General features: G+C 41.6%; 1 protein-coding gene across 4 annotated transcripts; it reads right to left on the bottom strand.

Moving 5' to 3' along the window:
- Positions 1 to 977: 977 nt before the first annotated feature.
- On the bottom strand, positions 978 to 62,168 carry lef1 (lymphoid enhancer-binding factor 1). Of its 4 annotated transcripts, none has more exons than XM_047365245.1 (11): positions 61,230 to 62,166; positions 59,534 to 59,600; positions 58,413 to 58,540; positions 26,785 to 26,917; positions 21,935 to 22,025; positions 19,842 to 19,961; positions 19,076 to 19,238; positions 17,506 to 17,613; positions 14,991 to 15,033; positions 14,434 to 14,475; positions 978 to 2,354 (listed from the first exon to the last, which is right to left on the bottom strand). In XM_047365245.1, exons 1-10 carry the CDS (start codon positions 61,428 to 61,430, stop codon positions 14,441 to 14,443), a joined length of 1,089 nt encoding a protein of 362 aa, XP_047221201.1. In that variant the 5' UTR covers positions 61,431 to 62,166; the 3' UTR covers positions 978 to 2,354; positions 14,434 to 14,440. The 4 variants fall into 4 exon arrangements, with proteins under 4 accessions (XP_047221201.1, XP_047221200.1, XP_047221198.1 ...); XM_047365244.1 differs by having other exon boundaries at positions 14,991 to 15,039; positions 61,230 to 62,165; XM_047365242.1 differs by lacking the exon at positions 14,434 to 14,475 and having other exon boundaries at positions 14,991 to 15,039; positions 61,230 to 62,168.
- Positions 62,169 to 121,896: the final 59,728 nt, after the last annotated feature.

Here is a 121,896-nt window from a genome sequence, read left to right as displayed (position 1 = left end):
CCAGGAAATCTGAATCTGAAATAAAGTAGAGACGTCCTAGTAGAGTTTTCATCACATTTGCTTGTTTACGTCCTTCAGTTAAACCCTTAGTTTGCAGAAAGGTTAAAAGGATCAAAATGATGCCATTGTACAAAGGAACAACCATACTTCCTCCATCAATCCTCAGGGAGACCAGTTTACCTAAGCCATGGAAACACTGGGAGAACATGCAGAAAACCATCAGGCTGAATTTTGAACCTATGACCTTCTTGGTGCTAACAACTGAATGTGTAATGTATATGTAGAAAGAGAAGAGAAAAAACTGGACATGTTTCCAAAAGAAATGGAGGAAAGCTGCAAGGTTGTGGACAAGAGACACCCTCACAATCAGAGATTTGGAGAACTTTTGCAAGATAGAGTGGAAAGATATTAACAAGTCAGGATGTGGGGAGCTGCTTGACCCCTATTAAAGAAAACTCTAAAGGTAATGAAAATGTGCTTCAACAAGGTGTTAGATTAGGATGTGCAAAACCTCTATGTTACCCAAGACCAATTTGTTTTTTATTTCAAACGTATTCAGTAAATGTCACATTAAAGCCGGAAAACTTGCTACATTTTCTTTTATAGTTTTTTTTTTATTTATCACCAAAAATCTGGTGTTGAACTCCAGATTTCTGATTTCAGGGGCGCATAAACCAATCATTTTGAGTTTTAAAGGCGGTTAAATTGGTAAATATGACTGTTGACCACAAGATGGAGCTGTTTAACCATAATTTTAACAAGATGGTACCCAAACAAGATTCAGGCTTGGCCATAAATAGATTTTTGATTTCCGTCCTTTAATCAACACATTAATGTCTTCAGATTTATACATAAATCGTACATTTATGTTCTTTTTGGGAAAATTCTCCAAGTGTTTGAGCTCTCTGTGTTCGAGTTTTGAAGCACGTTAAGGTTTCAGTTTCAGCTCTGATCTTTTCACCACACGACTCATCAAATGAGACAATGGTGCCTTTTTATTTTCTTAAAAAAAAGAACAAAAAACATGTTGAAACAATTCAAATATGACCTCCTGGGAAGCAAAATGCTCTTCCAAGATAACAGTGACCTGAAATATAATAATGATAAAAAAATTAATTTGTCAAGTAATGCTAAAATAGAGCATCAAAATAAAAAATAAAAATGTTACAGAGATGGAATAAACAACATGGCTAAAAAGACCACACTATTAGCTACCAGAGAGAGAAAAGACAAAAGGTCCATTGCAATAAAAGAAAGACTGTCAAGTGCTGGGGTAAATATATATATCTGCTTCATTTGTCATGTTTCAGAGCAATAAAATATAGGCCTCTGAGCTGTTACTCCTGCCCGTGTCCTGATGTAGCCTGCAAAAATATCCAGAAAATCCGACATATCCTGACAGTTTTTTAAAAAGTACACATACCGAGCGTTTATGTTACATCCGAGCCGACCCGAGGTCACTATTTGTTACAAATAGTTATCAAAAGAAGCCTTACGTTTCAATTTTTCTGCAAGACACTCCAACAAGAAAAATGGCTTTCTTGTGTCCAAAGCTTATTTTTTATATATACCACTATAAAAAAAAACAAAAATCACTAAAATATACACCGAGAAGATGAAACAAGATACAAAAACAAAAGCATTCAAAATAAAATTCAGTCTAAAGCAAAGACAGAAAGAGTCAAAATGTTCATCCTTTTTTCCCCGCATCAGCTTGGTCAGCGACACATTAAAACCTCGGGACGTTGGGTGAGACGAGACGAGATCCCGTCTTCCTTAGTGCAGTCTTTCAAAAACAACAAAACAAAGAGATGTTTGGTCAGTCGGGTGGAGACCCGAAAGGTCTCCAAAACATTTCCAGTGAGATCGAAGAGAGAGAAGGACGGGAGTCTGAGAGTGGGCCTACTGGACTATACAAAAGGAACAGGTGACAAATAAGTTAGAATAATTTAGTGCCGGTGAAGGAGTCTGTGCTGCGGTTTTTCAGTGCAGTGCCCTCGGAAAAGAGAAGACAGACGGGTGGGTTTCTGGGGTTCTGGTGTTAGGTTGCAGTCACATGATGGTGCTCCTGCAAATCATGATTGTCTTGTTCAGTTCAGCGTCTCCAAAGCAGAGTGGCCTTCTGGAGGTGTGGGAGGAGGTACATCTGTTCTGGTGTGGCTGTGATGAAGGTGTGTGTGTGGGGGGCGGGTTGTTAGGTGTGGTAGAGGTGGAGAGGGGAGTCCTCTGAAAACTGGAGGCTTCAGTTTGGAGATTTTAGGGTCTTCATGGAATCTAACAGGCCTCCATCTCAAGCAGAGGGCCCATCGCTGCTGCCTTTGCTTTGCACGTGGAGAAGTTATTCCTCTTTCCTCCTGAGGAACCAGAACACAGAAGAGGACTTTAATCGTCTGCAGGAAAACATTGCTCACATTCCAGACAAACATCAGGATGAGTCAGATCACGGAGAGGTGTCTCACCCCGCAGGCATGCAGATCTACATTCCCATCTACTCTATCCATCATTAGTGTTTTTGTTCTTAGCAATTCAGCTGACTGAATGCAGTGTGAACTACAGAGGGTCAGAGGTCAGACACAGGATGTGGGCTGGCCCGGCTTTGATGTAGGCCCCACACAAGGGGCTGCCGTGACCCAGCTGGCAGCCCTTCTCTCCTCTCTTTTTACCGTCTCACCCCCACGTGCAGCTCCTGGCTGACATTTAAGCTTCGGCTGCAGGTGGGCGACGGGAAAACATGGAAAAGCAAAAAACAACTCTGGCTTTTTCCTGAATGCCCACATTAAGCATTCAGGGCAGCACAAAACGAAGGTGCAGCACCAGCAAAACTGGACCTCTGATAGTTTCCAGTCCAGTTCTTGGCAGTTTGGACTGGGTTTACAGCTAATATTCAGCCATTAGGAAAGCAGTTGCACTTTAATGTCAGAAAGCTTGTCTTGCATTTTTTCACTTCTTCCTCTTTGATCCTCTCTTTAGGTTCTGTGAACTTCTATGTTGCAAAAAGACTTAAATTCAGATAATGGTGTTACTTTCATTAATGCTGAAAACAGATGTCTTAACGCTGCTCTTCTGATTTCTAAACACTGCCTTAAACAGCTGGTGGTGTCTCTAAACTGTCTTTACAGTCCTGACCTGAGCTCAGATTGAATTTTATCCGCAGCGCTGGAAACCGGAGTTACATGCGCTATTTCAGGCAGGATTTACAACGGTAGTTGGTGATACTGAAAGGCTTGAGAGGGTTTTTAAACGCAGCTGCACACAGTGATGATGAAAACCTCCATTTGGAAAGCAATTTTAAGCAACAATGACCTGAACTGACAGGAAGTTGGGGTTCTCTCATGAATGGCGACCTGGGTGAGCCCCTCATTTGGAAACTGACAAAAGATTTGTTAATTTGAAGCTTTAGGAAATTTATGGCAACCCAACAGTAAGTTGTAGGACAGTGTTAAACTATAAAGGTGTATTTACATTATTAGCATTACAATTGAAAACTGCTCCATGTGGAAGAAGTCAGAGGTTTGAATGACTGGGTGGTGGAGTGCTACACCCAATCCTCGCTGTCCTAAAATGTAAACAGTCAACATAAAATAGATTGTTTCCCAATGTTAATCTTATGATCTTTAGAAAAATCACATCAAAATGAACCACAGCAGAAAAGTGGTTCTTGGAGTTGAACACAAAACTGATCATTTTCATTGGTTCTTTATTTGACCGCCTTCATACCCTAATAAATATGTTCTTAAACGGTTTTAAAAATGGAAACTGACTTGACTTAAGTAGCACCAGTTTTAACAATATACACACATTCATGCACAAATATGCAGGCTGAGGTTGGCATAGGCAACTTAGGGTTAAGTGCCCAAGGGCACATCAACAGGCAGAGGAGGAAGCTGGAATCAAACCTACAACTTTCCAATCGAAGACAACTAGAGTTCCCTGACTGCCAGTCCTACTGGTTGAGCACAGAGATAGCCCCAGTTTCCACTGAAAATGATAACGAAGTCCCTAAATCGGACCAGGAAATGTGTTTCATGTTTATTTTTTTTAAAAGCCATTAAAGAAATAAATCTGGACATTTAAACACGAAGGTTTTGGGTCAAAATTGATAAAAACCCCAGTTCCATCTAAGAAAAAGTAACCCCACAGCATGATGCTGCCTCTCCCATGCATCTTCCTGTGAGTATGGAGGTCTTTTTGTAATGAGCTGTGTATATTTTCTTGGAAACAAATCATTCTGCTTTACACACAATAACTGATCTTTATTACTTCTTTTCCTAATGAGAACAAATGTTTTAAGCCTTGTTCTACCCGATGCCAGATTCAGAATTTCCAAACAGAACTTCCCACAGACTCACGCAGCACACTGATGGATTACGATGATGACCTGGCTGACTATAACCAACAATCTAAAGGGGATTCTGGCTGACAGAAAGGTCTAAAGTTTTCTCCAAATCTACTTGAAGAGATACTCATGAAACTGTCCCCCTCTCCCTCGCTGGGAAACTGTTTGTCAAACTCTTCTTTCTCCCCTCTGATCTGGGCTAACATATCAGAGTTTGTTTCAGCTATTGACAAGCTATTTGGGAGAGTTATTTTATACCAGAGCAGCATCAAATAGAATCAGTGATCAAAGTGGAGAGGCAGAGACAGAGGTGGGTAGATGCCTCCTGTGACTCAAATGATGTCTGAACGGTGAGGACGAGTGAAAAAAAGCAACCATATTAGTTTGTTTCTCCTTTGTGGCAAAGCTGAGTGTGTTTTTGTGCGAGACAAGTCAGGCGAGTCCTGCGGCTCGCAGTATCTTAACGCTCAAAAGTCCTAAAACACACGCAAACACAAAGAAGGCAGACTGCTTTACCACATGTGGATAAAAGGGAACGGGACAGAGGCCACCTTTCCCGAGAAGAGCTGACCCAGGAGTTGCACACGGAAAAAGAAAGAGCTCTCCTGTCGCTTTTATTTACCTCCGCTGCCCTCCCTCTTTCATCCCAGGATCTGAAAGCAGGCCTGCATGCCCGGTCCCTGCACCCAGTTTCCTGGGGAGCGTTTTTCCTTCCCCCACGGCAGACATGAAAAGCACCGACCTTCCTGCCTGGGGAAGAGTCCTGAGGGCTCCGGGAGACTTTGTTTGAGTGTGTTTGAAAAAAGTGCTGGTGGTCACCGCAGGGCTGGTGGTCGGCTGTAGGGGTGCAGAGAACCCCAGCTTCACAAGGTCTGGCCGACAAATGCTCGGATTCAGGAGCAAGTTGACCCTTCCTCACCTTCCTCCTCTGCCTCCTTCCACATTAGAGCTCGAGAATGCTTGCTGGATTCTTTCTTTTTTTGCAGGAAATGAAACGCTCCTGTGTGTTTGGAGGGTGAGTGAAGCTTTACACCCCCCCCCCCCCCCCCCTTCTCTCCCCCAATTCCTTTGCCTTTACGCGACGGACGGATGGAGGGAAAGGGGAGGAAGGAGTCTCCCCCAGCTTTTGAAGTGTGGGAGGTTAAGATAACTGGCGCAGCCTCGCGCCTCAATCGCTGCTTTCACCTCGTCGGCCAAATCAAAGCACCCACAGCTGGGGCCCCCCTCCAACCTCCTCAGTAACCGCCCCCAACCCACAGCGCTGGGGTTTTTCTTTTTGGAGCCATTAAAAAGAAAAACACAGCCGACAAATTACTCTAAAAATAAGCCAAGTAAGGAGAGGTGCAAGCAGCAGAAGCTGAGGTGCAGAGCTTGCTGTTGCAGAGAGAGGAAGGGGGCAAAGGGGGAGACTTTATGCCTAAGAGGGCATTCTAAAAGTTTCAATCCAGCTCTCATTCCTTTACATTTTACTTTCAAGCACACAGACTTTCATATAATCTTTTAAGAGTCACTTGATCATTAGTTCTTCAGGCTTTCTGAAGGTCTTTCAAAGATTTTTTGTGGACTTTGCTCCTTTTTTGGCTCCAAGGTTCCTAAAGTCTGGAATTGTATGAAATTTGATTCAAGTTTGATCCAAGTGTGGATGAGTATGGAAAAAGGAAATATATTTTTATTTCCAGACTTTCAGACTCCATGCTTCAGTGAAAACTTGATGAATGTCTGAATTCCCAAGCATGTCCATCCATCCATCCATCCATCCATCCATATTTTATACGTGAACAATTGCAATAGAGTGGACATTAGCACCTGCCGCTGGCCAAATGTGCGTAAATGTTAACGGGATGGGTTTGCTCCTCGATTGGGAAAACAGCTTTCTATTTTCAAACTGACCTGTTAGGGGCAGCAGTTCATCTGAGCTGCATCTTACCAGAAGAGGAAGTAAACAGTAATGCGTTTTCAGATTCCTTGAGTAATACTGGTTCTAAATAGTCACCAAACTTCCTGAAGAAAATCCCACCATACAAATCAGTTTATTTTAGCGGAAAATAACTGATAATGACAAGTTACGTGACTGGCTAGTCTTCAGCAAAAGCAGGAAGTTATTCCTCTGTTCCCAGTGTCTCCAGCGATTGTTGGTTGTTTTGTTTCTTTGCTATTCCCTATACCAAATGATGATTTATTTGTACTCAAATAATGATTCATAAAATCAGTTCACGTCTACAATAAGGTGCTTATGTGGCTGCAACGAATAACATCTACCTTCAGAAAGTTGTTCAGACTTGGTTTGGTTTGATAAGAGGCCCCAACCTTTTATAATTCATAAGAGTCGGCTGTCCCGAATGGGGAAAAAGTGCTGTGATAAAAAATCTTAATATTATTGTAAAATTCTACAAGTAATTTCATACTTTTTCCTGATTATTAACCTTATAATTCATCACCAAACTCAACTAAAAAGATAAATAAATGTACAGTGGAACTGACCCAGAGCCATTTTAACCACACTCCTTCCTTCATCTTTTTACAGAATTAAGAATAGGTAACCAAACTGTAACCCTGAGTTTAAGTCTAGAAAAATATGGAAAATGTGTAGAAACCCTGACACCCATTTTCTGTTCAATTAACCAAAAGCTTTGTTTCTTAAATCAAAAGAAGAACTTTCACACAATGTATATCTCTACAGCATATCAAATTTTATGTCCTCATTTCCACTGTTTGTCCTGGGAACCTTTGCCACCAAATGTCAAAAACACGGTAAGAAACAAGGCCAAGAGTTTCCCAAATTTCAGCTGGACTTCCTGCAGAACTGCCTCTTTACCAATCCACTTAGTTTGGTGACAGTCTTCAAAAAAGGATTACTTTCCAAAATGAAGTGCAGAAGACAGGGGGGGTTGTTTTTTTTTCTATGAGGGCTATCAGGAAAAGTCAGGAAGGGCTGAAACTGAGGAAGAAAGATGATGAAAGATAGCTGAACACTGCAGAGTAGGGAAGGGTGAGGTCTGATTGTGGTTAAAAACGAAGGAACTGGGGCCGGGTACAGTCACCCAAAACCTGAAAACCTCAGGCATGCGTGGGTGAGACTTGGAGAGCAGAGAAGAAGGCGTGAGGAGCGGGGTTGACGGGTGGGGGGGTCAGTGGGAGCCATCGCCCACATCTGAGGGAACGTCGCTGGGGGCCTGAGCAGCTGAAGTCTGGCCCCGTGCCCCCGCACAGCTTAGTCTGAGCCTCTGCAGGCTGGAGGAGAGGAAAGGGGGGGTGCGGCACGTTCAAAGAGCCTGCACAATGACTGCTCCCTCTGCTGCGGTCGCGCTTCAAAAGGACCCGGCTGCCGCTCATATTCAGCACCAGGACAGAGGAGTGGTGCAGGAAAACCACAGCAGGAAAAAAACATGGAGTAAAGAGGCAGAAAATGAGAGAAAGAAGAGCCGGAGTTCAAGTTCTGCTTCATTCAGCAGCAACCGAAAAATAAACAAGCCCAACCACCATCCTCACAGCAACACAGAGGGGCTTCATTCACAGATAAGGATCTCATAGAGGGAGTGTTTTATAAGGTCACAACTCTCCACCTCTTCTAAAAGCATGCAGGGCCCTGAGGAGTTTCAGGGGGTGAGAACGGGGGAGGACGAGAGGAAGCAGAGAAGACATGACAAAAAGCAACAAGACCGGACCCTCACAGAGCGACTGCAGCTGGCCAAACCTCAGCACAATGGGCCTGTGACTCAACCAAAACAAATCCTCAGCACCAGTCTAAACAACCCAAGTGTCGCAGCCGCGTTCCCCCTCCGGAGCGTCAAAAAAGGGCTGGCAGATCCGGAACAGGCCGGGAGAGTTTCGTCAGTGTGAGCCATCGACAAACTTTAACTACACAAGCTTGAGCTGAGTGCTGAGAGGGCTGTTTTACTTAACACAGCGTGCTTTGTAACAGGTTGGAGGGGGAGAGGAAGAACATTTCCTACCACTAGAAACATTAGCCGAGGTGTTGCTCCGTTTTGAGTCCAAATTTCCACTTCCTACCTCCAACTATCCCACATTCCAGCCAGTTCTGCAAGAAAACATCCTCCCACTTTGCATTTGCTGCTCAAAGCAAGTCCCCCAGTCAGGTTTTATCGTTTTGTTTTGTTTTTCAGATCCAGAGTCCTTTCCCAATTAAGTGGGGTCACTAATAAGGCAGGGTGTGGAGGCACTGGGCTGTGCAGCGGTGGCCCAGAGGCTCAGTGGCAGATTGAAATGGCTCGGGAAATGAAAGCAGACTCTGAATCTCGCCTAATTGCTTCGATCTGTGAAGATGTGCGTATGTGATGGGATGCGGTTCTGAGAGAAAGTTCTGAGAGGCAACAAATAACAGGACAAATTTGGGAATGGAGACTGCAGGATGAGTATCAGGTGGGTGAGAATGGCTAAACTCAGGGATTTTGTTTTCCTTTTGGACCATTTCTCCAAACACACACTCCTTCTTTTCTCATCAAAGACGTTTGACAGCTGACTTCTGACTGCTCACATCAGAGGGATCGGAGCGAGGGCACGGCTTCCAAAGAGGCGAGGATGAGGAGGGGAGGGGCGCTGAGGCCAGAACAACACTCACATTATATTTTCCGGAGCAGGAAAACTGGCCGTTAATTGCAGAGTTTCTAAGACATCCTGGATGTGACTTAAAACAAGTGGAGAGTCATGATGTTGCAGCTCCGTGGTCCACTGTAGCAAGTTTAAAAAGCGAGCCTTGTTAGGTGTGATAAAATGAGCAGCAACTGAAACGAGGGGAAAAACTTGGAGGGCGTGAAGATAACTATCACAGAGGCTGTGAATCAGTGGCTGACTCAGACAAGGCCAACAGCGTGGCTCGAAGGAGGAGGAGAGGATTCCAGTCAGCCAGGAAAACTAGGGCAACGTGACAGAGAAACCGACTTATCAGAAGACGAGCTGCTCTGCTGTAGCACAGCTGAAACACTGAGTCATAAAACAGCCTGAAAGAGAGAAAACAAAGACCAGAAAATATGCAGATATCCTCTTCATATCTTCTTGCGCAAAGGTCTTGAGTCATCCCTCATTTTATTTAAGTTTTTCGTCCAAGCACTCAGACTTTTTTGTAGTCTTAAGAGGGGTTTGATCTATAGATCAAGACTTGTAAAGTTTTGCTTTGAACTGGATCTTTGCATCTTTTTAACTGAACATGTTGTGCAGGTTGAGCCTGAAAGTTGAGGAAAGTGGCTGAAAACACCAGATGATAGTATCAAGACTGCCCGTCAAATCTCCAAAAGATAGAAAAGTACAGAAATTGTTGCTAGTATTTCACAGGTTTAAGATTGAGCCATAATTCCTTCTATATTCATAAACCCAACACATCCTGGAAGTAATTTAAAGCAATCTTGATTAGCAGTTCTGCAGTTTCTCTTTGGACTTTGTGTGATATTTCTTTCTTTTTTGATTCAGTTCTTGAACAATTTCTGAGGATTTCCTTTTAAAAGCCTCTTAACTCTTTGTTATCAGCAGCCTGACACAAATGATCCCAAAGATATCACAGTTTGACAAACAGAAAATAGACTTTAGCTCTGAAAAGGTGATTCCCAAACAGCTATTAGCTAAAAACGAGTGATTCACTGGATGATGAACTGAGAGATGATGCGTCTCTCAGCTCTTAGCTATGGGCTGAATTGAGATTCTCATTCTGTTGATGAATTTGAGTAAAACTACCGTTTTACACTGCCCCTCTCCTCTGGCCCATTTTATCGCATCATTTACACTAAAATGTAAAACCTGATGTAATATTTTATTTTCTTTATTCACAAACAAAAAGCAAACAGCAAACTAGCTGCTACTAAAATATTATAAACATTGATTATTGTTCTTATAATGATATTATCAATAGTAAATAAAACACAGAATAAACACCTGTTAAATTTAGCAACAGTTAAAGTTAAAGTGCAGAGTATTAAAACGTTTTGCTCCTGATTGAGTAGAAAAGGCCATATTGGCTTGATAATTAGTAAAGCTATCTGCTTGGGTGGCTAGCCTGCAGTCTGCTGCTTACCAGCTGTAGTTTTATCTCAATAAGTGGGATGGATGCTACTCCTTTAGTTTGCAAACCTTAACTCATCATGATTTTGGTGGAGTGGAAATACTTCTAGTTAATTTCAGTTGGATTTTTCTGAAAGACATGACTTAGATTTCCTGGACTTTTAGTTAGTTTTTAACCTTTATTTAATTGTACAGATGGACAGCAGGCAACACCATTTATAGAAATAAACTCAGTCAGTCATTTTCTACCACTTCTTCCATAGTGGGTCATGGGGGAGCTGGTGCCTATCTCCAGCAGTCTATGGGCAAGAGGCAGGGTACACCCTGGACAGGTCACCAGTCCATCACAGGGCAACACACAAACAACCAAGCACACACTCATTCATACACCTAAGGGCAATTTAGAGAGACCAATTAACCTAACAGGCATGTCTTTGGACTGTGGGAGGAAGCCGGAGTATCCGGTGAGAACCCACGCATGCACAGGGAGAACATGCAAACTCCATGCAGAAAGATCCCTGGTCGGGAATCGAACCCAGGACCTTCTTGCTGCAATGCAACAGTGCTACCAACTGCACCACTGCACAGTGTATGATTGTTATAGAAGTTTATTTGCTCATTTACTGGACTGGATCCCTGCGTGATCAAGCTGGTAGCGTTTTATTAACTGCGCCACCGTGCAGCCCTAGAAATAAACTATTTCGACTTATTTGTTGTAGGAGTTTCTCGAGTTAGATTGCACATTTCTTTTTGGTGCTTTGTGATGTTTATTTGGTAAAACTGTGATCTTTGCGTCGGAAGCTTAAGGACTGAACTAACCTGTGAATACTAAGGTCTATAACCCCAGACTGAAAGAAACATGCTTCAGGTTATTTTTGGTTTTTAATGCAACAGAAAATTAAGAAATTTGAAGATTCTCCCCATCAAAACGCACTGTATCTCCATTACTATTATCTGAGTTTCATTAAACTCAAACGTGCATCAAAATACACGTTGATTATTTAAGAACTAAAAAAAACTGTTTATTTTCTGCTGCAGAAAGTTTTTTTTTTTTTTTTAGATCTGACACTTTATTTTTCTTCTACATCTTGTCACTCTAATTTTATCATGCTAATATTTTTAAAGATCACACTACTCAGCTGCAAGAGCAAAAGCAGCCAAAGTCCAAAGAAAACCTTTAAAAAAATAAGAAAGCCTGAAATCTATTGGTCAATATTTCCTAATAACAGCAAGAAAGTCTAGCTGCTTGGAAGCAAAACATAAACTTTAGAGACAGTTTTAAACTTTTGCCTAAACTCAACTTTCACATTTTAATCTAAATCTTCTTCCTTCTGACTATAAAAGGAAAAGAAAGAAAACTTGCTTGATGCTTAATTGAAGAATCAATTAAAGTAACAACGTATTACCAACATTTCTCCCTGACTGTTCAAACAAAAAGAGAGACAGATGGGACGGATGAAAAGAAACATACGAACGAGTTCATTTAAAGATGTTTTTGGCATCTACAGCAGGCTAACCTCAATCCAGCTCTCTGGGATCTGCATAAATTGAGGGCTTGGGGAGTTGTGGCAGTATCCTCAGTATTATGCATATTAGTTTAAGGCTGTCACTGAGAATCAGGCAGGGTGTCCATCCCGCCGCGGCTAGGCGCTGCTAATTATTGGATCAGAGATGAAGTGCTTTTTTGCGCTTGTGCTGACTGCTCTCTGAAAACTGGCTGTTTATATAAAAAAGAAGAAAAGAAAAAGAAGAGCGGTTCAGAGAGCGCTATTGGGTCAAAAATTGATCAAGTGGAAACCTTTGTGTCGTTGGGCCGATTTGTCACATCTGCCCGGCTTTTTCTGGAAGCGGAATAACGGGATACTGCCACACTCACAGGCAGGCAGAGTACAGACAGTAAGGAAGACTGGGAGGGACAGTAGAGCTGCCTTTACACACATGGGATTTTGATACATACAGAATAGGAGAGAAAACAACTGGGGAACATTTGATAAGAATCTATTGTTCAACGTAACATTTGTATGTTAAAAACAATTTGGCGCCTGTGTTGTTAGAACTTTTCAAACACCCTGAGACCCCAGATGCCATGAAATCTTATTGAGGTGTAGCATCTCGTTAAGTTCCTGGACCCCAAAAGATAAAGCTTCATCCAACCTGTTCTGCTTAACAAAGGGAACGTATGTATTCCATATGGAGCAGAGCTGACGTCTGGGCCTTCACCAGCAGTAAAATGACAAGTTCCAAGATAGTTCACGTCTTGTCAGATGTGTAGTTAGGGAGGGACTCCAGTTTCTGACCTGCCAATTTCCAGTTCAGTTCAAATCTAAACCATAACCATAATCTGTCATTTTCACCAAAAAGCTACAGAAGCACCAGGAATTGGTTGGTGACCGAAACTCTGCAATTTTCCCCTCGATGGACCTAGACTGGCCCAGTGACCAAAACTCAAAAATCCAATCTTTTTCTAATCAGTGAACTCAGCATACTTAAACGCTACTAAGTAGTGTGAACAACAGCCCTCTTTGGGGTAGACACAGTGAAGAAGTCAAAGTTAGTCATTTTCAGCATCAGTAAGGTGTCTAAAATAAAATCAGATAAAGCACAGAGACGAAGGAAGCTATTTAAAATCACGTCGCAACATGTTAACAATCATTTAGACTGAAAAAGAGCAAGAGAGACCATGACTTTCAGCAGATAACAGGAAGGCCTAACGCTTTACACCAAAGGTGCTCTCGTTTTGAGCTTTCAACTTGGATTTGGAAATGTTCATTTAGGGGTGCTCCTTCTCTTGGGAATACACATTGAGATTTATGTTTACAGTTATTCAAGCTTACTGTGCTAAGTGCTAACATGAGATGCTAAAGAGTCATCTATTCGGTCTTTGTTTTATTGTGACCGTAAACATCACCTCTGTTCCTACAAGAAATAAATATTGACAGCCAACATCAGGAAGATGACAAAATATATTTTCTATGTTGTTCGTATATTATATTGGAATCTCAGGGTCAAAGCTTTACAAAAAGCTTAGATCGGAAATTCTTGTCTGTCATTCTCTATTAAAATGTGTATCTAAACTTCTTTAGTAGCTTTTTCTGTTTCTACTACACCGATGACTCTATTAAATTCAGTTTTATTTCTATAGCACCGATTCACAACACATGTCATCTCAGGGCACCTTACAAAGCCAATTCAATGGAATCATACTGATTCAGGTCAGGTACTCCATCCATCCACCATTCTCCTATAATATGAAATCAGAACAGTTGAGCCAGATTCCCTTTCCCAAGTTACATTCCAGCTCTTCTGGTGAATCTGAGGACGTTCTAAGACCAGAAGGGATATTGTCCTTCTAAATGTACAGACCTATCTTAAAGTCAGCTCCCAGTTAGATGTGCCAAAAAAAACCAAAGGGAAGGTGCCCAGCAGGAGATGTCCCAAAAAGAAGTCTGAACAATTTCAAGTGACTCCTTTCAATGCAGAGGAACAGAGGCTCTGGTCTGAGCTTTCCAATCGGCTGTTTACCCTGTTTCTAAGTCAACCAACCTATGAATAAAACTCAAAGCAGCCATGTATATCCAGTATCTCATTCTTTGGGTCTTGATCCACATTTCATAACCATAGTTTAGGGTTGGAACTTAGACACAATCTTAGAACTGCAGGGATGAGACTCATGTCCTCAGATTTAGAGGAACCAACTCTCATCATGGCTACAAACCTTTACAGCTGACCACATTTTAAACTTCCTCAGCTTCAGTTCCTATAAAGAAGATATGGTACAGCTAGCATGAATTAGGCGCTTTGCCATGTTGCATTCACAGACCAGACAAAATATTCTTGAGAGTCAAATCCAACGGCCACTGGTCAAACCTTGTATGGTTTGGACATTTTTTACACAGCAGAACAGAATACACACACATGCAGATATTCAACACACTATGGGTTAATAAAACGTGCTACACAATGACTATGGTGAGGTTATGGTGGACCTGTTTAGGATTAGTCTGTGAGCACAAGCTCTCAAGTCAGTGTTTAACAGTTTAAAAAGGAAACTTGACATATATTAACCAGACAGGGAGGTGGTTTCTTACCATATTCTCAGATGTACGCCGTTTTCATTCTCTGGCCTGTACCTGCAGAAAATTGCATCTTTTTTAACAGTTTGTTGTTTTTTTATGTAACCGTCCATGTGGACTTACACAGTGTACAGACCATGAAAACACTGACATTTAACCTAAGGTGTAATTCTCAGTGGATTACAGCTGCAGAGCTAAAAAGAGGCTTGAAAGTGCAGATGAACAAGGTCAGCAGATAGACATACTGTGGTGCAGCAGGCAGAAAAATAGTGCAAAGCCCAGAATCCGTAAATACTCTGAAGAAAAGGACAGACTAATCCCAAAGTAGGTGTAATATATGGAGGCAGCGACGGGATAAAGAATGAATGGATAAGGGGATGTTTTGGATACAAAACAACAGGCCAGGCCAGAATGTTGATGGTTGATGAATTTGGTTCTACTTTGCATTTAGTCCCTTTTTAGTGGGAAATAATTATGTTGCAAAACACTAACAGATTATTAATCCCAAACTCCTAAATGCAAAAAAAAACAACAACAGAAAGAAGAAGCTGCAGCAGCAGACGTGCACTCACCTGTGGCCGTTTCCTGCATCTTCTCCCTCTTCCGCTTCTTCTTCTTCCCCTAAAAATATACAGAGGAACGCATAAAGTGTGGCTCCAGCACTCACGCTCACTAGACCACTCGGATATTCTGCTGCTGACTGCCATGTTCACTCATCCCCTGCTGGGCATCCGAGCAGCTAAACCCCAGACTCCGGAGTCCACTGCAACTTGCAACTCTGAGAGGGGCCGACCAACTGGGAGCCTGAACAGTGTGACCTCTGCTCTAACAGCTGAGCAGAGGCATATTTTTACACTCCTGTGACTGTTCTGTGTACGTCTGAAGTCCTGAAGATGACAAGCATTAAGAGCAATTGAAATGTCCTCTGAAATTAGAGCAGTATCTGTCACGATGTGGAATTTTGGTTTGGTGTTTGTTATTCAGCCAGGTGTTTTTTCTGTTTACTGTAGTGCATGGTTATTTCGTGGTTCCTTTCCTTATAGGTTGTCTAGGTTCTGCTTTGCTCTGTGTTTTATGGGTTTGATGAATGTCTGTTTAGATCTGTTCCTCATGTTTTTAGTAATGAAGTTTATTTCCTGCCCTGTGCTTCATGTCTCTGTTCTCTCCCATGTGTTCTGGTGCCCTTGGTTTGTTTACAGTTTGTTCCTCATCTAGCTCCTCAATGTTCTCGTTTATCCCTATCTGGTTCACCTGCCCCTCTGTCTTCCCGCTCGCCTGTTCCACACCCGTGTCTGTTTTCCCTGATTACCTGCCCTATCGTTTCATGTCCACCTTTGTCTGTATTTAAGTTCGTCTTTGTCCTTTGCTCCACGCAGTGTCATCATGTCTTTTTGATGTCTCTCGTGATGTCTCTTCTTGGAGTCTCACCTTGCTTCGGATTCTGTTAGGTTTGTTTTGAAAATTGCCTTGTTATCAGGATTACCTTGTACCCATGCACCTCGCCTGCATGTAAGTGAACTCTGAGAATTAAAAGGAGTTTCGATCCCATTCTGCTTTCTCTGTGCTTGTCTGCCTTTTTGGTCCACCACACAAACCGCAACTATGACAGTATCCTCTGCAAAGAACACCACTCTCCCTCCAGTAAAGACATGAGAGGATTTATAGCTTCAGTTAAATCCCCCGAAGGGGGGGACTAAAGGTATAGATAGCAGTGAAGAGTCGTTCTAGTCAAATATGAGAAGCACTTTGGTTTCCTGCTGCAAAGTGTGCTAATCCACTTATTCATGAGCTAATCTGCCTTCTGCGGCGAGGAGGACAGACTGAGCAAGTGTGGGTGAAAGAAAGGATGAGCGAGGTGCTGCACAGCTGAACTGTGCCAGTGTGGGGTTTCCATGCAAGACATGCTTCCAGTCTACAGCTGATGAGGGACAGAAACAGCTTGCATGAGTCACGCTGTTATCTTTCAGACATGAATGACAGAACGACGTACAGCTTTTCCTTAAAAGCTTGAAATAAAATAAGACCTGGACTGTCGGTCACTGATGATGTGATTTCCTCTCAGAGCAGCAAGTCAGCAGCAGAGCAGCAGAGGCAGAAAGAGGGGGAATGCTGTCGATGTCCGAGGGGAGGCAGGTAAACACCACAAAGCACTTCGGTGGTGGAGTGAAGGTGAGTGCCGGAGCCACACTTTTAATAAAAGCAGGTGCTCTCTCTCAGAAAAATCCCAAACATCACATTCACACCTCTGGGTATGTTCCTATCACACACACAAACACAAACCTCAGCAGAAAACTGGGCAAAAGTTTGAAATCACTTTCAAATTTCTTATATTTTGTTTCGTGCTGCCAGATTTTCATAATTATTGTGCTCCAGGATTTCTGAAAGTCTTTCAAAGGTTTCCTTTGGACTTGGGCTGCTTTTTTACTCTCCTGAACATTTCTGGAGGAATGCTCCTTTTTATATGCTGCACTTGTCCACTTTTATTTCATTGGCAGGTACAAGGACTCACCTCAAATTGTTTAAAAAAAGCAACCCAAGTCCAAAGAAGTCTTTAACAGAGCTTCACATAGCTTGGAGAACTTTTGATCAAGAAGGTTTGACTGCCTGAAGACAAACTCATTAATGCTTTTGCATAGAAATCTATTCTGAATCACACTGGAAGTCCCAAACCTTCTGATTGAGGTACTTTTAGAAACAAAGTGAGCAGCTGGAGGGAGCAGAGGTGAATGCTGGGAGAAACAACCTAGCCTCTTCGGCTCGCTCTGACAGCTGCTTCTACATCTGAAGCTCTGCGCCAATACGGCACATCAAAGACTAGCATCACCATCACAAGGCAATTTTCACTCACAGTGACAATAATAATCGCCGTGATCTTAACATCCATCTCTGTGTGGATGGTACCAGAACAGTGTTATGAATTACACATTATGCAGAAACAAAGGCTCTGCAGACAGGCCCATTAGCATGGAGAGGGCTCCTGTGAATTAATGCCTATGTGCCTTTTAAAGACTAAATCACATGACAGACATAGAAACAACATGAATGCACACACGCGCACCGCTGCCAGTCTGTTCTGTTGATACTTACATAGTTGTCTCGAGCGGACCAGCCGGGGTAGAGCTGCATGTGGAGCTGCCGTTCCTTGCGGGCTAACTCATAATACTTAGCTTGCTCTTCCCGAGATAAAGCATGCCACTGTTTCAGTACAAAGAAAGATTAGGGGGTGGGGGGTAAATAGGATACAGTTAAATGATGACATGCAGTTGTGTATTCTGAGTTTGGTCAAAGGAAACTGTTGTCTTCTAAATGTTGGGACAGATTGTTTTTAAAAAAAGAAAGAAACCTGATGAATAGAATTCAGTTATAAATCCTGCATCTTTCTGCACCAAAGATGTGTAAAAAGTCTTTAAATTAATCAGTCTTTTATTGCAGCAGCAGTTCTGGTTGTTTTAAACCTTTTAACCATTGCTCTGACTGCAGACATGGACATGTTCAGGCCAGCAGTCATTTTCTTGTAGAAATCTCCTGATTTATGAAAATCTAAACACATCCTCAGTTAAATGGAAAGATCTCGTCTTTCTCATTTAAAAAAGTTCATAAGAGAAATAGCCCACTATGTCACGCCATATGTCGGGAAACAGGAAGTCACTGATTCCTAATTAAACACTCATAGACATTTAATTAAAGTAGTTAATTAAAGGGTTATTAGTACCAGACACTCCAACTAAAGAAATAACTTTACAGATTTTCAGTTTGAGATTATGTTATTAGAAAGAATCATTTATTTTTTAGCTTTTTGCACACCAAAGCTGCCAACAGATGTAAAGCATGCAGTATCTTTCTGTTTCTTTCCAGTTTAGAAAAAGAAATCATCTTCATTCAAACATAAATGCAGGAATCCACAAAGATATAAATACCAAAACCAGTAGGTGGTGCAAACAAGAGAAGATCCATATAATGGTTCTTTGAAACATTTTATTTTCATATACTAACTTTTTCACTTTGGCAAACCTCTATAATATTTCAAGCCTTGACTGCATCAGTCTGGATGTTTTCCAAAAGGGTGCTGTTGGAGAAAACACTTCTGCCTAGATAAGAATTGAGAACTAATTGAAATCAAAATGACCAAAATGATCAGACTGGGTCAATTATTAAACATAATTGTCTTTTTCTAACCCATAAGGACCTTCTGCATGAATTTGTTTGGTTAAACCTCCATGGTGGACATGTATATCTTTCATTTCATATTCAAACATGGCTTCTCATTTATCATCACTTTTCATTCAAACTGTGTCAGTGAGCAATTATCGTCTGCAGGCCACAAACTGTGGAAAGCTATTCGTTAAGGCTTTCCACGCGGTTCTGTGGATCCACCCTTTTCTCGGTCCTGAAAAAGGAAACATTTCCAACTGTGCCATTATTCAGGCAGATTTTATGGCACACAGTCTGACAGATGACTGCATCTGAGATAACTGGCTCTTGCAATAATTATCACAAACTAAAAAAACTGGTGATACAGATGGAAGTCTTTGTACTTGTTCAACTACTTGCATTTCCAGGGTCCTAAGCTGTGATCTTTGGGCGACTGAAGTTTATATGTAAAGAACAAAACACACCAGTAGAAAGAAAATGAGCATAAAGCGAACACGTGACGTACCCTTCGTCCCAGGATCTGATTGATGGCGGCGCTCTCCTTCAGTGTGCACTCGGCGACCACATTTGCACGCATCTCTTTCATGTAGAGCATGAAGGCGTTTAGCGGCTTCTTGATGTGCGGCCTTTTGGGCTCCTGCTCCTTTCTCTGTTCGTGCTGGGATTTCCTGCAGATGGAGTGGATGGAGGTGAAGAAAATGAAAGAAAAAGGTTGGAAAATGAGAGAATAAAAGAGCAAAGTGGCACAAGGAGGAAATTGTGGTGCCACGATGGCGACAAAAAGCAGAGAGGGTCTGGTTGCTCCTGGCCAATGGTGAAGCAGCGTGAGAAGCCCTTCCACGCCATGGGCCCCTGCCTCTTTAATCATGTGCAGTTGTATGCAGCCCTTCATGCGAAAAGATTACTTCACCATTAATGGCAACCAAACTTTATCCACAGAACATTGGAAACTACTTAAAACCAAATGCTGAAATCCCCCCAGTAAGAAGCGCTCTCCTCCCGCTTCTCATTCCCTTTCTGACAATCCTCATAGTACCAATGGGAATACTGTAAAAAAAAAAAAAAAAAAGAAAAAAGAAAACCATCCCTCTGCACACACCAGAGTTAATCTCAGTCATGTATCTGTCGGCTCTCAGTGCTGCAGGTCTGTTATCAGAGGAGAATGGACCCTTGAGAATGGACCCGACATCGTTTTCCCATCCAGTGTAACACTTGGTACAACGCTGCCTGAGAAAGCAGTGATGGTGCGAGGTTTTAAAAATCGTACTTACATGTGCATGATGTCACTTTCATGTGGTGGCTCCTGTTTGACCTGCGGGTTGACGATAGCTGGATGAGGGATTCCTGTGGCGTGGGGGCCAGGGGGGCCGGGCACCATGTGGTGAGAGAACCTGCAGGAATAATCAAAGCAAAACACATATTTTGGCTTTTAGTTTAAACCATTTCAATTAATTTCAAGCATTTTCTGTCTCCTTATATCTCCTTACAGCTTCCAAGTTTATCTTAGAAATAAATCAGCATGAGGAAGAGTAGATGGAAATGAAATGGAAACTTATTGTAAACTGTATTATTTTTGATTGGCCATAATGTTGAATTTATAATGTGTTTTTCATCTTAATTCAGCAGATATTCCAACATATTCTATGAAACTACATCTGGATGGAAATGTGATGTTCAGCTGGTCAACTGGCTTCCTTAATCTCCACAATTTAAAGGACGTTCTAAAAAATTTGGAAAAATGAATGGAAATGTGGATTGTCTATTATGACATACAATGGAAAATTGAACATTTTAAAGTCACATTTTCTTCATTAGGAAGTCAGAAGACTCTATTTTGTTTTCAGTAAAATGTCTTCAGACTTGTCCTCCATTTCCTTAGGAAAAAGGTGTTCAATTCAATTCAGTTCAATTCAGTTTATTCAGTTTTGAATCCTCAATGGTAAAAAAGAACCCATAAGTTGATTGAGAAAGTTTGAAATTCATCTATTTTTTCTCTGACTATTTGTGTTTGTCTACAAATCATTTTATTTGTATTAAAGACTAAAGCTGAGAGAAATCCATGGCTACATATCTGAAGCATTTCTACCTAAAAGAAGTTGCATTTTATGCAAGTCCAGAAGATGTAGCTTTAGAAAGGAATCAGTTTTAGCATTGGAGAACAAAGATAGGTGGCACATTGCACATTTGTCTTGCTGCGTTCTTACCTTTCCATATTTCTGCTGAAGTCTCAATGATCAAATAAAACAAAACCCCGTCATGTTAAATTGAAAAATTGTTTTTTATGTGTTCATTGGCAGGACTTTGGTTACCCGATCAAAAAAACGAACAAACGAACGAACAAAGGGCACCACAGTTATCCAGTGCACAGATAAGGTGAAGGTATCTGGACTGCATTTAATCATTTCCAAGTCAAAATTTTAAATATTTAAGACTGATCAAACCTCAACAAGGTCATTTATTTATTTATTTTTTTTCCAGAGGGCGTCCAACTTAACAACTAAAGTTATTTAGATAAGACAAACCTGGGCTGAATTATTCTACACTGATCACATATTTGTCAAAGAACAGTTTCTGAGAAGCAAAGAAAGGGATGTTTACAGAAGTTCAATCATAAAAATATGGTTAAAATCCCATCTCTTTCTCCTGAGTGGAATGTGTCATTCCACCCCAATTATAGCACCAAAACCTGCATCATACCATCAGATCTTCAGGTGATTTTACACATCTTCTATTATTAGTTTATGCTTTTCTTAAAAAACAAGTAGATAAAATTATAACCAATTAACTCTATTCACTACGAGACGTGTACTGCTTCCATGGAGTGGTTACAGGCTACAAACACAGCCCATGATTTAAAAACCCTTTAATTCTTTGGAAAAGTTGGAAAAATTGTCTTGAGAAGTGCCACTAAATGAAAAATGGAGCCAAAAGCTGAGAGAAGAGCATGAATGTTTGTACACTACATAACATATGGCTTCACTCAGCCTGACATAAGGACACTGATACAGTCAGACTGAAAAAGAGACATGAAAACTTACAAAACGAAGAAAATAAAGAAAATATGACAGAATGAGGAGGGTGGGAGGTTAAAAAAGTACATCTCAAGCATTAAATGAGAGTGCTTCCTAAAGCTTTGATGGAGGTTAAGCAGCCATATGAGGATGCAGCAGCACACATGCGATGATCTGTTCGATGTGCACAGAGGAGCAGTGTGGTGGAAGCCACAGCAGCGCTGCAGAGCCAGCCAGAGGCAGACCTCCCTGTTAGAGCTGCTGCTGCTGCTGCAGACCTGTCCAGGATCAGGGACTGCTCTGTGTCAGCATTAATCACCCAGCATGCACGCTAACTGCCGTCTACGACTCACCATCCCAGAGGGGGCGTGATCTGTCCCACTCCTCCAGGAGACAGGGAGTAGAAGTTGGGCATGTCTGGTCCAGGATGATGCCTCGGCATTCCTGTAAACAGTTAGAGACAATGTTCAGATACACATTTTATAAAAATAAACCCTCTTTAAACGAAAATAACAAACCAAATATTTCAGGTTGGTCTTCCACAGCATCGGAGCTTCCTTTACTCTGGAAAGTGTTTCTGTCCAACAACAATGATTCCAAAGACTTGAAGGTCCACTTAGTAAGATTTTACTGAGATTTAATCCTCATAAACCAACTGAAAGTGGCTTAAAAGGTGAAGCCATGGAAACCTTACAGTTCTCCATAAGTCAAGGTATGAAGATGACATCTGACCTCACCTTACTAATCAAGAAAGAAAGGATATGTGCAGAGCTGGAACCCTTCCAGTGTTTCTGCTTCCTTAAGCTGGGTAACCGAAGCTTTTTCCCCAACTAAGCTATTCAATCTGCAGCTCCTACTGAGCTTCAAGGTCAAGAGGTTTATTTTTGTGACACAACGTAGTAAAAACAGAACTGCAGGAAGACAAAAATCTGCTTTACTTCCTGCTGAAAAAACTCATCCTTCACTCACTTATTTACATTTTCCTTTCAAGCAGCCAGACATTCCTGTCATCTTTAAAGGTGACCCTACACATTTCTCCAGGCTTTCTGAAGGTCTTTCTATGGACCTGGGCTGCTTTTTCGCTCATTTTCAGTCCACTACCTGACCATTTGATGGGTTTTGTTGTGTTTCCTTAAAGATATGACATTCATATACTGTGTACTTGCTTAAAATCTGCTTTAGGTCGGAAGTTCTCTCTTTTCTCCTCCACTTTTTCTATATTTTTAAATCACAGACTGCACAACATGTTAGCATAGGTATCCCAACCCTAAACCCTTGAAATGTTTCACATTTTCTCATGTTACAACATCAAAAGTTGTAAAGGTATTTTTAAGTTGTTTTGGATCAAAGGGTCAAACTATGCCAAACAAACTGGATGGGAAATCAGTCATGGCTTTAAAATAACTTTCAAATTGAAATGGAAAAGGTTGTGGCACACGTATGCATTGAGGACCCCGCGAGTCAATACTTGGTAGAATAACTTTTCACTGCTTCTGAAGCTGGAAGACCTTCAGTCATGTCTCCTCCAGTTTAGAGCATTTAGGAGCATTGGGCTTTGTGAGATGTTTAAAGCTTGGGATGTTGTTGTAGAACCTAAACCTGCTTTAAACCTTCTCCCTGACCCGTCTGCTGTGTTCCTTTGTCTTTATAATACTGTTTGTTCTGGCCTCAGAGGTGAACATTAAGTTCTCTAAGAAACCTCTGAGGCCAGAAACAAAAAAGCTGCATTCACACTGATTCTTGTACACACAAATGGACAACATTTACCAATTAGCAGGCTTTTAGGGTTTTATTTAGGAGTGACAGAGTAAAAGGAGGTGGACAGGATGCCACATTTTTAGTTTTCTATTCATTTCACAGTCATGCACTGCTTTGGACATTGGCTGAATTTTATGTGATAGATCAACGCAAATAAAAACTGTGAAAGATCTTCTTTCAAGTCTGGCTCCTTGGAAGGAAAATTAATTATTAATAAATTGTTACGTACAATTAGAGAAAATATTTTATAAAAATAGGAGAAGACTTTTGCTGTACATTGCAAAGGCATGACATGTACAAAGAAAAAAAAATGTAATGTCTGAAGATGTGGACTGCCTTCTACTCTTCATGGAAGCTCCTTCTCTGTCTGTATCATTTCCCTTTTTCCAGCTGAGGTCTGCAGAGGCCTTCATCCTATTCCTTGGATAGGCAGTCCGAGTGGGAGGCTTCTGTCTGCAGAGCCAGTGCTGCAACGCTGGATTCATAGCATGGATGGCTCTGCTCCCCGCTCTCTAATCCTCTACCTCACACTCCTTCAGGGAAGGGAAGTAGGCGAGGGGTGAAGCAGCAGGGGAGGAATACAGAGCCCTGATGTGTTAACCTTGTCCCTCTCACCTGTATAAAACCTCATTTTCCACATGTTCCCAATGAAATCCAGCAAAGATCTGCAGCCTTGTTCCCCCTGACAACAAGCGACACAGGTGTGGATGCGTTCCATGTTCTAATTCTGGTCCCCATGTTAATCTTTGTTAATTTTACATGCTTCTCTTCCACCGTCCTCCCTCTGCTCGACCTTCCATCCCACGCAGCAACCCTGTGCATATTAGAGCTCATAATGAGAAAATCCATGATTGTTTTTCATAATTAACGAGCAGATCAAAGTCTGAGCCCTCTGAAGGAAGCAGAGCAGCTATTGGGCGATACAAGAGGGAGAGAAAGAGCAAGAGGGACAGCTAAAAAAAAAAGGAGATTTGGTTTTAAGCATCCTCGGCTTAGCTCCACTGATACACACATGAATACGCCTGGGGAAATTATTTGCAGCTAATTCTGCAGCCGGATTGCTTGGACATGGATTTCTGTAGAGTTGCAGAGAAGAAAGGCCCTCTGGGGGATTTTTTTTCCTCTTTATTGTCAGAAACTGATGTGAAAGTAAAACGATGTGCGTTTTCTCTGAAATCCAGTTTTTTTTGTTTGTTTCCTGTTTGTTCTTTCATGCTCCGACATCACAGCACATGTTGGCAGATGCATGGCGTATGTGGAGCACAGCTTCCTTACATCTCCGCTCCACATCGTTATTTATAGCCGGTCCCTCAGAAGCTCCCGTCCTTATCATCTTCATCATCGCCTACATCGCAGGAGAAGAAAGCAGAGAGAAGAAGCGAAAAGATGCAGGACAAAGCTCAGTTTTCTTCCTTTCCCCAGCATCAGTGAGGAGCTGCCAGAGCCTCCAGCTGTGCAGGGCCAAGGGGGCTCGTCCAAACAGCGGAGAAGCTCCTCGGCAGCTGTCAGCGCTGCAGCTTGATCTTATTCCTCAGAGCTGAGCCGTGCAGAGGGAGAGGGCAACAAGGCTTGGAACGCCATCCGACAGGCGGCTTCAAACCGGTTCAGACGAAAGGATGACTTTACCGTGACACGTTTGGTTTTGTGTGTCTCTACTCAGTCCTGACAGCACTGACAGTCGAAGAAAGAAGAAAAACAATTATGTATTGCATAAGTTAAATTAAAGTCGGGTTCAACAATCTATCGCTGCAATATTTTTAGCTAAAGCTTCTTGTAAGACCTTGAAGTCTTTTATCAAAGGCTTCAACAAGCCTACTCATTTGTTTCTGTATAACCTGGGTTTATTTTAAGGCCTGAGCAAACTGAAAACTCAGATTTGCAAAATTAGCTGCTTTGCATATTTATGATTGCATGATAAGTCATCTTTGGTATTGTTTTAATCTCTATAAAGACCAAAACATCTACATTCTTGTTTAACATACTGATGAGCGTATCAGTTGGGCTTAACCCACATTTGTCCCACTTTTTTCCTTCTTTTCTATCATTCTGACGTTCCCGCCGCTTGATGACCACAACCCATCGGAAATGTATTACTGCCACAGCGCTTGAACGCATGGTACCTGGAATACAACGTAGCTATTAAATATTGCATGTATATATTTCATACATGGCAACAGTGACTGCAGTCTGATGCATTCGGCAGCTGTAATATAAAATTATTCTAATTATCCCGACGCAGTGGGATGAGCAGAATCTAAAGGAAAACCAGGAGAAGGCATCAGGTTGGTGCTCTGCATCTGCAGCTGAACTGAGATGAGCTACGAGAACTTCCACAAACACATGTGGGCGAAACAGAACGTTTCCATTTGGTCAGCAGGAGAACCTCAAACAAATAAATTAGAAAAACAAAGCTTACTAACTGGCAAATGTTGGATGTCTGGATCCAGAATATTTGTAAATAGGTTCTAGTCTGAATGTTTGTAACAATAAAGAGTAAAGTTTGCATCTTGAACCATCACCCGACGATGATGATGATAAAGTGTTAGTTCTCAGACAGGATCTTAGATATTGGAACATATTGCTGGGTTTATAGGGGTTATGCTAGACTATACATGCTGCCCGTTTCACATTGATGGAGCCATTCCATAATTTCAACTAAACATGCAGTGGCTGAGCTGATATTCTCCAGTATGACAAACTTAAGTAATTACATAATATTTACACCAAGTTTAACACAAAGTCATATAACCTGATATAACTGCTGTAATAAAAAAATTTAAAAAAGCAACCATCTTTCCAGCTGCTGCTTAAATATTAGAACATATTGATAATTACAGCTATGATCCTTTTATTTAAAGCATGTTAGTTTCATAAACAGACAACAGATTAATAGAACACAAACGTAAGCAGCAGTTTTCAACTAAACATGCTTATTGTCCAGAAAAAACCCTGTTTTACCATTTTTCTCTAAACAAGAAAATCAAACTGATGTTAACTATTTGACTAGTCGGGCTATCCGCTCCGATACAGCCTGCAGTCAGCTGCTTAATGAACCAGCCGCTCGTAGCTTCCTAACTGAAGTTTTAAAACACTTCATGACTTCAGTTCTTCTGAAGGCTCCTTCAGCTTTCACACAAAGACTCGCCACTGAAGAGATTTTTAAATCCTCGTATCTGTCTTGACTTCTTTCAGACAGCTAACCTGCGGTATGCAGCAACAGGCGGGGGAGGGACAGTACTGTGATGCTCTATGCTCCATATGGCTGGACAACACTCCGGTTACTCTGGCACATTCACCTCTTTAGAAGCACTTTAAACCAGTAGGACAGAAAATGTTTAAAACCTCAGTAAACTTTTATCTAACATTAAGTCAATAAAAAAAACTGCAGCCCATCTAATGTTGCACCTGTCTACACTTTCAAATGTTGCTTTCCACCTTTCTCTACCTTGTTTGTTGCCTCCATCCTGGGGGTGATGGCCGGAATGGGACCCCGGAGCGAAGTGCTCGTCGCTGTACGTGATCAGCGGCGTGAGCGGGTGGACTGCGTGGGACGGCTGCACGACGGGAACTTTGTTGGACTGTGGGGACAAAAACAGAACAGATGAAAATCATTAGACTCATCTGCTTTATGTTATTTGCAACATGACTCCGTTTGCTGCTGCATGATGCACAGCTAATACAATGCAGCTGCAGGTTCCACAGCAAAGAACCGTCGTGTTCTTGTGGAGGAGCATCTTAAGTTTTTTAAGCCTGGTAGCTCCAAACTTTGTTTAGCCTAGGTCAGCGGGACTGAAACCCCCACTCCCTGCAGGAAAGCAGGAAAAAAACAAGTCAGAAGGAGCGTGAGCTCGTCTGGGTGAGAAACCGAGGGAAGGATGCAAACAGGAGGAGCGAAATGAATCCAGCGAGCGATGGAGCAAAAAAGAGAGGGAGAGAGAAATCAGACAGTTGCAAGGTAGAGCTGGAGCAGAGGTCTGAGGCAGGAGATCAAAGGCAGTCATTAGCTGGTGAATAAGGGGAGTTCATTACAGAGCCAGAGCCGGGGGAGGGAGAGATGAGGGGATGGGGGAGGAAGAGGAGAGGAGAGAAGAGAAGAGAAGGGGGGTTAAATGTGGAGAGAAAGCAGAAATATCTGCAGCGGTTCTTAGCAGAAGGGTGATCACGCAAACAGTGGCCAGACTGTAAACCCCACATTCCCAGCTGACTGAGAAAGACAAACTCAACCAGTCCAAGACAGGTCTGAACCCCCCCACCCCTCACCCCCGCCTGTCCTCGTGTGCTTCAGCTGCAGCACACACATGGAAACGCTCAGCCATGCTAAATCTACTGTTCACCATCTGAGCCGAGCTGGGGTCCAAATATCACCTCCATAGCATGTACGGTAAATGTGGAACACGTTGGAGAGCGCCTGGATGAGACGCGGCTCACAACCAACAGTTTAATAAAACTGGACTTACAGCCAGTTTCCCCTTGAACGCCTCTGATCAGTGATCTTCATTAAATACATTAAAACCAAGAACTGCCATCATTTCCTGTCTATAAACATCATCATCATCCAACAGGCTGTACTTTCAGGAACGTTTCTGACTTTAATAAAAATCTGATAAAGGTTGGAGACACGATTCAGGCCCTCTGGGACCATAAAAGGTTGGTCTTCTCACTTTTCCTTTTTTCAGTTGGATTAGGTAAGGTAGGTAGGTCAGGTAAGTTTATTTATAAAGCGCTTTTCAGTAACGAGACACTCAAAGCGCTGTACATACAATTACAATACAATCACAAAGAAAATAAACACAGATACAAACACAGAAAAACAAATCAAATGATACTACAGTCCTTCTAAGAAATCTAAAAATCTCTGGCCAACATTACAATGATACAGATAACATTAATAATCCTTTGGGTTTTATTGGTAAGAGCTGGTTTTAAACCAATCTTTCTAAAGAAGTAATTATATCATTAAGTCCTCTATGTAGGGGAAAGCATCTTGTGCTTCCTGTGGCGTGGGGGGCCACAGACTCTATTCTTAGCAGAATAGAGTCTGAAATAGTACAAAAAACCTCAGCAGGGTGAGCAACACACACATAAGTAAAGATTTAGCAAGGCTACGGTGGAATCTTGAGGGTGTGAATATATATAAGTCTGAGTGTGTTTGCAGGAATTAGACTGTCAACACTGATAGAAGCGCCATTGTCCTTGAGAAGAGAGGTGGAAGTTTTATCAATCAGCCGCATAGTCCTATCAGCACACAGCTGGTAGGGGAGTGCTGGGGAAGAGCGTCGTCTTTATATAACATCCAGGAGATATTTTGTTGATAGCTAGTAAGCAGAAGTTGCCAAGGCCACATTGGGGCGCCAAATTTAGAAAAACAATAAATGTTGTGGTTCAGGCAGTTGTGAATTTCCAACCACCTTAATGGTGCATTCACACCGAACGCGGATTCTGCGATAGGAGCGGCAGATTTACATATTATCCCTATGTAGAGGTGCGTTCAGGAGCGGAGCGGCGCGAGGCGGTGCGAAGGAGATGAAGGACGCAGTGCGGAAGGCACGCCGAGCGAAACGGGAGCGGAGCGACAGCGATGGATGAGTTGAAAAATCTGAACTTTTTCCTAAATTCGCATTGCGTCAACCAATCAGGGACTGGATGTGGCTGTGACATAGGGTGAAAGACCGCAGCGGAGAAGAAGCGGTTGTCAGTGAAGATGGAGGACCAGATCATTGTGGCGGTGTGCGGCAAGCCAGAGTTGTATGACTCAACTAATTACTTTTACTGAGACAAGTACAGAAAGAACCTGGCCTGGTTATGTTTAGGCACAAATATCTTATATTTAGGAGATGTGGACATTAAAAATCGTCTGTTTTTTTTATTGAGCTGAGATTTATTTACTCACCGAAGACAGACGGACAGGCGTTCAGCAGCGGCGATACAGCGCCGGTATTTGGTGTCCCGGAGGCCGAATCGTCTCCCAACACGGGGCAGCAGATCTTCAAACTGGGTCCTAGATAGAAGTACCACTGAAATCGACCGTCATCCAGACGCAGCTCCTGGAGTAGGTGGTGGTACTGTCCGAACTGTTCCAGTCCCTGAAGAATCTGGTGAACCCAGGGACGTCGACGGCGTTTTTCAGCTCTCCACAGGTAAAACACCGTGATTAGGTCCATGAAATCTATGTCTGCCATGTTCAGTTGAAACTAGCAAGCAGCAGATAGAAGCTCCTCCTATTTGATGACATGGCGAAGCGTTGTCGTTTGTTGCCATTTGGCAACGCGGAGTTCACGCGGAATGTGAAGCGAGCAACAGCACACAAATGACGCGAAATATTCGCAGAATCTGTGTTCGGTGTGAACGCACCATAAGAGTTTTACTGGTATGTCTCAATTGCGAATCCAAATCGCCAAATTTCTGGTACTTTCCGCAGATCTTGAGCGTACAACTTCTCCAAGATTATATCCTTTAACCTCTGAGTCCAACCGCTGCTAGGCTGCGATTCTGTTCAAGAATCGTATCCAGCTTGTGATTCTACTCTCTTCACATTTCAGTCTGAGTGTTGACCGCTCTACAGACTCCATCTAACATCGCAGGCAGCTTTGGGATGCTTTGAACAGCCGCCCACGTTTTGGTATTCACTTGATAAGCCAGGTAACCACCAACTCCAAAAAGCAGAAATCCTGTTATCAAAAGCCCAAATATGTACACATTTTCTATGTCCTCGACCGACATCGTACTCTTGCACACAATCTTCTACTGCTGCCAATAATCCATTGTGTATCCAGAGAAGAACGTCCCATCTGGACAAGAGGGTCTCCTTTACCCTGTCTTCCCGTTGAAAAGAAAATTTGATCAATTACGTTGAGAGTCCAGCTGACCAAATCCATAATTTAAATGTTTGGAGGATATGCAAAGCATGGGAAAGCAACACACATAAGCAAAGATTTTGCAGGGGCATGGTGGACTCGTGAGGGTGCCAATATTTAAGTATGATCATGTGTGCAAAGATTTAGACTGTCAACACTGACAAAGGTGCAATTGTCCTTGAAAAAGAGATGGACGTTTTATCAAACGGCCATACAGCTGGGGCATAGCGTCGTATTTACAGAACATCCAGGAGAAATGTTTTGATAAGAAGCCTGTGAAGGCCATAAGTAGGAAGTTATGCAAACAGAGGCTCTAAGAAAAACATAGACAAAAAGCCGAAGCAGGGCAAAAAAATGGGGGAGGATCAAGGAGAGAGTGGAAAAGCGTCTGACCCCACCCAGAGCAGATCGGGGCACCTGAATTAGATGAACAATAAATGTTTTGGTTCAGGCCGGCTGTGATTTTCCGCCTGCCTTCAAAGTCTTACTGGCATTCTCAATTTCAAATCCAAATAGCCAAATTTCTGGTACTTTCAGTAGATCCTGAGCAAAAAACGTTCTCCAAGATTAAATCATATCACCTTTGAGTCCGGGAAACGCAGCCAGCCTCTGATTCTAAGGATCACGTCCAGCTTGCGATTCTGCTCTCTTAACATATCAGTCTGAGTGCTGAGAGCTCTGAAGATCCCTTCAAACATCCCGGGCAGCTTTGGAGTGCTTTGAACAGCTGCTGATGTTTTGCAAATCTTTCGATAACCCAGGTAACCGCCAACTCCAAAAAGCAGAAACCCTGTTATCAAAAATCAAATTATGTACAAATCTTCCACGTCCTCAACTGACATTGTTGTCAGGCACACAATCTTCCACTGCTGCCAGGAATCCATTGCGTATTTGGAGAAGAACGTTGTGTCTGGACAAGAGGGTCCTTTACCCTGTCTTCCCGTCGAGAAAATTTGATCACTTGCGTTGAGAGACCAGCTGACCAAATCCATAATGAAACATTAGGAGGATATGCGAATAGAGACTCTAAGAAAAACATAGACAAAAAGCTGAAGCACGGCAAAAAATGGAGGAGGATCAAGGAGAAAGTGGAAAAGCGTCTGACTCTACCGAGAGCAGAAGAGAAAGAGTAATAAAGAATTAAAAACTGCTGCCTCCATCTGAGAACCAGCAACTAATTCTCTCTTATTATTCTCTCTTATTTGTTTATGGTCCTTGGAAAAAAAATCAGAATATATTCTGGTATTAGGCAGGTCACACCTCAAAGAAAACTGGAAGTTGGTATAAGCCAGGAAAAGCCAGATTGGTTCATCTCTGAATAAAACTTCTGCTCCTCCGAATCCGCTTAGAGCTATGCCGTTCCCTGTTCTAGATGCACGTGGTTCTGGTCCTCAGACGCCGTTGTCCGCCTAAACATGCTAGCCTGACAAATGATCTCTTTAGCCAGTCTCCAAGTTCTGCAGAAGTTTGTCAATGACCCAATTATCTAAATCAAGTGTATTTAAACAGTAGAACATGTAAGATATGCAGGACCACTGGAGCTGGAGAAGCAGAATTACGCAACCCGGCCACATCTCCCGAGACCCGCAGCAAAAGTGGATATTTTCAGAGAATCTGGTTCCTTGTTGCAGATTCCTTGAACATGAACAAAAGAGATGTTTCCACACCTGCAGCAGATGTCTTCATACAGATTCATCGCTCAGGATTTTACTGGCTGATCCCGACTTTCAGGCTTCTAGCTGATAGAGGGAGTAGTTTTGCAAAGGAAGATTATCCACTCTTCTGCATCTTTATTGGGCTTTTATTAAACTCAATACGACGTGCATTATAAACATGCGGTTTGTGGATGAGTGCAGGAAAAGTAGGAGTTTTTATGAACTTCATTGACAGGGAAACATAAATTAAGATATCTTTGAGTATTTGACCCATGGATCAACGGCAGGCACCGATCAAGACAAAAATTGACCAATTTACTGATGCTAAATAATTCAGAATAAAGTGAAAACATATTTTGCCTTGTTCACTCTGTTTTCTGTTTGTTTAAATGAATCGACAATGAAACTAATCAGAACACGTCGGCGTACATCAAGATACAGTAAATCAGAACACAGATCAGCTGATCTACTGCCCTTTATACCAGTAAAAACGATTCAACGCAGAAATACTGATATTTCTGAGTATTCAAGGGCATCTAACATCCTGTAATTTACAGGTGTGACACCTGGTTTTTAAGGACAAGAAAGATGTGCCCCGTTGCCATAGAAACGACTGGGATGCCCTAATGTGAACAATGTGGAGAAGCTCTCCAGTAAACATGGGTTGGTATGAAAACCTTGAGTGGAAACATTATGGTTTCACCGTTTTTACCCAAGAATTGGGTGTAAAAGATTAAGAAAAATTCTTTTTGTTTGAAACAGAAAAGCAAACATTTTCCTACAGGGCTATAATAATATATATTACTAAAGATATAATGTTGTATAAAACATATATATTTTTGATATATATACTTAAGAAAACAGAATAAACACCTGCGAAATAAAGTTGTAGTTCCAAATGCGTTCAGAATATTTCACCGTTCTGCCATTTCGGAGGCTGGGAATGCTTGCAAACAGCTTAATATTATATCCTGCAAGTGAGAAAATTCTCCTTTCATCCAGCTGACATGCAGTGCAAAGCCACAGTTGGGGTAGGGAGGGATGCAGCATTACTCTGCAATCCAACAAGCATCTCATTAGAAGAACTTTAAAGATTTTTTGCCATTTGTACACCATAACCTTTAAATCGACTTGATCCTCGATCCCGTTCCTCCGCCCACTGCTGAGGTACAGGCATTGTTTAGATGAGACATCCAGGTCATGTGATCACAGCTGGTCACATAGCTGAATGGAAACATATTTGCTTACAGATATTTGAAGCTGCAGTGAAAGATGACAACCAGGAGAGAAGGATGAAGAAAAATTAAAGAAGCTTCAGAAATCTGCAGCAGGCAGCAGCTCACTGACCAGTTTATGGAGAAAGAACAAAACCTGCTCCAGTAGCTTCAATGAAAACGGTTATTGCTATGCAAACAGATAGGTTTACTGTGTGCTTGGGAATTACTGCTGATGGAATAATGGATCAAAGGTTGTGGGTAATGATGACAGATGGAGTTTTGGGAATCCTGTAGGACGCCGTAGTCCAACAGGGTTGTGTTAATTGTCTCACTGGCCCTTCAAAAAGTTATTCTCTTAAAGAGACAAAATAACACACTGCTTTTATTTTGTTTTCTAGTGACTCATGTGCTAAAGTGACATTCCTGCAGTGCCAAGCGATGACCGTTCCCCCATCCCACCACACACAGTTTGTAAAACCGCTTTGGTGCCTGGAATGTCTGTTTCTGCAATCCTCTCGCAGGCTGGCACCAGCTTTGGTTTAAGAATACCCCTCCTCTTTTCCCATTCCCATCACCCTTTGGGTATGCCCTAACCAGGAAAGGAAAGGACAAAGCGGGAGCATCCCCCAACCACATGAAGCATCATTTACGCCAGCTCCCCTAATCAGGCTGAGACTCCAATCCCTCCTGCCAATTTAGCTCGTCTTTCCAGTTCAGCTTTAAGCCTTGAATCAAACATGGGACAAAGTAGACTCTCTGCAGTCTGACACATGGCCTGTTTCAGTGAAAAAAAAAGCCATGGAGAACTAACAGGACTCCTTTAACCCTCAGTCACAAAAAGTCAGAGGTGATGGGATAATCTAGGAGGGAGGGAGTGTCTAACCATGTCTCCAAAGGGAGCCAGGCTTCTTAATGAGGCTGCTAAACCTGAAGGGAGGGACTAACCGGGGCTAAAGGGAGCAGGACATGCCTACACCAGAGGCTAAATTACAGCATTCTCGCACATATTATTTTACGCCTCTCCACTCCCATTTGTTCTCCTGTGGGAATGAGATAAGAACCTGGGGAATAATCATAGCTGAAAGTCCTCAATGTGTAGAGAAGACAACGCTTCTGGAGGTATGAGTTGGTCCCTGCACTAAAAGGTGACCGACTCTGGAGGAGCATCTCCTGAGCTTCTCCCAGTTACAGCTGTCAAATACAAATTTTCATCAGTTTCGCAATAAACAACTTTGATTCAGGGAGAAAAAAAGATAAATCCACCATGGAAGAAGCTGCAGACCTGTTACCAATATAGAAAAAAAGTTTTTTTGGCTGCACGATCACACAGACGACATGAACCAACATGAACCCTACGTTTTACTGTGTTCCCACCAGTGGCTGGGAAGCAGGAACTATCCGGCCCCTGAAACAGACCGCTTCCTGGGATACACTTCACACAGCTCCTCCAACTGTAAGGCTTTTGGTCTCAACTGGAAAAGGTTGGACTGCTCCCTCCAGGTCAGGGGTCAGTCCAGGGGAGTTCATGTCTCACTGTGTTTTAGATGGATTTGGGCCTCCTCTGCAGTAATGTGCCAGATGCTCTGGTTCCAACCATCACTTACAGTCTGGGGATATGGATAATGATTGAATCACTGCAAGTGATGTATTTACCGTATTTTCCGCACTATAAGGCGCACCTTCAATGAATGGCCTATTTTAGAACTTTTTTCATATATAGGGCGCACCGGATTATAAGGCGCATAGAATAGAAGCTACTGCAGTCAAACGTTTGACTGGGGTTGCGTTATGCATCCACTAGATGGAGCTGTGCTAAAGAGAATGTCAACAAAACAGTCAGATAAGTCAGTCAGTCAAACTTTATTAATACACTACAAACCAGCGTTCTGATAACTCCATTCACTCTCATGGTAAGGTCTCCTCTACATAGAATTATATTGAATAGAGCCAACCGCACGTTAGGAATGCATTGGAGTCTATGAAGTTGAAGTTGAAATCAAACGTTAGTTAAAACGTGAAAGGGAACTTTTCCCTGATTCAGTAAACACGTAAAAGAAACAGTTTGATGCACTAAATCAAACGTTAGTACATTCACAATATAGTAGCGTTAACTGTTGAATTCTCTCGCTGCTGCTCTATTCCCATGTTCGACTGCGTAGCTGACAGCCTTGAGTTTGAACTCAGCATCGTAAGCGTGTCTCTTGAAAGGTGCAATTTTGGGGTCGTTATACACACACAAGTGGTGTTGGACTAGGAGTAAGCACAGTACAGGTGTTTACCGCTATTACTTCGGCGACTCCCCTGACTACGGTAGCCGTAATGCTGCAAGCGGTGCGGCTTTGTAGTTTACAAGTCGTACTGAAACATTTTGACAGAGCGCCGTGTACAACCAGTATGGATCAACCAATTAACCAATTGATCCATATATAAGGCGCTCCGGATTACAAGGTGCACTGTCATTTTTTGAGAAAATTAATGGTTTTTAAGTGCGCCTTATAGTGCGGAAAATACGGTAAGTGAGTTTTGATCAACCTATCTCCGGCTTATGATAGGGTGAGAAGCTCTGTCATCTGTAGAGCTGAAGCTCCTCTGGATCAAAAGAAGACCACTGAAGTGGTCTGGACATGGAGGAACAGGAGAGTATTGGATGGATGGATGGATGGATGGATGGAGGTTTTTGGGGCAGGTTCCACTGGCAGAAGACCCCGTGAATGCCCACAATTTGCTGGAAGTACTAGAAATCCCTTCTGGTCTGGTGAGCCTTGCTGGTTGAGAGGAATGTTTAGATTTCCCTCCTGGACATGAACGTTATCTTGGATAAAAGGAAGACAACAGATGAATGGATGGATCCTTTAAAGTGTCTCTAGCTGTTTCTCTAATGCCAAATATATAGGATTGTCACAGCGACCAGTCTACTTCCATTATGTATCCATGTTAGCTATCAAAAGTACGAAAAACATACAGAAAGATGGATAATTTTACACAACATATAGGAAAGAAGTTGCATCTGTTTAATGCAACAGGCATCGACTGACAGCCTATCACCTTCCTGTACCTGCTTCTGATTTCATACTGGGGTTTTATAGATGGAACAAAAACTAGGGACAGAAGGAAAAACTAGGAAATGGGAGTTAAATAACCAACACAATATAACAAATTTCAAATGCAAACTAATGAGAGTTCTGATTCTGTCCTTGTCCTACTATGACTCTGAAAGCTCGGCTCCAGTGGAAGGAAGCCATACTGGAGGTCCCTTTCTGTTGCGCTGGATAAATAATAGGCTTAGGATTTTTCTTTTCATGTTTGCTTTGCTTGGGAAAAGCAGAAGAAGAGAGATGGAGAGAACTGAAAGGCAAACGTTGTATTTGGAGTATCACATCCAGGCCTGGATGGTCCTTCAGAATTTAAGGTTAAGGTTCATTGTGTGGAACTGGAGCTGGCAGGAAGCCTGGGGTGACAGAAACCAGGCCGAGGAAGCTGAATGGGACGTTTACTTGCTCCTGTTTTCTTTCTGCTTTATTTCTTCTGACGACACGCCACCGCCGCCCTATAAAGGCTGTTGTACGTCACACATGAAACATCCACCCCTCCTATATTGCCTTTTTAACCATCCCTCTCCTTCTCCCACCTCACAGCTTAGCTTTTGTACCCCACTCAATTATAGCACTTCTGCAGAGTGGAGTGGGAAAAAAGTAAAAGCGGGAATTTTATAGTAATCACTTCCCACTTCTGTAATTTATATGCAATGAGGACTCTTGGAGCCTGTGGCTACAATCAAGAGTGTAGAAATCATGTGAGGTGTTTCACAAACAGCTGGGGAGATGGCAGCTCAAGTGGCGGTGATGGATTCCCATGCTGCTAAATCTACTCACTGAAGAAGACTTTCTCAACCCTAAACCCATCTCTTAGTCACTTCCTGAAATCTTAGGGGGAAAAGATGCACAGCAAATCCTGATGGGATGTAAATGGATGAGGCAATAAATTGAAATGGTTTGCTGTGAAATTTTCCTGATAAAATATGATTTCAAATTCAGGAGAACCTTTTTAAAATGACATCGGAGAGCACACTCCCTTACAGAGGCTATTTTTTCCACAGACAATGCACTCAAAGCGTCAGTAAATGCCGAAGTTTTGCGTATGAAGAGAGGGTGTGCCTGCTGCTGAATTCCTACAGTCATCCCAGAACCAGGTGTGTTTGTGTCCAACCTTTTCCCAACAAAAGAGACCAAACATCATCCTGTGGTAGCTTCCCCGTCACTCCCTTTTCACCCAGCTCAGCGAAGATCAACCTGCGGAAGCCTAAATAAATAAGCAATTACCATCCACAGAGCCGCTTGAACTCCACCAGCTTCGAGTGAAGGACTAAAAATGGAATATTTCTCCGGCAGGATTGCCCCTTGGCCAAGGGGCTTAATGTAACCAAACCCAATTAATGAGGAAGAAAGCCAGGCTGCCAGTAAGCGAGGCAGCACCACGTGCCCAGGGTAATGAAGCCAACCGTGGGGACAGCAGCAGCAGGAAAAGCCTGCCCTAGAGACGAATATCCATCTGTTATGAGTCTCAATCTTTCCTTCGTTCCCCCCTTTCACTCCAATCAAAATCCGCTTCATGCTAATCAGAGTTCAACAGTAGAAAGGAAGCATTTAAGGCGACAGTCAGTTGGTTGAAGTGACCACAGAGTTGTGTTTGAGTTGGGGTTAGTTAAGCAAAAATAAGCATGTTCAATGAAAACTTTTAACCTCGAAACCATAAGAAAACTAAAATGTGTTCTTGTTGCATGATTCAGAAACCAGATAGCTAATGAATTTAACACTTGCACCCTGCAAATGAACACACACACACACACACACACACACACACCAAAAGCTATTAACAGCAAAGTGTCTGCTCTCCCAAAAAAATCAGCGAGCACAAGTGAAAAGGACCGAGGTGGATTACCCGTCATGCAGAACCAGCGCTCCGAGCCAAGCCTTCATGTTTTTAGCTCTGTGTTTCTGACATTCTGCACGTGCACAGGAGATAATGTGTGTGAAATGTACATGCCTCGGATGAAAAGACGTTATCCGCCTTTCAAAGAGTTCAACTCTTAATATCTGTGTGGTGCTGGCGCTATTAACAAACCGAGGGAAACGGAACACAAATTATCCGAAATTCCCCAACATGTTATGCAAGATGGGTTAAAGGAGTTGAGACATGAGACAGAAGAGGGAGGAGGGAAGGATGTTTTTGGAGAGCTACGGCTTTAAACAGTTGCATGCAAGAGGTTGAATTTGTTTTAGACTTGAGACAATAGATTAAATATTCATACCATTATTATCAGTCCTGTAGGAGAAAAATGAAGTTGTACTTTTGGTAAAAAAGGGTTTAATGTTTATGGGAATATCTGTTGAACCTGTTAGTATAACAATGTGGCAGCTAGCATTATAGTATAGAAACAAAGATCGACCATACAACTGCTAAAAGAGCCAAGAGCAGTGACAGAGAGACTGTATTGGTCACTGCAGCTTCCTGTCTCAAAACATCATCATATCTAGCTAGTTTTATCCAGGCAATTCAGCAAACCGCGCAACATCAAAACATCCTTAGAAGAAGTAAGTTCATTGAAGACGTTGTAGACGTATTAGATTTCTTTAGAAATAAACGTAAGCTTTAGAAAAACAGACTATGGGTCGCTATCAAGAAAAATGGATTGCAGACTGTGGCCAGCTTCCTTTATTTTCATTGACGCCTAACAATGTTTAAAAGCCTTAACACATTTTATCACTGAATAATTGAAATTTTAACACATCAGTTGAATAATTAAGACATTTGTGGAAAGAAATGTGGAACACAGAATTCAGAAAAAAAGCACGGGGCACTGGTTTACCATGCGCATGTCATCCACACATTCACACACTAACAGTGGTAAGCTACATCGTAGTCACAGCTGCCTTGGGGCTGCCATACAACTGGCACCACCGGGGCATCTGTCTACCATCAGGCAGGTAAATGGTAAATGGACTGGACTTGTATAGAGCCTTTCCAGTTGTACCAACCACTTAAAGAACTAGAGCCAATCACACTCACATACCAATACGCTAAGCTGTAGGCAACTTGAGGTTAAGTGCCTTGCCCAGGGGCACATCAACTTCTGACCGGAGGAAGTTGGTATCAAACCCACAACTTTTGGATTGCAAGATGACTACTCCTCCCACTGAGCCACAGTTGCTTGTGAAGTGTCTGGCCTAAGGACAGAATGACTTAGACGGATGGAGTGGGGATTTGAACCGGCAACCTACTGGTGACAGAGCGAATCTCTACAACCAAGGCCATTGTCAACCCTAACACGGAATAATACCAAAACACAACCATGCAGAAACGTCTTGAGCCACATTCTGTGCATCGCCACCCAGTCACCTGTCTAACCTGTGAGTGTACATGGTCCCCTCACTGTCATCGGTATCTGTCACATATGAATCCTTGTGATTTTCTGAACTACTGCTTGCAGTGCTTGGTTCCTCAATGTCTTAATTGCAAGGCGCAGCTTAGTAGTTGTGTTTGCCTCTGGAATGTGTCCCTGACAAAATGTTATCAGCCTTCAGGCCGTGTTAGGGTTCCAGTCAACTTGCCCTTTCTCCAGTTCATATCCCACTTCCTACTTCCATATTTCACCTGTAAATATACTGTTTTGTTCCAATGTTCTTAAAGAATAGCGTATGTGTTTATAATTCAATGTGGTAAAGTGTTTTCATTACTAACAGATAAATAGCGTAACAGCGCTGAAATCTAATTTAAGGTCATGTAATTGTATATTATTATCCGAAAAATTTGTTACAGCCCATTAAAACGTTTTTTGGTTCTGATCCTAGTTGACTTTTATCAAATAATGACGGATAATGATCCAACCAGAATAACTCTGAGTGACCTCCTGCTGTTAGCAGTGATTTCATGTGGTTCCATAATCTTCCATGTAGTACAGTATGAGTAGATCATATGAAATCACTTTAAATGGTTATTTGTTAAATCAGGTATTAAAAGGTAAACTGGTGGCTTTAAATTTGGACATGGTTGGTGCGATACAGCACCGCCTCATTCCTGGAGACGTTGGGTATAAAAATGATTAAACCTCCAATAGCATAAAATGGTGACAAAGCAAAATGACCAACAACCTTTGTGGTACTGGAAATGTCCCTGTGTCACATAAAGGATCAGCAGCGCTTCTCACATTCTGTGCCCTCTGTGGAAGTGGACCAGCTTTGAATGGAGGTCGGCTCCTCGACCATCTTGTTTGGGCAGCGTGTGTGTGTGTGTATGAATACAGGGTGGGGGTTGGGAGGTGCGCTGGCAGAGCCCTGGGCGAGCTGCAGGATGTTCACCTCGCGGCGGGGCACAGGGCTCATTATCCCAGCAGGACCTGGTCACATCAAAGGAGTAAGGAAAGGGCAAACATTCTGCTGAAGTGCCACTGTCAGCAGGCCTGGAAGCACACACACACACACACACACACACACACACACACACACACACATACACTCTTGTTTTGCTATATGTAGTGAGGACCATGTGTTGACTCCCATTGACTTCCATTGATTTTCAGTCATTTTCAACCCTTTCTATGCCCTAACCCTGACAATAACCCTAAACCTAACTATTACCAGTGCATGCCTAACCCTAACCTTAACCTAAAGTCAATTCACACCTTAGTCCTAAACCTAACCGTTAGCAAAATAGGTCGTGAGGACCAGCAAAATGTCCTCACTTTGGTACAAACGGTCCTCAATTAGATGGTGAAATTGGGAAAATGGTTCTCACTGTGATGCCAAGACAAGAACACACACACACACACACAGACTGCTCAGACACACATTCACTTCAGCATCAAATAAACATTAAATAACAGAACTGCTCCCAGTAGCATCACATTCTTCAGCTCCATTTAGAAAGGACGAACTAGGCAAAAAATCTCACTTTATTCTGGATTTCTGTGGCGGATCCCAGAGAATGAAGACAGGCTGTCACCACAGATTAGTGCATGTCTTGCTATGAACAGATAAACAGATCCCCTAATATCACTGCTCTAGTTGACAGGATCCTGTTTAAAGCAGCAGCGTTTGTAAAGGTTCTGTTCTACGCTGACTGCTGTGTTAAACAAATAACACCTCATGTAAAAAGTCCAGTCACAATTTTTTTTCAAAAGTATCTGTTTATCACTTTTAAACAGTTCCAGCTAAATACGACATTGTTTTCGGAATACATTGAAAAACAACCTGAAATGCTGGAGCTGCTATGCCGTGCCAGGCCTGTATGTGGCGCTGTAGTGCTGCCATGGAAATACACATAAAAATGGAGAAGAGATGTGAAGCAGTTTCTGAGAGGACTCAGAGTAAACCTGAGCTACAACCGTTTTGGAGCTATAGCCTAGCATAATTTAGTCATCTTCTTTGATGTTGCTTATGTCTACAGTATCGCCACCTGCTGTCACAGCATGGAATTTACAGAGGGTTCTTTTTATCTCACAGACTATGTAGATGGACATGTATTTCATTAAAAAAAATATCCTTTAAATAAATATCCAGAGTAGTTTAAGCAAGGCCTAAAATCACTCATTTACGGTTCTTAAAGAAGTCCTAAACAAAAGAGGAAACCAAACTAGCTAAGAAGATTTAAACATAGCACAACCATTTAGTGCCCAAACTACACTCATCAAATATATTTTTCAAACTGATATTGTTTTTCCATCTTTAGCCTGGTTAAGTTGCCTGTTCCAGCCAGGATTTAGATGAGTTCTGCACATGACCAATACAAAAATGTTAACCACACCTGTTAAATCTCCATCCTCCTTTCACAGAGCTGAGTTTGCAAGTATGCGTGAAGTGTAGAACCAGGCGGACTAAGAACACATTGAGATACGTGGGAGGTTTGACATTTCCAAAAGGCTAAGGTGGCTTCAAGGCCATTTGTTTACCAGTTTCTCCTAAACCTTTTCAGCTGACCTTTGAACTGTATTGGCAACTAAGTCAGGACAAAAGAAGCCAGGCAAAGAAAAACTTGTCTCCACTCAGTTTTTAAAGCAACGAATGTAGATAAGAGGTGAAAACTCACCAAGAACAGATTTGTTCTCCATAACTTGTCCCAAATTCCTGATAAAAGCAGATCTTTGCATTAATCCAGTAAAGAGTTGGTGCTGCTGTAGAACCTTCTTTGCTTGCTTTTGTTTGTCCTTTAATAGCTAAAACCAAGCAATAGAAAGTTAAGCAGAGGACAAATAAAATTCAGCAGTATTACTGCCTCATTCATTGATCGGCTATGTGCTTTAGACCAGGTCAAGTATTGGACTTAGCCTTCAGCGCTGACCAAAAGCAGAAAATGTTCTGAAAACACTTCCTGAATCAATCTGCATCCCCCTTTTTCACCAGCTATTTATAGCGGCCCCACTGCTGCATTAACCCACTGCATGATTTATCATTAGGAGCCAGCTCTGGTCTGCTGAGTAGCTACATTCATGCCAGGCTGCACAGTGGTGCCAACAACAACACTCGAAGGCCCTGAGAGATGTACACAAATAAAATCGCAGCACAAGCTAACTGTGCAGCTAAAGCCTCGGCTCCTGTACAATAACACAGAAAGACGGAGAGAGAAAACGGCACGCTGAATGAGAGGAAAAGTGCTGATGAGTTGTGTTGGTGCAGGAGCTTCACAGATCTGTCGAACAAGAGCGGATTTGCCTGCTACACCTAGATAGTGTTCCCCCCCTCTGCTTTCGCCCAGGTATTCTGGGCATGAATGGCTGTCAGTTTGGATTTGGGAGCTCAGCGTTGAGGAGGAAAATAGAGTCTGGTGGGGGTCTTTGTGCATCTCCATTGGCAGAGACGAGCGCTAGAGACAGTGCCCTTCTCACTGAGCCCCAGCTCGCTCAAACGCTAGAATTTCACATGACAGTACATCTAGGGAAAGAGGGGACAGGAGTAAAATACAGGAGACGGATGAAGCAGCTGGCTGCTGGGGACGCTCCCGTGTCTGTAGGGAAGGTTTCTGATGGCAAACGCACCAGGAAAATGTGGATGGGGAGGTGATTTGAATGAGAGCAGCTTCTGCTTGAGCTGAAGAGAATATTGACCCAGTTTTCCTTCTGTGTTTCACTCAGACAGATTCACACCCACCCACATAGTGAGCGAGAATAGCTTGAATAAAAATAAAGATGGATTACTTGCAGCTGATGACGTCATGGAAAAAAAACAGTATTTTAAAGAAATTAGTTAATAATAATTGCGTAAAGTTTGAGTTTCTGGTAACAGGGTTTTGCCTCAGGTGTGATGACACTTGTATCTTGTTTCAGTCTAAACTTCTAACCCAGTTATCAGGGAATCATTGACCTGATTACCTTTTAATCACCCATGTTCACTTTGAAGACATGCTCGTCTCATCTCTCTTAGAGAATCAACAGTCGATCGGTCAGAGAACGGAACCGGACAGTTTTTCCTTAGTTGTCTTTGATCGGTGATCAAAAGGTTAACTGTTGAAAAATCTTTTCCCCCATTTTCCAAATCCATCAATACTAAAAATGTGAACCCAAAAAGCCGTTTCACAATCATGACTTCATTTAGTAAAGCTATCCAAACCAAACCAGCCCTATGTACAAACGTCAACATCCCCCTGAATCATGAATCAGCTGTGATTAAAACACATTTTTCGGGAAAGTTGAGTTCAATGTCAATTGCCACACCCTGGCCAGATTGCTGCCTGTCCTGTGGAACCAAGAACCTGTATGAGAACATGAAGTAGACTAAAATGGTCTCATTTTCTGATCTAAAATTATCTCATCATTCCCTGATCTAAAGGAATTTAGAACCAGATAAGAAACAAAATCACTGACATCTATCAGTTGGCAAAGAGTTACAAAGGTCTTTTGGGCTGTGGGACTCCAGAGAACCACAGTCAAAATAATTTTTCACTAATGGAGAAAACATGGAAAGTTCAAGAACCCTTCCCAGGAGGTGCCCACCTACCAAAATTACTCCAGGACCACACTGACAACTCATCCAGGAAGTACCAAATGAACCCACAACAGCTAAAGCTCTGCAGGCCCCACTGCCTCAGTAAAGGTCGATTCAACAACAATAAGAAAAAGACTGGGCAAAACTGGCCTCCATGGTGGAGTTCTAGGGCCAAAATCATAGCTGGAAAACAGAACACAAAGACCGGTTGCATGCTTCAGAAAAAATATGTTGAGGATCCCCAACACTGTCACAAATGTTTTATATAGACAAATAAGACAACATTTTGGTAGGTGTGGGTCTTGTTACATAAGGTGTGAAGATAACACAGCATTTCCAAAAAACAACATTGTGCCTACAGTCAAAGACAGTGTTGGCACGGCGATGACCTTTGCTGCTTCAGAACCCGGATGACTTGCTATAACTGATGGAACCGATGGAACGGCCATCTTTGCGTGACCTTAACCACAAGCACACTCGGGTTATCCAGCTATACAATGATCCAAAGCAAAGTACACCAGCATGTCAACGTCTTAATGGTTCAAAAAAAGCATTACAGTGGCCTAGTCAAAGTCCAGACTTAAACCTTATAGAGATGTTGTGGTGCTTTTCATGCTTGAAAACTCTCCAATGTGTCTGAATTAGATCTATTCTGCCAACGTTCCCCCACAGAGATGAAAGACTCATTGTCAGTTATCATTTCCCATCAAGGCTGGATTAACCAGTTATAGGTTTAGGGGGCACTTACTTTCCCATATAAGTCCAGGTTGGTTTGGATTGATTTTTTTCCCTTAATAAATTAAATCACTTAAAACCTGCTGTTTGTTTCTACTCAGGATGTCTTTGTCCGACATTACAATTAGTTTGATGATCAGAAACATTTAAGTTGGACAAAGAAGCAAAATAAATGGAAGAAATGTGGAAGGGGGAGAATATTTTTCATGGCAGTCAATGTAGGGATGATCTTGTAATTCTTTTGTTTTCTGTTAGATTCAAAAAGCTTCCAGCTGAGTTCTTTTCTCATGTTCTAGTCCTTAGAGAAAATAAATCTGTTAAAATCTGAATCTGCAGGTCAGACCTCAAAGAAAATCTTAAATCAGTTTCGACATGAAAGAACCTGATTGGTGCATCTCTACTTTTTGTATCTCTAACACAAACCTGAGTTTTTTTTTTTTATGTGTTACTACTAATGTGACTATTCTGGTTCAGGTTTTAATGAGGCGTGCTCTACATCACAGTGTAAGGGAGCATTCGGGCCTGTGGATCACACTGCAAACCTCTCATTCACATAATGGACCAAACAACAATATCAGCAGCCTACTGTCTGGGTGCGATTCCACGTTTCAGGGGATTAACTGGTAAAGACTACCAACAACTGCCTTTCACTGGGGAATTAGTCATTAATCAAACCACACATTTCAGGATTTCTTTCTATCCAGCCGCACACGCCCCTGCTAAGATCTGAATGGAAAGCGCAGAACCATTCAGATCTGATCCCCTCCGAACAAACGGCTTTTCTCCAACCACACAGAAGCAGGGAACTCTTAAAGAACCTCTCCAAGGAGCCGATCGGTCACAGGAAAAGCCCCGCCCCTTCAATTAGCTTTGTGGCGGGGTTTAGTGGGCTTTAACGCAAACAAAACAATGACCATGTACAACATGGCAAAGGGCAGCGTCTGCTTATCCCCCCGATACATCCAAACAAATGGTAATTTCTGCTCCACAAAAGGGACAACTGAGACTCGGGGGATATGGTTGCTGCAACATTATAGGCACACGCGTACACCTGAATCAACAAATCCAAATGGGCTTTCATGACACGCACACAACAAGGTTGTTATTCAGCTCTCAACTGGATTAATGCAAGACAAGCCACTACAACGGAGATATTCATCAGTCTGGTAAGAGGGCGAGATGTTTGAGCTGACTCAATGATGGGGATCAACAGAAAATAAAAGCCTGTTAGAACAGTAAAAACACTAAAAATTTTCAGTCTCTTATTTATAGGGTAGAATAACAATGATAGCACAAACACGCAGGAAAATTCAGACAGTTTTGATTAAACTACTACGCTTGGTTACTTCATTTCTTCCCCAAAGGTTGTAAGTCACTTTGGTTCATCATGCAGAGAAATATTTAAATTTGAATTATTTAAATTATTTAAATTTTTATGGACTTTTAATAAGGATTTTGTATCACACTGTCTCCTTCCTGCTGGGCTAGTTGCTTCTCAGGATGTTTGAGGATTCTGACGATTGATCAAACCAACAGAACTAAGTTTCATTGAAAGGCTTAGAAGCTGTTGATCCAATAAGCCTACCAGGCCCGACTTTCTGCATCTTTGTTTGGGCTACATTTTGAGATGATAAATAGTCTAGAAACCGGGATGTTGACCTGATAACCATAAAAACATGGTCGATGAACGTCTATTGTTTGGACACTGGACCTCCTGGTAAATCCGTTTAATTTGAGTCTCATAACCCGATTTCCATACAGTTAACTATGAGTGAATTACTGCAGGTGACATTAACTCATGCCAAAACGTGTACGAAGACTCCCATGGGCATAAAATGTGACTTCGGGCAAACTGTGCTTTTTCCTTCCCACAAACGTGGTACACAGAGACCAAAACTGCTAATTTACTAAGTTCTGTGGAAAAACATTGTCCTCCAAAACAAGAACTTCCAAAAGAATGCGTTAACAATCATGCATTAATATTAAGATGAATAAGGCATCAAAATACAAAGAAGAAAAATCATGAGTAAAGCAGATGACTCAGAGAAAATTCAGCCTGGATTTTTGTTTTTTTATTTAATGCTGTTGTTCAGTTCCTCATAAATCGCTTTTCCCAGCACAGCTCAGGGTTAGTTCGCCACTTCCGATTGATTTTCTTTCATTTTGTACCCTTAAGCAAACCATGTCGTACCCATATACTTAACTACTGGTCTCCAGTGGGGAATAAGTATTTATTTTAAAATGTTTCAATCTGACTTTATTAAAGAGCAGGTCATTTTTCTGAAGATTTTATGTTACACCTTATTTCTTTATTTGTTATTCTAATCCCCACCGAGCCAAACTAAAATAACCAGAACTGGGTTGACTAAATGCACTGGAGAAATGGGGCCAAGAAGAGCTCGTCAGGCCATGGACCTCCTGATTTTTCCATTTGCATAAGGTATGGGTAAATTTAAAAGGCTCCATTAATCTGTTGGTTGCCAAGAAAGTGTATGAAAAGACCTCTTAAACACCTTTTCTGTCTTCATGAAAGTCAAAGAGTCCAAAACTGCAAATGCACAAAGTAACCACAGCCAACAATTTAAAAAATACAATGAATCAAGAAGTCAGAAGTTCCCTCTGAATAACAGTCAGTCTTTTTTCGTTCATGTTGACACACTTTCCTCTTAAAAAAGCCTTACACCCAATTCATTTGGTACTAATTTATCTAACCATTGCATAGTTAAATATTTTGTGAAATTATGGTGATAAATAATCATACAAATTCTCAAAAATACAATCTGTGATTTGTGAAGCCTTTATTTGAGATACAAAAAGCAAAAAAGATTACAAAGATTTTGTCTAGTTCTCATAAATCTAAGATCTTGCATCGCCTGATCTTGTGACGTATCGTCACACTCTTTGGATCGATGCATGGTCGGTTCCACAGGACCAGGCAGACGGCTCCTTTCTGTAGCTCAGGCCCTGAAACAGAACTCAGATTTGTTCTTGTCCCAGAGTCTTGCTTCTTCTTCATGTAAAGGTTGGGTACAGAAAGTCCAAGAACTGCTAAAGTACCAAACGACAAAGAGGTGAAATGAGCGGCACACGTGTGAAGTTGATCTCAACAGAACAAAGCTAGATTGGGTTAATGTTGTTGTGGCTTCTGGTGGAGCAAACACCAGCTGACATGTAGACTATCTGACTAAAGCCTTGTTAAAAAAATGGGTTTGCAAAAGTGAATCTTATGTTATTTGTTTATTAGCAGATTAACTGGTGACTATAACACCTTAGTGGTTAGATATACAGTATATGTCCCAACCACAGGTTTTAAAACCACAGCTACAGTAGATTAAGCAAATAATAACATGAAGGATTCACTGCTTGAGTCATAAGGAGGATTTGAAAAAAAATCTTAAACTTTTTAACACATTTATTCTTTAAAAAAATCTAATAAAACAACTATTGGAAAGTTATTTGCAGAATCATGTCTAGAGTTTATGATAGAAAGGCAGCCATTTTACAGTGAAGACACAAACTATTCTTGTTGTGACTGGACATCCTGCATGTTACTGTATTTATCTCCATAGAAACCGTAGGATCGATGTACGGGGGAGAGATGGGCCCTTGCATTTCCTCTAGCTTTCATCTCGGAGGATAAGGGTACAGTGAAGGTGGATTGATTAGAGGTTCTGATGCATTGTTTGATGACGGGCTGCTCAAAGTGTGGGACGCCTCTGTGATGCCTCTCCACTGGAGGACATGAAAAGCATCTCCTGGCCTCTGAGCTGAGGGTTACATGGATGGTGGATTTAAAGGGCTCCCGCCGGGCTCAACGGTGGCTCTTTTCAGGCCACATAATCCATTCAGCGTGACCTTTATATTTTTAGAGTCGGCTCCGCTTCCACTCTCAGCCCGATTTGTTGAAACCAACTCAGATACATCAAATTTATTTAACATGTCCGTCCCGTGAGGAAAAAAATTAGAGCTCTCCATCAACAACTTCGCAGTCCGATGATCAAAAGGAGCGTGGAGTACGAGGCGAGCTCATCAGATAAACAAAAAAACTCTTGCTGGATTTCTTTGTGGGTTTCATCATCCTGCATCAAGTGACTGCGAGCGGGAAGAAAACAAAGCCTTGTTTTCATCCCCGTGACATCACTGTGTTCAGAGTTTGGAAAACTGTCTCTCAGTTTGTTGCTCCAAAAATGGGAGGGTTCTGTTTTCCAGCTGCCTTCCAGACAGACCTCAAATGAATTGTTGTTAAAACACCAGAAAACATGAGAATAAAAACCCAAATCTCCAGACAGGATTAGTCAAACTCCTACCATGTTCTAGATTTGTCTAAACTCGGAGCAAATATAATTGGTATTAATCTTCTCAGAAAACTAGCGCTGCTGAAAGAGTTGCACTGACTGAACGAACGACAGCAGCAGGGAGAAGAGCAGCATTCAGCTCCGCCGTGTCTCCTCTGTGACTCAGGGGCCAGCCATAGTAAATTGGGCGCCTGGGGCGGGAGCCTCGACCGAGCTCGCATTTCAGAGCCGGGCCCAGGAGGGTGTGAGGCACAGAGATATGGCACTGGAGATGGAGATGGTGGTGGGGGGACGGGAAACACTGCGGAGGTGACATTACGCACATGCTCCAACACAAAGGGGACCTGGCTCGTTAGCACTCTAACTAGCAAGCTCCATGGCAATCAGTGCTCTCCAGTCCCATCACAAATATGGCTACATCTGCAAGTGTAATCACTCTGTTGTGCTCAGATTTTCTGCTCTGCTGGGCAGCGGCGTGGCAGCCCGCTTTTCAGCACCTCTCCCCCTCGGTGCCCCCCTCACCTCTTCCCCGGCCAGCTCTTCTGCTGCTGGTCAGGCCGGTGCAGCTCACAGATTACAGAGCCCCGGTCGCTCAGGTAACAAGAGTCACTAATCTGGTCGGGGTTGAATTACACATAATTGCCTCGGCACCGTGATTGATTTCAGCCCTGGAAAGAAGACGACGGTGCCCCCCCTCCCTTCTCTGCCTCTCTCCAGCGCTCACGAGCGGCAGCCAAGACTCTCCATCTAGTAGGAGGCAGGAGGCTTTGAAGAGATCAAAGCCAAGGCCGGGAGCAGTTGCGCGCCCAGGGAATACGGGAGAGAGGCTCTCTGCTCCTCAGCCCTATTTTCTAGCGTCATGTTGGATTGCAGCTGTATTGCATTTCGCCAGTTTTCTTAATGCTCTTGGTTTTTACTTTGACATCAGTGATCCCCCTCGGTTTCTTCAAAAACAAGAAGGGAGGAGTGAAAAAAAAAATAAAAGTGGGAGAAAGGAGGAAATAAAGGAGAAGGAGGTAAATGGATCCAAAAACAGATTTTTTTACATTTTCACAACTCTGTAGTTGGACAGTTCAAAGGAGAGGAGGAGGAAAAAATGTAGCATTTGTTTTTAATTCCACCGCCGATATGAAAGGAGCGACAAACTTTTATGGCTTTCCCAAAAATTAAAGACAGGCTTTTTTTCTCTGCAGTCAAAGAACGGCGTGTTTTTTTTTTTTTTATTCCCAAGACCACACAAAACGAACTGATAGATAAAGCCTCTCCTCTTTGTCCTCCCGCCGAAGACTCAGCGGTGGAGTGAACCTCTCACACACACCCGACACACACATGCAAGTGTGTGCCGACAAAGAAAGTGGTTTGATGTTCGGCACAAGAACACAGAAGGAGGCATGAAGAAAAGGCGAGAGCCGTATCCATGTATTCATTTAATGGCTCTGCTAATAAAGCCTGGTGGCAAGAAGGCACCCTTTGTACTGTAACTGTGCAGGCCCTATACCCACCTCCTACACTGGGGACCATTAATATTTCAGCACTGTCAGATACACATTGCATGTGAGCGTCTTTAGCGCTCACACCCACAGCAGAAAGAAATAATGAGCTTCTAAAAAATATGAAACAGCAAAAAGAAATGAAGGCCGGAGCGAGAGAGACGGAGCGGATTCATACAACAGAGCGGCTATTGATCATCGCTCCGTCTCTGAGCGGGACAAAGTGAGGGTTGTTTGAGCTCCTCTGAAGTCTGGACACAGCTGGCAGCATTTGTATCCATGTTTCTACCCCTGTGAGCCCATTGTTCCCCTCGCTTGCAGCTCCCTGCTTGGAACTGCCCCCTCATCTCTTTATAGACCTACGAGCCATCAGGATGAAGTCAAAAACGCTTTTCACGATTTTACTCATTTTCCAGCTGCATCAGAGAACAGTGCAGAACTGTGGTCAGCCTTCAGGGACAAGTTTCAATCTCTGCTTGCGCACTAAACTATTGACATAAGGTCGAGCTGCTTTCTAAAAATTTATTTTAAGCTATTAAAACGGTTTTATACAGATTTCTCAGATCACCTTTGACATAAAGTCATCCTTCCCATCCTCCATATAGTTATTTCAAGCTGTCAGTCAGCTGTGTACTGAGGGCAATAGAGGAGAACCCCCCCCTGCAGTTTTAATACTATTAAAAAATTGGCTTATGGGACATTCTTGAAACTCCCAGGTGGAATTATAACAAGAAACCATGAAACTGGAATTCTGATGGAAAGGTAGGAACTTCAGAATTCAATATAGCCTGCCCACAATGTCGTCCAAGTTGCAGGTCTAAGCTATTTCTTTTGGCAGACTGAACTCATTAAATGAGTTTCCCACGCAGTGCTGTCCAACCCGTCTGTCTGCAAGCATGTTCCTTCTGTGTATAAATGAATATAAAGGAAAACAAAACGCATTTTTGTCAACTCAGATTGCTGATGACACCAGAGCAAATCATAGATCCCAACAGTTTTTCTGACTTGGAACTACAACGTTTTTAACTCGGGTCTGACATTACCCCCAGATCCAAACTGACTTCTAAGACGAGTCAAATGCAGCTTTGGAGAAAAGAGCACCATCCATCACATTTCCTAAATGAACATCATTTTAAAACAAATGTTTGCAAATAAATGTTTCTGGTGGTTAAACACTCAAGAAAGATTAGTCTGAACCACTGATATGGAGGCCTCCCAACTTTAAAATCAAAACTATATTTAAAACTTTACCTTCTAAGTCCTTGGATTGTGAATCAGAAGCAAACTTGCACCAGAACCTTTCAGAAAACATCTCCAGCCTAAAAGTCTTCTGGCCGACTGAAATGACTGAACAGGCAAGGTTGAAAAGCTAAAGTGCACAACATTTTTTAATGGTGCTTTTAACACACATTGGATGCATTTTGCTGAAATCTTTGAGAAAAAGCAGATTACTGAAGGTCTTGTGTGGATGGTTTGATTTAGCACCACAGAACAAGCTCAAAACGGATTTCTGGGCGCAGCGACTGAGTGCAGGCCAATGAGCAGACTCCGTCGGTGTAGGTGGCCCAGTTTTAGATAATGTGTGTTGCCCTTTACTCTTCTGATTTAAAAAGTGACAGCATCATAATAGTCAACTTATACTTTGACCCACCTTTGGTGAAAAAAGAACAAATCACTGAACTTTAGCCATGGGTTGTGAAAACTGAAATGTAGGTGGAACATTATCAATTCAATTGGTGATTTATGAACCACCAGTAATGACAGGATGGTTTCATGGACATTTGACAGAACTTTTTTGTGAAGAGACAGCAGACAGTGGTGACTCAGTGTGGTGCTGGAGTTAGCAATCATGCTGTATAACTAAAACCAACGAATAATGGCATGAAAGATGATGTTGGCTGCACAGGAGCGCAGTGTGTAATGCAACTGCTTTACAGCAAAAAGGTCTTGAATTATGGATGGATGGATGGATGGATGGATGGATGGATGGATGGATGGGCTCTATAAGGTCCTCATACATCACAGTGTGCAACAGTCCCATACACATATAATAATATTACAATGGACCCAAGAGAAATTTGATGAAAAAAATAACAAAGAACATGCATAAACAGCCTTCCAGTCTCCCTTTTTTATCCTTCTTTACAGGAAGTCCCCACCCCCTCTAATCAACCAGAACTGGGCATCAGGGACAACGGTGGCGAGGCGTTGACCCCTAGAGACCAGCAGCAGGCTTCTGGTGAAGAGTGAAGCCCTGTGGACAGCTGCCGAGCCCTCCAGATCTGCTGTCTGTCCCCAGGTGGTGCTCCGTCCAGTTCAGCTGGCGTTTCGGATACGAAGGAAGTGTCATCGTCTGCTAGATGTCTGCTTTCTCAGAGCCAACACGTGTCCAAAATAAACATGATTCAGGGTGAGTCATGTGCGGGCCTGCATGCGATGCTCACGGGCTATTGCCTTTCCCAAACATGTAGAAACTCAGTTTCAGGGCTTTCAACACTGGAGCTGAAATATTGTTAACAGATGTCTTTCGTCTGTTTCTTTAGCTTTATACCAAATGTAACAAAAGGTGATGAGTTGAACTGCTTGGATTTCTGTCACCCTTAAACGTTGAAAGCAATAAAAACAGAAATAATCTTTAAATGAAAAAAAATACATAAAAAATTAAGATGCATCAACAAAACCTTCATCCGTGATTGTCATCTCCTCTTACAGCACAGAACCACTGAGCTCCATTTACCAGGATGAAAACACTGATAAGGTGATTACAACCACATGGTGTCATTTGCACTGTGCATGCAGAGGAAACGTGTCAGCCAGCATCACCAGACATTGCAGGAAACTCTGGCGTTAATGGGGCTGTTTAAAAAACTCCACAGCAGCAGCAGCAGCAGCAGCAGCTCTACACAAAGCCTGGCTGTGTTTTTTCCTGTGTGGGGTCATCACTGTACAAACACACATAATTCACCGTGTGGGATCTGCACCACAGATGACACTCATACGTGCGTCACTGTGCACATTTGGTCTATTTAGAATAAAACGAGGCAGTTGTACTTGCATCTTTTGACAGTTTCTTATTCTCTTATATATTTTTTTAATAGGTTTAGATGATAAGTTGTGCTGAGAACAAAATGCTTGCAGGAATTGCAGCTGCTTAAAAGCCCAGCCCTAAAAAAAAAAAAGCAAAAGCAGCAAAAGGTGGTCAGAGCTGCCATCGAGAAAGTGATGCATGGACATGGAAGGCTGCTGGGAGACGCAGTGTTCTCTCTAACAGGGATCTTCCATGGTTGCACTAAGGGCATGAGCCCAGGACACACATGCCACTAAGGGACACCGGAGCGGTCCGACCAAATCCCGTTAGGTAAGCCCGGGTTAGCGATTCCACGCTGCGAGACACTAGCTAGTAGATCCGTCACGTTCCCACTACATCAAAGGAAACCAAGTGCTGCAGCCCCATCACTCCCTCCTCCTCATCCTCGCCATGAGGATCTGCAACTGAGGATCCAAAGGGAATAAAAAAAAAGTACTGCAATGAAGACATAGCACTGAGTCCTTACCATCATAAAATAAAAAAAACAGCAGTAATTCCATCTTCAAGCTGTTTTCCAAGATTCACAGACTGTTCTTCCACAGCAGGACATCAAAAACATCCTCACAGTCAGGTGGAAACAATGTTCTGCATCTCCACACCAACATTTCAAAACTAACCATTGTTTGTAGTGTTTTTATCTCATCAAACTTGAGTTTGATGAAAACAGTTAGATGTCAGGGTCTCAATCCTTTAGGGCATAAATCCACACTTACGCTGGAGCGTAAAGCAAGAGTTTTTTGTACTTTTAATTAAAAGTGAGATGTTTGTGTGACATCCGCTGAGAACAGATGTTGAGGTGACTGAAAAAGGAGAACAGTCTTGATTTGGAAGCCGTCATTTCTGAGTTTATTCCTAGTGTTTGGACGACGGATTTAATGCGAAGACAAAAAAACTCCTGAAAAGCAGTGACCTCATCCTCTTATCAAACAGGGAGGAAATATGATGTGGTTCAGATCAAAACTCTCCAAACATGACATCAAAAGAGTTTAAACTTTATCTGAACAATCTTAAATGGCTGGGAGCCAACCAATATTAACATGCTTCTAGTTATTTAATATGAAAGAAGAGGCTTTTTTCGAATCAAGCAAGTTAGTCCTTGAACTGGAATCAACAGATCTAAATAATTTTATCTCATCCAGGTGGGTAGGGGTGTAAGGATGCATTCAGCTCACAATACACAATAATCATTAAATTTAAGTTACACTAAGTATCACTAAGTTTAAGTTACAATGTTAAAGGAAAATAACGCAGTGGCATTGCTTCACTGTGTGTTTAACACTGAAGGAAACATAATTTGATCACCTCATTAGAGCCACAGCATTAGCACCACTGCTACAGTATTTACACAACAGCAATTACCCCATTTCAAACAATATTTAATCTCTTGCAACACTATGCAAACGCTATGTCTGCACTGATGAAGATTCACTCAACACGGCATGCAGGATGCTTGAAGCTGAAAGTAAAGTAGACCTCATTCCTACTGCAAACGAACACAGTTTTCTGCACCCTTGATCCCAACAGACCTGCACTATGTAGAACTGAAGCAGACCTGAAGTGGCGCACATACTTCAAAGACATGACAGGATCTGATGCTCCACAGTATCCAAAATCCAATTTTTCAATACACCAGCATGACAACACAAAGTCTGACAACAGCTTCAGTATCAATAGAAGATTCATCCTGTTTGTTCCACAAACAGGATGAACTGTGTTTTAAAGAATCTATAAGCAATGTTAAATACTTAAATTCAGATTTGACCAGTACAACTGTGACAATCACAATTTGTTTCCTTCTACTGGGTATCTAAATTGCTGTAATTTAGCCAAATAAAAGGCCTACATTTAGTTTAGATGTGAAGTTCTGTGAAAATGTAATATAGCGCGATCTTATTACTTCCCTACATCAGTGGCATGACATTGCGTTGATTCATTTAGAAGCAACGCAGCACACACATCTCAGCCTGGTGCATGCAATCGCACAAAGAATATTTGTTACATTCGATCCCTACTTCCATTCAGCAGAGGGGCATAAATGTTTCAATGATTTATGTAAAGTTCCTGGACAGAAAATGAGTAGATAAAGACACGTTCTAAAGCAGGCCAGAACAAAGCAATGCCACAATTGCTGGTATTGAGGACCTTCAGAAGCCAGAAGCTCTGGAAGACCATTTTGAAAATGTTTCTGGATTCTGGTAATCTACAGCAGCAGCAGTGAAAGTATGGAAAGACAAAGTCATATAATGGTATGCTTTGCATTGTTTGATTGTGTCCTAAAAGGCACCACTAGGTGTTCAAACATTAATATCTCAGTAACATTCATTCTTTTTCCTTTTATTTTGCATCAGGTTAAGGTAAATTTAACTTAACCGAACCAAACATAAGCTGTTTTTATTACAAGATTGACACCTTGTCTTAACTTTAAGAAGTGAATGTTTGTATAATGGTCAATATTTTTTGGCATAAAGCAGCACTTTATTACCAACCTTTGTGGCAGAGTCAGCTCATTAAGCTGAGAGTCCCAAAAATCTGCTGACAATCAGCAAAACCTAACATCTTCATCGTGAGAGGACTCCGGCATGTGCAGGAATGTCATGGTCAGTGGAAATCAATCTAAACTGCTGGGATAGGGGTGGGGAAAGGGGCTGAGGATGGAAGAGAATGAAAGAGAGAATGTGGCTTTGATCTCAGTGAAAACTGATCCCAGGCCTGCAGATACTGAGGCTGCGGTGGCCGGCAGCAGAGGAGGCGAGCTGACATCAGTGAGAAAGCCAGGATTCTTCCACCGAGCCTAGACTCGACTTGTTATTGGATCAGCAAGAGAAATGCGTATAAAATGACTGCCGTTTCGCTGGAGACAGGGTGGAGGGGGGCTAACCACAGTAAAAGAAAAGGTTTTAGAGGTTTGGGCAGAAGGTTTGCCTCCTAACTGCCTGGTTTTACACATCTGCACTGAGGGGTAATTTCCTCTCGCACACTCAGCTGGTCTCCATACAGAGGTTTATGAGTTCTTCGGTGCCATGGATTAACACAGACCAGAGAACAAACCACCCGAGCAGAAATCTGAACATCAGAACCAAATTCCAGAGGTGTTGTATTTGTAAACGAAACAGGAAACTGCTTGAATTAATCCCATTTTCTCCACACAGTCATACTTTCTTTTACTTCTGCAACTATTTCAAAGAAGAAACGATGCAATTTTAACATCATCCCATGATAGAGTTGCGTGTGAAAGAAGATCCTTTACACTCAGCATGTGGCCTCTACCCCCGACAATCACATCTGCTTCCCAAAAACAGACTCTCACAACAACACGGAGCTCACACTTCACAACCTTCCGCTGCTCAAACCAACTCCCTGGACGTGCAAAATTCACAACAAGAAGGGCCCTTTTTGTTCTTCCTAACCAGGTGGGAGCATTTCCTGCGTCAGGCACCCAGAGATGGACAGCTTGTCTTCCCAGAACTGACACAGACCAAACTGGATTAGGGTGGACAGCTGCTGCTCATTTCTGCATTTCATGGTGGAGAAATTTACAAAAGGGACAGACACAGGAAGTGGCCATCAAGAGACTAGCAATCTAACAGGTTGCAATCAAGCTTGGTCTTAATCAGGGCCACAGCCTGCAGCCTGCAGAGCTGCAGTGTGCCTCTGTCCTGCACTAACAGGAGAACAGTCCGACAATAAGACAGCTAACCGGTCTTTACACAAGGACTACAGTGGACGAAGAGAAGGGGACAAAGAAAACAATATAGTAAATTAAAAAATGAAATAAATTAAATCAAAAATAAAATATAGGCAATTTGTTATGTTTTATTTTTCAATTTCTTTCTTTTCCATAGAAAGAAGTCCTTCCTTATTAAGTCCAAGATATCTTTGTTGTTTTTATTTCAACAGTCTAAAAGGTCTGACTCTGAACTATTCACCCCCCTCCCGTCCTTTTTTCTAGAAGTTTCTGCAACAAGTCTCTGAACGGACAGAGGACACATGTCAACAGGACTAAATAGGACTAAACAGTGAAACGTAAGGCAACACGGTGGCAAAAGTTCATGCAAATGGTTAGTTTAACCTGAAATGTCCTAAAGTCCTTGTTTACTGATCAGGACAGAGTTTTGTTGGCAGAGTCGTTTCTAAACACGGAACTAAGCATGTCGCCTGTCATGCTTCATATGTACCTTGACCCCAAACCTACAGTTTATATTCAGTCTCCTGATGAAATGATTGTTTGCCGATTAAAACTAAGATTCAAACCTGAAAAGCTCTAAAAGTAAACCGGGTGCTGTTTGATTGGTTCTTTTAGACGCTAGTTTTATAATGATCCAGCATGTCTCATTACCAGAACATGGAGAATCTGTGTAGAGAAGCAAATTGCTTTTCTTTTTCTAGTTTAACTGCAAACGTTTACGAGCCGCTAAACTACGACAATAACTACATTAATAACAATGATCATCTGCAGAATTAAATCTAATTTCTACTGGTCCAATCAACATCCTTGTTCCTCTATGCCTCCTACTGTAGCCATGGATGATAAACCAACTGTTACTGAAAAGTTGAGTTAAGACTGGTTTTAATGTCTTCAGATGGAAAAATTATTCTTTGCATGTTTCAATGAAAACAGATGCATTTTATCTGCAAAGTAACCTCAGTTTGGTGGCCACTTTGCAGGAACCATCTGGTTCTTCTGACGCCTGGTTTGATTTAATCTATTTTTTTCTGCAGTTTCAGGTTCAGTTCTAACCCAAAAGCAGAACCAAGCAGGTACTCACCGTTCTGGCCATAGGCGGTGACAGGGAGCCGTTGTTCATGTAGGAGTCGTTGTTCATGTTGCCCATCATGATGTAGCCTGGATAGGCCTGGTATGGGTGGCCTTTACTGTACAAGTCTGCGTGCTTTCCTGGTCAAAACACAGCAAAACCAGAGTAAATCTGTGCATCTTTGGAGGAAGAACACTGGATTCATTCAGTGCCGGAATTGAAACCGATTCATTCCAAATGGATTTTATTGAACAAAGCTGCTCTGAAGTTCACCTGGTCTGAGATGCTGTAATGATATCACTGTCTGTGGCTTTAACCCTTCGACCCATTCTGCCTCGGCCTTTTGTTCGCCTCCTTTCTTCCCGTCAAAGAGAGGAGGGCAGCATTATACCGGGGAACAATGGAGCCCCTCTGTGCCAATTAGCACCAATTAGAAGAACATACACACTGTGTCAAAATTGGAGACGCCCCAACTGTTTCTCTGCGCCTTTGACCTGAGAGGGAGAGCTTCATTCAAGAGGCCTCAATGCAGCAGCATTCAGCTGCTGCAGCATGTAATAAGGCCCGGTGAGGAGGGAGGCCGGGCTCCTGGTATACAGGCTGATGGCAACATGGATGTGAAGAAGGCCAGTGTTTGGTTTTGAGGGGGTACACATTCAGGGAGTGAAAGAGGAACAAAGAGGAGGCACACTTCTCCTGAAGAGCCCCAACAATGACCTGCAGGCGCGGGGTCAAACTACAATAACCAGGGAGCAAGGAGTCCCGAGGGGGGCAGCAACATGTTGCATGTGACAGCTCAAACCCTGCAGCTGATGGTCAATCAGGATAATGTCCTGAAATTTACATTTTCAGGACATCAAGTAATGGAAACAGGTGAAAATACTTTGATATTTGACCTCGTTTTCTTGTGTTTCTTGTTTTTCATATTTCTGAAGGCGCCCTCATCTTTGATGAAGGTAACGGTTGGCTGTGTGTATGGAGGCACAGCATGTCCAGACTAGACTTGGATCGGCAGGATCAAAATAAGACGGGAAAAAAGGCACCTTTACCTTTACTAAAGCCACATCTGCGGTGCTTCACAGACAAAAATAGCACAGATTTAACAAGCTGCAGCTTCAGGCTGCGTCACTTACCATCATCAGGATGGTCTCTGTGTTTTTCATGGTATGAATCTGGCGCTATTTGGGACTGTCTAGCTGCCTGAAAGAAAAAACAGAAACGAATCAGTCAGGAAGGTCTTAAAATTCACAGTTACACACTCTGAGACATACATGGCCATCGGACACTCTCTCACACACACACACACACACACACACACACACACACACACACACATGCAGTGCACTAACTCCAAAGGGGAGATGGAGCAGCCTCCATCTAAGCTTCACAGGAACCACTTAATTAAGCTTCATGTCCTTAAGGAGCTTACAAATTAACTTCTTTTCAGTACCACTGGTCCACTCTCATCTTCATCTTAGGGTTCAAGCCTCCTCTCAGGTTATTACAAACCGAAAAAATGTTGATGGTCGAAATTTAAGATCTCTACGCAGATGAGGCTCTTCGAAAAAACAATCATCTCCACTCGGAGCTTCTTTTTTCTCCATCTTTTAAAATCCAAATACAGAAAAGGTTTATTTTTTCTCCTATTTTCTTGGACTTCAGATCCCCTCCGGAGGACTTCAGAGTAAGTAAGGAAACTTCATTAACATTCAGCCTCTGTCCCACGTTTCTCGAGGACATTTGGTGACGAACGTGCAGTTTTGTGCAGGTGGGAGCCAAACAAAAACCCAAACTTTGTCTGCCAAGAAGAGGGTGAAAAGCTGCAGAAAAGCTGTCTGACATTTAAATTTCCATACGGAGATGACAGAATACACTGCATAAAATGAAACATTTACAGATATAGAAAATCATATTTGATGAAGCAATATAATGGACACTTAAAATGCTTTTTTAATCAATTTAACAAATTTATACATTAAATCATTTCTTCTCCTGATCCCACTTAGCAATAATTTCAACCGGATCAGGTTACAAAAGTGTTTTAACATGATCTGTAGGCTTTATTTACAGGGTGAAAATAAAACGTTATTTGAATTAGAAAAAATATAAGATCACTTCCAGCTGTCATTATTAGGATGAATAAATGGTTTTAATTCAATTTGTGTGCAGAGGATGCACCACTCCAATCTGCTGGTGGCAGGCTTACAAGGCCCCAAATCTTCCATCTCAAAATGTATTTTAGATTTTCTTTAATGCAGTTTTTAATATGCATTTACATTCAGACTTTCTGGCTAAGTCTGTTTGGGTGTTCTTAATAAATGGGGGCATCTTTAAGGTTTCTGCAGATGGACTTTAAATTTGGATATTACTGCATTCAAATAGGAACGAGATTGTGCGTTATTGTTGTACCGAGGATGCATCAGTAAAAACAGGCTGCTAAATAGGCCCCAATCCTTAAGTGTCAAACGTATTTTAGATTTTCCTTCATGGATTTTTTATACGGATTTTTAGGGCGATTTTACTGCTGAAGGGTTACAGATCAGCAGTGGTTATTATATGGGAGCATCGTTGGGTTTTCTGGAGGTAAAACTTGAAATGTGCATGTTATCAGTGCCTTCTAGTGAACTGGTTTTGGGCCTGACTCAGCTGCTAAATATCAATGTTAAAATGCCAACAAAAACTAAGTAGAGGAAACAGTTTGAGGCTTTTCTGGATTTCTCGGTTTTAAAGGGTAAAATATGATAAAAAGCTACTCAGAAGCCTGCTGGAGATAAATAACGAAGTTTAAAAGCAGCAGCTGCACTCTGAATCAGCACCATCATGACTCACATCGTGGCTGTTGCTGTTGGGGCTGATCTCCGACTCGTGGACCAGGGAGGACTTGATGTCCGCCAGGTCCCCCTCCTCCTCCGAGTGGCTGAGCTCGGCGAAGATCTGCTCTTTCTGCGGGTCCCCCTCGTCTTTGAACGGAATCATTTCATCCGTGGCGCAGAGCTCCGGGTCTCCGCCGCCGCCCGACAGCTGAGGCATGGTTCGGGGTTTCAGGTTCGGGGTTTCTGGCTCGCACGGCTGCGGGAAGGTTAACTCCCACCAAGATCCGAGCAGAACCGAGTTGGGAGAAAGCTGCGTGGAAACGCAGCGCCGCCGGTGGGTCTTCACGCTGAAGCAACAGGAGGAGCTTTTTGCGGGTTTTTCCTCCAAACTATTAAAAAAGCTTAAATCTCTGAGCCAGATGAGTGAGATCAGAATCCGGAGCACCGATTAAAGTCATGAGAAAAAAATAAAGAACAAGTTCAAATCTGTTTTAGTCTAAATGCATCTGTGGTCCTGTGAAAACGAGTCAATGAATAAAAAAGTACATTTATAAAAGTAAAAATATGTCCTTGGTGATCCAGTGGAGATGAAGCTTCAGTGTTAAAAAGTAGGCTGGGAAAATCAAAACACCGTGTGGAGGTGAGAAGGTAACTGATGGATGCGCAACTGCTGCAAAACGCAGTTCTAACAAGAAGCGACAATAAGCTGCCTACAAATACATCCTCAAAGCTGCTCAGATGAGGACAGATGAAGGCAAAAAGTCCTAAAACAGCCAAAGAAACCCAGAAAGACAGAGTGGAAGAGGCGCAATGGACCGACTTGCCACCGCTCCCGCAGAGCTTCCACAGCCTAATGATACCAGCGTGTGTGTGTGTGTGTTGATAATGTAGCTGCGCTCCTTCCTCCTCCTCCTCCTTTTCTCTCCCCCTTCAGTCACTGGGAGGAAGGAGAGATGAAAGGAAAGCCCAGGCTCTGATTGACACTCCTCCTGAGAGAGAGATTTAGCTCCCAACAAATGGGGAAACAGGAGGAGAAGCAGGAGCAGCAACAGTGAGGCTGTCGGACGCTGCCTGCGAGCAACTTCCTTAAAGTCATCAGGAAAAATCAAAGTTACTGTTAAAAAAAATGTGGTTTGTTACAAGTACAAGTAGTGGAATTTCTGTATGTAATTCCATTTATTTTTTAGCTTAAATTAATGCTATTTCTTTTTATTTTTGAGTAAAACAAGTGGAATTTTTCGTATCCAAATACAAGAAATGCCAGTAGATATATTTTTAAAATAATTGTTAAAAAGCGCTAGCTGTAGAATAAATGATTAAACTTAAATGCATAAATAATAAAAATAAAGGCAAAGGAATTTGAAAAGGCTGTGTTATTCTTTTTTTTTCTTTTTTTTTTTTTTGTAGGATAATTATTCAGAGTTATTTTATTACTCAGTTATGAAAAACTGATTAAATTCAGCATTGCCTTTGTAACAGAAAATAATTTTTCAATTTTAAGATATAGGCCTAATCAAAAGACATTATTTCAAAAATTGGTTATTAAAAAACGAGATAATCTGAAATATATAATTTCAAATTAAATAAACAGCAACCATAAACAGACATTTAGAACGAAATTATTTTTGCTCTGATTAATATATTTTAGCCAAAAATTGCATTTTAATGCTTTAAATCTTAGCTTTGAGTGTGAAGTTTAAAAATTACCAAAAAAGCAAAATAATAAAAAGAACAGTCAAAACATAATTACAATAAAACAAAAAACAAAAAACATAATTTTTGTTCTGTTAGAAACTTTTTTCATATCACAACAAGCAGTAAAACAATTAAGAGAGAAGAACAAGTTGGCCTGTTTCATTGCTGAATGTTTTCGTACAGATGAAGGAAAAGACGAACAGCAATAAAAAGCGGTGGAAGGGGCTTGTTTTCTGTCTGAGCGACGAGAAGTTGCGTGAGAATCCAAGTTGGGATATGGAGGCAGATCTTTATAAAGCGCGGGGGTGGGGTTAGCGGGGCGGAGCCGCGGCTGGCTTTGATCTGGCGGCGGCTGGCTCTTTCATCCCCAGCTACCCCCCCTCCTCCCCTCGCTCTCCCCCTTTCTCCCTTTGTATGACTACATTTGGGCCGAGTGTGGATCCGAGCCAACGTTTCCACGTGTGCGTTCATCCCAGCTGAGAGAGAGAGAGAGAGAGAGAGAGAAGTGGGTTCTCTTCCGGGTAAGGAGACGGCGAGGAAGAAAAAAAAAAAGAAAAAAAGATCAAAGGCTTTTGGGTTTGGGATTCAAAGCGCGAGACTGGCTGCATTCCAGAGTATAGCGGAAAGCGCGTGCTCCTCCACGCGCGAACAGATTCAGTCCTGAAAAAAGAGGAAGACAGAGAGAGAGAGAGAGAGGCAGCTAATTAGACAGATTTCACACAGGCAGATAGAACAACTGAACCTTTCATTTAAAGACCCCCTCAACATTATACAGTCCTTGTTTCCAGCCAAAACCTGCAATGAAAAGGTTTTAAAAAACTCTGGCTGTTTTCCTTCCCACCCTGTAGAAAAAAGTGCCGGTTCTACCTCATTACACTAGTTAATTTAATTATCCGGCACTTTTTTCTGGCACAGTTTACCTTCATTCACCTAACAGGAGCAACCTGCTTTTCTTAAGTTACCTTTGATATGGTTTTAAATCATAAAGCTGGGAGGAAGTGATGAGAATTCAACAGGGAAGGGATTTTAGGTCGCATTAAGGCCTGCCAGGATGGAGAAGACGGGCCTGCTGGGCCTGAGCAAAGCTGGGATCCAAAACAAGCAGATTATATAGATCATAAGCTTAAATTATTCACCTTATTTCTTTTTCTTTCTTTCTTTGGTTCTTTCTTGGAGAATCAATGTGAATTACAGTTTATCAATACAAAATGAACCCATGTGAGCCTTTATTATGTTTCATGTTTTTAACAGTTTATCAGTTTTTGAACCTATTCAGAAGAATAGTAATAGTCAGCCCAATGTTGTTGAGTACCCCAAGCAAATCTAATTGGGGGGGCTGAAATTAAAAAAAGTTAAACTCCTATTATTTAAATGGCTTACACACAGAGCAATATATGTCAAGTGTTTCTGTTGATTTTGATGATTACAGCTTGCAGCTTACAAAAATTCAAAATGTAATTTGTTAGACTGTAGAATATTACATGTTAACAATAAGAAATTATTTTTTTATGTCCTACATGATCATGGGGCCATTTATAGCTGCCCTCAGATAGTTATTGAGACCCTTCTCTAGGTAGGTAAGTCATTTCAAAAGAAACTGAATATTCACAGTGCTGTATCCATGCATACAAATGGAAAGTTGAGTGGAAGGAAAAAGTGGTATACAAAAAAGTGCACAGGCAATACGGACATCCTCTGCTTTTTCCTATTAGTCTGTTGTAACAAAGACTTTTCAGAGAAACTGGATTTGAGGTTTTTATAGCTGTAAGCTGCTCATCGAAATGAACAGAAATAAATGCTTTATATATGTTATTCATATATATCGCTCTGTGTGTAATAATATACAGTTTCACTTTTTCAATTGAGTTATTGAAATAGATTACCTTTTGGATGATATTGTAATTTATTGAGATGCTCTAGCAATGCAGGGGACGCTACGCAGTTGCAAAGTTTAGTTGTACCTCAGGCTGGATCTGGAAAAAAAGGCCCTTAAAATGAAAATATAAACAGCTTTAACCCTTATTTTAATACAATTAAATTTATTTATGTAGACCAAAAAATTAGAACAAATAACATCTCAGGGCAGTTATCATGCTCAAATTCATACTCAGTTACAAAGAATCTAAATTAAATTGAATTAGTCCAATCATATTGTCAGGTCCGTTACATGGAACCCAATTCAGTCCTCACTATCACAGTACAAGGTTAGTTAAATGATACTGCTAAATATATTTCTGCAAACATTAAAACAATTCTGGAGATTACACACAGTATTAACCTCTAAGAAGGTGAAAAGATGGTGGCTCAGTTGATAGAGCGAGTGCACCGTTTGCCAAGGCTGTAGTCCTCGACATGGTTGTCCTGGGTTTGGTTTCTGGTTTCGGGTCATTTCTTCACCCTCTCTCTTGTCTGATTACTGTACAATAAAGACCACTTGTGCCAAAAAATCTTAAAACAAGGTGAAATAATAATAATAATACTAGTTGAACTCCAGATTTTTTATATTTTTTATAATATTTAAGCACAAACACAGATACTGGATGTAATTTATGTCTGATGGTAGTGCGATGATAATAAACAGACATGGTAATGAAGGACAGGCGAGATAGAAAAGTACAAAGTATTTTGGAAGGATTCATATCGGATTAAGGAACATTTTGGTTCTTTTTCTTTCCTTCTCAGGGCGGTGTGACTGACAGTCTCGCTTTAGGTCCAAACACATTTAACAGTTCTGGAACATACCGGGTATTGATAGGGGACATTTAGGCTAGTCTAGCAGTTCTGGTGAGAAATTAGTTGTAGATCGTTGCAAATTTTCTGGATGTTTGAAGAGGTTTGGATAATCGGAACTTCAGTTCTCAGGTATTATCCGGTTGTTAGTCATTGTAACAGGATGTTCGGTACTGTGCAAATATTTCAAACCAGCTAAATAAACTCTTGCTATCATTTATAGTGGTTTTGAGAGATGCTTCTCCAGATTATATGTTGTTCAAAAAACGGAAGAATGTTGAGGAATAGAAAACCAGGACCATCCTTTACAGTCTGTAAGAAATCTCCAAAATTTGGGAATCATCTGTTGCAACAAAAATCCTGTTTTCTTTCGGTCAAACTGATTATCTTTGTTATTTTTTGATGAAGTCACCTAAAGAAATGTGAACAAGCTCTGCCTTTGAGGCATTCTGCTAGTAACAACTCAGCCAACATTTGTGTTTCACCAAAAAAAAAGTATTTACCCCCTTACAGATTTCTTCAGTTTTTTTTTTTTGTGTGCTTTTTTTCACATAAATGTTTTAGATCATCAAACATATTTTAAAATCAGAATAAGATAATCAGAGTAATTACAAAATGCAGTAGTTTAAATAATTGGGGGGGGGGGGGCTATCGAAACCAGCCCGGAGGGAAAAAGAATAATGGTCCCCTAAACCTCTTAACTAGTTGTTCCACCTTTGGCAGCTATAGGTTGTATCAAGTGTCTGCAGGCAGGGCTTCCTCTGAAAGGTGGCATGAAGACGCATTTCTGTCAGTTAACATGGACACAACCAGAGAAGCTGAAGAGAAGATCGGATTCAGTAATTCACTCCTTCCAAAATTCACTTCATAGTCCAGCGACAAAAGAAATGCTTCTCAGTTTGCTTCGTTCCACCTTCTGACGAAGCTCCATCCCAGGAAGTGTGGAAACAACAAATGTAGAGAAGGAAATCTGTAAAAAGCAATAAAAAAAATACAAATCCTAAAACTGGCTCTCCAAACAAATTTTGACCAAATAAAATCTGAAAAAAAAGTAGGTTCAACCTTTCCATACAGATTGTAAATTACTCTTATTACCTTTTCTTTGATTGAAACGTTTTAAAAATTTACATTTTTGAATTGTGTTCTTCACTTGCAATAATATTGAAACAAATATCTCTCCATATATGATTAGGTCAGAAAGAAGAGATCATCTGGATTTTGCAATGCTTTACCGTTTGTTAAATGAATCTGCAGCAGTAAGCTTACCAGTTATAAATCTTCAGGATAAAGACAAGTTCTTGTGCAATAATTCTAGTGCAGAAACATGATGACAAGTTTGCAAATGACAGACTCTCTAATGAAGCAGTGCCAGAATCACCTGAGACACTTTCACTCAACATCAAACCAGATTCCTGAGCGAGTCTCTGTGCGTCACAGCTCTGGTTGTTAAAATCACCAGGAAAGAAGTTGCAGAATGGAGAGTAAAAGAGTAAAAAAAAAAAAAAAAAAACAGCCATATTTGCATTTTTCTTCTAATGACTTCATAAGAGTGACCCCTCTGGATCTCACATGAAAAGCAAGACTTCATGCTGTGCAGTGACCTGGATTCAGTTGTCTCTCACTTTAGATTTTCCATTTTGCATGTTGTATAAAGGAAGAGCATAATTTATCTCCAGCAGATTCAGAAGCTTTATCTCCCTGCTTTAAGACTGCTGGTCGATCTAAAGGATGAAATAAATACTTTATCAGTCAGTACTAGTGTGCATATTTTGTTTCCTGATGTTTTTCCTCCTCTTGTAACTTTGTAATAGAAAATCAGTTCATCCCACCGAATGAACTGTGTCAAACAAAATGGTCTTTGTTAAACAATGCTCAGTCAAGGTCCTCCTTAGATCTATTATTGTCTCATCTTTTCTCTGCTCTATTTTAATTGCAATGCACCATACTTCAAAGAGATATTACCCTAATTATCTCCTGTTTGCTCACTGTGCTGCAAATCTTTCTGAATGTTTCCTTGTGGGACAGGAGCCAGTTTAGTGGGATGGTTTATCAATACCAGTCAATAAAACCACTTTCCAGATGATCTCACTGTTAAAATGGTTTATTCACCATCTGCTCCACCTGCTACTTATTCATAAAAACACACCCTTGATGTAGAAATTACAGCCTTAGCGCTCGTAGCCATCCTCGACAAAACAACAGGAAACAAACATTAAATTATGATGAAAAGACTGCAATTAAACGTAGCAGCAGACACATTTATCACAGGTGCAAATCTGAAGCAGGGGAGGTCCAAGGTGAGGGATTATTGCTGCTGCTCTTTGAGTGGTGCAAGATGAGTTACCTTCTTGAAGGGGAGGAAAATGTCTCGGGGGCATGGGGGTAAGGGGGTTGGGGGTGTGATCTGTTGATTTATGACTCTGTTTATTTATATACTCTGTCTCACACTAACTATCATTCAAAAGAAATTGTCTCCTAGATGGAAAAACGTTGCACTTTTTCCACTTAGGTGTGTATTTGTACAAATTGTATCCTGAATTCAAATGATTTATTTCTGGCAAACATCCCAAAACCCTATTTTGTTTGTCTCTTAAGTAACTTGACATTTACTTGACATTTATTGAGAATTGGTGGTTCATAATGAGGTATAGAAGAACCTCATACTGAGACAAAGATCCTGCAACACAACCACCAAACTCTGAAGATTATTCTTGTACTTTACAAAGAAAACGTACCAATTAATACATTTTAAACTTAAAACTGTGTAATTTATCTATTCCATTAAATCAAATGTAATATTATTTTCATTCTCTGTAAGTAAACATTAAAGATTAGATCTATGGTCTGTGTTAAAATTCAAGCATGTATGAGAGGCCCCTGATGGTGCGGGGGCCCTAAGCCATTTGCAGTCATTTACAGATTTTTATTAGCAAAACATGTAAATAAAAGCCATAGATCATTTTCTTTTGATTTCACAATCATGGTCTACTTAATGTTGGTCTATAAAATAAATTAGCAATAAATTATATAGAAATGTGTGGTTTGAATGTGATCAAATGTGGAAATGTAAAAAGGGTATGAATACAATGTTTTTGTTTATTACAACAGCTGTTGAACCAGAGTCCTTCTCTGACAGTAAATTATATTTATACAGTAAATTAGGTTTACCAGAAGGTTGGATTTCTCTATATGCTGTATGAAAAATGTTGTCTAACTCGCTGTTTAACCACCAGAGATAAGAGGTGATTTGAGGCCTCTTGACTTTACTTTTCCCATATTCTGCGTGTTGCTGATGAAAAATACATAAAAGTCGAGTTAGAAATCACCTTTCCCTGCATTCACCAGAGACGAGCTGTAAAACAGAAAGCTTACATACTTCCATCGCTGCCACACAACGTGCAGAGGCAAAATCTTTATCTCTCCGACTCTCCACTGTCTCGGCACACAGTACTTTCATGCAACCCAGCGAGAAAATGAAAAGAAAAAAATGCTCCCGGGCTCATGATATGAAAACAGGCAGCTTGTTTCTGCTTTGTGTGAACCTGCATCAGTGTCCCATCATCAGACCAATGGACTAATGAGCAGATTAACACTTGGCTGACCCAGAAGCCTGAAGGGAAAATCTCCGATGGATTTTTATCTCCAAAACTTCCCCCAGCGTGAACAATGTCTTGGTTTTTCTTAGACTTTATTCATTGTGAACCACAACATACATGTATATTATATGCATGTTGACAGTATATTGTCCCCCAAAAACAACGTTTTGCATTATTTCAAAAGTATTTAACCATTTTTGAGACATTTTTTTATTAATTTGGTTTTGCAAATTACATACTTTTTAAATATCAACTGCAGATGAAAAGGTGCAAAATTCCAAATATTTGACCTCCAAAAAAGAGGAAAAGTTTTACCTTTGCAGTTTTTTCCATGTGATTTCACATATAAAAACATGAGTGTGAAGAATGAAATTCAGTCACTGACACCCAGAGTTAGAGCCCTGATTTCACCACCATGCACAGGAATGTGGTTGTGACACTTGTTGAACATTTAGCATTCTGATTTTGGTGAAAATAAATAAAACTGATACAAACATTGTCTCAGAGGGTGGTAACTGATCAAGCTGGAGAGGTGTAACAATCTTCCTTTTTCTTGCTCGGGCTCTCCACATGCCCAGCGGGTGACCCAGCTTCTTCGCCAGCTGTCTTTCAGCGTGTGCTATACGTTCTTCAGGTCTGAAGGGGAAGTTGCGCATTGTGCACACAGCCGCTCCTTTCATCCCACTGTGTTATTGGAGAAAGCACTGAGCGGTGTGTCATGACCCGCTGTGGAGAAGTCAGGGGTCAGAGCTGACCTGCTAAGAGGTCCTGGGGCCCCCAGTCCATTCTATAATCAAACACACAGCACACCTCGCTCACGCCACTCCTCTGTCTGGGCTCAGGCTCCATTTCTGGGTCGACCTGAGCTGCCGGAGATCAAACATGGAGCGGCAGCACCTCTGGCCCCGTGTTATCAGCTCGGGTGTCTCATCACATCAGCATGCAGGACTAAACAGTAAACAGCCTGCCATCATCGTCTCAGTGGCTGTTTGGGTGCAGGTTTGTGCACAGATCCACATGTAGGAGGAACATACACCACAAGGTTCAAAACTACATTCTATTTCTGGGTCCTGTGGAACACTGGGAATTATTTTTGCACACAAATTATTTAAAAAGCTCTAAAAATATGTTTTGTGCTTAAGATTCTATTTTAGTAGTTTTGACTTTGACTTGTCACGTTGGTTTAGAAAAATCATCAGTGTTATTGCTTCTTGATTTTCTTAATTTTATTGCAATGCTGATCAGTCCAACATGTGTGATTTTAAATGTATTTGAATTAAGTTAAATTTGAAATCATTTTACTTTGAAGACATTCCTATACTTTGTTAATATAGTCTTTATCAGTACTTTCCCAATTCAGTTTATTTATGTAGTACCAATTCACAACAAATGTTATAAGGGATTTTATAAAACCAGCTGTTTATATAGAAATATGTGGTCCATTCAGTCCAATCATATAGACTTCCACTTCTATCCTGGTTATAAAACAACGTAGTAAAATTCAGCTTGTTATGCCAGAACCACAGGCTGTTCAGTCTCTGTCTTTGGTATTTGGCTGCTTTCTCAGTAATCTTCTCTTCATTCCTAGTACCCCAGCATGATGACATGTTGACATGTTGGTGACATTAAGAAAAATGAAAAAGTCTCTGGTTTTTATTTAGCATGTGCCAGAGATGACTTGATATGAATACTTGTGACAATTAGTACTCTGTCTTTTCCTGTGACTTTGTCCAAGGTTGGAGCATACAGATGTAGCGATCTTTCTAGATCCACCAGACGCCTTTGTCCTTTATTATGCTCTCTTCTCTCCAGCTCAGCTCACAGGTTTTTTATATAGCATTTAGGTCTGAGGTTCTGTGCTGATTTTTCCAAATGTTGTGGATCATTATTCACCTGAAAGACCCAAATGTTCAGTTTTCTGGCACCAGCTTTTTACTCAAAAGATCCAGGTTCGAGGTTCCATTAACTCTAAAGAGTTCCTGGAACCTTTGGAAGAGAAACTGGCCCACAGCATGATAGATTCTCCACCATACCTAGTAGTGGGCCTAGTAGTGGGCCATTAAGGTGTTGTTCCAAATGTTCATCCTTTTTTTCACCTGGAGAGTTAGTCGCTGAAAAATTCAATTTGGTTCCAGTCAATGTCCCGGTAGAGTTAAGCAAACACCACATCGTTATGTTTGTGATGTTAGGACAGAAAAGGCTCATTCTTTGCTGCAGTTTATTAACAGGGATCTTTGGAGACTTTATCTCATCACTGAGTGGTGACGAGATAAATTCTTGTCCAAGCATGTTTGTAACAGCTCCAGTTGTTTTAAACTTTTCAATCATTGCTTTGCCTCTAGATATGAGCAGGTTTAGGCCAAGAGCTAATTTCTTTACTTAAGATGGGCACACACCTGGATTATTTGAATGACTTGTTCTCTAGTCTTTCCCATTTTTAAAAACAGGTGAAACATGTCTCTGTGTCGCATCGTATTTATTCCCCAAGAAAACAGGAAGTCATTAATGACTTAGATTTAGAAGAGTAAATTAAAAAATGTTTCAGTTACACTTATTTTGTTAGAGGTGACAATAATTATGGTACTGGTTTTTTAAAAACAATTATTTCTAAGCTGGGTGTTTGTCTCCAATGAATCTATCACTTAATTTCTAGATTTAAAAAAAAACTTTTCTGATGTGAGATTATACTGCTTAAAATCAGCAGATGAAATTATTTGAAGACTTTTTACATGTTTAACCAGAGGTGAGTGGAGGACACGATTTCCTGAAGCAGCTCCTTATCAATAGTTGTTTGTGGGCTTATTTTAAAGTGTTAAAGTGTTTCAGTATCTGACAGACAGCTTTCATGGCCCAAAGCTAAAGGTGGAGGGAAGGAGCAGGATGTTTTAACTCTGAATTTTAAGTGGGAAACGTCTTGATGTTGATTGATGTCTTCTCCTCTCATGCAGGAAAAGTCCAGGAGCTCTTCCAAGAGAGGGCTTCTAAACTCTTGCTGCCAAGTTGACAAGTTTAGTTTAGCATCTTGGCTCTGATTCCTTGCTTTATTTAAGAAGTATTAAACGTGTGCTTTTTTTTGTTGTTCCAAAGCAGGTAGCACTCGTGCAGAGAGCAGACATTTTCTGTTTTTCACTTCACTCTGGACTTTCCCCCAACATCTCCCAACATGAAGGACTTATTGCAAAAATTAGTGAGCGCTTCTTGGCGGGCCTGAGGCGAGGCAGAAACAAGAAGAGCCATGATTTTATGTGGACCAGACTGTAACATTTTTAATTACCTCATTATACCAGCAATAACTCATTTAACATTTATGCTAATTAAAAAGTGGATTTAGAAAATCTGCCACATCACGACTTCTGGCTTCATACACACAGAGATTGTAAAAGTTTCTGTGGGTCTGAATGAGTTTTGTTGAGGTTTTTGTTTGTATGGAAGACTTCATGCGACTGTGAATGAGCGGGTTATTGCTCCTGTCAGCCTGGCAGCGAAGATCAAAGCCAGGCTCCATCTCTGGGGAACTGCTCTTCATTTCTGGCTCCAATCTTAACTGGAAATGTCACATGTCCTCTTTCCAGGTCTTTAAAGCTACAACATGTGGTTGGAAAGAATCGTAGCTAGAATAAATATGTACTCTGACTCCAAAAAGTATTAACACCCCTTGCACTTCTCACATTTTGGTATTTTGGTTGGAATTCTATGATATAGATCAGCACAGTGTAAAGGATGATTGTGTAACTAATTGAATATATAAAATGTTTTTTCCCAAAACCTTTCCCAAATTAAAATCTGAAAAGTGTGCTGTGAATTTCTACTTGCTTCCCCTAAATAAAATCCAGTTTTATTAACTTCATTAGTAAATTGGGTCAACTTGTGGAAGATCAAGGAACACAGCAGGTCAGGGAGAAAGTTGTAGAGGATTTTAAAGCAGGGTTAGATTCCACAAGATCTCACGTTTTTATCATTGAAAGAAAGATTCCCTTGGTAGTCTGCAAATGGTCATTTATGGGACAAAGCAAACATGTGGATAAGGTGCTCTGCTCAAATGAGACCAAAATAGATGGCTTAGATGCTAAATGCTGCATGTGTCAAAAAACTAATATTTCACCCTTTACCCATCCCCACTATGAAACATGGTCATGGTAGCATTATGATGTGGAGATGGGTTTTTTTTCAGCAGGGATAAGGAAACTGCGTCAGCAGGAAATGGATGGAGCTACAGGTAAATAAAAAAATAAAATCAATTCAACAGTTTTGTCACTCATTTTACAAAGTGAAACTCATATACAGGTCCTTCTCAAAAAATTAGCATATTGTGATAAAGTTCATTATTTTCCATAATGTCATGATGAAAATTTAACATTCATATATTTTAGATTCATTGCACACTAACTGAAATATTTCAGGTCTTTTATTGTCTTAATACAGATGATTTTGGCATACAGCTCATGAAAACCCAAAATTCCTATCTCACAAAATTAGCATATTATTAAAAGGGTATCTAAACGAGCTATGAACCTAATCATCTGAATCAACGAGTTAACTCTAAACACCTGCAAAAGATTCCTGAGGCCTTTAAAACTCCCAGCCTGGTTTATCACTCAAAACCTCAATCATGGGTAAGACTGCCGACCTGACTGCTGTCCAGAAGGCCACTATTGACACCCTCAAGCAAGAGGGTAAGACACAGAAAGACATTTCTGAACGAATAGGCTGTTCCCAGAGTGCTGTATCAAGGCACCTTAGTGGGAAGTCTGTGGGAAGGAAAAAGTGTGGCAGAAAACGCTGCACAACGAGAAGAGGTGACCGGACCCTGAGGAAGATTGTGGAGAAGGGCCGATTCCAGACCTTGGGGGACCTGCGGAAGCAGTGGACTGAGTCTGGAGTAGAAACATCCAGAGCCACCGTGCACAGGCGTGTGCAGGAAATGGGCTACAGGTGCCACATTCCCCAGACCTGGGCTACAGAGAAGCAGCACTGGACTGTTGCTCAGTGGTCCAAAGTACTTTTTTCGGATGAAAGCAAATTCTGCATGTCATTCGGAAATCAAGGTGCCAGAGTCTAGAGGAAGACTGGAGAGAAGGAAATGCCAAAATGCCAGAAGTCCAGTGTCAAGTACCCACGGTCAGTGATGGTCTGGGGTGCCGTGTCAGCTGCTGGTGTTGGTCCACTGTGTTTTATCAAGGGCAGGGTCAATGCAGCTAGCTATCAGGAGATTTTGGAGCACTTCATGCTTCCATCTGCTGAAAAGCTTTATGGAGATGAAGATTTCATTTTTCAGCACGACCTGGCACCTGCTCACAGTGCCAAAACCACTGGTAAATGGTTTACTGACCATGGTATCACTGTGCTCAATTGGCCTGCCAACTCTCCTGACCTGAACCCCATAGAGAATCTGTGGGATATTGTGAAGAGAACGTTGAGAGACTCAAGACCCAACACTCTGGATGAGCTAAAGGCCGCTATCGAAACATCCTGGGCCTCCATAAGACCTCAGCAGTGCCACAGGCTGATTGCCTCCATGCCACGCCGCATTGAAGCAGTCATTTCTGCAAAAGGATTCCCGACCAAGTATTGAGTGCATAACTGTACATGATTATTTGAAGGTTGACGTTTTTTGTATTAAAAACACTTTTCTTTTATTAGTCGGATGAAATATGCTAATTTTGTGAGATAGGAATTTTGGGTTTTCATGAGCTGTATGCCAAAATCATCCGTATTAAGACAATAAAAGACCTGAAATATTTCAGTTAGTGTGCAATGAATCTAAAATATATGAATGTTAAATTTTCATCATGACATTATAGAAAATAATGAACTTTATCACAATATGCTAATTTTTTGTGAAGGACCTGTAGTTTAATTACATGTCGAGTCAAATATTTCAGGCTTTTTTCTTATAAACACATGTAGCCTAGCACCACACTAGTCAGAGTCAGGTAAAAAAAAAAAAACACAAGAAACATGTCTTATACCAACACTGAGGCAGCTAACAAGTTATACTCTATCTAAAATGGTGGGTCAACTTGAAAAGACCTGAAATTGCTAACGTTAGCCAGGCAGTTGGGCAGACATCACAATGTGCTATTCCATTATGTCTGGGTACCCTGCTGCATGGTGGTGGAACCAACAAGACTCATCCTTTGCCGTCAGATCCCGCGTTCTTATATTGATGCGTTCAAGGTTTTTCCTACACCAGCGAATGTGTGTTCTCTGCTAGAGGAGACACCATCTGTCCAGAACACTCACACAGACTGCTGAAAAAGAAGAAATCATTTTACTCAGCAAGAACTGTTTTGGATTTTATGCTGTACCTGCTGCTAATCTGGACTGGGTTGTACAAGTTGTTCTTTTTTGTTTGATATTCTGCACCAGGTTAGCCCATCAAGTGGAGCTCAGTAACAAGTTTAAATACCTGCAGCATCAGACACTGGATTTGTGCAAATGTGTTTACTGAAGTTTTCAGTAATAAAGCTCTCTTGGTAAAGTGTTCCCCTGTGAGAAGAAACATTTAAATTCAAGTTCATCGGTTTGATATTCATAAAAAGTTAATCACTAAAATTCATCCATGCTCAGACTATTTCATCCAGGAATTCTGGTTAGCTAGCTCATTTAAACCATTAAAAGTTTTTTCACTCTGCCTCTTAAAAGAGTCGGAATCGAGAATCTATTGGGACCGGACTCAACACTGTCACCATGTTCGAAATAGCTCGGACCCACATACAGAGAACACTCAGGAGACGGAAGTAAAATAAAAATTGTTTATTGAAGATATAGTCAGGAACGGAACAGAAGAAATATCTCACTGTAAGGAGAGAAGTGAAGAGAATGGATGAGTACAGGTACGGAGGGAAAAACGAAACTAAGAGAAAATAGTTATCTTGATACTGAGATTGGCTTACTGAGTTATGGTGGTCAGCTCTCCAGGAGGAATGAGATTCAGGATCCAGGTCTTAAGCAGGGATATCCATAGAGAGTTCACTTGGTGCTGTTCTGTGGAGCTCAGGTTACAGTAAACAAGTTCGATGTACAGTGACTTACGTTGGAGGGTGGACAGGGTACGCTTGTGGCTTGGCTCAGGAGACGAAGAGGACAGGAAGCTGCCAGCTTGATGCAAATCCAAACGAAGGTAGATCACAGGATAGGAATCCTCAGAACGAAGACAGGCTTGATCATCCAGAGTAACTTCCAGAAACGTAGTCCAGAAAACTCAGTGACATAGATCCAAAGCTTAAGCTTTCAAAATCTGCAGAGGAGCAAAAAACAAAGTTAAACAAGGTTGAAGTACGAAGCATAACTTGGAGTGTGGCTAGAGTTTGTACCACTGTGGCAAAAACACTCTCGCATTGAAGTGCTGGCAGCCTTCTGCTTAAGTACTCCTCCTGGCAATCAGAGGAATAAGTCGCACCTGTCACCCAGCACACCTGAGAGCTCCAGCACCACCTGAGAATGAGCACATGTAGCAAGCACACAAACACAAACCCAGATCCTGACAGACACAAGGAATGGGATTCGGAACCGGAATCATTCAATTTCAAGCGATGACCAACCCTGTCTGCAGGGCACTGTAAATACACAAATCTAGTCACACACCACCCCAGCCATCAGCTTCATCAAGTCCAGTCAGGAAAGCCTGAGACTCAATATTTTGATAATATGATGAAGAAAAGTTGATCAACATAAAACATAAGGTTTTCTGTCATCAGCTCTCCTCAGGTTTCAGTGCTCCACTGCAAAGGGCAAAAGTTCTTGCATTGACAAAAATAATGCAAACTTTACAGACTGCGCTGAGAAAATGCATCAAAAACATATTTATTCAATGCAAAGAGATCAGTTAGCCTAAAAATGTACAAATAAATGTTTAGTATTTTCCCCACATGAAGCATGATTGAAGCTGTAAATCACAGCTGAAATTATCCTTTCTTATTCCAATTAGCAGACTGACTGATGTAAAAGAGAGGCAGATATGTTTGAAATCATGGTCTTCTTGTATTAGGAATATTTACCTGCAAAGAAATACATGATGTCATCACTTTGTATTTAAAAAGCCATCAGGCTCCTGAACTGGGTTTACTGGAGAATTGTTCTGCCACCAGTGCAGAGCTTTCACAGCATTGGCTGCAGGTGAGAGTCAGGAAATTACACAAAATCAGCAAGGTCAAATGTATTCACTAAAAGTTCTTTAAAATCTTTAAAGGTTTCGATTTTCTTCAGCATACCACTGAACCAAAGATAAATAAATCAAAATGTAGCTCCATAATGACTGGTGTGTCACTGGACTGTTTGGACCTGACTCTTTCTCTTAGTGTGACTTTAAAAAAAAGCCACTAAACCAGCCTCTCTGCAGATCTTCATCTGGTTCTACCTCTTCTGAAAGACATTCGACCTCTTCCACAATATGGGTCTTACATGCTTTATCCTTTATGTTAAGCAACACTCTTAGATGCAAAGACAAAGAGAATGAAAGATCTGACAGAGTGAGAGTCCAGATATGAACCTCTGGAGTCGACAAAATGTTCACACATTTCCGTAGGCAGAAAACCTCCCACTTCAAATAAAAAAATGGCAAAGTTTCCTCCCTTTGTAGATTTCCACTGGTCCAGGATCAGACTTAAAAGGCATTCCCAACCTCTACATTGCGCCCTTGAGCCTCAGTTTTATATTTTCTCTTGCTTTTATCCAACAAAGTCAAACACTCCTCTCGTGTGAGGAGAATTCCCCGGGTCAGTCATAAATGTTGCACTAAATGTTATAATTTAATCAGTTGTGGCAACAATTTTGTTACTTTCTTTCTAAGTAGAATACATCTAAATGAAAACTAAGATGACTAATGAATAATAAAAAAACAAAACTTTTTCTAGAAATATATGTTTTCTAACTCAGACACTGTCAACAGATACTTTGTAAAACAGACATTTTCTGTTCATGTTTACACCTCTTACTTACATGCAAAGTGAGTTCACAGTCAGTAAGAACAGATTTCTTAAACAGTGGAGAATTGTAAAATCCTCTGTATAGTATCCATGTAGACCAAGTCCAGTAAGGTTCCATTTAACATTTCATTTTACCACCAGTCCAGGAGTACTTTTTATGGGAAAGAAAAACAGAGTAGCAAGAACTTTCAGTTTGTCTCAACTCTGTCGCTATCAAACTTAAAGCATAAACTCAAATGTTAACCGAGAGAAAATGATGAACAATGTCAAAGAAAACATGAGCTGCAATCGTTTTAGGAAAATCTTTTGCTTCGTACATTTGTAGCAACCTACAGGTTTTTATTTCTATAAATCTTGCTGTGTTGAAAATGTCATCAGAATATCACTGTTTTAGTGATTAAATTTAAGAGTGAAACTCACATGGTCATTATTAAGAAAGTGAATATTTCAAGCATTTATTTCTGTTAATTACCATGATTATTGCTTATAGCTGATGAAAATCCAAGGTCAGTTTCTGAGAAAATGTTACGTCAAATGAGACCCATAAAAATGGTTTTAATACATAAATAAATGTTATGTTATGGCTGATCAGTAAACCACAAAAGGCCTTTGCTAAAGGTATACAGTATACAGGCATATTAATGGAAAGTTGAGTGGAAGAAAACAAATGTGGTCCCAAAGAGGTACACAGACAATTGAGATAACTGCAGGATTGAGAGGATTGTGAAATAAAAGCAATTCAACAGTTTGAATAGAATTCATAAGATGCAGAGTCCATCTGGAGTCAGAACTCCAAGAAGCACCACACAAAGACGTATCCAGGTCATGGGCTACACCTGTGGTCTTCTTTGTGTTAAGCAACTCCTGAACCATTGACATCATCAGAAGGGTCTTGCCTGGGCTACAGACAAAAGTAACTGGATATTTACTCTCAAAGTCCTCATTTCAGATGAAATTAAAGTTTGCATTTCATTTGGAAGTCAAAGTTCCAGAAACTTTGAGTGTGAAGTTTCCACACTGGACCAGTTAATGATAATTTGGGGAGTCATTCAGACTCTTCTCTCTGCCCATTTCCTGTCTGGTAACTGTCAATAAAGGCCACTAGTGCCAAAAAAAATAAAAAAATAAATCTTGACCTAAAGTAGTCTGAGAATGGAGCCTTGAGGAACGCCACATCACTTTATTTTCTCTGAAGTTTATAATTACCAAATAAAACAAAGTAATCCTGGTCAGGCAATAATTTGAATCAGTTTACTACAGAGAATCCCACAAAGCCAAAACTAAATGATACATCTTTGAAAAAGAAATAAAACCCTGTTAACAAGAAGTCAAACTGTCCAAATGGATATCTGGCTGGAGCAAAGAGTGTGGTGTGTAACTGATGCAATGGAGTTGGGGAGTGTTAAAGCAGTAAATACATATCAGAATCAGAATCAGAATCAGAAAAGCTTTATTGCCAAGTACGTTTTTGGACATACAAGGAATTTGTTTTGGCGTAGTCGGTGCAATACAGTACAAATTAAACAGTATAAACATATCTACAATATAATATAAATATAAGTGCACAGTTTTAAGTGAGTGAGAGTAAATATAGAGCAGTATAAGATGCAAGAGCAATACAACAGTGCAGGTGATCATTGTGCAAGTAAAGCAGTGCAAGTAAGCAGGAGTCCAAGCTGAGCGTTAATGTAACGCATAGAGTTACAGGTTACAGGTGTCCTGTCAGCAAAAAAAGGGGGGGTGTGGGGGAAAGGGAGAGTGTCAAGGTGGTTTCCGGGCTTTGTTAACCAGGCTGGTGGCAGATGGGAAAAAACTGTTCTTGTGGCGTGAGGTTTTGGTCCGGATGGACCGCAGCCTCCTGCCAGAGGGGAGAGTCTCAAAGAGTCTGTGACCGGGGTGGGAGGGATCAGCCAGAATCTTCCCGGCCCGCTTCAGGGTCCTGGAGGTGTACAGTTCCTGGAGCGACAGTAGACTGCAGCCAATCACCTTCTCAGCAGACCGAATGACACGCTGCAGCCTGCCCTTATCCTTGGCTGTAGCAGCGGCGTACCAGATGGTGATGGAGGAGGTGAGGATGGACTCAATGATGGCTGTGTAGAAGTGCTCCATCATAGTCTTTGGCAGGTTGAATTTCTTCAGCTGCCGCAGGAAGAACATCCTCTGCTGGGCTTTCTTGATGAGGGAGCTGATGTTTGGCTCCCACTTGAGATCCTGGGAGATGATGGTTCCCAGGAAGCGGAAAGATTCCACAGTGTCAATTGTGGAGTCACAGAGGGTGATGGGGGCAGGTGGGGCTGGGTTCTGCCTGAAGTCCACAACCATCTCCACTGTCTTTAGAGCGTTGAGCTCAACGTTGTTCTGGCTGCACCAGTCCAACAGATGGTCCACCTCCCATCTGTATGCGGACTCGTCACCATCAGAGATGAGTCCGATCAGGGTGGTGTCGTCCGCAAACTTCAGAAGCTTGACAGACTGGTGACTGGAGGGGCAGCTGTTGGTGTACAGGGAGAAGAGCAGAGGAGAGAGAACACAGCCTTGGGGGGAACCGGTGCTGATGGTCAGGGAGTCAGAGACGTGCTTCCCCAGCCTCACGCGCTGCTTCCTGTCAGACAGGAAGTCAGTGATCCACCTGCAGGTGGAGTCGGGCACACTCAGCTGGGAGAGCTTCTCCTGTAGCAGAACTGGGACGATGGTGTTGAAGGCAGAGCTGAAATCCACAAACAGGATCCTGGCATAGGTTCCTGTGGAGTCCAGGTGCCGGAGGATGAAGTGAAGGGCTAGGTTGACTGCATCATCTACAGACCTGTTGGCTCTGTAGGCAAACTGCAGGGGGTCAAGGAGGGGGTCGGTGATGTCTTTTAGGTGTGAGAGCACAAGGCGCTCAAAGGACTTCATCACCACAGAGGCCAGGGCGACGGGTCTGAAGTCATTAAGCCCTGCTGCATGAAGTCAATGAATTAGCAGATATGACTGGATACTGTGTGATCTGTCAAAGAAATATCCTACAACGGGGAAATTACCACATATTACTTCAGTGTAACATAACAAAAGTGTTGCTTTTCAGTATTGGGGGAAGTTTTAGTAAAAAGAACAATCAAACTTTGTGTGTTGTGGTTTGTACATGGTGTGAGACTGATGGGAGGAGTACACTTTGACCTTACAAAATCTAAAAATCTGTTGCCATCAAGAAACTGGGAGAAATCCTCCTTAAAGTCCAATTAAAACTCTCCAATTTGATCATTGATTAACATGTGACCTACCAGTTTAGCATCCTTTGTTTATTCCTATGAGATTGATTTTGTTTATCAAAGAAACATATCAGAAGCAGAGAAACTTAAACATGTCTGTATGTCTATGTCTTGTAATGTTATGTTAACTGATGCTTAAGAGAGATTTTTGCTGTGCAAAAACAGACACTTTAATGTAAGACGCAAGCACAAAGAATGAAAACAGAGAATTTTTAATAAAAGAAGCCCTGCAGGAACAAAGCCCTCTACAGTAGCTACCCTTCCAGTTCTGAACAGATGACACTGCTTTAGCATATATTACACATGCATATCGTCTTCTCTAATCTGGGTGTTTGTGGGTCTTATTGTGGTGGTGGCTAAGACGGAGCGAGGAGGGGACTCCTTTGTGCCGAAGCTAATGATGTCCCTTTGTGACTGGGCTGGGTGCGAGGGTTAAGGACACCGGTATAGACTCCGAAGAGTTGCTGTATGGGTCTTAGTGTGACTGGCAGCTGCAGTAATCCACCCTTTGTGTCTTCAACAGGGCCCCACTGAGCTCCCCTGACAGGGACGATGTTCCTAACTCCACCCGGCAGCCCAGATGGGCTGAGTGACACCGAGGGAGGAGAGGGGAGGGCTGTAGAGAGCATCATGATAAAGAAGGAAAAGGATAAGGAAGATGGAAAGAAACAAGGCAAGAGATAAACAGAAATGCCATAAATAGAGTTAACAAATAATCATGGGAAGAAATAATCCAGGAAGGGCATAAAAGAATGAGGATCTACTCCTGGAAGCTTTGAGAGCTGTGGCTTTACATCACAGCTGGATCATTTTCCCAGATATTGTTTTATTTGTTCCTCTGAGGTCACCCTGAAGCGTGCCAGAGTAAACCCTCTGATTGGTGGAGGCTTTCTGCTCGTAGCCCACTTAACATCTAGGGTCACACACAATTACAGAGATACACATGTTCTTTTCCCTCTTTCTGTCAAATCTAAGTGTTGTTTTAAAATAATTGGCCTTGTCATAACATCTGACACAAAAAACATTCTCTGTTGCCATTGTTGTTGGTTTGTGTGCCATCTTGTTACTCTTAATTAGGGCTTTTCTACTAAAGTGGCCTGTGGTTAGAGTTGGTTCCTGACTGGTTCCTCCCAGCCAAGATGCTATTTGTTTTCCTACCGCCAGAGATCCAACATGAAGCAACAGAAAGTGGTTCAATATTTCACTTAAAAATGTCGATCTTATTCATAAACAGTGCTGCAGGAGTCATGCTCATCTTTTCAAGTGTTACTTGGAGAGCCTCTAAAGATCATTAACTGATCAGCATCCGTGTTAACATCTCCAATAGCAGTGGCGACTGGTGGAGTTTTTAACAGGAGGGGTTATAATTATAATTGTTTAGCATTTTGCCAAAACATGGCTTGTCTCAATGCATTTTCCATGTGGATCCCAGTTTTCTCATGCTTCGTTGCTTTTCTGAAAAGTGCTTTAAATCAGTCATACCTGTCTTAATCCATGCCAAGTCCAGTGTTGAGGCTCCTGTCTTTTGACTGCTGATTCATTTCGATGTTCGGTAGATTAGAACTGAGCTCCTTCTGTTCAAGCTTCTCATGATAGGATATCCTTGGAAAAAGTTTTGTTTTATGAGATTTTACGGAATTGTTCAACTCCTCCATTTTGCTTTTCTCCCGTCTCTCAACCCGTGAATCAGCCGCACTTCATGACGTCTTCCCCATGTGCATGGTGGTGGTATGTAAATCAGGCTCTAAATCTCCTATCTATTGTGTTAAAGAGGATCCACTGCACGTGTACAATTTTACTGCGAAAATATGTCGCCATCCAGACAGCACCCATGAATGAAATTAGTTTACCCATCATTAACTATAAAATGTTTGTCTTGCAGATCTAAAAAATATGCAAATGATTTGGAAATATTTACATTTTATTTTTGAATTGTTTGGAGCAAATAGATATCTATGTCAAAACAAAACCAAGAAGGAAAGGCATCAGCTTGATCACAGAGAAGCCAGATTTGCTGTCCATCTATCTGGGAACAGGTTTCAGGCCATTTCTAAACAATTTGAAGTTTATTGTTCTATTGAGAGAAAGATTATTCAAAAGTGGAAAATACGTAGGACAGATGCCAATCTTCCCAGGTGTGGATGTCACTGAAAATTTGTCCAAAAGTCACACTACGCAATGCTCAGAGCCTTTCAGTCTCTACAGGCTTTAGTCAGCTTGCTAAATCTCATAGCAGGGCAACTATGACAGGCTGAACAAATACGGCTTGTTTATTTGGGCTGAAGGTGAAAACATCTTGTCTCTAAGAAAAATATGGCTGCATGGTTTAGGTTGGCAAAGTTGAATTTTAACTAACCACAAAGGACCTGGAACAATGTCCTTTGGACAAATGAGACCAACATAGAGGTATTTGGCCATAATGCACAACCGCATGTTAGGAGAAAACCAAACAAACACCTCCTGTCATGCACAGTGGTGGAGGAATGATGATTTGGGTTTGTTTCGCGGCCACAGAACCTGACTCGTGAACTCTTCTGTGAGGCCATCTGTCTGAGAGCTGAAGCTTCACCCAAACTGGGTCATGCAAGCAATGATTGGAAGAGGATTGGGCCCTGATTGTTGTATAACAATGTGAGATATTGATATTATTCATACACAAATTACTACTTATTTCTGCTCAATGGGGTTCTACAAGGTGTTAAATAATAGAGTACTTATTTCTTTTCCATTTTTGCTTCATCTTAAAAATGATAGTCATACTGTTGAGGTTTATGACTCCATTTTATCAATTTTATTTCTAATACTTGAAACATTGAAAGTGAAACAGGGTGTACTTTCTTTTTGCTGTGACTAGACATAAAACAATGTGCCGAGATACTAATGAGCAGTGCTTCATCGTTCTGATTCAATTTGAAAATTTTTTTAGGACACAACAGCTAAAGTGTTAAAATCTAGCTCAAATCCAAAGGCCTGCACCACCATATTATCTACCGCCACCGCATCTGAAATGACACGTCTTTGATTTTAGCGTGAATGAGCTCTTCACTTGAGACATCAAACAACTCATAAAGTAACAGGGATTTGGGAGTGACTGAGTCCATTGATCTTCCGCTTTCTTCTCAATTTATATTTAACCAACGGCTTGGCACCAAATACAGTCTGTGTTTATGGCCTTCCAAAATCCATCATTAATTTCTTACTGCTAAACCCAAGGCAAACAATGTCATAAATATCATTAATCACAGATGAAACTGCGAGATTTCATTTTACCACCAACAGCAGTGCAGTGTTTCCACCAGAAGCTGATGAGCCTTTTAGGCTTCATGCGGTTCAGGAAGATGAAGAAGTGTCTCTGAATGCTGATTCAGACGAGCTCAAACAGGAACGTCTTTAAATCTGTGATTAGAAGACAGATAGACAACAGCTCTGTTAAAGGGAACCAGGTTAAAACAAAAGAGTCAAAGTGTTGTGAGTGAGTGGTAGGGCACGTCCTCCCAATTTGAGAAATTCAGCAGTTATAGAAATCAGTCAGACATAATTTTATCATAGACACGAGGTTTTAATTTAAATAAATGTGGAAAAAATAATAACTGACTAGATAGAACTACTTAGGTAAATATAGAATTATATAGAATCTTTATTTTTCATTTTTTATTCAAAAATAAAAAACTTCAGTTTGATTTAACCGGAGGGAAAAACAAAGTTGGTTTACATGTTTAGTATTGCCAGTATTAGAGAGGATCTACAGCATCTTTCTGCAAACACTGAAGGACCTAAGCTTCCTCAAGAAGTAAAGTCATCTCTGTCCCTTCTTGTAGATGGCTTCACAGTTGCATCTCAACTCCAGTTTGTTGTCCAGGTGAAAACTGAGGTATTTATACTCCTCCACCACATCCATTTCTTCTCCCATGATGGAAATAGTGTCTGACTGATTCCTGGAACAGTCTCTTAAACTCATCCTTTACATTTAACAAAGCTGTTATTCTTGTACATACTGGTCCTTCTCAAAATATTAGCATATTGTGATAAAGTTCATTATTTTCCATAATGTAATGATGAAAATTTAACATTCATATATTTTAGATTCATTGCACACTAACTGAAATATTTCAGGTCTTTTATTGTCTTAATACGGATGATTGTGGCATACAGCTCATGAAAACCCAAAATTCCTATCTCACAAAATTAGCATATCATTAAAAGGGTCTCTAAACGAGCTATGAACCTAATCACCTGAATCAATGAGTTAACTCTAAACACCTGCAAAAGATTCCTGAGGCCTTTAAAACTCCCAGCCTGGTTCATCACTCAAAAACCCAATCATGGGTAAGACTGCCGACCTAACTGCTGTCCAGAAGGCCACTATTGACACCCTCAAGCAAGAGGGTAAGACACAGAAAGAAATTTCTGAACAAATAGGCTGTTCCCAGAGTGCTGTATCAAGGCACCTCAGTGGGAAGTCTGTGGGAAGGAAAAAGTGCGGCAGAAAACGCTGCACAACGAGAAGAGGTGACCGGACCCTGAGGAAGATTGTGGAGAAGGGCCGATTCCAGACCTTGGGGGACCTGCGGAAGCAGTGGACTGAGTCTGGAGTAGAAACATCCAGAGCCACCGTGCACAGGCGTGTGCAGGAAATGGGCTACAGGTGCCGCATTCCCCAGACCTGGGCTACAGAGAAGCAGCAATGGACTGTTGCTTAGTGGTCCAAAGTACTTTTTTCGGATGAAAGCAAATTCTGCATGTCATTCAGAAATCAAGGTGCCAGAGTCTGGAGGAAGACTGGGGAGAAGGAAATGCCAAAATGCCAGAAGTCCAGTGTCAAGTACCCACAGTCAGTGATGGTCCGGGGTGCCGTGTCAGCTGCTGGTGTTGGTCCACTGTGTTTTATCAAGGGCAGGGTCAATGCAGCTAGCTATCAGGAGATTGTGGAGCACTTCATGCTTCCATCAGCTGAAAAGCTTTATGGAGATGAAGATTTCATTTTTCAGCACGACCTGGCACCTGCTCACAGTGCCACAACCACTGGTAAATGGTTTACTGACCATGGTATCACTGTGCTCAATTGGCCTGCCAACTCTGCTGACCTGAACCCCATAGAGAATCTGTGGGATATTGTGAAGAGAACGTTGAGAGACTCAAGACCCAACACTCTGGATGAGCTAAAGGCCGCTATCGAAGCATCCTGGGCCTCCATAAGACCTCAGCAGTGCCACAGGCTGATTGCCTCCATGCCACGCCGCATTGAAGCAGTCATTTCTGCAAAAGGATTCCCGACCAAGTATTGAGTGCATAACTGTACATGATTATTTGAAGGTTGACGTTTTTTGTATTAAAAACACTTTTCTTTTATTGGTCGGATGAAATATGCTAATTTTGTGAGATAGGAATTTTGGGTTTTCATGAGCTGTATGCCAAAATCATCCGTATTAAGACAATAAAAGACCTGAAATATTTCAGTTAGTGTGCAAAGAATCTAAAATATATGAATGTTAAATTTTCATCATGACATTATGGAAAATAATGAACTTTATCACAATATGCTAATATTTTGAGAAGGACCTGTAATGTGGTCACATCTTAGATTGACTTCTATAATCTCATCGTCTCTGGTTTAACTCATAAACGTCTGCACCATCTTCAACTGGTGCAAAGTGCAGCTGCCTCAGTCATTACTAGAACTCTTTCTTGTTGAGCTAATCACTCAAGTCCCATCAAAACCTCATCGTATTTTGGTAAATTACAGCATAAAATTTGAAGATTCTACATAATTATTAAAAAGTAACATCCAGATCTTTAACAAAAAGGCTGGATGTCTTATCACTTTAAACATAGAATGTGGAGTTTTTTTTAAACTCTACTTGGACTTTAACTGGAACCGTGTGCGTTGGTAACATAACAAATCATCCAGGTGGTTCTGGATTGCAACAATTCATGAATATGTGAAAATTGTCCTCCTACCCACTGTTAGGTATGTTGGAGGATCTGTGATGCTGTGGGCCAGTTACAGATTTTTCCATACAGAATAAATGTTCACAAATTACAGGTTTGACTTTTTAAAAACATTTTCAGTTTAAGGTTATTATACTATTAAAAAAAGATGACCGAAACATTTGTTCAGACAAAATGGCTGGTCGGAAAGTTTCACGACATTTCCACCAAACTTACAGATGTGTCAGATGAAGGGCATCGAGTGAAGCAAATCTGTCTGCAGTCCTCCCAGTTTAGGAAGCGGATTAGAAACAGGAGAGCCACACATCCATCCCTCCATCTGTGTCTAATTGGCATGTCAAATTGCAAAGTGGGAGCCTTTGCACCACACATTCTCTGCGTTTCTTATAAGACTTGCAGTGTTTGTGGCCTGCAGTTTGATGTCCGTCGGAAACTTGCTTTCTCTCTTCCTTGATCTGGGACATGAGAGAAGATCTGTTGGAAACTGACTGCAAGACTACAAACGAGCACCATGAGTGGATCTCCACAACTCAGAAAAGCAGTATATAACTGCAAAGGGTGCAACAAAACTTTCCAGGGAGTTTATGCTAGTTTCGCATAAGTCATGTTTGAGCTTGGTCTCAAGTGCTGCTTCATGAACATGATGAAATGGCCTTTTAAAGTATTCTCAGAGGACCCAACACTTCAAGGGCTTCTTAGAACCTGCACCACTGCCTTATATCACCCAGGGAGACAGCGAGAAAAGAGCACCAACAAGAAATAGAAAGAGAACACCAGAGACAGCAAGCAAAGAGGGAGAACTCTCAAAAACCAAAATGCAAAAGAGTCATAGGGGCTGAAATGAGCAAAAGAAGAAAAAAAGTCCAAATGAAAGTGAGCCCTCCTAAAAAGAAACTTTTACTCCAAGCTGATCCTCAGATCAGATGAGATAAAAGCACAGTAAGTTCACCCTCAGCTTGCAGCTGAGTTCAGGCGCTTCTTTCTCCAACTTACTGAATGTAGGACTAAAAGGAGGACCAGAGGAAGAAGGCAGCAAGAGCAGCATGAGCGTGCCCACTAGCTTTTAGTCAGGAAGCCTAATGAGCTCCTGTGGGATGGGGGCTGGCTGTCAATCAGCCTCATTCTTCTTCAACACTATACCACCATATCGTCCTATGCTCACAGAACCAAGGGGCATGAAATAATTAGAGGTGACCAGCCAGTGTGACTTGGCTGTCTGGCAGAGGAAGGATGTCACAGCGAGTCTGAGTCGTGTGTGGGGATGATTAAATTTGTCGGATCGGGGGCTTGGAAGATACTGTACCTGCCTTCGCCACTATGCATAAATGGGACAATGAGGTAATAGTGTTTCAGCTTGTTGCATAATGTCGCCAGGATGCTTCAATTATTGTGAGGGTGATGAAAGAATAAAAATGGTGAGCAATGGATTCAGCATGATGAAAGGGAGCCCTGCAGATAGGGCAGCTGGAAGTCTTTCTGGACGACAGACGGAGGGTAAAATGTGAATATATCACGCTGATTTTAAAAACACATGAATGCAGAGAATATTTTATACTAAGATTTATGGTAATCCTGTTTATCAATCATCTTATCTAATCTATGTGATAAATGGGAGACACATGAGCTCAGTGCCACAGCAAGTCCCAGAAACAGCACAAAAAGCAGATTTAGCAGCAGACCTGCACAAAACATTCAACCTAAAATCACTTTGAGAAATTCCTATTAAAAGTGTCAAAGTGGCATTGTCAGAGTCGGGGATTTTGTCTGCCTGCTGCTAACTTCCCTCCACCACTAGGTGCCGCTGGAGCCTGGCAGCCGAACCAGCAGCAGGTGTTCCTCGTTCCCTCATCAGCTGGGGGGCTATAAGAAGGCAGACTGCCAGCACATCAACGCCTGAGTGTTTTGCCTAATTGGGGTATCACAGTCTGGCCAGATTTCTGACCGTTCCACAGCCTTGAGCTATTTTTGTGAACAGGCTTGAACTAACCTTGCCTTGTCTTCATGTCAGGTTCCAGGACCAAGCCACGCTCCCACTCGGAGGAGGACCACAGATAGAGTTGAATCATAACCGTTGCCTTGGTACAGTCCCAGCTGGCAGTCTGCCCGGCCAGAATAATCACTCTCCGCTCCGGCAAGCCGCAGTGCGGACCAAAACATAATTCCCAGAATCGACAGCCTCACTCTCTGGTGGATCATTCCCGGCGCACTGTAAGCTGTTTTCAAATAATCTGAACCGTTTTCTAAGTGAGCTTGTATCTGATCAGCCCTTTCCCTTTCAGTTACCTGGTTCCAGTCCATGGGTTTTGTTGCGCCCTGTCTCCGGTCAAATAAACTCCTAAACTGCTCTCAGTGTCTCAAGTGTCTCTGTATGCGGGTCAAATCGGCGGCTAAAACTATGACAGAACACTCAGGCCAGCCAGACCCAGCAGAGGATCTGCAGAGAACATTTTCAGAACAGCCAACAGATCCACTCCCATGACTTGACTCTCCGAACCCTTCTCGAGCAGCTGCGGCAGGTAAACCAGCAGCTAGACCAGATGGCAGCACTGCTGCAGCATGCTCTAGGCTCTAAGACCGCCGCACCCGCAGGAGGTGCTGCGGAGTCTCCCTAGTCACAGCAGGTTCCGTATGGCCATGACGTCACTTCCCCCAGCCCTGAGAAATTTTCCGGGGATGTTGGAAGTTGTTGTGGTTTCTTACTACAATGTTCCCTTGTTTTCAACCGGTCCACACAATCATTTCCCCACGATGATGCCAAGATTTCTTATATTCTGGGTTTACTGACCGTCAAGGCTCTTCGTTGGCAAGAGGCGAGGTTTTCTGACCATAACCAATTTGGTTGCACCTATGATGAATTTATCAAAGAATTTAAGCTAATTTTGACGTGGCTACAGATCAGACCAGGGTGGCTTGCCGTCTGTGGGCGCTGAAGCAGCGCAATCGGCCTTTAGCGGAGTTCACCGTCGAGTTTCGCACATTGGCCGCAGCTTCAGGCTAGAACTCCAGCACCCTAAGATTAGCGTTTTTCCAGTCTTTAGATGAGGGTTTAAAGGATGAGCTGGTCTTATTAGATGAACCAGAGGAGCTAAACGAGTTAATTACCCTGGCTGTCCGACTGGACAACAGGATGAGAGAAAGAAGAACTCGCGCTGAGCGGGTTGTAGTTAGGTCTCAGTTATTTGCCCCGCCACAACTGCCGGCCCAGCCTGCACAGCCCCGAAGCCACACCAAGCCCGAACCGATGCAGCTGGGAAGAGCGAGGCTCTCCCCAGATGAATGGCAGCGGCGCTGTGAATCAAATCAGTGTTTTTATTGTGGTTCTCCCAACCACTTTGTTTCAGCCTGCCCAGTTCGGCCAAAAGGGTGGGTCCGTCGGCTGTGATGGGGCGGCCGGCGGACCAGATCCCCAATCTCAGACCCCCTAGATTTACTCTGCCTGTTACATTATTCTTAAACCGGCATGCTGTGCCTTTGACCGCCCTTATTGATTCGGGGTGCGAATTAAGTTTAATTGACCGAGCCTTAGTTGAACAAAGACAGATTAGTACTGAGCCACTACCCACTCCACGCCAGTTGTTGGCGCTGGATGGCCATTTGCTCTGTCGCATCACTCATTGGACCAGGCCATTGGAGCTAGTGTTGTCTAGGAACCATAGGGAGTATATTTCTTTCTTTATTTCTCCCACGTCACGGAATTCTCTAGTTCTCGGGTTTCCATGGTTACAGGCACACAATCTCCATCTCAATTGGTCTGAGCTTGACGCCTGGTCATCTCAGTGTCTGTCTAGCTGTCTAGCTGTCTGCAGTCTCCCCTCGTTCATCTGCTGAGGAGGGAGGTTGAGTCACCGGATCCAATCCAGGTGCCCACCGGGTATTATGACCTCAGACCCGTTTTTAGTAAGTCAAGAGCCCTGTCTCTACACTCCCACCGCCCATATGATTGCGCAATAGAGCTGCTTCCAGGCGCCCCATTGCCCACCTGCCCACTGTACAAGATCTCACTACCCGAGCGACAGGTGATGGAAAAATACATAGTAGAGTCACTGACCGCCAGCATTATTCAACCCTCATCCTCTCCGCATCTCCCCATCAGTCTAAAACATTGATGCAGCTCCTCTATTGAAATGTCTGCATCTCTGTACTTTGACTGGGCATGAAATGTTGTTTTGCACTCCAGGTTTGATTTAGGATGGATTACTTCTACACGCTCTGCCTTCTCTGTAGAAAGTGTCAATGCAGTTTGCTAATTTAAATGCACCATCCAAGGGATGTTCAGTCAATTGTCCTACACTTCCAAAACACATTTAGTTAGAAGTAATTTTATTTGACATTTCAAACATTAAAAACATATTTTGCTGATTAATGTTACCAAGAAATTAGCAGCCTTGTTGCCTGTTCATGATTCAACTGAGTGTTTTCTTCTTCCAGATGTCAGAAGGGAGGGGGGCAGTGCTCCATCTGATAAGGTCCTGCTAACAGTTACTTACTGGAAGAAGACATGTATGGCTGTTTGTATTGCTGCAGTTTAGACAAATGTTGAGTGAGGTGATTTTATTACATTTCCTCTCCAGTTCCCCTACCCGTGTCAAAGTGGAGCTCAGAGATGTGCTGTAGACACTCTGGGGGGCTCTCTGTATTTCTGTTTCAAATGAGAAATGCTAGCCTGTTAGCCTGTCTGTGGCAGCTTTCTGTCAAAAAATCACAGCAGGTATCACTTAGTGTGTTAAATGTTAAAGTTCAGGACAGGTCCTCATACAAACTGTCAAGCACGGTGGTGGAGGGCTGATGATTTGAGCTTGTTGTGCAGTCACAGGACTTTGGAACCTTATGGTCACCATGTCCAACATGATCTCCTCTCTTCACCAGAGTATTCTACAGCCAAATATGAGGCTGTCTGTCCAACAGCTAGCTCAAGCTGTGTCATCAACAGAACAATGATCCCAAATGCAGCAGCAAATTAACAACAAGGCGGCTAAAAAAGAACCAAGGAGAAGAACACTGAAGAATAAAAGTGCGGTGATGGCTCAGTCAAAGTCCAGACCACAACCAGACACAATTAGACTCCTAATTCCAAAGTGGATATGTTTTCCCCTAAAAATACTATATACTGTCTCCTAATTCAGAAATTTGTAATTGTACCAATAAAATCTATTATTTATAATATTAGTGTAAAACACAAACCTAGCAAACAATACGTTCAAATGTTCATCTCCAAATAAAACACAGCAATGGACCATGTTCATGTGTGTGTAAAAAGCTGGCAGGGCTGCCAGAGGTGAGGCGATGGATACAGGCTCGTGGGATGGAGAGTTGACCTTTTGGGCAGGGCAGGAGAATTGGACAGGGATCTGAGGCAGCAGTGCGAGGACTCTGGGGAGCAGCTCTCTCTGTGGGCACACAGCCAGCTGTGATCTATCGTATTTCCCCATCAGTCAGACAGGGAACTCGGATCCCAGGAGGTGAGCAGAGAATTTAAACCCTACAGAAACAGGAAACACATGGTGCTAATTTTTGGGAAAATAATGAGGGAATAAACAAACATGATGAAATAAACTGTACATTTTGGTCCATTACTGTTATTCTGTGGTAGCTTGTGGCTTCTGAATCTTATTTGGCTGCGTTTGCCTTGGCTTCTGTGTCCATGCTCTCTTTCTATAAACCTGTTCTTGTCAGGATCTGGCATTTTTGGACTTTGTTTTGGTTTTGTGTGTGTTTTGATTGAGCAGTTTATGTAGGTTTATTTACTCCTGAGTGCTGCTTATTTTTGTGAGTTTCTTCTTCCTGCCGTTTTTTAATAATTTACCCAGTAGCTTGTTCACCTTAATATTAGTTGTTCTTTCCCAGCCTTGTTTCTCAGTATAGCTCCTCACGTCCCTGCTTTGTCCAGTTAAGGTTTTTTTCATGTGCTTCTGTTTAGTAGTTAGGCCCGAGCAGAAAGGCTGCAAGGGCTTATTGTAATCGTAGGATTTCTTATTCTTTCTTTTTCCGCTGCGTCTTTGCAGGGCAATTTGGGGACTTTGCCAAACCCCTAGATATACACGATTTTACCCAAAGTTGTCCCCCGAGGAAAATTTTCGTTCCTTAATGTCGCCGTCAGTGGGCGTGGCCAAACCACTTAGCCACGCCCCCAAACGTGAGATAGGCCGAACAGTAAGTCGTAAAGATCTCAAATTTGGCACACAGGTAGAGCTCCTCAAACCAAGAAAAAAAGTATCTTGGCCGTTTTTCACTTTTACTCACCTCGAACTTTAACGAACTCCACCTAGGGCTTTTGAGCTATCGGGTTCATATTTGGTCTACATGCAGTTAAGGGATGGGGGATCAAAAGTTATCAAAAGCTTTTTGATACATGAAAGCCTGTTGGCGTGGCCATGCCTCAAAATACCAGGCTCCCGCGGTCGCTGCACAGGCCGAGTTGCGATGAGGTGCGAGGATCTTCAATGCTGCTTGCAGCTTTAATTATGTTTATTTCCTTTAGTTAGTAGTTCATTCTCCTGTCGTTATTAGGTTCCTTTGGTTATTATTTTACTCAGTTGTTTATTCCTTAGAACTGTTCTTACTCAGGTTTATTTATACAGTTCTAATTCAATTCAATTCAGTTTATTTATATAGCGCCAATTGACAACACATGTCGTCTCAAGGGACTTCACAAAAGTCAGGTACATACATTCCAATTAATCCTAATCATTAAACATTGCAGTCAGATTCAGTTATTTATTCATACTGGATAAAAAGTTTTTCTGTCTAAGGAAACCCAGCAGATTGCATCCAGTCAGTGACTTGCAACATTCCCTCCTCCCGGATGAGGATGTTTACTTTCCTTCTTTGGTTAGTTAGTTTCTTAACTGGCACTCTCATGCTTGTTTTACTGTTGGTTAGGTCCTTGCTGCATTCTTGTTTATTAGTTCTTCTGCTCTTCTGCCCCACTAGTTTGTTAGTTCCTTCCTTGTCCTTAGATCCCCTTTAGTGATTTACTTAGTTTTTGTTTCTCTTAATATTAGTAGTTCTCCCCAGCCTTACTTCAGGAAGCTTGGGTCTCAAATCAAACCCGTGATCACAAATCTTTCTGAGTGTTGACCTACAATGGTAACTCTAGCTGTCCAAAACAAAGTCCTCTTGTGATTACTCAGAGTAATTACCTTCTTGTGTCCTCCCCAGGTTACCTGCAGTCCCGGGCTTCAGTATCCAGTCTGCTTATGCAGAGAACCCTGATCCGCTCCTTCTTAGAAGACTTCACGGATTGCATTCCCAGTTGGCAGCGTTCTGGTTCCAAGGCTCCCCAGGCTCAAAGAACCTTGCTCACCTTCCAAGAAAACTCACCTGGTGCCATCACCACTCAAGAACAAGTAAGACAAAATTACCTGGACCGAATCACCTACCTGACACGCTCCCGGAGTTCTCGTCACTCAGGACGACTCTATCAGATCATAGCCTCCAGATCCAATCCCACGGAAACTAATTTCGATCCCTCCTGGAACAACATTGCCTCACCAACCAACAAATAGACCAGATGTCCTCTTTACTGTTGTTCAGACTCCATGGAAATCCTCTCTGACCGCGTACCACAATTCACAGCACAGGTTTGGAAGCAATTCTGTTCAGCATTGGGAGCTAAGGTGTCCATCACCTCAGGATATTATCTACAGTCAAACGGTCAAACAGAGCAGATGAATCAGGAACTGGAATCCACTCTACGTTGGTTAACCTCAACCAACCCCACAGACTGGAGCCAGTTCCTGCACTGGGTCGAGTAAGCTTACAATTCCCACACATTTGCTGCCACTGGTTTCTCCCCTTTTGAGGCTTCCCTGAGCTACCAATCGCCTTTGTTTTCCGCTGATGAAAAGGATATCTTTGTCACATCAGTTCGTCATCACCTACGTAGATGCAACACATCTGGACAGCCACCTCACAAGCCCTTCAACGCACTGCAACGCAAAACAAGAGGTTCGCAGACAGAAGAAGGGTTCCAGCTCCCCAATATCAACCCGGCCAGAAGGTGTGACTCTCGTCACGTGACATTCCCCTAAAATTGATGTCCAGGAAACTCGCCCCCAGGTTCATCGGCCCATATGAAATCAAGGTGGTCATCAGACCCTCAGCAGTCAGCTTAAAGCTTCCTTTGAGTCTCTGCATTCACCCCACATTCCATGTGTCTCAAATCAAACCCGTAATCACAAACCTTTCTGAGTGTTGACCTACAATGGTAACTCTAGCTGGCCCAAACAAAGTTCTCTTGTGATTACTCAGAGTACTTAGCTTCTCGTGTCCTCCTTCCCAGGTTACCTGCAGTCCCGGGCTTCAGTAGCCAGTCTGCTTATGCAGAGAACCCTGATCTGCTCCCAGAAGACTTCACGGATTGCATTCCCAGTTGGCAGCGTTCTGGTTCCAAGACTCCCGAGGCTCACCGGCAAAAGAACCTTGCTCACCCTCCACCATGCTCACCTTCCAAGGAAACTCACCTGGTGCCATCTCCACTCAAGAACAAGTAAGACAAGATTACCTGGACCGAATCACCTACCTGACACGCTCCCGGAGTTCTCGCCCGTCTTCTTCCACCCCCCCGGAGGATCTTCAAGACTCCATCTGTAAGCAAAACCATGTCAAGATCAACAGCTCTAAGTTCAATCAGTCACTTATCATTACCTCTTCTCCATACAGGGGCGTGTTCCTGGTTTCAGCATTCGAAATTTTTTTTATAAACTTATTAAAACTTTTCTGTCTCCTGGGTGTACATCTGCCTCTGGGTCAAAGCAGCTAGGAAAACCATGACAGGCAGGCCTCATGGCTGCAGTTACCCCTTTTGCTGATGAACCTTTTTTCTTCCACATAACTTTCTAGGCATAAGCTCTAATTTTTTCACAATATAAAACATTTTCTGAGACACTGAATTTTTTCTGTAGTATGTATATATTATTACATATATATATTAGTATTTTGTAAGTCACAATCAAAATTACAAGTAAAAAAGGTATGAAATATTTTACTGTATGTCTAATGAATCTACAGAATATGAATTTCACTTTTTGAAATAAATGACAAAACATATTGGACTTTTTTTTACAATATTCCAATTTTTCCAGCTGTTTCTAGATATGCAATTTTGATCCAAAATTAAGTAACATTAAAATAAACGTAACAATATATTTGCAGGTTAAGATTGTAATTTTTTAGGTGGAGAATTGAAATCTACACCAGGAGCCCCTAAATAAACTCGTAGTAACTCCTTTTAGCTTTATCTCTTCCCCTCAAACACCATCTCCCTTCTACTTTTTGCTTTTTCTCCACTTTTCTCTTCTTTTTTCCAATTTCTCCTCTCGGCTCTTTTGCCTCTTCCTCTTCTGTCATTTTTCCAATTTTTCCATTTCTCTCCCCTTTCTCCTCGGCCTCTGCTGTCCCCGGGGGGTACGAGACAGACTGGGAGATTCTCCGTGTGCGCCGCTGTCATGGCCTGAGCTCCATCTGAGGAGCCTTTGATGGTGCTGGGGATTATTCATCCTGTTCGTGGGGCCGTGTATCGCTGTCACACAACAGCAGCAGCATCCCATGCATGTACAGACGTGCGCATAAAGGCACACTCTTGATTAATAGAGCTGCGGCAAAATTTCATACATTGCCTTACTTTGATGTTGCTTCTGCGGTTGTTATTAAGAAATTGTGAAGTTAAGATGCAATGAGGATTCTTAGTTCATCCAGCAGTGCAATCATCATTTAACTGATGTTACACATGTATGATGCAGGCACACAGATTTGTGCTTTTTTGTCTCCTGCGCCACAACATGCTCAGCGTGGCACGAACAACTGTCAAAAACTGGTAAAAAAATAAATAAAAATAACCCAGTTTAAATATTTGGTTTAATCTCTGTTCAGTTGGGATAATTTATGCAGTAAAATATGTTTTAAAGCCAAATGTATCAGAATTCGACAGTTTGAATGTGTTTTACTGCGCTTACTTTTAAAACTTGACATTTTAACAGATCCTCTGGTAGCTCCGTTTATAATATTCTGCAGAACATAAATAATCATAAAAAGGTGGGCTGCCAATTTTGCATGTACCGTGCTGTGCACAAGTTTTAAACTACCCAATGTCCATCATTTGAGAAGTCAGACTTACTTTCTGGAGCATAAGTCCTCCAGTTTTTCTTTTTTGCTAAAGTTGAATTTTTGGGAGACTGTGTCAATGGTCAATGGGAAAGCTTTATCCCATAAAGTGTTTTCAATGTAATATCTATTCATTGTCCTCATTTTTCCTCATTTCTTTAGACTATCTATAGATCACACCTCACACCCAAGCAATTTTGGCCATAACATTTTATTTCCATATCAAACTCAGCAAAACTCCAAACATTCACTGTCCAGAAATAGGGTGAAAAAGATTTTATTCTGGACGAACACCCAATTGTTATGTTCCCCTGCTGGTCTAGAGGAAACAAGTAGTTGGTCATGAGGTTTGCATACTCATCTGTACCAAAACCCAGAGCCTCAGCTCCTTCCATGGATTTTCTGTAGGACTGAGCTCTGGAGAAGGTCTTAGGAAGGTCTGAGGAAGTAAGAGTCTTCCCTCAGCCACTCCCTTGTTGCCTTGGCTGCTTCTTGGCTAGCTTTACCTGTCTAGCTTTACCTGATATTTCACCTTCTTCAGGCTGACCCAATGAGACCAAATCTTCAATGGAGTTCTGGATCGAGGGTGAAAAATGGCCATTGTTCATGTCTTTGGTTTCTCAGTAATAGCACCAACATTTGTCATCTTCTTGCCAAGCTTCTTCGTGATGGCCTTGAAGCCCATCCCAATTGTGTACAGATCTACAATCTTGTCTTGGACACCCTTGGGCGGCTCGGTGGTGGTGGAGAGGTGGGATTAGATGGAAATAATTTTGTATTTTTTTAATGTAATTTTGTAACCAAATTAAGATCAGTAGTATACTTTCTGTATTTGATTGATTCCTCTGGTTGCCACAGGGACAATAAGCCAACTTTAAGAGCTACATTTCTAGCTTGGTTGAAAAAAAATTAAATACTTATTTTACTCGATGAGTTGAAAATAACTTTTTAACTTGTAATGTTCACGTAATGTTCCTGTTCTAGGTTTTGGTTTGATTTTCTGTCTGTCCATGTTAACTTATCTGCTTGGATTGAACATCTGTGTGCTGGTTAAGCAATGTGGCTTCTGGTTCCTAGTTCTCACCTCACTCAAACTCCAACACGAAGACCAGTTTTGGATGTTTTTCCCATGTTCCTCTTTTACCAGAATCCCTACAGGAATTTGGGTGCTTCTCCTTAATGATCCCGAATGGTGCAGCAGTGGCAGTATGTGGGCTGTTGGTGTAGGCGAAGGGAGATGGGAGATAGAAGATGGAAGAGCAGAGCTCCACAGCACCTCATTAGACCCGAAACTCCAGAGCTGGAGGCACATTAAAGAGCAGCCATGCCTTTCAACATGTGCCTGCGAGTCTCCCTTTTCTGTTCTCCCCACTGCTGAAGCATCTCCTTATCCTTAAGATGCATACATGCACAGAATGTGAGCAGGGAGATGGAGTGGCATTTAAGGATGTGGCAGACTCTTTCTAAATGGTGCAATAAATGTGGTCAGCATATCTGTGATCAGTGGTCAGATAAAAGTACAAAATTCTATAAAAACTGAGAAATGGAAAATACCGATGGTGATACATTCTGCTCAGATGCTTTCGTTTCTTAGGGTGCCGGCAAGGCAGGGATCACTGTAATCCACTAAAGCCCTCCACCTCTTCACGTACTCCACTGAAGTGGAGCTGGCTCCTCTTCTCTCTGTGAAGTTTGGCTTTGGAGGCTTCAGCAGGCCAGCCCCGTTGTGATTGCTGTCGTATTGATGAAGCACCCAGTTTGCGGCTGGTCCGAGACCTGCCCAGACCTCAGCCGACACCCCTACATGTCAGGGGACGGGTGAAGTTACTCCCTCTGCGAGCACATAAGGGGAGCAAAAAGGACTATTTGTTGATGATTGTATTCAAGCTGCTGTGGGAATTTTTCATGTTTACGTCTGAGACGGTTTCAGCGATAAACAAGCCACCAGGAGAGAGTGAGAGCTGTTTGGATGATTTAATAAAATGCATATCTTTTTCAAGCGCTGAAATCAATGTCCCCCATAATCATAAACATGAGGGCATTAGAGAGTGATGCTCGTAAGGACATGCAGCGTGTCATTAATGCAGTTTATTTCAATTAGCTCCTCGCTGGGCGGGCCTGGAAAGCCCACAGGGATATTTTGTTGAAAAAGGGAACTGCGAGAGGAGGATTGCCAGCTAATGTGATGATGTGATGAGAACGTTTGGTGCCATAACAAGCAACAAACTGCAAAGTTTTAATTAAAGCAATAACAAGCCCGCAATCTTTTGCTCACTAGCTGGAAGAGCAAGGGAGCCGATGATTTTGTAATGGACTCAAAAATGCTTTTAGATGAAAGAAAAAATTAAAATCCGACTTGTTTTCTTTCCTCAGACTGTCAAAACAGAACTAAATCTGAAGTTAAAAAGCTCCTTGCAAGCAAATTTAAGAACAGAACAGTGATTGCCAGCAAGCAGAATGTTATTATGAAATAAAATACAACACAAAGGAGAGCCCTTAGGTTTTACCTCCAGAGTGGCTCCCTGTCACGGGTGACACAAGCCATTATTTTTCTGTTTTCACTGTATTTCATTTAAATTTCCATTCCGCGTCTGAGAAATGAATATTTGATCTCCCCCCCTCTGAACCTGTCACTGATGGGCCTTTGAAGATGCGAGACACTGCATTGTGTTTGTGACACTGCGGGATATACAGGAGAAAAAGATCAAACTTCTCTGCAGAGCAGGGGGAACGGGGAAAGGTAAACACGCCGACCGGATGGTTTACCTGTTCAGAGGCCCCTCTTTGTTTCCACGGGCCGGACCACAAATGTTTGGGGGCCACAATCCTGTGCAGTGTTTGCTTTTCTGGAAACGACGGTCAGCTTTAATGTTTTCTTGTGTGTTTGTTATGAGAGAAGTGCTTTAGTTTGCAGAAAAACTTTCTCTTTGAGACTTCACTGTTCCCATGTATCCTTTCTAAAGATACTGGTAAGAGTTTTCAAATCTAGGCAATCAAAGCAAGGCACTTTTATTTGTATTCACACCATTCATACACAAGATAATTAAAGTGTTTTACAGGAAATAAAGAAACAATTTTGAAGCTAATTACATGAAACACATTAAAAGAAAGAAAAAAGCCAATTTAAAACAAAATGTTGTAGTCTAAAATTCACTTTATTTCCAGAAGACAACGTTGTATTAGTCTGGAACAACGTCTAAATTCAGTTTATAGGGAACTAACAGTTTTAAAGAAATTAACCCAAAATAAACTACGTAAAATATGTAATATTTAACAAAAGGCAAACAAAAAACGAGGCCAGTCTCCGGATGAAGAATTTACTAATTAAAAGAGTTATAAATGATCCTAAGTTGTGCTAGATGCCTTATGTAAACAATGTAAAAAGTAAAATATTGCATTGTTATGTAAAACCAGATGCATTCTGGAGTATAAAACTCTATGAATGCTGCACTGCTTCCTCACAGTCCCACACATCACTTACTGTGCAGAAGAATGGGGTAATTCATATAAAACCAACACTAAACCTACTTACATACCTCAGAACAATACTGGTTGGAATATAATATAACGTATAATACTAAAACATTTATTCAATTACAAACCTTAGTTTTCTATGATTCATCAAACCCTGATACCTAATGCTTCTTGATGTTAAAGAGACCAAGTATAAACTTATACTTAGAGAATTGAAGACAAATATTTAAACAATCTGTCATAGTGGTAACAGTAATGAGGAATCAAGACAGTCTTCCTCACTGTCTCAATGTTTTTTGAGACATGATCTGAACGCATTACTGCAAACTTTAGTAATAAAATCCTCTGACGTTGATTCTTTTCTCTTCTTGTTCCGTCTTGGCAAAGAAACAACTGCAACCATTTATATTAAAGGGATGTAAAAAAGTGTAGGCGTGATAAGCTAACTAACCCTTCTGCATACACTTTTCTGTCTCTGACTTATGAAACTGCTTTGAAACTTAATCTCTGGGTTTTATCATCTGCTCTGTTATTAAAATAATAATAAATAAATGTAAACAACATGTGATAAAAGTTCTTTGATAAAGTAGTATTTGACCTTTATGGGAAAGCTGGCGTAAATAGGAATGTTTGTAATTTCGGACTTATAGGGAGACAACAGTTTCGGCGCCTCTTCTGGTTTCAGGAAGTTGGTTCTAAATGCAGCTCATTGCAGCCTCCTGTGGTTTGGATCTGGTCCTGGGATCTACATGAATGCATGGTGGTGTGACTGCGTGTGTGTGTGTGTGTGTGTGTGTGTGTGTGTGTGTACTAATTTATGTTACCTACTTAAGGTACATTTATCAACCTTCTGAAGACCAGTGGATATTATGGGGACCAATGGCTGGTCCTAATGTAGGGGACCCCTTTTTTTAGGATTAGAGGTTAGGTTTAGAGGTATGCTGGGAATTAAGCTTAGGTTAAGGTTGGCGTGAGGAATATATTGCTAATGGTTAGGGTTAGGCATAAATGCATTTAATAAAATGAAAGTGTGTGTGTGCTCCTGTTTTTGCAGCTGAGTGAGGACTATTTTGCGTATTTCACCATCAAAGTGAGGACCATTTGTTGTAAAGGGAGGACATTTTCATGGTCCTCACTTCCTTTTTCTGCTAGGGGTTAAGTTTAGGACTAAGGTGGGAATTGAGTTAAGGTTAGGCTTGGGGTTAGGTATGAACTGGTAATGGATAGGTTTAGGGGTAGGGTTAGGGTTAGGCCATAGAAAGGGTTGAAAATGAATGGAAATCTAAGTCAATGAGAGTCAATGCAAGGCTGTCACAACATATAATAAGAGTGTGTGTGTGTGTGTGTGTGTGTGTGTGTGTGTGGGTGTGTGTGTGTGTGTGTGTGTGTGTGTGCGTGTGTGTGTGTGTGGTGGAAGAAAAATCAGTATTGGAGGTCTTTGCCGGTACAGCTTGTGGAATTCCCCTTTCCGACATAAAAAGAGAGAGAAAAGATATATGGACTTTTGCAACTTTCCAATGAAAACCAAACCTGAATATGTGATCAGATGAAAGCTGATGGAAGCAGCCTGGGGCTGACAGAAAGTGCTGAAAAATTTTAAAAAAGTAAAATTATTAGTCAAACATAAAAAGTAGAAAGGAAAAATAAACTGTGAGCTGTGTCACAAACATCCTGATTCTCTGCTTCTAATAATGACAAATAGAAGGAAAACATGCCCTACAAAAGTGGAATTTGAGCACCCTAGTTAGTCATAATTGACTAATTTTGTTTGTAAGGTCATGATAGCACTTAAAGCCTCTCTGGATCTCTTCCCACAGAAATGCAGCATGCAACACAGGCAGCTCTTTTGTGTGCCAGTGAGCGCTGATGTGCTTTCTGTTTCCATGCCAACTCACTTTCATCTTTCATCTTTCTTACCAGCTCATCCTACGCTTCAGATGAATTAGGTTTGTTACAAATTCTTTTGAAGTGCACACACACACACACACATCCCCCACCCCACCATCGCCGTACCACCCCACTTCAGCGAAACAAAACAAAAACACAGAGGAGCTACAAATGTAAGCCAGTAATCTTGCTCGTTTCAGCTCCTTGGCTAACCAATAGCGTCGCGGACGGGATATTTCCACTTCATTTCAATTTGGAAGATGTCCCTCGCTCCTTTTACCTCTTGGTTTCCATTTTCTGCTGTTGTGTGCAGCGCCGCGTCGCACAGTTCATTTCCATTATAAGACGGTCGCTGAGAGGGTTGCATTGTGGGTTAGTAATGATCTTCAATTACAATGATGCCAGTACCTAAGGGGTAAAAAGAAAGGTGGGGGTCTTTTAAGGATCAAAGGGTTAGACCTGAAGAAGACTTCTGTGTCCTTGCAGATGCATTTCCTGAAAATGATCCCATGAATTGTGCCTCCGGACACAGAAAGGTAATTTTCAGTCCCCGAGCTGTGTGCGTCTGCAATGGAAGAGATGGAGAATCTGGTACAGCTTCTAACTGTGGCCTTGGAGATATTTATGATAACCTCATCAACTGGATATTTTGCACCTCTCTATTTGACCTCAGACTCAGTCATATAAAAACAGGCCTAATTCTATGTTTCTGAACACCAGGTGTAATGATGTTAGTACAATGACAGCAGGAACAAAGCTCAACATGAAGTACTTCTTTTTGTCTACAGTTACTGCAAGTGCTTTAAAAGCCAAACTGTTGGAGCTGCAGCCATTTAACAACCAACAAGATGCTTCAGTCAAGCTTAAACAATGTATGGTTTGTTGGCTGTTTTAGGCAACCTGAGACTAAACGTCCTAAAAGTTTTTGTCCAGTAGGTAACAGCTGATCACAATAGTTTTGTTGTGATTAGATTTAAAATTGTTTACTCAAAAACTATATAGTACATTATTTACACCTAAACTGCAGCTCCTTTACTGCACACACTGTCCAAAATATCACCAACCTTATCTCTAAATTGCTCATTAGGTGCAAAACAACGTTTATTTTAATAATATTGAGGCACATTTATTAAAGTCATATATTTTAATGGAGGGCCTAAAAAATCCTCGTTTCATCGAAGAAACAAAGTGGTGTTTCCCTAAGTAACAGTGCGTGTTATTGCCCCCATCAACCCTCCCAAAGTTTTGTTTTATACATATCGACATTCAAATAAGCACATCATGCAACTGTGATAACAGATGCAAAAAATAAATCTGATTTAGGCACCAATACAAACTAAGGGATGAACGCAGGAAGCTACTGTTACTGCTAAATGTTTGCAAACCGGAGTTTGTCTGCTCCTCAGTTAGTGGTACAGAACCACTAATGTCTACATTTAAACAAATTATTAGGCAGGTATTTAAATATTTGATTGTATTTCTTTTAAGTAAGAAAATAAAATACACCCCCTCCAAAAAATTTGGAAGAGTGAGAATTATTTCTTTATATTCTGGAAACAGCCAACATCTGGGCATGAAATCAAATGTGGAATATGAGTCTATTAAAAATAAAACAGGAACTGTGATTTAGAACTCAGAACAAACTCAAAGAAAGCCAACAGTACAGAAGTCAAGTCAAGTTAAGTTTATTTATATAGCGCTTTTCAGCAACAAGGGACTCAAGGCGCCTTACATAAGGAAAAACATTACAATGATTCAGAAAATCAAACAACAGAGGTAATGAAAAAAATAAAGAGAATAGAATGATGGATAAGAAAAATTGTACTGAAAACGTAACTAATAATGTTTAGATGGCCCAGTCAAATGCCACTCTAAACAAATAAGTTTTTAATCTTGATTTAAAGCAATTTAGGTTTTTGGCACTTTTACAGTTTTCTGGGAGTTTACTCCAGATTAATTCAATTCAATTCAGTTTTATTTATATAGCGCCAATTCACAACACATGTCGTCTCAAGGCACTTCACAAAAGTCAGGTTCATACATTCCAATTAATCCTAACAATTGAACAGTGCAGTCGGAGTTAGCTTTTTATTCAAATTTTTCTATCTATGGAAACCCAGCAGATTGCATCCAGTCAGTGACTTGCAGCATTCACTCCTCCTGGATAAGCATGTAGAGACAGTGGACAGTCACTGGCGTTGACTTTGCAGCAATCCCTCATACTGAGCATGCATGTAGCGACAGCGGAGAGGAAAAACTCCCTTTTAACAAGAAGAAACCTCCAGCAGAACCAGGCTCAGTGTGAGCGGTCATCTGCCACGACCGACTGGGGGTTAGAGAGAACAAAAAAGCAGAACAACGAAGCACTGATCCAGGAGTACTTTCTATGGGAAGGAAAAGTAAATGTTAATGGAGGTAGCTCCAGTAGCCCATCCCTACTGTGTCTCATAAGTCTATGAAACTTGTCTCAGAATAGTTGAGGTTCATTTCTGAATGTTTGACAAATTCCAGCCTGGCCTTCCTGTTACTGAGTGGTTTGCATCTTCTGATATAGCCTCTGATTTGCAACTTATTTATACAAAAATCTGGAACTCCTCAATCATGTGTGAGATGAAAATATCAGGCCTCCTGCAGGTTGACTATGAGAATGAAAAAAGATGAAGATTATTTCTCTTTATCAGCTATGTCATTTCGCCTCCACAACCCCACTGATGGACTTCAGCACCACAGTAGATTGGTGATGCTCATTTGCTTTTGTCATTAGGTCTTCTGCAAACAGTAGAAAGCAATGCCTTCACTTCTGCCGTATGGAGATTCCTCCTAATGGGACTAATATTTGGTTAGGCTTTTCTTGAATGCTCTCACAATGTGTCTGTCATCAGCAGCTGATGTTTCCCTTGGTCTACTTATCTGTAATCTGTTACCTGTTCCCTCTGCGGTTTCTTTCTTCTTCAGGTTGGACTTATTCCCAAAATTTGTGCAGTGGCTCTGACTGAGTTTCTGCCAGTTTCACCATTGCTTGTTTTTCATCCACCGTCAGCTGTCTGGTTTACAGGTTGGTTACACCTTTAACTATAAATGCAGTCTGCACTGAGAGCAGACATTAACCACAGTTTACTGTTTGAATAAACCTTGTAATATGGATAACCTGGGCAAACACATGTCTCTGCTGTCGTTCAACAACAAAAAAATGGTGTTGTATTAAAAATAATGCTATCTTCTGAGTTGTATATGATATTTTGATATAAATATTGGAAATAAAAGGCAAAATGCTGGTTTGTTGTCTTATGTTCTTCTTTTGAGCCAACTATCTGTACCCTGTAGTAAAATAAAGACATTTTCCTCACTGTTCCAATAGTTTTAGAGAGAAGTGTACAGTATAGGCTAACAGTCATCTGTAGGTAGTGAAGGTACACTTGGTTACACTTGGTTACAGAAGCCTAAAAATATTCCTTACCTGACCCTTATTTGCTTTCTAAATCAGTTTTTATAATCCCGCTTTAAACTTTAGCATTTTATTTAGAAATGTTAATTAAGTACAGAAATCTATTTCTAATTGAAAATGTAAATTTTGTCAAATCATTATTTTGGCTTTTTTTTGTTCTTTCACCATTCATTTTAAATTGAACATAATAAATACTTGAATAAATCAGCACCATTTATTGAAACTCCAGGATAAAATATTGGCTTGGCTGTGAGAACATCATGTGGGCACTTTCCCAACTGCAGAATAACCTTACTACATTCAATATCTTTCAGCTCTACTTGCCAAGCATGTTCTTCCAATGTATGAAAGAATTTAGTTTTGTTCATTGCTACTGAGAGACAGCCCAAGACTTTCAAGAGAAGATCCATCCATCCATCTATTTTCTATACCTACGTCTTTCAAACAGGATCATGGGGGAGCCAGTGCCTATCTCCAGAAGTCTACAGGTAAGAGATGGGGTACACCCTGGACAGGTCGCAAGTCCATCGTAGGGCAACACAGGGACACACAGGTCATTCTGAATGGTGTTTACATGTTCTCCCCATGCATGCATGGGCTCTCTCTGGGTACTCTACCTTCCTCGCACAGTCCAAAGACATGACTATTTGGTTAATTGGTCTCTCTAAATTGGCCTTAGGAGTGAGTGTGTGCATGTTTGTCTGTCCTGTGTGTCTCTGTGTTGCCTTGCGATGAACTGGTGACCTGTTCAGGGTGTCCCCTGCCTGATGCCCAGGGACCACTGAAGATAGCACTCACTATAGAAGATGTAAAAGAGACAGATGGAGCGGAGTCAAGCATCTAAAGATAATCAACAACTAAAGAAATATCTCGAAAAACAGGCAGTGAGAAGTCTTTGATACTGTAATCCTGTTTGGACCAAAATCAGAGGACATTTAGCTAAATCTAACATTTCATTATGTGCGTAAAATTCCTCCTTTAAACTTTAATCGGGCTTTTTTCTTCATGAAAAAGAAATAACTTATTGGATTGTTTAAACACAAAATAATGCTTCTTATAGCATCACATGTGATAACTTACAGTTAACATTTACATGTTGGTTCATTCCAGTTACTCTACAGATTCTACCTGTTAATCAGTTTCATACATGATAAAGAAATCTGACTTGTTTTCTTTACAGACATTTATATTTACGTCCTCTGTACTGAGATGTGACCGTTTTACTTCAGCCTCAGCTGTAATATTAGTCTCTTGTGACATCAAACATATTTGTTTGGTCTTTTGAAGTTCTTCTGACTCAAAAAAGACATAAAAAAGAAAAGACTTTCACCAGTTTCAGATGCAGTGTATGAGTTTAGACATGAAAGATAATCTTTTTTATCTCAAAGTAAACAGAGAAGTCCAGAAGGGCAGAGAAACTGTTTTCAGTCTATCACTCGGGTAAAACTCGTGAGCTATCATTACACATGCAGTGCATTGAGAAACTCCAATTTTTTATCTTAGTGGTTTTGTTTTTCTCTCCTTTTTGCACCAAGTAGGTAAAGCCATTTGATTGGTTGAGGCAAATAGAGCAGATGGTGTGCCATAGTGCTAAAAAAGGACTTTACAAACAGATAATCTGAAAACCAGTCACCTATATTTTAAAAAGATTTCTGGATAAAAGCTTTCAGTCACAACCTCCCTTGAATTCCCAGATAAACACGACTATACGCTTCTCTAGATCTACAAAGCTTATATAAAATGGCCAATCAAACTACCAACACCCTTTGGCAACTAGGAAAGATCTATTTCACTTGTTCTTCCAGTGGTGTGATTCACTCTCTGGTCTGGGGGACAGTACCAAGGTTTGCTACTCCACAGGTAATATCCTTGTGACTTAGGATACATTTGAGTCACAACATCTCCACAATGTACAGTTCTTATTTTAAAGCTACTTTTATCATCCATCATTAATGTCCTAACAGTAAAAATGTGTCTATGTCCTGTTCTTCCCTGGTGGTTAAGAAACTATTCTGGAGATTTTAGATGAATCATGAAGGAAGGTCCTAGAGAGACTCCTGTTTGCCCACCTGAGTATGCAAACAATAAACTATCAGGACCCCCTCAGTTTGCTTATCACTGTGGATATTATCATACAACAGCTTCAACAAACCCACTGTCAGCTGAACAAAGCCAGCAGCACTGTGAGGATCATATTATTTGATTTCTCCAGGACATTTAACACAATTGAACCTGATTAGCTTTGTCAGATTCTCCAGAAGACTCAGGAGCACTGCAGGGACTGTACTCTCACTGTTCCCCTTCACTCTGTACACCTCAGACCTCCAGTACAAGATCGACTCCTGTAATCTGCAGAAATACTCAGATGACTCTGTGGTCGTGGTGTGGATCAGAGATGGACAAGAAGCTGAGTACAGGGAGCTGGTGGACCACTTTGTGGCATGGTGTGGAAACAATCATCTCATCTTGAATGTGAATAAAAAATATGATTGGAGATTTTCAGAGAGATGGGAATAGATTGAAATGCTATTTCCATCATGGGAGAAGTAGAGGTGGTGGAGGAGTATAAATACCTCGGTGTTCACCTGGACAACAGACTAGAGTGGAGATGCAACTGTGAAGCCGTCCACAAGAAGCGGCAGAGCAAACTGTACTTCTTGAGGTAGCTTAGAGGACCTTCTGTGTTTGCAGCAAGATGCTGCATTTCTTGGATAAGTCTGTTGAGAAGAGTGTGATCTATTCTGGCATCATCTGCTGGGGTAGCAGCATCAGAACCAGGGACCTAAAAAACCTCAAGCTAATAAAGAAGGTTGGCTCTGTTCTAAGGACTCCTCTGGAACCTCTGGAGATCATTGTGCAGAGAAGATGAAGAACATTAAGGAGAACGCTGAGCATCCTGTTCATGAGACTGTCCTACAACAACAGAGTGTCTTCAGTCAGCGGCTTCTTCAGATCTGCTGTAAGACAACAGGAGATCCTTCCTGCCCATAGCATATATAGAAAATGAATACAGTACAATACAATACATTGTTTTATACCCGAACACATGCAGAAGGTTTATGTGCCGACATAAGTTTACAGTGCAACGTTCTGTAGCGCCACTTTAAGGGACACCAAAGCAAATAGAGTGGATTCCCAGCGGTCACTAAACTCTGCTGTTTGGGATCATTTAGGCTTCTCATGCAGCTACAGTGGAGAAGGAAAAGTGGAACGAACCAGAACATTATGTCAGCATATGATTCTTTTAATAGCAATAAGGTATTTAGCTCGCTCTGTGCATAACTGAATTACTCACGTGAAAAACAATGTCAAGCTCAATTTAAACATCACTGGTACTGGAGAGAGGTCCAAATGCAGCAGCTTGGAGCTTTCAACCAAAATGCTGCGCAGCATACAACAACACACTGGTACTGTGGTGATGAGTCCCTCTAGAGAGGATTTCCCAACAGCTGCGCTTTCATGGTGCATTCAAGAACATCTGGTACACAAGATTGCCTAAATATTGAAACAACTCCAAAGTGAAGTCAACCTTTTTATTCTAAATGTCTGCAGTCTAATTTTAAAAATTCCTAAACAACATTTTCTATCGATCCATCCATCCATCCATCCATCCATCCATCCATCCATCCATCCATCCATCCATCCATCCATCCATCCATCCATCCATCCATCCATCCAGTCAGTCCCATACTGGCCACATCTCCTCCTGATTAAAGCAAACCAAAACCATACCGAACCATGACTTTAAAACAGTCCAAAGTATGGACCGAACCTTGATTTTTGTACCATTACACCCCTAGTTCACAGCTCTGCCCCACTTTCCCAGTAGCCTAGACATTAATCATCAGATCTGATTTGATCAGAACCAGCTTGAGCTCATCCTTTCAAGACAGCACTGTAACATTCTGTGTCCCACTAACCTACACGGGCCTGCATAGAACATTTTCAAAGTATTTGTCTCAAATTCTAACGAGGCATTGTTTTAGACATCTATCTAGATTAAAGGGATCTCTGTGGGGAAATGTGCGGTTCCATACAGACCTGTCTGGAAAAAGGCAGAATGTTGCCATCCGGCCCAATGCAGAGGATAATCAAGAGATTTTATGTATTTATCTAGAAAAGATCTGAAGTTTATATGAACTCTGTTTCCCGTTGTATTTCTAGAAACCATAAATACTAAAAATTCTAAATATTTCTCCACAAAAGCTCTGAAAAAATGCAAAGTGCGTAGATCTCACAGCTAAACTAAGAAGTCTTTATGTTTATCTAATTCCGAACTCAATGAGCAACAGACTTGAAAATCATCATCACCGCACTCATTGCAAAATCATTATTAGTCGACCCCCAAGGAAAATATGGATAAGTGCTTACAGTGCCAGAGCAGTCTGCATCCTGGTTGCAGTGAATCGACTCCTGTTTTACTGAGATTTTCTATATTTTAACCTTTAATTAGCTTTAAATCCTTTACATGTTGACATTAGGTTGATGCAAGTCTCACTGAAGCCACTGTAAAAACACATGCAAACAGACACAAAGGATATTCATGTAAAATACCAACGTGCACACAAACCACAACCAAGATCAGCTCATTTAACGCTTGATTATGTCTGGCAGTTTGTGAAGAAAATTAGAGACACTGAAATTCCTTGGTCAGCCTTTCAAAACTGGGATGCGTTGGTAATTTACTTGATTGAAATACAATCTTGAGGTTCAATTAAATCCAAGCTAGTTTGGAATAAATTACAGGGAGACTGATTTATTTAGGTTAAGCTGCCATTGCTGCCTTGCAGAAAAGTGGGGAAGCTTTACAGAATGATATTTCATAACTGAAATGAAAAATATTCCAGCCCCTTGAAAAGGCGTTTAAGGAGCATGAAAGGAGCCAAGGGTGATACTATAACCCTACAACATTTGGTTAATTGGAGATTGGTCACGGGCTGTAATATTTGACTGTAATCTGAAAGGCCTGTGAAAGCAGGAGCATGCAGAGAGAGAGAGAGAGAGAGAGAGAGATCAGCACAAGCTGTGAGGAGCAGCCAGTGATAAGATTAAACCCATTCACATCCCATAATGGAAAACGAGCAGCCTTGGTTTGTTTTTATCAGCCTCATTTCTTACGCCGTCTCTTCTTTTGGTTGTTGTCGTGTGCATCGCAATACTTGATCTCATTCTCAAACATACATGTTGCAAGACTCTGAATACCAGGAGGAATCAGAGTTGGAGAAATAAGAGCCGAAAAATATCAGCCCTGGCCTTGTTCTCGCCCTGCTCCTCTGCGTAACCAAACTGACTCATTACCAACTTCAAAGACACAGATAGGAGTTTTAATTAAGAGAAATGCTGTGGCGCCGTGGAGATAAGTAACATTCCCCCTCCCCATCCCCTTCGTGCTCCCCACATATCCCCACCTCTCGGTGCCCAGACAACATCATTAGGACGTTACAGAGGCTGCTGGTGCACTGCAGCCAGCCGTCCTCCTGCCGCATGAACCCCAAAGCACCGTGTGGCTTCTGTGTGGTAATCCTCCAATCACAGCTCCTTTGTGCTGAGTGAAACTGTGCATGTTTCAGTAAATATGTGCTAACATAAACACGGGATTACCTGGCATCAGCAACGAAAAGGTCCCCCATTGTGGAACAAAGAGAGGAAGGACGGTTCCTTGTTTTTGTTATGTAACAATTCAAAGGTCTGCAAGTTATACTTTTAGATCCAGTTAAACAAAGCGTGGCTCTCTCCCAAAACTCGACTTGAAGATAATAGCTGTTACACTGGTTTCCTCTTTAGATTTCATGTTTTTACATCAAAACAATGTTGTCTTCTGCACAGTACATAAAGACACATTTACTCCTACCAGCCACTTAATTATTTGACTCTTTTTGTCCTACAGACAGGCACAGAGCATAACTCATCCTGTCAGAAAGCAGGGTTTAAGACTAGGAAACGTTGTGTTTTCTAAAGTAACCCCTTCCACCATCGTCACCTCCTGCACTTATTTCTTCGTGGCATAGATTCAACAAGGTCTCAAACATTCCTAGGAGATTTTGATCCATATTACCATGTCACCCGCACATCCAGGATGAGATCCGGTTCTACTACATTTCGAAGGTGCTCTGTTGGTTTGAGGTCTGCTGACTATGGAGGCCATTGGAGTACAGCAAACTCATTGACGTGTTCAATAAAGCAGTTTGAGATGATTTGAGCTTTGTGACATGGTGCATTATCCTGCTGGAAGTACCGTATTTTCCGCACTATAAGGCGCACTTAAAAACCTTTAATTTTCTCAAAAAATGACAGTGCGCCTTGTAATCCGGAGCGCCTTATACAGGTCCTTCTCAAAATATTAGCATATTGTGATAAAGTTCATTATTTTCCATAAGGTAATGATGAAAATTTAACATTCATATATTTTAGATTCATTGCACACTAACTGAAATATTTCAGGTCTTTTATTGTCTTAATACGGATGATTTTGGCATACAGCTCATGAAAACCCAAAATTCCTATCTCACACAATTAGCATATTTTATCTGACCAATAAAAGAAAAGTATTTTTAATACAAAAAACGTCAACCTTCAAATAATCATGTACAGTTATGCACTCAATACTTGGTCGGGAATCCTTTTGCAGAAATGACTGCTTCAATGCGGCGTGGCATGGAGGCAATCAGCCTGTGGCACTGCTGAGGTCTTATGGAGGCCCAGGATGCTTCGATAGCGGCCTTTAGCTCATCCAGAGTGTTGGGTCTTGAGTCTCTCAACATTCTCTTCACAATATCCCACAGATTCTCTATGGGGTTCAGGTCAGGAGAGTTGGCAGGCCAATTGAGCACAGTGATACCATGGTCAGTAAACAATTTACCAGTGGTTTTGGCACTGTGAGCAGGTGCCAGGTCGTGCTGAAAAATGAAATCTTCATCTCCATAAAGCTTTTCAGCAGATGGAAGCATGAAGTGCTCCAAAATCTCCTGATAGCTAGTTGCATTGACCCTGCCCTTGATAAAACACAGTGGACCAACACCAGCAGCTGACACGGCACCCCAGACCATCACTGACTGTGGGTACTTGACACTGGACTTCTGGCATTTGGCATTTCCTTCTCCCCAGTCTTCCTCCAGACTCTGGCACCTTGATTTCCGAATGACATGCAGAATTTGCTTTCATCCGAAAAAAGTACTTTGGACCACTGAGAAACAGTCCAGTGCTGCTTCTCTGTAGCCCAGGTCAGGCGCTTCTGCCGCTGTTTCTGGTTTAAAAGTGGCTTGACCTGGGGAATGCGGCACCTGTAGCCCATTTCCTGCACACGCCTGTGCACGGTGGCTCTGGATGTTTCTACTCCAGACTCAGTCCACTGCTTCCACAGGTCCCCCAAGGTCTGGAATCGGCCCTTCTCCACAATCTTCCTCAGGGTCCGGTCACCTCTTCTCGTTGTGCAGCATTTTCTGCCACACTTTTTCCTTCCCACAGACTTCCCACTGAGGTGCCCTGATACAGCACTCTGGGAACAGCCTATTCGTTCAGAAATTTCTTTCTGTGTCTTACCCTCTTGCTTGAGGGTGTCAATAGTGGCCTTCTGGACAGCAGTCAGGTCAGCAGTCTTACCCATGATTGGGGTCTTGAGTGAAGAACCAGGCTGGGAGTTTTAAAGGCCTCAGGAATCTTTTGCAGGTGTTTAGAGTTAACTCGTTGATTCAGATGATTAGGTTCATAGCTTGTTTAGAGACCCTTTTAATGATATGCTAATTTTGTGAGATAGGAATTTTGGGTTTTCATGAGCTGTATGCCAAAATCATCCGTATTAAGACAACAAAAGACCTGAAATATTTCAGTTAGTGTGCAATGAATCTAAAATATATGAATGTTAAATTTTCATCATGACATTATGGAAAATAATTAACTTTATCACAATATGCAAATATTTTGAGAAGGACCTGTATATGGATCAATTGGTTAATTGGTTGATCCATACTGGTTGTACACGGCGCTCTGTCAAAATGTTTCAGTACAACTGGTAAACTACAAAGCCGCACCGCTTGCAGCATTATGGCTACCGTAGTCAGGGGCGTCGCCGAAGTAATAGCGGTAAACACCTGTATTGTGCTTACTCATAGTTCAACACCACTTGTGTGAGTATAACGACCCCAAAATGGCACCTTTCAAGAGACACGCTTACAATGCTGAGTTCAAACTCAAGGCTGTCAGCTACACAGTCGAACATGGTAATAGAGCAGCAGCGAGAGAATTCAACATTAATGAATCAATGGTACGGAAGTGGAGGAAGCAAGAAGATGACCTGTGCCAAGTAAACAAGACTAAAAAGAGTTTCCGAGGGAATAAAGCGAGATGGCCACAGTTAGAGGACAAACCCGAACAGTGGGTTGTTGAACAGAGAGCAGCAAGTAGAAACGTCTCTACAGTCACTGTTCGTATGAAGGCAAAAGCGCTAGCACAGGACATGAACCTTAATGAATTTCAAGGCGGTCCTTCTTGGTGTTTTCGTTTTATGAAAAGACGTAATCTCTCCATCCGCACACGAACCACCGTCTCGCAGCAACTGCCAAAAGATTACCAAGAAAAGCTGGCCACGTTCCGCGCATACTGCAAAAACAAGATTACTGAAAAGAAGATCCGGCCAGAGCACATCACCAACATGGACGAGGTTCCACTCACCTTTGATATTCCCATGAACCGCACTGTGGAGAAAACGGGGACCAGTACGGTGTCTATACGCACCACAGGGAATGAGAAGTCATCCTTCACTGTAGCTCTCGCCTGCCAGGCTAATGGCCAGAAACTTCCACCCATGGTTATTTTTAAGAGGAAGACCTTGCCAAAACAAAACTTTCCAGCCGGCGTCGTCATCAAAGCTAACTCAAAGGGATGGATGGATGAGAACATGATGAGTGAATGGCTGAGAGAAATTTACGTCAAGAGACCGGGTGGCTTTTTTCACACAGCTCCGTCCCTATTGATAAACGACTCCATGCGCGCCCATATCACCGATGGTGTCAAAAAACAAGTGAAGAAAACTAATTCGGAGCTTGCAGTCATTCCGGGTGGATTAACTAAAGAACTCCAGCCGCTAGATATTGGTGTCAACAGGCCGTTCAAAGCTAGACTGCGAGCTGCGTGGGAGCAGTGGATGACAGAAGGCGAACACACATTCACCAAGACAGGGAGACAGCGCCGGGCGACTTACGCCACTATCTGCCAGTGGATCGTGGATGCCTGGGCTGATATATCAGTCTCAACTGTGGTCCGAGCTTTCAAGAAGGCAGGAATAATCACTGAACCGCCAGGCAACAGCAGCGACACTGACTCTGATAATGACAAGAGGGAGCCGGGCATGTTGGATGCCGCAATCGCCCAACTGTTCAATTCGGACACTGAAGAAGAAGAATTCGAGGGATTCGTGGACGAGGAATAAACTGAAAAAGTGAGCTTTACGTATTATATATGTATATAACATATAACATTGATCAGTTACGGTATGTAACTGATCAATGTTGAGTTATGCACTAACGTTTGATTTAGCTGTGTTTCTTTTACGTGTTTACAAATGAACAAGGCTGGGAGATATTGTGAATATGCACATTAACATTTGAACAACGTTGAGTTATTGTGAATGCACTAACTACGTTTTATACGTATGCTGGTTTGTAGTGTATTAATAAAGTTTGACTGACTTATCTGACTGTTTTGTTGACATTCTCTTTAGCACAGCTCCGTCTAGTGGATGCAAACGTTTGACTGCAGTAGCTTCTATTCTATGCGCCTTATAATCCGGTGCGCCCTATATATGAAAAAAGTTCTAAAATAGGCCATTCATTGAAGGTGCGCCTTATAATCCGATGCGCCTTATAGTGCGGAAAATACGGTAACCATCAGAAGATGGGTTCACTGTAAAGGAATTGACATGGTCAGCAACAATACTCAGAATATTCTCCACATCATTACACCAGAATGCACCATTAAAGACAGGATGGATCCATGCTTTCATTGGGTTTTTGCTGAACTCTGACCCAATCATCCAAATGCTGCAGCTGAAATCAGGACTCATCGGTTCAGGCAACATTTTGCCAACCTGTTAATTGTCCAACGTTGCTAAACCCATGAGAACTGTAGCCTCAGTTTCCTGTTCTTAGCTGCTGTAGCCCATCTGCTTGAAAGGGATTGTGTTCTGCATACCTGGTTTGTGGTTATTTATGCTAAAGTTGCCCATCCATCATTAATAAGACATTTTCCTCCACACGCTTTATAATGTTCGGTTCATTCTCTGTAAATCTGAGAGATGGTTTGTGCATAAAAATCCAAGTAGATCAGCTGTTTCCAAGATACTCAAACAGCCCATCTGGCCCCAACAACCTTAAATCCCCGATCTTTAACATTCTGCTGCTCAGTACCACTGAGTTCTAATATATTGTTAAAACATTTTGCTGCAGCTGTACCTAACACAACACATTTAAAAGAGGGTCCTTTATTAAGAACAAGTGTAAAAGAAGTCATCACAAAAGACCGTAAATGCCTTGTGCCTGGGGTCTCCAACTCCAGTCCTTCAGAGCTTCTGACTTGCAACTTTTAGATGCACCCCTGTTCCACCAGACCTGAATCAGACAAACAGCTCATTATGAGGGCTCTGAAAAACATCATGACATGTGGAGGAGCATGTAAAAATTACAAAAGAACTGACCATGACATGTTTTTCTATAGAACAGTGTGGCTTGTAGCTTTAAAGTGAAAAAGCTGATATTTTAAATTCAACCAAACTCAGGACTCAGAAAAACATTTCTAAAACTTAGGTAATTATCTCATAATGTAATATAATCAATCTCAAATCCAGGCATAAAAAACCTCCATCCATTTATTTTCTATATCCACTTCTTCCGTACAGGGTTGCAGAGAAGCTGGTCCCTATCTCCAGCAGTCTACGGGCGAGAGGCGGGGTACACCCTGGACAGGTCGCCAGTCCATCACAGGGACACGCAGATCTACAAGACAAACAACCATGCACACACCCATTCATACCTGCCAATTAACCCAACAGTCTTGTTTTTGGACTGTGGGAGGAACGCATGCACAGGGAGAACATGCAAACTCCATGCAGAAGGTGTTATGGCTTGTGAGATACAGGACCCCAGAATGCAGACGAGCAGGCAGTGTAATGGTAAGTGAAAAAAGGTTTAATAACAAAAACTCACACTCAGCAGGAGGCAGGAACAAAACAAACAGGCATGGCATGATCAAAAAAACAAGACTTGGTTTGAGAATGTTTCCGCGATGACTAACTGAACAGGTGTGTATATATGGAGTGAAAACCAGGTGGAGCAAGGAGACAGATTAACTTGAAGCAGGTTAACCGAATAAACTTAATTGACAGACAGAACAAAACGTGGCTGCGGCAAAAACAGAGACTCTAATATACAAACAAAACCAAACTTGACAAAACATGAACAAGACGAAAACATGACCAGGAAAATAACAGAAGCATGATTCAAAATCTAAGAATAATAATAATAATAATAAACAAAAGAACGAGTCAAAACCTTAACTGTGAAAAACATAAGAAAAAACCATAAACCAAAAAACCCCAAATCATAACAGAAGGACCTCCTGCCAGGAGTGGAACCCAGAACCTTCTTGCTGCGAGGCAACAGTGCTACCAACTGCGTCACCTAGTAGCCTGCATTAAAAAACAAAATGACCAAATCTTAAAAATTGACAATTAATGTTTTTAAACCAAGCAGAATTGTTAAAGAGATAAAAAGAGCTTTATTTTTATTTACTAGCAGAAAGTCAGAACTACGTCTTACATCACTTCATCACACCAGGCGGGTTGCACCACTTTTGTTGGGACCACAGCCATGGTTACAACGTGAAAGGCCAGTACAGACTTTCAAAATAAACTGCATTTAACCTACTTCCGGCACAGCCAAGCAAACTGTAACAGTGGATTTCCCATGATACCACTGGCCGTATAAAAGCCCCACCTTTCCAATGGTCCGATCTCTTCCACTGCTCCTCTGCGGGGCCGGGATAGGGGAGGCACAGCGTGCTAATTAATGTCTCTTTGCTGGCAAACAGACATAAACTCTTCAAACTGGATCCAAGGGTGTCATACGATCATCGATCATATGCACTGAGTTAAGTACGGATGAATTACTGTTTGTGTATCAGGTATTCATTCATATAAAAGGGGTAATTAAGGTATAAGCCTGGCTTGACTTTCTCTCTGAGTCCTGCAGAATCAAGCTGTGTTACAGAGTTCCCTACAGAGACGCTGTCTCTAGAAGCAGAGTGGAGCAGTTTCCCAGTCTGAAAGGAGGACAACAGGAGCCTCATCCTGTGGTAACCTGCAGTGTGGTGAGCGGACAGAACGGGCCGCCCAGACACTGCTCCGGAGGTTAGCTGGAAGCCAACCCTTTGTTCACAGATCTTTCTTCAAACTTCGTCATTGCCCAGACAACTCCTCAGCATGGTTCCTACGAGGTTAGATGTTTGGGCAGAGTAATAGAGAGATATTTAGGATGAAATGATCTAAACGTTTTTCATTTTATGAAGTTAGGTTTTGTTTGTGTTGAACTCAGCTATCTTGGTGTTAGCAGGCTATCTGCTCACCACGTGTTCAGTTTGTGTTCTGTGTTTGTGTGTTTTTAAAGTTAAGACAAACTTTACTTGAAGGGTGATTTTAAACACAGAAGATCATAACGCGCCGTCCGCGCTTATGCATTTTAACTCTTTTATTGACGGTATTTTAAAGGTGTGTGTTTGGTTCTGGTGCTAAGCTATCAGCTTCTTTTGTTAGCTTTCACTGCTAACAGCTAAGAACAGGTGCTTGCCTGCTAGGGAATATTAAACAGAAAGGTTATTAGTTTTCAAGCTAGTAAATAATAGTTCCCTAAACATTACTTTACTAAATCTAATAACTAAGTAAACACCATTAAGCCCTATTTCTCCAGAAAGATTTGGCTCTTTTCCAAAATATTCCCTTAATAATATTTCTTTAAATATTATTTTAATAAATAAAGGCAGCTAATGAGACACCGTTGAGAATTAGTCATCCAGAAGGTTGGTTTTATTCAGCAGATCATTATTTAAACATTATTTTATTAAAATAATATTTTATCTGATCTTGCATTGTGAATGGTTGTCTAAACGTTTGCTGATTATTTTCTAAGTTGGTTCTAAGACTAACTTAACTTCATTTCCAGATTCTTCAAGATAATCCTTGGTTCTCAAACATAAACATTGCATGGTAATGTTGCATCACTCCTTTAGTCATGATTTTTAATCATCTTTATTCAACTTGTTTATATTGTACATAGCCCATTAGTCTTCATTATTCTTTCATTCTGTTTGGTAGTTTAGTTGGATTGTTTTAGCAAAGTAAAGAGTTTGTTGATTGAAATATGTTTCACTTTGAGTTGACTTATTTTTGTTAACAAATTCTTGTATTTTAAGAAATTGTGTGAATTCATTCCATATATGTGCAGAGTTTTGCTGTTCAATAATGTTAGAGCTTTGTCCTAATACCATCGCCTTACTGGACTGGTATTCACAGGACAACCCTTAACAGACCGAAATATTATTTGATAAAATATTAAAATATTAATATTAAATAATACTTTAAGATTCATAATCACAACACTTTGCACTCACATTTATCCCAGTCTGCAGGTGTAACCACTCCTGTTGGAGATGACTAGGTGAGCCCCCCCAGGCTCGCTGTGTGGTGCAGATCTGCGGCAGCAGAGAGAAATCTGGACCCCCTGAGGGAAGGCCTGATGTCAGAGAGATTAATTACAGACTACGGAGCTGCAGCACGCTGGGAGCGCACATCGCTTGCGGGTCCAAATAGATTCATCTGTGTACACATAAACACACACAAGTCCTGTCCCACTTTTCCTCACAAGAAGGATCCATCAGCATGTTGGATCCAGCTGAAAACCACTCCCTCCCAAAGAGGTGCTGCTCCTTTGTCTCAAGATGGCGCTGCCTGGTGCTCAGCCCAATGCCTCCCCGCTTTCATGTGGCTAAAGGAATTATCCTGTTTGTGTGTGTGTTGGTGTATGGTGTACTCCAGAGCGTGACGCCTTCACACTTACGAGCTTTCATATCTGTTGTCTGTCCTGGCACCGGGCCAGCCACCCACCTGTGAGGTTGTTTTCCCGGAGGCTTCTGAGCAAGGCATCGCTGTGGCTGCATCCGACAATTAAGAGCACAGAAACATAACTCTCAGGCTGCTGCTCTGCACTTAGTGGTAACGGGTTGGGAAGTGGTTTGCCATGTGTGTGCATGTGCCATAAATCACTGGAGCTTTTCCCTGCATACAGCACGCTTCTGAAAAGCGCTTCCCTGTATGTTCACGCATGGCTGTGTGTTTGTGTCCCCACATGTTTAGTTTTATTTGTACAAGGAGAAAAATGGAAGGTACAAACCCGCAGTGCACCGCTCTGCTTATTTTGGGGAAACGTAACAACTGGTATTTCCCACTCTTCAAAGAAAGCTACATAATACTTGGTTTTGCTGTCTTCTGCGTGCACTTTGTGGAGATCCCCATCATGAATCCAACTTAAATACTTTCCCATCCCACAAACTCCTGCCTGAGCGCGGCAGCTGAGAGGACCTAGAAGACGGCTCCAAGTCTGCACAGCAGAGATCATCTGCAGCTTTGGCCGTCTCATCGGGCATGTCTGATCATGTTTCCATGTGTGTGTCAATAAGGTGTCATCGACTTTAATTTGGACAGGGCAGGTTGAGCTATGCTTTTGTGAGTGTGCAAATATTTTAAACCACCTCAAAATGATTAATACTTTGCTTCCCAGAAACAAAATCTCTGTTTAATCTTTTAAAATAATCTTTATTAATAGTTTTTACTGTTTTGGGGGACTTTGGCTGCTTTTTTACATTTTTTTTAGGGGCCTCTTTGGAGCAAAATGAATATAAAATCAGCACCTGCTTGATATTGGTTCTGCTTGTGTGCAGCTTTTCCCTGATGTGCGAGTCTCACATGCTGCAACAGAATGGGCCTGCAGGAAATGTAGCAGGTGGCCTCGGTCTCTGGTGAGGACAGCTGGGACCCGTTTGTTGACTCAGCAGAATACCTCCACACTGTCCTGGTTAATATTTCTGTTTGTTCATGTTTATCATAATAGCATCAGCAATATGCTAATAAAAACTAAAAACAAACTGAATTTCAGCTGAAAATGTTTTTAGTTTCAAAACTTGAAACAGCATTCAGTATTCAGTATTGAAATGCAGGAAGAAAGTTTTTATTTAGCAAAAAAGATGAAGGCCTTTTAAGACAATATTTGTCATGCAACAGGTCCAGCCCTAGGATTTAGGATGCAAGAATTTCCAGGAATAAACTAAGTACACTCTTTCTGCCTCTTAAGATTTAAGAGCAGAAATAGCAGCCAGGTGGTGCTAATCAAATGGACCTGATTAACCAAACATCAGCCTTCCAACACTTTTTATCTTTTACAGGCAAATAAAATGTTCTTCAAATAAAAATGTTAATTACATAACAAATTATTTCTCCTTCATTAACCAGGTTCCTGCATTCATCTGCTTTATTTAAGATATTTTCTCAAATATTGAATATCAACTGATTGTAATTATCTATATTCAGTTTATC

This window comes from Girardinichthys multiradiatus, chromosome 5 (genome assembly GCF_021462225.1).
Source record: "Girardinichthys multiradiatus isolate DD_20200921_A chromosome 5, DD_fGirMul_XY1, whole genome shotgun sequence".
In the NCBI taxonomy this organism is placed as follows: domain Eukaryota; kingdom Metazoa; phylum Chordata; class Actinopteri; order Cyprinodontiformes; family Goodeidae; genus Girardinichthys; species Girardinichthys multiradiatus.
This window is presented reverse-complemented; position numbering and strand designations above follow the sequence as displayed.

Bases quoted from the DNA above. Each gene is read 5' to 3' on its own strand.
- lef1 (XM_047365242.1), bottom strand. From the start codon at position 61,430: ATGCCTCAGCTGTCGGGCGGCGGCGGAGACCCGGAGCTCTGCGCCACG. The intron at 26,918-58,412 runs GTGAGTACCTGC...TTGTCCCCACAG, and splicing joins CACCGCCTATGGCCAGAACG to TCCAACAAAGTTCCCGTCGT. The intron at 22,026-26,784 runs GTAGAGAAAGGT...AACTGTTTACAG, and splicing joins GGATGGAGGCAACAAACAAG to GAATGCCGAGGCATCATCCT.